The sequence below is a fragment of the Maniola jurtina genome, chromosome 27, assembly GCF_905333055.1.
Source record: "Maniola jurtina chromosome 27, ilManJurt1.1, whole genome shotgun sequence".
Classification (NCBI taxonomy): domain Eukaryota; kingdom Metazoa; phylum Arthropoda; class Insecta; order Lepidoptera; family Nymphalidae; genus Maniola; species Maniola jurtina.
Genome location: NC_060055.1, coordinates 5,760,466 through 5,904,644, shown reverse-complemented (window position 1 = coordinate 5,904,644; position 144,179 = coordinate 5,760,466). Strand labels below are relative to the sequence as shown.

At 37.9% G+C, this 144,179-nt stretch overlaps 3 protein-coding genes and 1 long non-coding RNA gene across 5 annotated transcripts; all 4 read right to left on the bottom strand.

Annotated features, from left to right (window-relative positions):
* Positions 1-8,951: 8,951 nt before the first annotated feature.
* LOC123879072 (ras-related protein RHN1) lies at positions 8,952-17,860 on the bottom strand. 2 transcript variants are annotated; one of them, XM_045926580.1, is made up of 6 exons: positions 17,660-17,860; positions 11,973-12,100; positions 10,469-10,611; positions 9,859-10,003; positions 9,513-9,630; positions 8,952-9,098 (listed from the first exon to the last, which is right to left on the bottom strand). In XM_045926580.1, exons 1-6 carry the CDS (start codon positions 17,700-17,702, stop codon positions 8,995-8,997), a joined length of 681 nt encoding a protein of 226 aa, XP_045782536.1. In that variant the 5' UTR covers positions 17,703-17,860; the 3' UTR covers positions 8,952-8,994. The 2 variants fall into 2 exon arrangements, with proteins under 2 accessions (XP_045782536.1, XP_045782537.1); XM_045926581.1 differs by lacking the exons at positions 11,973-12,100; positions 17,660-17,860 and adding an exon at positions 11,449-11,807.
* A 21,864-nt stretch (positions 17,861-39,724) lies between these two features.
* On the bottom strand, positions 39,725-66,445 carry LOC123878960 (homeotic protein Sex combs reduced). The gene is made up of 5 exons (XM_045926360.1): positions 66,423-66,445; positions 62,492-63,030; positions 59,461-59,655; positions 42,638-42,795; positions 39,725-40,098 (listed from the first exon to the last, which is right to left on the bottom strand). The coding sequence occupies exons 2-5, from the start codon at positions 62,997-62,999 to the stop codon at positions 39,751-39,753; spliced, it is 1,209 nt and encodes a 402-aa protein (XP_045782316.1). The 5' UTR covers positions 63,000-63,030; positions 66,423-66,445; the 3' UTR covers positions 39,725-39,750.
* Positions 66,446-67,895: 1,450 nt separating this feature from the next.
* LOC123879219 lies at positions 67,896-89,523 on the bottom strand. The gene is made up of 3 exons (XR_006798966.1): positions 89,071-89,523; positions 75,707-75,714; positions 67,896-67,905 (listed from the first exon to the last, which is right to left on the bottom strand). It is a non-coding gene; the product is annotated as an uncharacterized LOC123879219 (long non-coding RNA).
* A 4,500-nt stretch (positions 89,524-94,023) lies between these two features.
* Positions 94,024-141,745, bottom strand: LOC123879213 (R3H domain-containing protein 1). Its single transcript, XM_045926825.1, has 31 exons — positions 141,301-141,745; positions 118,474-118,871; positions 117,853-117,930; positions 116,899-117,108; positions 115,707-115,867; positions 114,920-115,014; positions 114,311-114,377; positions 113,899-113,954; positions 112,458-112,578; positions 111,782-111,912; positions 111,145-111,244; positions 110,301-110,424; positions 109,930-110,025; positions 109,321-109,438; positions 108,878-108,982; positions 107,917-108,017; positions 107,142-107,246; positions 106,671-106,734; positions 105,521-105,615; positions 104,581-105,003; positions 104,045-104,153; positions 103,429-103,505; positions 102,483-102,588; positions 101,707-101,785; positions 100,414-100,513; positions 99,724-99,867; positions 98,639-98,937; positions 97,567-97,649; positions 96,128-96,300; positions 95,609-95,657; positions 94,024-94,597 (listed from the first exon to the last, which is right to left on the bottom strand). Exons 3-31 carry the CDS (start codon positions 117,916-117,918, stop codon positions 94,545-94,547), a joined length of 3,510 nt encoding a protein of 1,169 aa, XP_045782781.1. The 5' UTR covers positions 117,919-117,930; positions 118,474-118,871; positions 141,301-141,745; the 3' UTR covers positions 94,024-94,544.
* Between the last annotated feature and the right edge of the window lie 2,434 nt (positions 141,746-144,179).

Below are 144,179 nucleotides of genomic sequence, written 5' to 3'. Positions count from 1 at the left end.
GCCCGATGACGTTTCAATCTTTCCTCTCGCTCGCACCCACGCGAAAGGGGATACCGTGAAAAAGACCGTGTCGAAAATCACTTTTACTTTGATAAATTCCAGTGTTGCCAGTCTCCGGCAACAAAAATACCCAAATGTCATTTGTACGAGCAAAACACGTAATCGCTCATACTCGGATTTTTCAAAAAGCCCGTATTTCGATTTTTTACAATTTCCCGAAAATCTTGAAATTTCCCCAAAAAATGGGGTAATTTTTTTCCACCCATCTATACCTCGAGCCTATACGTACAATCGCTTCATAAAAACCGAATCGCTCCGATGTTGCCAACTTTGAGATATTTAACATTTAAAATTGCGTTTTTTCGTACCTCGAACAAAACGGCCGCCATGACAGCCGCCATCTTGAATTTTTAAAAACCACTCCCGTTCTGTCAAAATACAGGATAATCGTGGGCGAAACACGAAAAAATAATTATCCTCGACTACCCCGTTTCGGATCTGTGGCGCCGCAGTTCGGGGTCGAAAATTCAAAATTTTCAAAACGCTACGGCTCGGCCGCCATCTTGATTTTTCAATTTTTTTCACATTTTTTGTTAACCGTTTACTACATTCTTTAATAGTTGCGAGTTTGAACGGAGTCCCTTAAAAAACAAAGGAGCTGCAAAAATCACGTCGGCCGCCATCTTGTTTTTCCGAAAAGTCATAATTTTTCCCCAGAGGGTTCCCGAATCCAAACACATTTCCCCCACATCACTATATCATTTTCCTTCTCTTTCTAGGAGAACAATTATGTCAATGAGTCAGTGAGTGAGTGGTAATCGAGCTATATATAGTATAATAATAATAGTTCCGTAGTTTGAAGGCAACTTCAGTGTTTTACAGTGGACAGCCTGTTTGCTAAATACAGGGTGTAGGGTAGGGGTGGCTTAATTGGCGAAGAAAGGGGAGTATTAGTCATGATTAGCATGGCTAATAATCTTTAAAAAAAAAAACCAGAACGCTAGCAAAAACGAAGACAGGTGATAGTACTGATGATTACTGATAAGATACCATAAAAACTACGAATTTTAAAAAAATCCTGTATTGTTTAAAAGTTCACAATATATTGCAAATAAAACATCTGACTGACGCTAGAGATCAACGAAAGTTCCGTAAATAGGCCACTCGAAGTCAATGCCGCGTCGTAGGTGGGCCATTGACCCGAGTTTTGCACGCTATACAATGCGGGTTTGAAAAATGCTAAATCACTAAAACTAAGATAAGGCAAATGGTTATTGGCATTGGATTGTGTTAAGGTGGTATAATAAAAACGCTTAGTTTTCGCTAGCGTCCTGGTTACACCCTGTATATTATGCCATTGGCTATCACACTAATATTATAAAGGCGAAAGTTTGTATGTGTGTGTGTGTGTATGTTTGTTACTCCTTCACGCAAAAACTACAGGACGGATTGGGCTGAAATTTAGAATGGAGATAGATTATACCCTGGATTAGAACATAGGCTACTTTTTATCCCGGAAAATCAAGGAGTTCCCACGGGGTTTTTGAAAAACCTACATCCACGCGAACGAAGTCGCAGGAATCAGCTAGTCTTTAATATAGCGACAGCCTGTCCGTGGTTTTTACTAACTCATTCATACAAAAATAATACAAAAGAACAAAATATTATCTCTAGCTCCAAAGAAACCTAAATTAAACCATAATACCATACAAATACGTCTGATTTTACATGACAGCTCCGACTTATTTGCAGTAAGGTTAAAAAATACAGTGTTTTTATGATAGCTACTACTAAAATTACGTAAAATTAGTGACCTTAAAAATATAGGTTAATAGGTTAAAACTAAAAAAGAAAACTAATTATTATCTAGCAAATTCTATCTTTATAAACACTTAAAAAATATTTAAAGGAATGTAAAAGTATTTGTAACAATATTTTTCATTAATTTTGACAGATTTACAGAACAAAAAATGTCAAAATTCCTTAGTTAATTTTTTAAAATCATTTATCACACTTTTGTTTTGTAGTATATATAGTCCGTGCAAAATGACTTCTCACACGCCATTTTAACTGTATGGTTCAACTGTCAAGTGTGTCAAAAGTGTGTTTTTTTTTCTCTCGTCTGGCTTTACAAAGATAGCCAATGTCAAGTTTGTAGTTATTTGCAACAATTTAGTTAAACTATACAAGTATGGACCCCGTCTGTGCCGGCGCTCGCCGACACACGCGCGGCACCCCCTTAGAGCGCTTTCCAGTCAGTTTTAACAAAAAAAAAACACGCCCGCCAGCTAACACCAACACAGACGAAGTCCGGTTCACCTTTAAAATAAGGACTAAAATCATACTTTTGACATGATATTTGACACATTAAGAGGAAAGCCAATGCGAATGACATAGACGATTTCACCTTCAAACTAGCAATTTTGACATGTCATGACCCTCTATTGACAATTAATCAAGCAGACATTTCAATCTGCGAAATTTACGCGGACTTTTAGTATTTTGACGTAGGAGGGTAAAAGATCCAGTAAATGAACGAATAAGGACTACCCTAACATTGACCTAAAATTAAGGTATATGAGAATCGTTCTATATATAATTTTTATATTTTGTGTGTCTGTACACAGTAGGTATACACTCTTAAATTATTTAAATATCAAAAAATCAAATAAAATGCGTGGTATTAATTATTATAAATTATTTTATTTAACAAAAGGATAAATTGCCAGTAAATGAACTGGGAATTTCAGTGAATGAACGAACTCTATCTAGTGCATAAACTCTTGATTCCTATTAATAAATAAATTCTTAAATATATTTTCGGCTTGGAATTCAAAAAAAATTGTCAGATTTTCACAGTTTTTGACTTATTGTATATTTTTTCTACATTTTGCGCGATAAATCAAAAACTATTTTACATAATAATAATAAATAAAACCTGTTTTAGAATGTATAATAGAGCCCTTTCTGTATAATAGAGAAAATGAAACTTAATGCCCATGTTGCACCCAAGTCGCTGGAAGTGCAACATCAGCTGCTGAATGTTTTGAGAGTAGTGAGAACAATATACCGTAACACATGTTATCAGATTTGTTCCTTTGAGCCGAGAAGCCACATGTTCTGATGCTTTTTAGACAATCTAAGATCTCTCATTAAGTGGTCCAAAGCATTTTGATTGAATAGTCTAAGTTGAGATGTAAAAGTCACTACATCGTCACTACCTTCTGAAAGTTCTTGAAGTAGATTGGAGGTACTGGGTTGGGGCTGAGGTACAGATTTATCACCAGAAGTCAGAATCGTTCTAATTGTAGACTGCAAGTTACAATAGAGTCGCTTGGAACAATTTTTTTGCTGTTTCTTCTGGTTATATTCACAATGCAGAAATAATAATCATCATGGTGTTTAGATGGGTCGCGCCAAATTATAATACTTTTTTTTAGTAAAAGTAGGGTCTATTCTTATTTGCTCATAAACGCAATGAGGAAATACAGCTTCCACATATAAAAATTTGGAGTCCAGGCCTTGCTGTTAGCTGCTAATGGGTTCTCAAAGTAGCCCGAGTATGCTTGTTTTACAAAGTTGGACACACTTGCACGACATTCTTTAATACGTACTCGCCACCAAATGGTACAAAAATGATTGGAATAACTTGCAGATGTTCTTCTTGATGTTAACACCTCGATAAATTTTGGAAATTACTTGTCTGATCCAAATCCAAATGAAAAAAAATCCAAATCGGTCCAGGCGTCTTTGAGTAATCGGGGAACATACATTAAAAAAAAAAAGATAACGAGGAATTCAGAACCTCTTCCTTTTTTTGAAGTCGGTTAAAAATATTTTTTAAATTTTGGTAACAGTTTCCTTTTTTGTGATGCCAGGGAGCTCTAAATATCGATTTTGAACGAAATCGGTCAATTAACAAAGAATTTCAAAATGGCGATGACTTTTTTAAATTTTGGTAACAGTTTCTTATTTTGTGATCCCGGGAGCTCTAAATATCGATTTTGAACGAAATCGGTCAATTAATAAAGAATTTCAAAATGGCGTCGACTTTTTTAAATTCTGGTAACAGTTTCCTTTTTTGTGATCCCAGGGAACTCTAAATATCGATTTTGAACGAAATCGGTCAATTAACAAAGAATTTCAAAATGGCGTCGACTTTTTTAAATTTTGGTAACAGTTTCTTATTTTGTGATCCCAGGGAGCTCTAAATATCGATTTTGAACGAAATCGGTCAATTAACAAAGAATTTCAAAATGGCGTCGACTTTTTTAAATTTTGGTAACAGTTTCCTTTTTTGTGATCCCAGGGAGCTCTAAATATCGATTTTGAACGAAATCGGTCAATCAACAAAGAATTTCAAAATGGCGTCGACTTTTTTAAATTTTGGTAACAGTTTCTTATTTTGTGATCCCAGGGAGCTCTAAATATCGATTTTGAACGAAATCGGTCAATTAACAAAGAATTTCAAAATGGCGTCGACTTTTTTAAATTTTGGTAACAGTTTCCTTTTTTGTGATCCCAGGGAGCTCTAAATATCGATTTTGAACGAAATCGGTCAATCAACAAAGAATTTCAAAATGGCGTCGACTTTTTTAAATTTTGGTAACAGTTTCTTATTTTGTGATCCCAGGGAGCTCTAAATATCGATTTTGAACGAAATCGGTCAATTAACAAAGAATTACAAAATGGTGCCAACTGTTTTAAGTTTTGGTAACAATTTCCTGTTTTGTGATCCTAGGGATCCTCAGATATTGATTTTGAACAAAATCTATGACAGTTCAAGAAAATAGATTTTAAACACTATTTAAATTATTATCATTAACATTAAATTAAATGAAAACACGACGCGCGACGTGTACTGCAGCCCCTGAACTTGAGCACAGGCCGAGCCGGTATAAACCGATTTCTCTCCGTACGCGACGTAGCGCCTGCGCTCACGCACACACGCGCCTCAAGCTTGTAGTAGTGTACCTATCGTAGCGCGCTTGTATGAAGCTTTGACTCTGTTCGCTACTCATGTGGTTATACAACGCAATACCACACTCACAAACACTCGTACAAACATACAGACAAGTATATACTCACACACACTCACACACACACATGGACGCACGCACACGCACTTTTGAACGGTTTGAACGGAACACGGTTTTGAAATTGAAATTGAAAAAAGTGTAAGAATTTGTAAGAAAATATTTAAAAAAGGTATATCAGCCGGTTTTTTATTCCAGCTCTTAATACATGTAAAAACGTCCAATCTGTTAATTTACTTGAGCCTTTACCCTAGTACCTAATGATATCGACCGCCCCATATCAAAACAAAGTAAATGTCATTTTTCCGAAAATCGTTTTATGTCATAAGCCTAACTTTCATAGTATGTCCCGTTGTATTGTAAGGACACCCACATTAAAGTAAAATTAAAAGCTAGTAAGTCGCTTTGACCATTTTAAAACATAGTAAGTCTATGAACTCGCTAGGTTTTTTATAGATTAATGCGCCTTACTAAGTTTTTCAAAGGAATTAGATTAAATAAAATAAATATCACCCATTATCTAAATACCATGTCAAAACAGTAAATACTTAATAATGCATTAAAACTTAAAAGTAAGATAGGAAAAGTCAATGACCTCTACATGTCAACTGTTAAATATGGTTTGCAAGGGAAATACTTTGCATACTTACATAATGTTTTTAGGGTTCCATATCTCAAAAGGAAACACGGGACCCTTATAGGATCACTTTGATGTCTGTCTTTCTGTCCGTCTGTCCGTCTGTCGTGTCTGTCAAGAAAACCGATAGGGTATTTCCCGTTAACCTAGAATTATGGGCAGGTAGATAGGTCTCAACTCTCATAGCCCAAGTAAAGGAATAAATCCGAGAACAAATTTCGTGATTCTAGATCAACGGGAAGTACTGTATAGGTTTTCTTGACGGACGGACGGACAAATGGACAGACAACAAAGTGATCCTTTAAGAGCTGCGTTTTTCATTTTGAGGTACGGAACCCTAAAAAAGAAAATGATGCACATGTAATGAATAAATGTGTAGGCCAGTCTTCACACTAAAATATTTAAACCCCTTTAATTTAAAAACTGTCATAGCCTAGTGGTTAGAACGTCCGCCTCCTAATCGAAGGTCGGGGGTTCGATCCCGGAATCACGCACTACTAACTTTTCAGTTATGTGCGTTTTAAGCAATTTAATATCACTTGCTTTAACGGCGAAGGAAAACATCGTGAGGAAACCTGCATACCTGCAAGTTTTCCATGTTCTCAAAGGTTTGTTCCTAAACTTCTCTTGAATTTAAACCACTTACTAGGTTTTGATCTGAGAAAGAAATTTGACATTAATTGACAAAATTGAGAGACCTAAGCTTGTATAAGAACACAGAAGTGTCATAATTCGTGTTCACTTTGCCTAACGTCTCTCGGAGAGCAGAGAGAGATTTAAACTGTTTCTTATAATCACTGGCCATATTTCAAATGCGAAAGTGTGTTTGTTGGTTTAATATTCAATCACGCTGCAACGGAGCAACCAGTCGACGTGGTTTTTTGCATGGATACATTTAAAGACCTTGAGAGTGACATCTCTCTCCGCATCGTATTCTTTATTATGAAACACGGCCGCCGAAATGGCGTTCCAACCTTTAGGCTCTTCCCATTGCCCGCAGCATGAATCTGAGCTTTCTTATGATGGTTATATTATGTACATATAATATCTCATAAGAAATCTCTAACACACAATCCAGCTAAGTAGGTCCAATTTCAAAAAAAGCTAGCTAGCCGACAAATCTAACTCAGTTAGGCAGCCTTCGGGAACCTTCGAGATGTCTCTCGTCCAAAATTCCTCAATGCTTGAAGACCCGTCTTTGAATAGTGCATGATGTCAGTGATGAAAAATGGATCCGAAATATAGGTCTTTTTTTGTACACAGGAAATGCCTGACGCATACACCTCTGTCATGTGGGGCTTGCACCAAACTTGCACTACTACGAAATCCATTTCGGAACACGGCGCCCGAAACGAGGCGCGCTATCTCCTAAAAAACATAGGTATAATACCTATTTAGAACACTTACTATCTGTCATCATAATCTATGACAACCTCCGAGTATTTACCTGGTAAAACCGTAACTTTAGAATAAATTTTAGTATATAAGCAGGCTTCATTTAGAAATGAAAAAATCCCTATTTTATTTTTCAACGATTATAAACACAACTTTCATTCAAAAATAATAAGCTTAAATTCATTTTAAATAATATTTTGCGACGAAATGACGCGCACAGTCCTTCCGCCATGACAGTCCAGTGGACACTGAATTCCATAGAGCGCCTGCAAGAAAATAAATAGCACAGGAAGTTTTTTGGTTAGTTTTAGATTATTTAAGAAATGAAAAACATTTAGTATAAAACTAACAGTTCAAATTGATTGCTAAACCTAAACATATCATTTTCTGGAGGTTGGCTTCAAAGTATCAAGATGTTAAAGAAAATTTTTACAGAACAAGTTGCGAACAGCAATGTTTTCAACTTGTTTTTTTTATTTATTGGGATAATGTATACTAAATTAAAAGAGGCCCTTATAATCTTCACAAACTGAAGTTTTTAATTGCATGTATTTAATAGCTGTTAATGCTTTAGAAAAATAAACAATTTACTTCAAAGTACAGCATTTTTGCGATTTGTCAAATAGCAATTACCTTAATTTAAAATGGCGCGTAAGAACTCATTTTTTACGCAAGCATAAGGCAAGTTACAATTTTGACATTAGAATAAGGCACAATAAAGAATATTTACTAGTATAAAAAACCAATGGTAAAGGCGAAAGTTTATATGTGTGTGTGTGTATGTTTGTTACTCTTTTACGCAAAAACTGGACGGATTTGGCTGGATTTTTGAATAAAGATAAATTATACCTTGAATTAACACATCATCTACTTATGTTTTATCTTGTAAACATCCATGGTTACTGAGGGATTTTTAAAAGTGAATATCCACGCGGACGCAATCGCCGCTATCATCTAGTATATATGTATAAAAGGAAAAGCTGACTGACTGACTGATCTATCAACGCACAGCTCAAACTACTGGACGGATCGGGCTGAAATGTGGCATGCTATTTGATTTGATTTATTGAAGATTATATCTAGTAGTATCACAGTTTAACGAAAGGGTAGATTATTTTGACGATTCGAAAGCACTTGTAAAAGTTTACTTGAATAAAAATGATTTGATTTGATATGATTTAAATATTACTAGTATAGTGTGTTTCATCGAATAGTACCTATGGCGTTATGTTGGCTCCCCAGTCTGTTGGGTGGTCATTGGCACCTTATTGGCATTAGAAGACGCAGATTTTGTATATTTTCATTTGATTTTCATTTCATTCATTCAGGAAAATCAAATGAAAATAAATAAAATCTGCGTCTTCTTATGCAAATATGGTGCCAATGACTTGGACAGACAGGGGAGCCAACATAACGCCATAGGTACTATTCGATGAAACGCACTATAGTATAGTCTATTATGACGTAAACATCTGCTACGAAAGGAAAAATCCGCATTTATGTTACTAACAACGTATGTCTTATTATTTTCTTGCTAGCAACACACATTTTAAATATTTTCTTGCTAGCAACACAAGTTTTTAATATTTTCTTGCTAGCAACACAAGTTTTTAATATTTTCTTGCTAGCAACACACATTTTAAATATTTTCTTGCTAGCAACACAAGTTTTTAATATTTTCTTGCTAGCAACACACGTTTTTAGTATTTCCTGGCTAGCAACACACGTTAGTTTTCTCGCTACCGACACATGCTTTTAGATATTTTCGCGCTAGCAACACACGTTTTTATAGTTCTCTCGCTGGCGTTACTTTTTCACTAACAACTTTCTTTTGACACTAATAACGTATGTCTTAGTATTTTCTGGTTAGCAACACAGTTTTAAGTATTTTCTCGCTAGCAACACTCGTTTTAGTATATTTCGTCGCTAGCAACACATGGTCTTCTGCATCTCGCCGTGCTTGACGCCGTCGCTCCAGGCCGGCAGCTCCACCTTGCCGGTGTGCGTCGCTTGCTCCTCTGTTGGTGTGCCTGGAACATCATTTTTTAAACTAACAATATTTTATTTAAACACATTTTAACAGTTGGTACAACTTAACCTCATAAAGTCTTGGACTGTATTTTATTTATTTAATTGTAATCAACAGCGTTCACAAAATTATTATTATAATCTTAACATAGGTTTTACATAAGGCCACAAGAGATTACTTAAAATTATAATGAAAAATATTTTAAGAATAAACTAGAAAATATAGAATAGTATGTGTGTGTGTGTGTGTGTGTGGGTGTAGTAATGTAATGTAGTAAAAAAATGATGTGATGTTTTGTATAGTGGTAGTTTATGGGGCAATTCTTTAATAATGAATTCTAGACCTCTAGAGCCTAGGGGTCTAAATTGCATGGAGTTAGATGATTAGATTTTGTTCTAATGTGACAAGTATTTACCTATCGGCAATCTTTCCTCTCCGTCCGTCGAGTCGTACGACCGCAGAGACGACACGAGGCTTGAAGACGACATTTTCAGTAGTTCTGTCGCTGTGTTTAAAAATACTTGGTCTATGCCCTGAAGATAAAAATATGTTTTTAGAACCATGAAAATTGCTGTATATGTTAGAGGTTATATATGCCGGTGTGTTAGAGGTTTACGCGTGTCACTACGCACGTGTCACGTGTACGCAATTGGTGTGAATATGCCTTTAGAGTTATAGAATGCTTAACTTCTTACTAAAACAAATCCTTCAAGGGCGGGGGCATGTTATAGGTATCAAAGGAAAGACGCTTATGAAGTTACCTGGTCATGTAAAGCTGACGTCTCACAGTACGCGGCGCCTATCGACGCGGCGTACTGCGTAGCCTCGCTTTGAGTCACCGCGCGACATTCCTCGAGATCTGATTTGTTGCCAACCAGGGACAGGACCATTGGTTCTGGGACGTTACTGAAAAAAAAACATTTTTTTTTGAAAAACCTCATGCGACATCGCGTAACATGTGAGTGCAGTGTGCCCCGAACTTCAGCACGATGGACATTGTACAGACGACATGGTTTTAAAGGTGCCGGGTTAGTGGCTGGATAAGGAAGGCTGAAGATTGAGTGTTGTGGAGCTCTTTGGAAAAGGCCTTTCAGTAGTGGATGTCTACAGACTGACGTTCTTAAGACTGAAGTCTTATTATGATCAAAAAAATTAGAAAACACGACTGCCCTGCCATATTGACCTTTTTTCAAATTTTTTATAGAAAGTGACTCTTGGGATGACGTAAGATTCTAACGATACATTAAAATCTATTCATGCATTTTGTAAATGGTACAATGTATGGTAAAAAAACATACATAATATTATTGCATACATACATGAACCCTAAGCCATTACACTCCTTTTTTTGGGCTATGATGATGATCTTACCTCTGCAACTCCTTGACCCAGCCTTTGATGGACGCAAAACTGTTTGCGCTGGTGATATCGTATACTAGTAGAGCAGCATTCGCGTTTCTGTAGTACATGGGCGCCATTGATCTGAAGCGCTCTTGGCCCGCCGTGTCCCATACCTTCAAAACAACGATAATATCAAATTAAATTTCTGGTCTGGTCTGGTGGAAGGCTAGCTACCACCCTACCGGCAAAGCCGTGCCGCCAAGATATTTAGCGTTCCAGTACGATGGCATGTAGAAACCAAAGAAGTATGGGTTTAATGTAAACTGCCAGGTTAGCCCGCTTTCATCTTAGACTGCAGCATCACTTACCAGTTACCACCAGGTGAGGTTGCAGTCAAGGGCTAACTTATACCTGAAAATCTTCTTAATTCAAAATCAGTAACCAGGATATTCGTAGTCTTAAGAACCAAAGGGGCCGACACAGCTCAACAATCAGCTGAAGTGGCCAGTGGGTAGGCTATCACTGTCACAGAACCAATGGCCGCTAGGGCAGACGTGCGTAGTGGAGACCGCGTATCAGCAAGCGCAGTGTGGGACGACCTTCAACCCGCTGGATTGACGACCTTGAAAAGGTAGCGGGAGTGGGTGGATGAGGAAAGCGGAGGATCGTGTGTGGTGGCGCGTTCTTGGCAAGGCCTATTAGTCACCAGTGGACGCAAACAGGTTAATTAATTGATTGATGATTGATGGGCCTTATAAGAAAGCTCAGAGTCTCAGCGGGTGATGGAGGGAGACATTGGCGTTTCTCTACCTGATTAAATTAAAAATGAGGAGATCCGTAGAAGAACCAGAGTAACTGAGCTCCAAGCATACCTCTCTCTATCGCCCGCTAAGTGACTCTGAGCTTTCTTATGAGACCATGTCCTGGATCCATTTGTCATGACTGGTAACACACACTGTTCCAAGACTTTGTTCTTCAACCACTGAGGAATTTAAGACAGTTAGACCCACCTGGAGTTTGATCCTGGCGTCGTCCAGGTTAATGTTGCAGGTGAAGAAGGAAGCCCCGATGGTGGGCGAGATGTGTTTGGAGAACATCTTCCCTATGTACCGCACCACCAGGCTGGTGTAGCTATACCCACCTGGAGTTTGATCCTGGCGTCGTCCAGGTTAATGTTGCAGGTGAAGAAGGAAGCCCCGATGGTGGGCGAGATGTGTTTGGAGAACATCTTCCCTATGTACCGCACCACCAGGCTGGTGTAGCTATACCCACCTGGAGTTTGATCCTGGCGTCGTCCAGGTTAATGTTGCAGGTGAAGAAGGAAGCCCCGATGGTGGGCGAGATGTGTTTGGAGAACATCTTCCCTATGTACCGCACCACTAGGCTGGTGTAGCTATACCCACCTGGAGTTTGATCCTGGCGTCGTCCAGGTTAATGTTGCAGGTGAAGAAGGAAGCCCCGATGGTGGGCGAGATGTGTTTGGAGAACATCTTCCCTATGTACCGCACCACCAGGCTGGTGTAGCTATACCCACCTGGAGTTTGATCCTGGCGTCGTCCAGGTTAATGTTGCAGGTGAAGAAGGAAGCTCCGATGGTGGGCGAGATGTGTTTGGAGAACATCTTCCCTATGTACCGCACCACCAGGCTGGTTTTACCTACGCCTGGAAAAAAATGATCGGATTAAAAATTCGGTCAAGTGCGAGTCGGGTACACGAAGGGTTCCGTACCATCGTTTTCGGATTTATTCCTGCACTTGTGCTATAAGACCTATCTATCTGCCTTTCATGATTCTAGGTCAACGGGAAATACCCTATAGGTTTTCTTGACAGACACGACGGACGGACGGACGGACAGACAGACAGACAGACAACAAAGTGATCCTATAAGGGTTCCGTTTTTCCTTTTGGGATACGGAACCCTACAAACCCCAGAAGGTCTAAAGCGCCGGACAAATCGTCGCTTAGGAGCTTCTCATTCCGAGAGGAGACCCGTGTTCAGTAATAGGCTGGTGGTGGGTTGAGTGGGTAGGACTTATGTCGCTTACACATTTCTCCAAATAAAAAATCTACAATTAGTTTACTTTTTAAGCCAAGGAAAATAGATTATACCTACCTAGTTATTTAGAACTATTGGTCTTTATGATTTAACTAGCTGTGCACGCGACTTCGTTCGCGTGGAATAGTGACTTTTCGGGCAGCATGTACGTTAAAAATGTTCGCCGTGATTCTTTAAATTGACATAACTTTTTTATTTATGAACCGATTGACATGAAATAAACTCTAAATGTTAAGTGAAGCTTACTACAATATATTAGTGAAAACCGTATCTAAATCGAATAAGCCGTTTCTGATATTAGAGTGCACAAACACACAGACAAACAGACAAAAAAAAATTAATTACAATTTCGGGTTCGGCATCGATATAATAACAACCCCTGCTACTTTTTTTTATATATTTCCATTGTACAGACACCACGTTTCTACAATTTTATTATATGTATAGATAGATTTTACGCTAGATCGAATAGGCGTAACTATAAATAATTACGATTTAGTAGCTATATAACCTTGAAAATAACTTAGTTAACTGGTTTTAAACGTATGTCTATAATTGTCAAGTTTTTTTTTGAATGAAATGCGTTTATTTTATGTAAGACAACTTGTGTAACTTATCTTATATCAGGACTACCACCGGCTCGGAAAGCAAATCTACTGAGAAGAGTCGGCTAGAACTAAGAAGCTCTTTTTTATTTAGATTCAAATAAAGCCACGATAGCTCGACGGTTGAGGAGCGGACTGACTTCCGAAAGGTCGGCGGTTCAAACCCCACCCGTTGCACTATTGTCGTACCCACTCCTGGCACAAGCTTTACGCTTAATTGGAGGGGAAAGGGGAGTATTAGTCATGATTAGCATGGCTAATATTCTTAAAAAAAACTTTATTGTGAATTTGGGTTAGTTTCAAGATACGCTCTTCTCAGACTTGGGCGCGCTTGGAACCCTCATAGCTTTAGTTTTAAGTTTCGTAATTAATTATCACCACTATATCGTACAAAAACAATTTCGACCATCAAAAAGAGTACAATTGTACCTATTTTGAATAAATGATTTTGACTTTGACTTTGATCTTAATACTATACGATACAAGTTACGCCTTGACTGCAATCTTACCTGGCTCGGCAAGCAGATTCTATTGAGAAGAGTCTGCTAGAACTAAGCTTTTTTTTATTCAGATACAAGTTAGCCTTTCACTGCAATCTCACCTGGTGGTAAGTGATGATGCAGTCTAAGATGGAAGCGGGCTAACCTGGAAGGAGGTATGGCAGTGTTCATTAAACCCCTTTGGTTTCTACACGGCATCGTACCGGAACGCTAAATCGCTTGGCGGCACGGGACTCCACTTCATTGTGATGTAACCACTAATTCACAGTTTTCAGATTTTTCCCTTTACTTGTACTATAAGACCTACCTACCTGACTCATGATTCTAGGTCAACGGCAAGTACCCTATAGGTTTTCTTGACAGACACGACAGACAGACAACAAAGTGATCTTATAAAGGTGCCCACGCACTCGAACTGAACTGCAGCTGAACTGCGCGTCGCGGCAGCGCCCCGCACGATATTCTCCCCAGCCGCGCCGCGCGGCAGTGACGTACGCGCGTCGCGGCTGGAGAGAATATCGTGCGGGGCGCTGCCGCGACGCGCAGTTCAGTTCGAGTGCGTGGGCACCTTAAGGGTTCCTTTTGAGGTAGGGAACCCTAATAAATCATCTGTCATCATAATCAATCATCTTATCAACCAGCTGTATCAATTGTGATGTGATACATCACAATAAAACATTACGAATAGGTATTAAAGCTTATCTTTAAACTGTGTTGTACTGACTACTGACATTTGTGATAAAAATATAGCGTTAAGGCATTTTATTGATAAATAGAGATTTATGATCCTTTTATTAGGATTCCGTACCTCAAAAGGAACAAGTGTAAATTAAAAATTTATAACACCCCCGACAAGTGAAGGTTACAGTAACTAGAAAAGAGCCGATAACTTTCAAACAGCTGAACCGATTTTCTTGGATTATAGCTAAGAACACTCTCGATCAAGCCACCTTTCAAACAAAAAAACTAAATTAAAATCGGTTCATTAGTTTAGGAGCTACGATGCCACAGACAGATACACAGATACACACGTCAAACTTAAAACACTCCTCTTTTTGGGTCGGGGTTAAAAACGGAACTCTTATAGGATCACTTTGTTGTCTGTCTGTCCGTCCGTCCGTCGTGTCTGTCAAGAAAACCTATAGGGTTTGTGGTTACATAATTTAAAAAAAATGTGTTTAAATTTTCAAAGGTTTAAATATGAAAGGATTTACCATTCTAGAACAGATTTTTATTTATTTTTATGCATAACTAGCTGATGCCCGCGACTTCGTTCGCGTGGATGTAAGTTTTTTAAAAATCCCGTGGGAACTCTTTGGTCTTCCGGGATAAAAAGTAGCCTATGTGCTAATCCAGGGTATAATCTATCTCCATTCTAAATTTCAGCCCAATCCGTCCAGTAGTTTTTGCGTGAAGAAGTAACAAACAAACAAACACACATACAAACTTTCGCCTTTATAATATTACTAGCTGATGCCCGCGACTTCGTTCGCGTGGATGTAGTTTTTTAAAAATCCCGTGGGAACTCTTTGATTTTCCGGGATAAAAAGTAGCCTATGTGCTAATCCAGGGTATAATCTATCTCCATTCTAAATTTCAGCCCAATCCGTCCAGTAGTTTTTGCGTGAAGAAGTAACAAACAAACAAACACACATACAAACTTTCGCCTTTATAATATTACTAGCTGATGCCCGCGACTTCGTTCGCGTGGATGTAGTTTTTTAAAAATCCCGTGGGAACTCTTTGATTTTCCGGGATAAAAAGTAGCCTATGTGCTAATCCAGGGTATAATCTATCTCCATTCTAAATTTCAGCCCAATCCGTCCAGTAGTTTTTGCGTGAAGGAGTAACAAACATACACACACACACACATACAAACTTTCGCCTTTATAATATTAGTGTGATAGTGTGATAGTTTTAAATTTATCCTGCATTTAACCTTACAGCTCTTATACTAGTAGTTCATTTAAAAAATGGCTGTAACATACTGACGGATAGACAGTCTCAACCTATAAGGCTTCTTTATTTTATTAAGGAGCCCTAAAAATGCAGGAAATACTTGTAACAATAGCTTGTATTGTATGTACAAGCGTGAATTAGAGCATATAGAACGGTGTAGTGTTTCAACATAGTGAGCGGCCGAGCATGACCCAGTAAATATAGTATGTTTTGTATATTTATTTCATACTTAATGATTAAAATTTAATTATGACTTGTCAAGGTCTAAGGAGATTCTTAAAGCTTTGGTATCTTAGTGATTAAGAGGTTGTCCTTTTAATCAGTTGGTCTGGGGTTCTACAACCATTTTACCTTTTCAGTTATATAATATGTGTATTATAAGCAATTTGATGGCTCAAAAGTATACTGTTCAGTAACATAGTGTCTACATCCATTATTATCTTATTATTTTTAACCTTTGACCCAAAAAGAGGGGTGTTATAAGTTTGACGTGTGTATCTGTGTGTCTGTGTATCTATGTATCTGTATATCTGTCTTTGGCATCGTAACGCCTAAACGAATGAACCAATTTTAATTTGGGTTTTTTTTGTTTGAAATGTGGCTTGTACGAGAGTGTTCTTAGCTATAATCTAAAAAAATTGGTTCAGCCGTTTAAAAGTTATCAGCTCTTTTCTAGTTTTCTTGTAGAAAAGTAGGTTAGATAACCGTTAGGTTCATAATATTATGTCAATTGGCAAATGTCAAGCTGTCAAGATGGACGTTGCCTAGATACATAATTATTTATTTGAAAAGGATGTTTTGGAAAACTCGGATAGTGCTCGGATACTTTGGATCGTAGGCCGCAGAATAGTCCAAGAAAATCGGTTCAGCCGTTTGAAAGTTATCAGGTCTTTTCGGTCTTTTCTCGTTATTGTAACCTTCACTTGTCGGGGGTGTTATAAATTTTTAATTTACACTTGTTATGTTTCCATTTATTTTTTCTGTGTTTGTTAAATCAATGTTATCCTATTCTAAAAATAAAATACTACTTTATCTCATCATTTATTGTAGTAAAATAGGGATATCCTTCTCGAAGAACTCTCTGGTGCAGTGTTAAGTGCTGTGGTCTTATTAATGGGAGGTATCAGGTTTGATTCCGGGCAGAAGTTTATAATTTTTAAATTTATAAAGTAAAAAATAAAGTTTAAAACAGAAGTTAAATTTCTAAATCTCTGGTCTGGTGAGAGGATTTTACTCCTACTAAAAAAACTTGAAATAAAGCAGTAGTGAAAAGACAGATAAGCAAGAAAAGTTCTACAATTGCTGGATAAATTACAAATACCTACAAATAATAAGAAATTTCCTCCGTTTTTTAAATCTTTGTGATTAACAGCCTAAATTAGGTAATAATAAATAATAATATCTAAATATCTAATCTAAATAAATCTATCTTTAATATAATGTATAATAATCTATCTAAATATCTTATGTGAAATCAATTGATACATAATTAAGTAATTTCGCCAATAGACATTGTTATCTAAATAAATAAAAGGAAAAGGTGACTGACTAGCTGATTTATTAACATACAGCTCAAACAACTGGGTGGATCCGGCTAAAATTTGGCAAGCAGTTAGCTATTATGATGTAGATAATAAAAAAGAAAATATTTTTGAAAATTCCATCCCTAAGGGGGTAAAATAGGGGTTCGAAGTTTATGTAGTCCGCGCGGCTGAAGTTGAGGGCATAAGGTAGTTTGTTAATGTCAAGTGGTTCTATTGATATAATTTATTGGTTCTTATTAAGTATCTACTTCAAATAACTGGTTCATATTTCATATTGTGGTTAATTTAACAGCTATTAGGTGAAGACGTTCCACTTTTCATTAAAATGATTTTTAAGTACCCAGCTATAATTATTTACTTTGAAAAAATTATGAAATACCTATCGAAAATATAATTGATCAAATATATTTGGTTTAAGTATATGTAAAGTTATGATATAACTTTCAATTTCGTTTCCTCGTATTGTATGATGATTTCATAACACAAAACTAGTAATTCTAATTACCTACTCATACATACACAAAATATCGAACTGAGATTATTCAAATAATTCTTACCTTGTGAACCCAACACAACTATTTTTGCCTCAACAACTTTCATTTTAAAAACATTCACACTACACTACAACAACAAATATTCAACAGTAAAAGTTTACATTGTTTTCTCGAGTTTTAGTTAATTTTTTAACGAAAAATATTTTTTAAAAATTATTTTGACGTCCATTCACAACAATACAAAAACATTTCTGAAGTAAGCCAGCGGATTTCAAAAGCTTTGGTGATCTAGTGTGATTTCTATCAAATCGAACACATTTTAAATTAGTTGGTTTATCTTATGTCTATGGAAGGTCTATGGTCTATGGTTTGTCGTTTCATGAAATATGATGACATTTGAAACTAGCGCCATCTCTGATACTGGTAAGATACTACGATGCTCGCTTGAAGTTGTTTCATAAAAATTTATACTACTGTAAGTAGATGGCGGCGCTTTAGAAAAAAAAATAACTTAATTTTAAAGACAGTTTAAAATATTTTAATGATGACAAAAGTAAAATAAAAAATTAAAGAACTAAGCTAATTTTAAGGATTACTTTGCGGTATTAGGGCTATATTTCCAACTTTATAGCTCACGTTCTCATCCTCTTTTACACCCCTCTCAAAAGACGATCAAACATGGCGATCATTAAACGTCAATCACTATTAAATGTTGCCATAAACCATAGTTATGTTCCCCACATAAGAGCCATTAATAAGTTTATGTGAATCCATAAAGCGGCTATCAATATTTTATTACAATTAAATCGATAATCAGGTCATTATAACAATTAAATACAAAATGACAAAGATGTACCTAGAAATTATATTAACTTACCATTCAATATCATCGTTAAGTCTTCATGCATTTTATTATTATCAATGCATTTATAAAATATAGCTGATGCCCGCGACTTCGTTCGCGTGGATACAGGTTTTTTAAAAATCCCGTGGGAACTCTTTGATTTTTCGGGATAAAAAGTAGCCTGTGCTAATCCAGGGTATAATCTATCTCCATTCTTTTCAGCGAAATCCGTTCAGTAGTTTTTGCGTGAAGGAGTACCAAACATACACACACATACATACACACAAACTTTCGCCTTTATAATATTAGTGTGTAGACTGTGATTTACTCTTGATTTTTCACTCGGATAGCTTTTTTTTTAATAAAAATAATACAATAAGTATCAAAATTGTAATATAATTTTTACAAACGATAGGTTACCATCAAATCAATACGAACAAGGCGGGAAAGTAATCCAAATGGCCGATTTTCATCCGCTTTGGCTGGGATTCGGGACGCCATTACAATATTTGAGAAAACTGATTTGCAAACTCTTAAATTCGCTTATTATAAACTCTATATCTTGGTAATAGGGTTGGTTTTCGCGTGATGAGCTATTAGAAACAAAATTGCGAATGTAAAAACATCCAGCCACAAGACGTCAAGTTCCAAATCGAAAACATTATACAGATTAAATTGTGAAGGAATTACATGGAGCGGTTGGTATCGAATTTTTCGATATATTTTTATGACGTCAATTTTGACACCATTGTCATACCGTGAATGTCAAAAAATTAACCAATTAAATTAATTAATTAATTTAATTTATTAAAAAAATATTGTCATTAAATTACCGTGAATATTGTCAAAAAAGCTCAGATATAGACAAAGCGATAAGGCACCCAGGTTCTTTTGTTTGAAACCCAGAGCTCCTCATCTGCAGTCGATTATACTAACACTGGATTAACGAGTCTGGAAGGTACCTACTACTGAACCATTATCATCATGATCAATTTGTAGCTGTTGTATTTCCACAGATGGAAGGAACACGAACGAATGAGATCACTATTCCGGGATCTTTTTTTTTTGTGTCGGAAGGGCCCGCGGACGTGGTGGTCGGAGATTTTGTTTAACTTGTAGGGCCTGATTTAGTTTGATACAATATGGTCAAAGCATAGATTGACCATTTTACTGGAGTAAGGTATCACATTATTATAACATGCATCATACAGCTGGTCTGTATGGCCACCGTGTATTTCAGCACCTTAGGACTCAAACGTTACGGTACGACTCAAACCTACCGTTAAGGTAAGTTTTTTGGAACTACCCACTGAGCTTGATTTTCCTACGGAGCTCCTCATTTGTGATTTGATCCAAGCATATTTCTCTCTTCATCATGCTCTGAAACCATTCATCCATGCGTAATACATAACATCTCTACATCGATACCACAGCGAACCCTCACAAAATGTTAGCTCTTTGTACCCCGCAGTACATAGCCACTTTCACAATCACAAAATGCAAATCATTTTTGAAAATTCAGATACAAGTTAGCTCTTTAATCACCTTGTGCTAAGTGATGATGTAGTTTAAGATAAACATCCATAAGCCCATACTCCTTAGGTTTCTACACAGTATTGTAACGGAACGCTAAATCGCTTGGCAGCACGGCTTTGCCGGTAGGGTGTTAATCTAGCCACGGCCGAAGCCTCCCACTAGAAATCTGCCGTGAATCGAACCTAGTTTCTTTTACTGATGAGACCAAAGCACTCACCACTACTCCAGGGAGTTATTCAAACTAACCTAACCACGCGGCAGTTAATACCTCGTATTTAGGTCGTCGGGTAATATCATCTGTAAATAGATACCACAGCCAACCCCCACACAACGTTAGCTCTTTGTACCCTACAGTACATAGCCACTTTCACAATCACAAAATGCGAATCGTTTACATAAAAAAGCAATTCAGCCGGCACATACGCAGTTAGCGAGACCAAATAGCTGTTCATCGTAAATTAACTATTTGGTCGGTCCTGAATCTGATTTTATTTTACTTGCTGGATATTTTTTAAACTACCGATCCTATCCTATAGTATAGAATATTATTGTAAATTGAACAATTGAAAAGAGCAACCGCCGAGTTTCTTGCTGGTTCTTCTCGGTAGGAACGGCATTCCGAACCAGTGGTAAATTATTTGACGATTCAAAAGCACTTGTAAAAGTTTATTTGAATAAAAATCTATTCTATTCTATTCTATTCTATTCTATTCTATTCTATTCTATCTACTTCAAGCTACTCGTACGAAAGGTTTTTGATCAAAGTTTCTAATAAGAACTGCTAAGGTGTGGACTGTGGGAATGGGTATAATAATAGGGAATTAAAATATAAAAATAGGAAATAAAAGTAGGGTATAGGCCAACTGATCCTAATATAACCCTCCGCTATTCGTCCGTCCGTCTATATGCCTCTCAGTGGGGTGTCATGTGTTTAATAAAAACTGCAATACCTCTTCGGTTAGTTCGCTTTCATCTTAGACTGCATCAACACATCACTTACAACCAGGTGAGACTGCAGTCAAGGTTTAATTTGGATCTGAATATCTCCCGCGCAGTTGCTTTAATCCCTATGGAGTTTGGCCACCATGGCCAAAATTTCGTCAGAAGGATTTTATCATTACCTTTTAGTTAAACTAAAGTATACCACTGAGCTATATCTATATTAAAAAAAAGCCCTTGGCTGCAATTTCACCTGGTGGTAAGTGATGATGCAGCCTAAGATAGAAGCGGGATAACCTGGAAGGAGTAAGGCAGTTTTTATTAAACCCATATCACATCGATATTAGCATCCCACAACCCATATTAATGTTATACAATAGTATTATATTTCAATGAAGTATATATACAACAGAAAACGCATAGGTACTCTACCATTCCATTATACTTGAGGCCATTGAATAATAAATTAATCGTCCAAGACTGAGCAACTAAGGAATCGCTGTAATTTCGGTAAAAGCCTGCGAAAATCGCGCAAAGTGGTCGTAACAATAAAGTGGCAATAAATTGTGTACAGCGCCATCTGTTAGATGGGTAGTCATGTTGAATTCATGGGAATTGCTAATAGGTGGCGTTAGTGGTGATTTAATTCTGGAAAATTACAATTTTGCTTTTCTTTTGTCTTTAGTTTAACTACGGTTTAACCAACTTCAACGAAAAAAGCGGCGATAGCGTAGCAGTTGAAGATTGCGATAGGTGGTTTGATACCAGGCAAGCACCTCTAATTTTTAGGGTTAACGGAACCCTTATAGGATCACTTTGTTGTCTGTCTGTCCGTCGTGTCTGTCAAGAAACCTATAGGGTACTTCCCGTTGACCTAGAATCATGAAATTTGGCAGGTAGGTAGGTATTATAGCACAAGTACAGGAATAAATCTGAAAACCGCGAATTTGTGGTTACATCATTAAAAAAAATTAAAATGTGTTTGAATTTTCAAAGTAAAATAACTATACCAAGTGGGTTATCATATGAAAGGGCTTTACATGTACATTCTAAAACAGATTTTTATTTATTTTTATGTTTATCAGTTTTTGATTTATCGTGCAAAATGTTGGAAAAAATACCCGGAACCCTCAGTGCGCGAGTCTGACTCACACTTGGCCCGTTTTTCAGAATTATGAGCGTTGGTTTCAAACAAGCATGTTTCAAGCAATTAAAATATCATTTGTTGCAACGGTGAAAGAAAACATCGTGAGAATTTTCGAGCAACCTGAGAGTTTTCCATAATACCTACTCTTCATGGTGCGAAAAGTCTGGAATTCTGCACTTGGCCATAAACCCTATATATTATTCTGAGAGGAGACACGAGTTCAGTAGTTAGCCGGCAACGATGGGTTGATCATGACATCCATACTAATCCATACTAATTTTATAAATGTGAAACTGTGTCTGTCTGTCTGTCTGCTACGCTTTCACGGCTCAACCGCTGAACCGATTTTAATGTTTGGTACAGACTTAGGATACATTCCGGGGAAGGACATAGGCTACTTTTTATCCCGAAAAAACAAACAGTTTCCGCGGGATTCTTAAATACTCATCCGCTTGATCGATTTGTATGAGGTACCGAGGTAGCTTGCGTCCCTGTTATTGCCATAAGCAACTTTTTATTCCGGAATATCAAACAGTTCCCACGGGATCTTTAAAAACCTAAATCCAAGCGGACGAAGTAGCGGGCATCCTCTAGTATTATACATAAATGCAAAATTCTGTCTGTCTGTATGCTTTCACGGCCCAACCGCTGAACTGATTTTAATGAAATTTGGTATAGACTTGGGATACTTCCCGGGGAAGGATGTAGGCTACTTTTTATCCCGGAAAATCAAAGAGTTCCCACGGGATTTTTCAAAAACATACATCCACGCGAACGAAGTCGCGGGCATCAGCTAGTGATGAATATTCTTAGAATAGCTACTATAATATTATTATTATGTAGGATTGTATACACACACAAACTCGTAAGTAATGTGTGTTGCGGTATGCCATATACTCCTTGCTTTGTCTGTTGTTGTGCTGATTGTCGCACTCACGCGGGCGACGGTATACTGGCAACATTGGACTAAAGCATAGTGAAGATACTCCTTTATTATTCCAATGAGGAACTTTCAAGCGAACTTTCCAGTTTCATAAAATTATTATACCTAGATGTGATTAGTGTAGATTATCGTTTTTATTTCTTCATCCAGGTGTCTAACCAGATCTTCAAATACAAGGGTATTCGGAATCCAAAGTAGTAGGTACAGTTCGATGTAAAGAAGAAAGAAATAAAAACAAAAACTGGCGGATGGCAAACCAAATATGACCATAGCCTTGCCGGTAGGGTGGTAACTAGCCACGGCCGAAGCCTCCTGATTTAGAAAGTATAAAATTCCAAACCCCTGCCGGGAATCGAACCCGGCACCTCCCACTAAGAAGACCACAGCACTTAGATACTACCAGCGCCAGGGAGGTCGTCAAAATAAATGTGCAATTCGTCAATGAGGTGTGGAAAAGAAGAAACACGTTATAGTACTGTCGGTGATGGCTGGGAATTTCGGCTATGAAAATAAACTAAATCAAATTTGGATCACCCGTTTAGGAGCTACGATGTCACATACAGATATACAGACTCACATATATACCGACACACAGTTACACCGAAGCAATATTTAGCTGTACCCTTTTTGTCTTTGTAACATCTCCACTGTTTACCCATATTCGCAATAAAGAAATTTGATTTGATTTGAAACTTTTTTTTTTCTCTTGTCTGGCTTTACACTGATTAGCCAATGTCAAGTTTGTAGTTATTTACAAATGGAAACTATATGTATAAGTATGGACTTCGTCTGTGCCGGCGCCCGCCAACATACACGCGGCGCGCCTTTAGAGCGCTTCCCAGTCAGTTCCACCACCAATAAACACCAGCAGAACACAAAATCCGGCCACTTCTCACAAAAAAACACTCCAAAAAAGCGCCGCACGCGCGCCAGTAAACGCCACCATAGACGAAGTCCGATTTGAAACTTACAATAACCCTCTTTTTGGGTCGTGGGTCAAAAATAAAACGTTTTCAAAAACAATAGAGCCATGTCCATACAAAGCTCGTCGCACCACAAACGAGCAATCAGCCAGCGATCGCCAACACGACAATACCCCCGCTCCCGCTTCCAAATTCAATTTGCACCAATCAACGGGCGCCGTCTTCCCGCCTTCTGCGCTGTTAGCGCGGACGTGAGCGTTCCTTTTTTAAATTACATCTTTATTCTTTTTAAATTGTTCGCTTTGTTTGTTTTAGCTTCTTTTTTTTTTGGTTGTTTTTGTAATTCGGAGCGGACCGTATTTTTATTTTTTTAAGGATACGAATTAGGAAAGTCACCTTCGTCAGATTTTTACTTGGAAATATGTAAAAGAACGGTTTTAGGTATATACCTAAGTATTTACATAAGTCCATGATTTAACTTATTATTATATTATATACTGGAATTATATATTGTTAGTACTTGAGTGTTTACAGTAAGCAGATACAATTAGTTGCATGGCGAATTACCTTTGCCTTTTTTTGTGTAAAAGTAGAAAGCTTATTTTTTTTTTACGTATAATGAATACTAGAAGACATAAAAAGAATCAAATTAAGGAAGTTTTTATTGTTAACTAGCCGATGCCCGCGACTTCGCTCGCGTGGATTTAGGGTTTTCAAAATCCCGTGGGAACTCTTCGATTTTCCGGGATAAAAAGTAGCCTATGTGCTAATCCAGGATATTATCTATCTCCATTCCAAATTTCAGCCGAATCCGTCCAGTAGTTTTTGCGTGAAGGAGTAACAAACATACACACACACACACACACACACATACAAACTTTCGCCTTTATAATATTAGTGTGATTAGGTTTTTAATTAGTAAGTTAGGTTTAGTGCATGTTTTGCTTTTAGTTTTTAGGGTAGTTTTAAACTGACCTTATTTTTAATTAACTAGTTACTCGTAGTTACTAGTTAGGTCCTTACATTATATTATTTCATTTAATTTACTGTTAAAGTAGGTAACTTTGGTTTTTTCAGCCATGAATCTAGGTAGGTACTTAGATATACTTACTCAGATCAATTAGTGCACTCCTTGCTTAAAAAAAATTTGCCCTACTACTATTAATCCGATTCCATGGACCAATATTTATAAAACATACCTATATTATCTGTGGTTTCACTTCACCACAGGTTTCACTGAACAGATAACAAAATAAATCTATAACTAACTATACCGCCATATTGGTGTGCGGGAGGTGTCAATTTTATATGCAAATAGTTTATTCACAAGAATAACAATGAACAGGGACAGAATGAAAATCGAAACTCGAAATTGCAAATAGTATCCGAACACCTCAAACAGAATACGGAATCGGGAATATCAATATTTGATATTTGATTTTGTAACGAAAGCTTTTGACGCTCCGCCATGTTGTTTTCCCTTCCCGCGTTAACTTTGATATATTTTCTTTTTTTTTCTTCTTTAAAAAAAAATAAGTGCTATTATTATATACCCGGCTGAGTTTGATGTGGGCTCTTCTCAGACTTGGGCGCGTTTGGAACCCTCGTAGCTTTAGTTTTAAGTTACGTAATTAATTATCACCACTATATCGTACAAATTTAACAATTTCGACCATCAAAAAGAGTACAATTGTACCTACTTTGAATAAATGATTTTGACTTTGACTTTGACTTTGATTTTGACTATAAATACGAAATAGCTTGTATCCCAGAGGTCGACATAGGCACAGATATTATAAACCCCACATAGGCAAAGCTCACACAATTTTTGTATTTTAATTTTAAAACCGGCCAAGTGCGAGTCAGACTTGCTCACCGAGGGTTCCGTACTCGGGTATTTATTCCGACATTTTGCACGATAATTCGAGAACTGTTGCATAAAAATAAATAAAAAATTGTTATAGATTGTACAGGTACAGCTCTTTCATATCATACCCCACTTGGTATAGTTATCCTGTTACTTGTACATTCTAAAACAGATTTTTATTTATATTTATGCATAGTTAATAGTTTTTGATTTATCGTGCAATATGTCGAAAAAATATGCGAGTGCGGAACCCTCGGTGCGCGAGTCCGACTCGGACTTGGTCGGTTTTTTCATATAAACTTGTTGTTTACGCGATTCTGTAAGAAACTGTCTTTTGGGGTCTATAGTTAGCGATTATACTTGAGTGGATTAGAGATAAAACGCGTCAGAAATTACAGAGCAATGTTAAATATCAAGATGGCGGGAAATCCGTCGGCGAGCGATCGTTTACACGGGAAAATTAAGGGGAAGAAGCCGCCGAGCTGTAGGGCGACCATGAACTCAAAAATAAAGAAAAGGTTTATTTTTATTAGTATCGGAGCTTGTATAAAACACAATAAGTAGGTACTTAATTTAAAAATGGTTATTAAACTTAAAAGAAGTGTAAACTAAAAATTTATAACACCCCCGACAAGTGAAGGTTACAGAAACTAGAAAAGAGTTGATAACTTTCAAACGGCTGAACCGATTTTATTAGATTATAGCTAAGAACACTCTCGATCAAGCCGCCTTTCAAACAAAAAAACTAAATTAAAATTGGTTCATTAATTAGGAGCTACATAGACAGATACACACGTAATTATTTTGACGATTTAAAAGACTTGCTGCTTAGCCTAGCGATAGCTTAGTGGTTAGAACGTCCGCCTCCTTATCGGAGGTCGGGGGTTCGATCCCGGGCACGCACTACTAACTTTTCAGTTATGTGCGTTTTAAGCAATTAAATATCACTTGCTTTAACGGTGAAGGAAAACATCGTGAGGAAACCTGCATGCCTGAGAGTTCTCCATGTTCTCAAAGGTGTGTGAAGTCTGCCAATCCGCATTGGGCCAGCGTGGCAGACTATGGCCTGAACCCTTCTCACTCTGAGAGGAGACCCGTACTCAGTAGTGGGGCGGAAATGCGTTGATCATAATGAAAAGACTTGTATAAAAGTTTACTTGAATAAAAATATCTTCTACTAGAAGATGCCCGCGGCTTCGTCCGCGTGGATTTCGGTTTTTTTTTTTAAATTCCCGTGGGAAATCTTTGATTTTCCGGGATAAAAAGTAGCCTATGTGCTAATCCAGGGTATAGTCTATCTCCATCTAAATTTCAGCCCAATCCGTCCAGTAGTTTTTGCGTGAAGGAGTAACAAACATACACACACACACACACACACACACACACACACACACACACACACACACACACACACACACACACACACACACACACACACACACACACACACACACACACACACACACACACACACACACACACACATACAAACTTTCGCCTTTATAATATTAGTAGTGTGATTCTGTTCCCAATTTTCCTCAAAACAAGGCCACCTCATAAATTCGCGCGGGTATAAATTACGTAGGAAAAACTCTGCCTTTCAGCATTCGCGCCGCGTCCGCGAGCGGGACGGAAGATACGGCGCTCTCTGTCTGCATCTTGTTACTTTAGGGATGCTGTATTCATAGGCATGATCCTAACTAGAAGGCTCGAAAAAACTTTTTTTTCACAGCAAGGAACTATAATAAGTACTAGATGATGCCCGCGACTTCGTTTGCGTGGATTTAGGTTTTTAAAATCCCGTGGGAACTGCTTTTCCGGGATAAAAAGTTGCCTGACTATGTCCGGGAAGCAAGCTATTTTTAAGGGGCTCCCAATGCTCCCATACATGAAAAACACAGACAATGAAATGAAATGGAATTTGGTACAGAGAATTTAAGTAAATCGGTTGAACGGATGGGCTTTTTTAAGAAACCTGTGGGAACTCTTCGATTTTTTGGGATAAAAAGTAGCCTATGTCCATCCCCGGGATGTGAGCTAACTCTGAACCACATCAAAATCGGTTAAACTGTTGAGCTGTAAAAAGGCAGAAGACAGACAGACTCACTTTCGCTTTTATATTATAAATGCGAAAGTGTGTCTGTCTGTGTTTTTCATGTATGAGAGCATTGCGAGCCCCCTAAAAAATAATTTAATTTTTCTCATTCAATATTCGGTTTTGGGTCAACGTTCTACGCCAAATACCAAAATTTCAGGATTGCAACTCATTTCGTCTACGAGCTATAGACTTGTGATAAGCGGACAGACAGACCGATAAACAGCAGAGTGATATTAATAGGGCTCCGTTTTTATCATTTAGAACCCTAGAAGAAAGTAATATTGTGTATAGACTATAGATGTGCGCGAAGGGGCGTCTCCCGTTGTGATTGATGCCCTTTGTTTGTATAACTCACAGTGCTCAGAACTCGCTCCAATTCCAGCCGTTCCAGACTGAGGCTTAACGCGCACCGGCAGAGCGGAGCGAAGCGAAGGCGCAGCGTCTTTCTTAGTGACAACTCAAATTAAGCTACTGTCATCATCATACCAACCTATTGTCGGACATTTGCCGAGTTTCTTGCTGGTTCTTCTCGGTAGGAACGGCATTCCGAACCAGTGGTAAATTATTTGACGATACAAAAGCACTTGTAAAAGTTTATTTGAATAAAAATCTATTCTATTCTATTCTATTCATAGTACACAGCCTTAAGTACATTACGCGCAACTGAGTAGGTTCCTGCGGTAGTGGAGTGGGGCGGGAGGGGTGTGATGACGTCACGCGAGAGCACAGTGATTCGTCAACTTGTGACAAACAAATCTCACCCTCCCGCACCGCTCCACTACTATAGGAAGGAGCCTACTCTTACTTTACTTAATAACTAGATGATGCCCGCAGCTTCGCCCGCGTGGATTGGTCAGATCCCCTGCAGCATCAGCATTGAGGAGTTGGAATCCAAATTTTTTATGGAAAAATGTCGCAAAGTTCCTCCATCGATTAAAAAAAAAATTATGCAAATCGTTTTAAAATCTCGGAGATATCAGTGTACATAGGTAGAAACTCCTCTATTTTTTAAAGTCGGTTAAAAAAGTAGCGTATGTTACTCCTTGGTTAATCTTCTACTTGTCTGTGAAAATCCCGTCAAAATCGGTTCAGCCATTCCGAAGATTAGCCCGTTCAAACAGACAGACACTTCAATTTTATTTATTAGTATTGGATAATAATAGTAAGCTGTTAAAAAGAGTCGACTCCGTTCCGTCTGTATGCGTTGACCCTTATATATTCTGTGCCAACAGTCAACAGACAGACGGAAAGCGATCTGCGTCTCTAAATATTGATGGAAGAAGATTCCTAGTCATTCATCGATATTCAGGAGATTGAAAAAATTATTCTTACTTAAATTATAAATGCGAAAGTGTCTGTCTGTAGGTCTGCTACCTTTTCACGGCCCAACAGTTTAACCGATTCTGACGAAATTTGGTACAGGGTTAGCTTATATCCCGGGGACGGACATAGGCTACTTTTTATCCCGGAAAATCAAAGAGTTCCCACGGGATTCCTAATGACCCATCCGCTTAACCGATTTGTATGTTTGGTACCAAGGTAGCTTGCGTCCCTGTAATTGACGTAGGCAACTTTTTATCCCGGAAAATCAAATAGTTCCCGCGGGATCTTTAAAAACCTAAATCCACGCGGACGAAGTCGCGGGCATCCTCTAGTACTTAAATAAAGGGAATAATATACTTAAATAAAGGGAATAATCAAAACTACTTTTTCAGAACATAATTTTTTTATATTTTACACGTTTACTTATTTTACAATCGTTGTAATTCATAATTATTTAATAGGATATAACTATACAATACAAATTCTTATACTTATGTTTAGTTACTTAGTTTATCTATATTTTTGTTTATTTTATTAATACATAATAGTAACTGGTACATAACTTATTATTTAGGACTATAAACCTACCTATTTCTTAAAATTACCTACTTGATATTTACAAAAAAAAAATTAAAATACATTTTTTTTATACATATAAAAATCTAGCTATAGGAATAAAATTATACTTCAATACTGATTTAAAGATGCCATTATGAAAAAATCATAAAAAATACAGTAAAGTCGGGTAACATTGAGTAATGGAAACCTCCATTAAGGATTTCATTGAAAAAGTTTTGTGTAAATGTGGTATATTGTGAAATAATGCCTTCCTAGTTGTTACTAAACAATTTTCAATAGAAAAGAAAATATATTTTTTAAATATTTTTTTCAATTGATTGATTTTTGAATTTAATTTTTTGCGTGCGCATGTCATTTCCATCATTCAATGTTTAACATAGGTACCTATTTCTAAAGTTACCAATGATTACTATATAAAGATTTTTTAAATAAAAAATAAATCTAGTTACTTACAATGTGAAAAAAAGAAAAAAATGTGAAAAAGTGAGGGTAGTGTCGCCACATAAACAACGATCCCCCTATAAAAGTGATAAAATAAAATAAAACCAGTAATGTTTAGTCGATAAAAAGTTTAAAATAGTTAGATAAGGACATAAACTACCAGCAAAACTGTTATCCAAGCAACAGCAGTGTAAACAAAGTGAATATTCAACTTAAACTACTCCAAAGTGATCACTCTTAAAATTCAACAATTTTACAGTGTTGTGTCGTCTAACAGTGCTTTACTAATTATAAAAACACTTGCGAATGAGAAGATAAACTAATTTGTGTAAAAATAAGGATACTAAGAAGTTTACACAAAACGAATATTGTGATATTACATTGTTTACGAGTTACATTGTTTACGATTTAACGGCCAGTGGAAAAAAATAAATTTAGCCATCGCCATCTGTCACACAAATCTTGCACTATTTGATGAGCCCCGACTACTTACTCAACCTCAAGGATTGGAAATAAAAACGCTATAATACAGACTACCGTTAGATGGCATTAGACGAAATAAATAATTAAGGACGTAAGTTGTCATACTTGGAAAATAGTCTTACACTTGACTCAGAGGAAAAAATAAATACTTATTTGTTTCACATTTACTAAATCAAATAAATCTACTACGTATGTTGTGCATGGATTTAATTATGATGATTTGACAATTGCCGTTTATCAAGTTATGAAGCTAAAATACACTATCAGCGTAATGTACTCAATAGCGCAGTTGTCTCAGTATTTGAATTAACTACGCCAATAAAAAGATTGCATCGAGTTCAAAACCTACTTCTATTTTTTTTTTTTTTTTTTGCTCGTTGTTATTATCTTTTATTTTTTATTGGCTTCTAGTAATTGATATAATTAACTTACTATAAGCATGGATGACACATCGAACATTACTTTACGGAAAAAACCGATATGGAGATCATACAACAACTTGTCAGACATCCTACTTAAAGACACAAATATCCTGAACTCTACTTTGTTGGATGACTCGGCGAAAAGCCTACCTAATATATCAGCTGGGGATAACTCCTATTTACAAGATTTAAAACAGCAAATCCAAGAACTTACATTGCAACTGGACAGCGCAAATGAAGAAATTGAGAAACTTAGCATGGACAATTTATCTCTTAAAAAATCCATTGAAAATTATGAACGCAAAATTATTATTTTTAAAAAAATTGGCATATCTGATAACTTAGTCATGCATATAACTTCACCTACTGTGAGAAAAATAAAGAAGATAGTCTCATCAGAATGTGACAACATTGGAAATAACGATCTTACCTTCGCCAACTGTCCAGATAATAAGGAAACTCAATCAGGCCTTGGTGAAGCATGCAAAAGGACAGAGGATCAAACTGGCTCTGAAAAACATCCCCTGGAAACACCAAAGATTAGCAAAAATCTAAACAAAAGCACAGAAATGACAAAGGATCCTCAGAAGACACCTCGGCTCTGCAGAAACTTGAACAACAGCCCAAATAGCCAGAATAAAGCCCAAATCAAAACTACCACTAAATATAAGAAAGACGTTTGCTTAAATGCTACCAAAGACTCTACATATTTGCAGAAAATTAAACTCACTACTAGAAACTTACTGAAGTCTATTTCTAATAACAGGGATATCTGTAAGCGAAAAATTGTAATATTAGGGGATCAGCAAGCTTGTGGACTTGCTGTTGCTCTTTTAGAATCACGTAGAACATCATGGAACAACTACTATAAAATTTCAGCTACTGTCAAACCGAATGCTTTGTCTTCCGAAGTTCTTTCAGGCTGCAATAATTTAGACAAGCTTGGTAAAGAAGATAGGGTAGTGTTAGCCGTTGGTGCAAATGATACAAATCCGTTTTGTGTGATTGATGCACTTTCGCTGAACTTAAGTAAATTGCGTAACACAAATGTATTGATTTTACCAGTACTAAACAATCCATTTCTTAACACAGACCTACTAAACAACTACATTGGTTCGATTGCTAAACTACACTCAAACGTCACCTATTTAAAACTAAATGATGCAAAATTACACTATAAAGATAACACTCCAAAATTATACAGCGACCTGATAAATTATTCAATCGATTATGATGACTATAAAAGCAAATACCTAGTTGGGAAAAATGATGGGATAAAAAATCTACTTAAGATAAACGAAAAAATTACACGTAAGGAATGTAAAATTGAATATAAAAAAGGGACTATACCATACTATTTCATTAAACAGAAAAATAGTAGTAGCTCACCTAAAGAGTATAAAAAGGGAACCATACCTTACTATTTTAATAAACAGGTAAATAGTGTCAAGGTTCAAAATCCCATTATTTCACCTATAAAAACAAATCCGACCTACGTTAAAAAAATTACAACAAAGCAACTAGACAGTAAGTTTTTTCGTGGCCAATAAAACAGATAGTAAAAATATAACCATATTACATCAAAATATTGCATCAGTACTTAGTAAGATGAACTGTCTTGAGATTGCATTACAAGACCTAAGGAAACAAAAAATAAATATAGATATAATCTGCCTCAGCGAAACTTTCATAAAAAAGGGATATGAAAACTATCTTAAATTAAACAACTACAAACTTGCTGCTTGTTACTCGAGAGAGAAAGAAAAAAGAGGTGGCACGTGCATATTAATCGAAAAAAGTCTAGAATTTAAATCTGTTAAAATCAGTCAAGGGTTGGCCTGCGACTATCTTTTTGAATGTTGTGCTATAGAAATTTTACCGTTTAATCTTATAATCTGCTGCATATATAGAATACCAAAATATGATAATATAGTAGATTTTTTTGGAAAACTTAAGTCGCTCTTAGAAAAAATTTCAATTAATAAAGACTATCAAATAGTTATATGTGGTGATTGGAATATTGATACACTAAAGGATGACAAATTCACTAAACAACTAAAAGAAATACTACATAACTACAACCTAGAAATTCATATAAATGCTCCTACAAGACGAAATGCATGTATTGATTTATTTGCGAGTAATATAAAACCAGTTGAAAGCAATATACATATGCTAGGCTTATCCGATCATGAAACTGCTCAAACACTTTCGTTCGCTGTCAAAACTAATATTAATTCGGAATGGTATGAATTTAAGCGAGACTACTCTAAAGATAATAGACGTAAGTTTGTTGACGCCATATCAGCATTATCTTTTGTGGAGGTTATTTCTGAATCTAGGCTTGAAATGGCTTTTGATTCATTTACTGATTTAATAACATTATTCTATAATTTATGCTTCCCTCCAATACGTATCAAATATATAAGTAAAAAAACAAAACTGTTTTGGTTAACCAAAGGCCTAAAAAGATCAAGCGTAACAAAGAGACGACTTTATCTGAAATATATAAAATCAGCAAGTGATAAAGCGCTAAATAAAAAACGATACTTTGGGTATAACAAACTTTTGAAGAAATGCATAAATACATCACAGAAAATCCAAAACGCAACATTGATCTCTCGTGGACGTAATAAATGCAAATCAACATGGATGGTTATAAAAAATACAACTACTAATAACATCGAGAAACCTAACATTGAATATATTAAAAAAGATAATGAAAAAATTTCTGATTCACAAAAAATTGCTGAAGAATTTAACAAATACTTCATAGAAATTACGAATAAAACACAACACATAACTAAAAATAAATCTTATAACCTGATTGATCACAAAAGCGTGAGCCTATTTGTCTCGCCAACCAATCCATTCGAGGTATATAAACTAATCATGTCACTCAACAATTCAAAATCTGTAGGTTATGATAACATAAGAACTGATATTGTTAAAGAAGTAGCGGTGCATATCTGTCACCCACTAAGTCATTTAATCAACTTATCTTTTGAATGTGGTACGTTTCCGCAACAGTTAAAGATATCAGTTGTCAATCCTATATTTAAGAAAGGCGACAAAACTGAAATGTCTAACTATAGACCCATTACCTTAATAACTATATTTTCGAAGATATTCGAGAAGGCTATGTACACTAGGCTAAATAACTTTATAACTAAAACTAATATTCTAAAAGAACAGCAATTTGGATTTCGGAAAAATAGTTCAACTACGAAAGCTTGTTTTAATTTAATTAAATTGATAACTGAAAGCATTAACCAACGTATTCCCATAGTAGCAATTTTCTTTGACATGAGCAAAGCGTTTGACTTTGTGTGCCATGATATACTTCTATCGAAGCTCGAACGATATGGAGTTCGTGGAATTGCACAAGACTGGTTTAAAAGCTATTTGACGGAAAGAGTGCAGTGCACACAGATAACAAAAGTTGTAGACGGCGTAAAACGTACGTACCAATCCACATTTAAGCCTAACAAAACCGGTGTACCTCAGGGAAGCATTTTAGGACCAATTTTATTCTTACTATATATAAACGATCTTCCTGAGGTAACACAACACCAAACCATCCTATTCGCTGACGATACCACTGTTTTAATCAAATGTACTAACGAAAAAACATTTAATTCAGACATCAACCTAACTATCAATCAGATCATAGACTGGCTAGATAAAAATAATTTAAAACTTAATGTAGATAAAACAAAAATTGTGGCATTCAAAAGCGTTCAAGCTAAAGATATTCCTCTTCATATTCATTACAATAACAGTGTCATATGTGAAGTGGAATCAACCAAATTTCTAGGGATTGAACTTGATAAACACTGCAACTGGAAAAATCACATTGACATTGTATGTAGTAGAATCAATAAGTTTGTGTTCGCTTTAAAAAAATTAAGGAAGATAGCCACTAGAGACGCTGTTTTGAGTGCGTATCACGGTTACGTATCATCTGTACTTAATTACGGTCTGATAATTTGGGGTAACTCAGTTGACATAGACAGAGCATTCAAAGTACAAAAAAAATGTATACGGGCAATATGCGGAGCTCACTATTTGGATAGTTGCAAACCTCTTTTTAAATCCCTTAATATACTCCCTCTACCTTGTATGTATATAAAAGAAATGTGCATATTTGTAAAAAATAACCCTGATCTCTTCACCAGACATGGAGATGCACTTGGAAAAGCAACGAGACACAAAGACAGATTGATATACCCTGATATAAAATTATGCTTATTCCAAAATAATTCGTATTGCATGGCAATAAGCATATTTAATCAGCTTCCTTCCCACGTCAAAGTTATGCCATTAACTACATTAAAATCATTTTTAAATAAGTGGCTATTAGAGAAATGCTTCTATTCGATTAAGGAATACTTGAATCCTTATAAATAATAGCACCTATGATTTTTCGATATCTCTAGTTTTTATTTTTATTTTGTTTGTCTAATTATTTTTAAAATATGTGTAAAAAACAAAATATATTCTGACATTAAGCACTACCTAACAGACAAGCATATTTTGAGTTGTTAATAATAATTGATATGTTATTTATGGTTTTTATAATGTTGACATTTTTTGATCTTTATTTAACTATTATTTTATACTTTGCTTGTGTAAAGTCTATGTATGTCTTTCTTTACTTAATATTTTAGTCTTGACTTTATTTGTATTTAATTTAATTGAATTTAAGATAATATTCAAACACCAGTTATAGTGGTAAAATGTATAAGGCTCATCAGACATTATTCCAACATATTGTACCTACATTTTATTGAATAAATCATTGAATTTGAATTTGAATTTGAATTACTTTTTACATTTAAAAAATAAATCTACGTGCTTTGTCTTTAATACAGAATTATATTTATATAATTACTTAGGTATGTACTTAAAATCTAACGCATAAATATTAGAACTAATTTAATATTACACTATATTTGGCCTGTATCAGTTCGAGTTAATAATATTAATTAAAAATTACAAAAAAAAAAATATAAACTTACTCATTTTATCGATTTTATCGTAAAAAACTATTTAGATATCCAAGTGTAAACCAAAACATAGTTAAAGGTATCTAAACAAAATAACCATTTATTTAAGATAAGAAAAACCAAAAACTAACAAAAAAAATATTGACCTAGATAAAAGGCAAAAAATTCAGCGAAACTATGAATCTTTTTGTCTTTTTTTTCTCTCGTCTGGCTTAACAAAGATTAGCCAATGTCAAGTTTGTAGTTATTTACAAGTTAGGAAAACTATATAAGTATGGACTTCGTCTGTTCCGGCGCCCGCCGACATACACGCGGCGCCCCTTTAGAGCGCTTCCCAGTCACCAAAAAACACTAGTAAAACACAAAAACCAGCCACTTTTAACAACAAGTGTAAAATTAAAATTTATAACACCCCCGACAAGTGAAGGTTACAGTAACTAAAAAAGAGCTGATAACTTTCAAACGGCTGGACCGATTTTCTTGGATTATAGCTAAGAACACTCTCGATCAAGCCACCTTTCAAACAAAAAAAACTAAATTAAAATCGGGCCATTAGTTTAGGCGCTACGGTGCCACAGACAGATACTCAGATATACAGACACACAGATGCACACGTCAAACTTATAACACCCCTCTTTTTGGGTCGGGGGTTAAAAAAAACACTCCAAACAGACACCGCACGCGCGCCAACACAGACGAAGTCCAGAATGAATATATACTTACAATAATTAATAATAAACTTTTGAAAAAACCTTTGCTAAAAAACTTTTCTAAATTAAAAAAGTTATATATCAGTCAATTTTCCCCGCACTTTTATTAGGTTCGTATGCAGACGATTTAAAAAAAAAATCTTAAAGAAAATACCATGAACTCATAAAAAAAAGATTCCGACAAATTGAGAACCTCCTCCTTTTTTGGAAGTCGGTTAAAAATACAAGAAAAATGTAACTTAGAGTTTAGACGACCAAAACTGTTTTCAGTATGAATCTTTTTATTTACATTATTATTCTAGGTCGTAAATAATTCAACTAACTCTTGTAATACCTTACTTATCTAACTTCATATTTGGCATTTTTTATTGCAGTAGCAAATCTAAAGTCACCTATTGTCTTTTTGTAAAAACTAAGTAAATATTAAAACGTACTTTTTAATTATACAGGTTAGCTAAGTTTTTGCTAGAACGCTAGCAAAAACGAATACAGGTGATACCGATGATACGATACCAAAAAAACCGGCCAAGTGCGAGTCAGACTCGCGCACTGAGGGTTCCGTACTCGGGTATTTTTCCAACATTTTGCACGATAGCAAACTATTATACATAAAAATAAATAAAAATCTGTTTTAGAATGTACTGGTAAAGCCCTTTCATATGATACCCCACTTGGTATAGTTATCTTACTTTGAAAATGAAACACGTTTTAATTTTTTTTTAATGTTGTAACCACAAATTCGCGGTTTTCTGATTTATTCCTGTACTTGTGCTATTAGATCTACCTACCTGCCAAATTTCATGACTCTAGGTCAACGGGAAGTACCCTATAGGTTTCTTGACAGACAGACAGACAGACAACGAAATGATCCTATAAGGTTTCCGTTGTTCCTTTTGAGGTACGGAACCCAAAAAAGTAATAGCAAGAATACCTATCCGGCTGAGTTTGTAGTGGGCTTCTTCTCAGACCAGGGCGCGTTTGGAACCCTCTTAACTTTAGTTCTATAATTTTACATAATTAATTATCCCCATTACATCATTTCCCTTACATATTCAACATTATTATTGACAATCACGAAGTGTACAGTCTACCCAATTTGAATACAAGTGTAAATTAAAAATTTATAACACCCCCGACAAGTGAAGGGTACAGTAATTAGAAAAGAGCTGATAACTTCCAAACGCCTGAACCGATTTTCTTGGATTATGCTAAGAACACTCGATCAAGCCACCTTTCAAACAAAACAAAAAAACTAAATTAAAATCGGTTCATTAGTTTAGAAGCTGCGATGCCACAGACAGATACACAGATACACACGTCAAACTTATAACTCCCTCTTTTTAGGTCGGGGGTTAGAAAATATTTGACTTTAAGTGTTAGTTAACGACGGAAATAACAGATGGCGCTGTATGCGTTAATATCACGCGTGTTCGCCGCTCGCTCACATGACTTATCAACCCTGTTCGTTTAATCTATCACAATTTATCTATTGAAAACGTATTGAATTATAGATGTCAATGATGTATTTTTGGAGAAGGTACCATCTGGTCAAGTACTATGTAGGTGCCTTGTTCTTTATTGTTGACTAGCTCATGCCCGCGACTTCGTTCGCGTGGATGTAGGTTTATTGAAATTCCCGTGGGAACTCTTTGATTTTCCGGGATAAAAAGTAGCCTATGTGGTAATCCAGGGTATAATCTATCTCCATTCTAAATTTCAGCCCAATCCGTCCAGTAGTTTTTGCGTGAAAAAGTAACAAACATACACACACACGCACAGCACACATATACAAACTTTCTCCTTTATAATATTAGTAAGATAGAGTATAGAGTATGTAGATATTAATGATGGATCGTCGATGTATGTCGTAGGTAGAAACGGACGATTCATTCAAATGCCAATTAAATTATTCGATCGTCGTTATTATTCGAATACAATCGGATAACAATTGAACAATCGATTGTTTTCGATAGATTGACAATCGAAAAGCGTTTTAGATTGTTCAATTGTTACTTATCGTGGGCTCTAAAGGTGCCCACGCACTTGAACTGAACTGCAACTGAACTGCGCGTCGCGGCAGCGCCCCGCACGATATTCTCTCCAGCCGCGACGCGCGGCAGTGATCAATTGCGAAGTTGCATTCGATTTTCGATTCATTCGAATGTTTTTAGAGTTCCGTACCTACCACAGAAGGCAAAAGGAGCCCTTATAGGATGAATTCGTTTTCTGTCTGTTGCTGACACAACCATAAATAACATTTTTTTGTCTAAGACAATAATTATAGATTCGGCCTAAACATACCGGGTCGCACATCTGGGCTCATAACCAATCCACGTCTATTGTTTTCAAAATTCGAATTGAAGTTCTCCGCCGCCATGGCTCTTTCTCTTTCTCACGCGATAATTCTGTCCCTGTCTATCATCGGGGGTGGTTTGACAGCTGTCAGGTCCGCCGCCATCATGCTTTGTTGAGTAGGTTTTTTTTTCTCGCGTCTGGCTTTACACTGATTAGCCAATGTCAAGTTTGTAGTACTTCACAAGTTATTGTAACTATATGTATAAGTATGGACTTCGTCTGTGCCGGCGCCCGCCGACACACACGCGGTGCCCCTTTAGAGCGCTTCCCAGTCAGTTCCACCACCAATAAACACCAGCAGAACACAAAAACCGGCCACTTCTCACAAAAAAACACTCCAAAAAAGCACCGCACGCGCGCCAGCAAACGCCACCACAGACGAAGTCTGTTTAAGTAGGTTGTTTATTGTGGTCAGATGTCGGGTCTTCTTTAGAATGTTTACTGCTAGGATACGTATCCTTTGCTGTCCTATTGCGACTTTTAAGTTTTAAGTAAGACAATCTATTAACTTTAAGAAATAAAAATAAATTTATTCTCATACTACATACGGCCTAAACATATCAGGTCGCCCATCTGGGCTCATAACCAATCCACGTCTATTGTTTTCCAAATTCGAATTGAAGTTCGCCGCCGCCATAGCTCTTTCTCTTTCTAACGCGATAATTCTGTCCCTGTCTAACATCGGGGGTGGTTTGACAGCTGTCAGGTCCGCCGCCATGTTTTGTGGCGTAGGTTGTTTATCGTGGTCAGCTGATGTCGGGACGTCTTTAGGTTTCTTTTCTTCGCTAGGATGACTGACGTGTGAATCTTTGCCTTTGGTGTCCTGTTGTGCCTTTTTGGAGCGTTTCCATTTCATTCTTCTGTTTTGGAACCATATTTTTACCTGTTGGCAATTGGAAAATGTGTTATTTTAACATCTCTAAATAAATGTACCTATCAAAGGAACAGGTGACTGACTGATTGACTGACTGACTGATCCATCAACGCACATCTCAATCTACTGGACGGATCGGGCTGTGACATGCAGCTATCGCGTTTATAATATAAGTAGGATAAGTACTTTTTAATCGGCAAATGCATCTACCACTGGAACCAAATTCACCAAATGAAAATGATTTTAAAACCAGCGATCATGTCCATCGCTAATGATACAGTGTTTTTTTTAATTCGTAGATCCAATACAGGATCTGGTAGTCTCTCTAGAGCCTGGGGAATACGTGCATTGTACTCGTAGATTACAATCAGGTGCGTTGCATTGTTACAAAAAAAAACACGCTGCACAAACGCACGCTTCCATGTTTTTATTGATTAAAAAAAAAGAACAAAAGTCGAAACAAAATGGCTGGCGTCAGAAATGAAATTTGTTTTCACGTAACTTGTGTTTTATTAATTGCTTTTTAATCATGAGTTAGGTAGGTACGTCATGTTTTGTCTAGATTTATCGTAATCTATTTAAAAAGTTGTTTTAATCGATCTGTGTAATTGATATGCCTAGTGCGAATTGTTAGTACACTAAAGAGTACATTAAAATTGAAAAACTATTCGACTGAATATGGGTCTGAATTTTATTATAAACAACAAAGTAAAAAAATATCTATGACTAGATGATGCCCGCAACTTCGTCTGCTTGGATTTAGGTTTTTTGAAATCCCGTGGGAACTCTTTGATTTTCCGGGATAAAAAGTAGCCTATGTGCTAATCCTGGATATTATCTATCTCCATTCCAAATTTCAGCCAAATCCGTCCAGTAGTTTTTGCGTGAAGGAGTAACAAACATACACACACACACACACACACACAAACTTTCACCTTTACCTGTTCCGAAAAAACTACAGAGGTAGTTTAGGTATAGTGCGTTTCATCGAATAGTACCTATGGCGTTATGTTGGTTCCCCTGTCTGTCCAAGTTATTGGCACCATATTTGCATAAGAAGACGCAGATTTTGTTTATTTTCATTTGATTTTCCTGAATGAATGAAATGAAAATCAAATGAAAATAAACAAAATCTGCGTCTTCTCATGCCAATATGGTGCCAATGACCAGCCAACAGACAGGGGAGCCAACATAACGCTATAGGTACTATTCGATGAAACGCACTATAGTATGGACTCAAAACCTATGTAGGTAGTTACCTATACTAAAGACTTGCGGCATATCTTATAAGAATAAGGCGGATAAGAATCTTATACGAAAGTTTGTAAGAAAAATTGTATTATCGTTCGATGACTTTAAAACTTTACTGCAATCTCATAATCTCCCATCGGATCACAAAATTAAAACTAAGATTCAAAGAAAAAATCACTTTAAAAATGGCTAGGAACCCAGAGCCGTGAAGCTAATTAAAAAAAACATATTTTTTTTCTTAGAACAAAGTAAGCAACACAACCATATATCATAACCTGACACGGGCGCCGAGATTAATCTTTAAACCCACATAAAACGCCCCAAGCAATAACGTTTATTGCGTACGTTTTACCGCCCCCATAATCTTGTTCCAAGCATTTGTAAGCTCAAATCCGGGCATCGTTCAACTTGACAGCTACTTCGCGCCATTTCGCAACTGTCAAAATAGGGTTGTTTTTGGTGTCGCGATTGGAGTGGTGTAAAAAGGTTTCTCGGGGTAGTGTTTTTATTGGGGCGGGTGTAACCTTTTTGGGCTATGATGTTTATGTATGTTTATGCTTTATAGTGGCTGTAAATATTCGTACTTATAGTTTACTTTTCCTTAGTTTGCTAACAAGATAAACAAATCTCTGAAAGCTTGTCGGCGAAAAGCGCGATATTTTCAACACAATAAAGTTCTTATGTAATTTATTTAAAAGATCAGAGTCACTTTTTTTAACTGGTTTTACGGTTCTCAGTTCCGAGCAAGCATCTTTTTAACCGACTTCAAAAAAAGGAGGTTCTCAATTCGTCGGTTTTTTTTTTAATGTATGTTCACCGATTACTCAAAGACCCCTGAACCGATTTGGAATTTTTTTAACATCACTTACTACCAGGTGAGATTGCTGCAGTCAAAGGCTTGTAGGTAGGTATCTGAATAAAAAAATACAACAACTTCTCACTAGTGTTGTTATGGATATCCATATCCGTAACCGAAACTATCGGATATCCGAAATAAAAAAATATCCGTAACCGTAACTGAATCCGTAATAAAAGTTTTGGATAGTTTCGGATAGGGCGGAGTCTAACTAAATACTACACTCGTACGAATTAACTGTGCACTCCGCTGGAATGCGACACCTTCATCAGTTCACATTTTACAGTTCCTTAAAAAATTAATATCCGTAACCGAAACTATCAGATAATCCGAAATAATTTAATATCCATAACCGTAACCGAAACCGATATTATTTTTTACCAATATCCATATCCATATCCGGATCCGAAATTACATATCCATAAAATCCCTACTTCTCACCTGCGTCTCAGTTAGCATCAAGCTGGTCGCCACTTCGAATCTCTTGGGTCTGGAGAGGTACTTGTTCATCCGAAATTGCTTCTCGAGTTCTAGAAGTTGCTGGGATGTGAACGCGGTGCGTGGACGACGGGTCTTGCCCAGCAGTGGGTGTGGGGCTCCTGAGGACAAAATTATCTTTTGTAGCCTATGTTACTCCCTGGTTAATCCTCTACTTGTCTATGAAAGTCCCGTCAAAATCGATTTAGCCGTTCCGAAGATTAGCCTGTTCAAGCAGGCAGACAGATAAAAATTTTAAAAACGTGTGATTCAGTTATGGTTTCGTTCAAATAACTATAATATAAGTATGATATTATATGATGTAGTTATTTTGAAATTACAGACAGATACATACTTCAATTTTATTTATTAGGATATAGGTTTTTAGAGTTCTGTACCTCAACAAAAGGAAAAAAGGAACCCTTGTAGGATCACTTCGTTCTCTGTCTGTCAGTCAGTCTGTCTGTCCGTCGGTCCGTCTGTCGTGTCTGTCAAGAAAACGTATAGGGTACTTACTTCCCGTTGACCTAGAATCATTAAATTTGACAGGTAGGTAGATCTTATAGCACAAGTAAATGAAAAATCCGAAAACCATGAATTTGTGGCAACAACTTAGTAGGTAATAGTATTATGGATATATTTTTACGCTTCTAAAGGACGTCAAATTATCTTAATTAATATAATTCGCCTATGTTTCTCTATCTGCAAGATAAGCATTAGTAAATGTTATTGAACCAATTAGTGAGATAATCAAAACTAATATTTTTATCTGTGCTTTAATTAAAACGCCTCCCGTCCACCTATCATGATTTTAGACCAAAATTCTGCTAACTAATATTATTATCGATACACTATTGATATTTAACGGTAGGTACTTACTCATAGATTAAAATTTTTGAGTGTTTTTCGGATAGGTACATCATATGTATCCGAAAAACACTCAAATTAATCAATAAATATTTCAATTACTGGAGGATGTCCGCGGCTTCGTCTACGAGGATTCGGTTTTTGTAAATCTCGTAGGAATTCTTTGAATTTCCGGGATAAAAAGTAGCCCTTGTCCTTCCCCGGGAGGTATCCCATATCTGTACCGAATTTCATTAAAATCGGTTCAGCGGTTGGGCTGTGAAAACGTAGCAGACAGACAGACACACTTTCGTATTTATAATACTTATTAGTATGGATACCAATTTATGGCGACTAGCGAGTATATGTGACTATGGCCGTAGCCAGGAATCGATTTTGGGATGGTTTTATAAGGGCCTTGACCGAATCTTTTCATGACAAAAATCTTTTACTTCTAAGTATTTAATTACCTGGTTAGTGAAATTTTACTTTTCAATTATTATACTTTATTAATTTTGAGCAGTGCATGCCGCGAAAGATCCTTGTACGATAAATCCACGCATATTATTGTAAATTGAATATGTACTTGAAAAGAGCAACCGCCGAGTTTCTTGCTGGTTCTTCTCGGTGGGAACGGCATTCCGAACCAGTGGTAGATTTTTTTGACGATTCAAAAGCACTTGTAAAAGTCTAATTGAATAAAAAACACTTTGAATTTGAAATGAAGTGAGTCCTTGACATCGATATAGGTACCTATACTTACCCAGTGAAACCGGTAAATTTTTTTTCATAAAAAACACAATATGGCCGCCGTATTCGTTTTTGGCAGGACAGTTTTTTAATTTTTTAAATTACGAATTGTTTTATTTGGTTGTGATCTTTCAACGAATACCTTTATAAATAAAAAGATAATACCTACAAGTTTTTTTAATTTCTCGAAAGCGCCTCCATTCTGCAGTCCAGTACAAATTACACATTCGAAAGATATTTAAAATTAAATTAAACATGGCGTACGTTCAAAAATCAATACAAAATCGTGCTTAAGGGTCGAAATGATGAATCAATAATTGAAATAGCCTTATTGACAGTACGTGATGGTTCTATGGTCAAATTGGTGTTCGAAATGGGCTAGTTTGTTTGGTAAAAGGGACTTTTAAATGATAAATTATGAGTATTGTTAAATAGGTTCAGTTTTGTCCCAGTGCCTGATAAAGGCTAAATGGCCGTTAGGAAAAAAATTCCCATGAATTTCAATTGCATTTAGTAAAAAATATATTTAAATAGCTGATGCCCGCTTAGTCTTAGTTTAGGACTTAGTCCGCTAGTTAGGACTTAGTCCGCGTGGATTTAGGTTTTCCGAGATCCCGTGCGAACTCTTTGATTTTCCGAGTAGCCTATGTGTTAATCCAGGATTATATCTACCTCCATTCCCAGCCAAATCCGTCCAGTAGTTTTTGCGTGAAGGAGTAACAAACATACACACACACATACACACAAACTTTCGCCTTTATAACATAGCGTGATAGGTAGGTAATAGGTATCAATTTATGAAAGGTAGAGGCGATACTAAAAATTACATTTTTAGACCTTGATTTAAGAGATTTAGGGATGAAAAGAATTAGTGAAAAAATTTCTACTCAAAATTCATTGCTCAACAATTAAATGAAAGAAGGAAAAAATTAAGTATATAATAAGTATGTAATAATAATAATTTACCATTAAATTATCTATTTCCAATTCATTTCCAAATTTTAAGTATGTGTCTACTAAATATCATTCAATAAAATATAAACGGTATACTTAAAATTTGGAAATGAATTGGAAATAGATACCATTAAATTATCTATTTCCAATTCATTTCCAAATTTTAAGTATGTGTCTACTAAATATCATTCAATAAAATATAAACGGTACACAAAAAGAACCTCGCCGTCACAATGACATTTCCGCCCGGTTTCCCGCGCAAACTTTGACAGATGCGTTCAGGAATTACAACGCCATATATCGGTTGTGCAAACACGGCCAAATGTCGCCCGTGCTTCAATCCGGTTATAGTAATTGATAATTATCATTTTTATGGGATTATTGTCGCTCTTTGGACGGAGAATTAATTTCTGTTGATGTCTTGCTAATTTATTAGGGTTCCGTACCTCAAAAGGAAAAACGGAACCCTTATAGGATCACTTTGTTGTCTGTCTGTCATCTGTCTGTCTGTCTGTCTGTCTGTCTGTCCGTCATGTCTGTCAAGAAACCTATAGGGTACTTCCCGTTGACCTAGAATCATGATATTTGGCAGGTAGGTAGGTCTTATAGCACAAGTACAGGAATAAATCTTAAAACCGCGAATTTGTGATCACATCATTTAAAAAAAAGTTAAAATATGTTTCAATTTTAACTATACCAATGATAACTATACCAAGTGGGGTATCATAATTATGAAAGGGCTTTACCTGTACATTTTAAAACAGATTTTTATTTATTTTTATGCATAATAGTTTTTGATTTATCGAAAACTAGTTGGAAAAAATACCCGTGTACGGAACCCTCAGGGCGCGAGTCTGACTCGCACTTGACCGGTTTTTTTATTTGAAACCAGAAAGTTTTAACAATAAAAAGAAAAAAAAAGAAAAAGTGGACAAGGAAGCACTTATCTCTATAAGAGATCTCTACCAGTGACACTTGGCAGTGCGAAAGGTTGTAAAGGGAGTAGAATAGGTAGGTACAACAAAGATAGAAAGTATTCATGAAATTGTGTTATACTAGAGAATGCCCGCGGCTTCGACCGCGTTGATTACGGTTTTTAAAATCCCGTAGGAACGTAGGATAAAAAGTAGCCTATGTCCGTCCCCGAGATGTATCCCATGTCTGTACCAAATTTCATTAAAATGGGTTCAGCGGCTGGGCCGTGAAAACGTAGCAGACAGACAGACAGACACACTTTCGCATATATAATATTAGTATGGAAGTATGGATTATATTAATATGTATTTATATATTAAAATAGATTTTCTCTTAAAACATCTCTTATTTTTCTTAACTGACTAAGTAGTTGGTTTCCGGAATAAAATATATTCAATACGGGTACCATCAATAGATACAATATTATACACTAGCAGCTAGTGACTAGCTGATGCCCGCGACTTCGTTCCCGTGGATATAGGTTTATAAAAATCCCGTGGGAGCTCATCGATTCTCCGGGATAAAAAGTAGCCTATGTGTTAATCCAGGGTATAATTAATCTCCATTCCAAATTTCAGCCAAATCCGTCTAGTAGTTTTTGCGTGAAAGAGTAACAAACATCCACACATCCATCCATAACATACAAACTTTCGCGTTTATAATATTAAGTAGGATGCTGTCAAATACCCTATTGGCGTTACGATACCATTAGCGGATACCATTTCTATTAGCTTATTTGTGATTCAGCGTTAGAGCCAGAACCGTCTTCTGGCTGGCGGCAAATCGAATCAGGCTGATTGGGAGCGCCGCGCAGCCAAGCGTCTTAATATTATTGTTAGGGAACCCTAATCAAACGCTCTGTGTGTTATATTGTAGATATATACTCACTATACCTATTGTAGAGGTACTGTTATATGTATATATGTAGATTTACTATGGATTTGAATCGCAATACACGTATGTATAGTCGAAAATCCAGACTCGTACGAAGATATTTGCTTCCTCGTTTCTGATCTCTGATTAATCTGATTAATTTTTACCCGACTGCGGCAAAGCTAAAAGGAAGGGTTATGATTTTAGCAGTCTATGTATGTATGTATGTATGTTTGTATCCAGTTTCTGTGTGTTCCACCGTAGCGCCTAAACTGCTGGGCCGATTTTGATGAATAAGGGGTCAATTGATTCGTCGTTAAAGGTCCGGGTGACATAGGCTACATTTTATACGAATAAAATTGACCCAACGTATATTACATGAAAAAAGTGGGGGTCTCCAAATTTTATTTTTGCTATTGTGTCGAGTGGGGTGTCAAATGAAAGAGGAGAAAATTTTGAGTTCATAATGTAAATCTACTACAACATTAAAATATACCAAACGACAGAAAAACAATTTTACTATAATATTTCAGCGTTTATTAAGACGATCGCAGTCGGGTTTTAGTTTTCAACTTTATCTTGTTATCGTAATAAATCTAAGATTTCTCAAAAGAGGAATGCAAACTGTGGAATCAACTCCCATCGGCAGTGTTCCAGATTACAACATGGGGTTATTCAAGGGGCGGACCAACAAAGTCCTGAAAGGTCGGCAACGCATTGACGGTTCCTCTGGTGCTGCAAATGTTCATGGGCGGCGGTAATCACTTAACATCAGGTGACCCGCTTATTTGCTCGCTATATATATATATAAAAAAGTCAACACAACAGATGTTCATAATATTCACGAAGCAGATTATTTTAAACTCTACCATTATCTGAATAAAGATTATAATAATTGCTTTTTAAGTGTGACAGTTGTTATCTGTTATCAACGAATTAAAATCTTATCAAAGTTTGAGCCCCGTCGGCGGAGATCAAAGCGAGGAGGAGTTACAGTACCCCCTCTTTTTAACTCCCGACCCAAAAAGAGGGGTGTTATAAGTTTGACGTGTGTATCTGTGTGTCTGTGTATCTGTGTATCTGTCTGTGGCATCGTAGCGCCTAAACGAATGAAGTGATTTTAATTTACTTTTTTTTTGTTTGAAAGGTGGCTTGATCGAGAGTGTTCTTAGCTATAATCCAAAAAAATTGGTTCAGCCGTTTAAGAGTTATCAGCTCTTTTCTAGTTTTCTTGTAGAAAAGAAGGTTAGATAACCGTTAGGTTCATAATATTATGTCAATTGAAAATGTCAAGCTGTCAAGATGGACGTCGCGTTGCCTTGATACATAATTATTTATTTGAAAATGATGTTTTGGAAAACTCTGATACTTTGGATCGTAGGCGCGGAATAGTCCAAGAAAATCGGTTCAGCCGTTTGAAAGTTATCAGGTCTTTTCGGTCTTTTCTAGTTACTGTAACCTTCACTTGTCGGGGGTGTTATAAATTTTTAATTTACACTTGTAGTTATTAAGTACTAACGGTACTAACATAGTGATTAAGTATCGTTCCTAACTACTTAGTGCTTAAGTACTAATAACATAGTATCTACTTAATTAAGTTTTTATTGTTACTAACACTAAAATGGATCTTGTTGTCCGATAAATAAATGAATTGAATTGAATTGAAAACTCTAACAAAAAAAAAAAATCAACAACACTTTGAATAAAAATAAAATTAACAATTAATTTTAAGGCCCTTTTAAAGCGCCAATTTGACCCCCATTCAAATGGTATCAACACATTAACTTAGAAATAAACAAATAAATGAATTACTTACAATACATCCCCCTAAAAAGAAAAATACTACAAAACAATTAATTTTCGACTTTATTTATATATGAAATAAAGTTGCTATTAACTAATTGAAATAATCCAAATCAAAACAACTGATTTTAGATCTTAGTGTAATAGAAATAGAGTTGATTATGTGAAATATAGTTTTAATAAGTGACATAAGTATTGGTTGTCATATGTTATGGCGTAGGGGGTTGGTTTTGCTAATTTTACGGTCGAATAGATTAAATTAGGGGGTATGGATTATAATTTTTGCTTCGGTTAGCGGCGATTCGAATTTTGATCTCAGTGGCACAGTTTTTTTAACCCCCGATCCAAAAAGAGGAGTGTTATAAGTTAGACGTGTGCATCTGTGTATCTGTCTGTGGCATCGTAACTCCTAAACTAATGAACCGATTTTAATTTAGTTTTTTTTTGTTTGAAAGATGGCTTGATCGAGAGTGTTTGAGTCGAAATTTCTTTCTCTCAGAGGTTGTATGCGGAAGGATCTGGGAACCCACCGCATTATTGTCCCAAGAGAACTCCTACCATTATGGATTAATGGGAAGAGGTCACGACCCTCAGTAATGAGGAATAACGACTTGAGAGAGAGAAGGGTAAAGGGGATTTTTATTAAAAAAATAATCTACGCGGACCAAAATCCGGAATCCACGCGGGCGAAGCCGCGGGCATCTCCTAGTTGTATATAATATTATGTACCTATAGGTATGCTATGTAATATGTTGGGAGCACTAGCAATATATCACAGTAACGGCCGGCCCGTTACTGTATAAATAGATTCTTTGCTGAAAATCCACTGAAAATCCACCCTTTTTCGGACTACATGCCACCGTAGTGGCGTAGTGATGCTCATTTTATATTTTGATGGGTTTTATCGACGCAATTTTCTTAGTCACACTATCACACTTAATATTATAAAGGAGAAAGTTTGTATGTGTGTGTGTGTGTGTGTGTGTGTGTATGTTTGTTACTCCTTCACGCAAAAACTACTGGACGGATTGGGCTGACATTTAGAATGGAGATAGATTATACCTTGGATTAGCACATAGGCTACTTTTAATCCCGGAAAATCAAAGAGTTCCCACGGGAATTTTAAAAAACCTACATCCACGCGAATGAAGTCGCGGGCATCAGCTAGTTTAGTATAAAAACTGAGACCTTCTTGACGTAATCTCTATTCACTATCCATAAATATTAAATTTAGTATTTTAAATACGTGAAAGTATTTTGTGGATCCATTGGTCTGACCTTCATTCACATCATAACGAAGCAACGGATCGATGTGATTTTTGCCATGGGATGTTCCATCATCCCCTGAATATTAAAGCAATATTAAAGCCCCTTAAAGCAATTAGCTACTATCTTGTCTTATTTCTATCTAGTGTTTTTAACCCCCGACCCAAAAAGAGGGGTGTTATAAGTTTGACGTGTGTATCTGTGTATCTGTCTGTGGCATCGTAGCTCCTAAAGTAATGAACCGATGTTAATTTAGTTTTTTTGTTTGAAAGGTGGCTTGATCGAGAGTGTTCTTAGCTATAATCCAAGAAAATCGGTTCAGCCGTTTGATAGTTATCAGCTGTTTTCTAGTTACTGTAACCTTCACTTGTCGGGGGTGTTATAAATTTTTAATTTACACTTGTATTTACTACACATGTACAAAAGTATAAAAACCTTTTTCTTATATTACTGTTCATAATAATTTCAGCGATCGATTGCAAAGTATTCATTCAAAGACAGCTAATTTATCGATAGCAAAACCACTTAAAAGGAATCATCGACACCAAATCCATCGCCACTTGTCCACCCTATGCGTGGATCTAATTTGTCAAGGGAGGACCCTTTGTTTGCGCCAACAAATTGCTGCTCATAATTGGCTTAGGGCTCTTTAGGGAGTACGGCCACAGTGCTAGCGGGGCGTTCAATTTCATTATTTATAAACGTATTTTTTTTCATAATTATTCATTACTGGCATGCCCAGGGATTCAAAAATCCTACTTAATATTATAAACGCGAGAGTTTGTATGTATGGATGGATGTATGTTTGTTACTCTTTCATGCAAAAACTGCTAAATAGATTTGGATGAAATTCGGAATGGAGATAGATTATACCCTGGATAACACATAGGCTACTTTTTATCCCGGAAAATTGTAAAGTTCCTCCGGGATTTTTAGGTTTTATGGGAAACCTAAATCCACGCGAACGAAGTCGCGGGCATCAGCTAGTTATGGGCATGGGCAAAAATCATTTTGCTTTTAGTAAATTCGATAAACTGTCTATGTTTTAAAAGTAAAATATTGTATAGAAGCAGGCGATACTTTGCGGAATTCTATTACATACAAGGAAACAATAATTTAAGTGTTTTGTGAACATGCTGTGGGCGTACCTTAAAATAATAAATAAATAAATAGCTTAATTTGCTATAATCTGCTGAAAAAGGCAAATCTGTATGGTACAACATGTAGCATGCGACATGCAACGGCTGCCCTCCTACTGCTAAGCATGCAGGAAAAGCCAGCCACCAAGCAATCCCCAAGTACCTCCTGAGGTGTGTCGGAGCGAAACGTGCGTTTTTTTTTTTTTTTATTCACTATAGGTAAGCGCTTGACCACAATCACACCTGATGGAAAGTGATGATGTGGTCTAACATGGGACGCGTTTACCTAGAAGGTGCCTATTCACTCTTGTTTTAAAGATACCCGGATTGTAATTGGTAGGAAACACAGATCGCGGGAGAGTATTCCAAACCTTAGCCATGCGTATGAGGAATGAAGACGCAAAACGTTTCGTGCGTGTAGATGGAATGTCGACGACATAAGGATGGAAACTCGCCCGACGTCTTGCGGTTCGGTGGTAAAATGGTGAAGAGGGGACAAGGGGTGAAGGGGGCGTCGGAGTGTTTTGATGTATTTGTGTGGTGTTTCGTGGTGGTAGGTACTTGCTTGGTGGCTGGCTTTTCTAGCATGCTTAACAGTGGGAGGGCGGGCGGTGCATGTCGCATACTGCATGTTGTACCAAACATATTGGCCGTTTTTCAGCGGATTATAGCAAGTTAAGCTTTGGATTCCTTGTAAAAGTTAAATAAACAAAAATCTCGCTTACACTAATACCATAGCCTGTATAGAGAAAGTCGCTTCGCTAATTTTTAAATCAAGTTTCTCCGTTCAAATGTGAGGACTAATTATTTTATTAAGTTGCTAATTTACTTAATTAGAAAATTTATAACATCTGTCTGTTGCGGACATACACATAGTCAAAGGTATATAAATGTATATGGTTTGTAAGGGCCATTTAATTTTTTACTTTGAAGGGCTGGCTCATTTTTTGCGCAACGGATCAGCCTGGCTGTCCAACGCGGAAACGCAGCCAGTATTCTTGGCACCATTCCACGCGGGCATGATTTGTATAGTAATTAGATAAGGCTAGCCTTAAGTTTTATTGTAATACTAGCTAATGCCCGCACCTTCGTCCGCGTGGCTATAGACTTTTCGAAATCCCGCGGGAACTCGCGGATTTTAGGGTTCCTTTTTTCCTTTCGTGGGTACGCAACCTTTAAAATTAAAATTTAACAATAAAAAGATTACCAAATTACCCTAAAACGCATTCAAGTTAGATTTGCACCCATTCGCACCCTACGTTTGCACCCTACAATAAACCGGTCCATATAACAGGTGCCACGTGACATACGGACAGGCAATAATCGTTCAACCCCAAGTGGTTATGACTGTCCCCATACATTTCAATGGTAAGACCCACCTTTGACTGGCACCTCTTAGAGGCAAAATGTTTTGCCTACCTAAAGTCGAAGTCAAAATCATTTATTCAAAATAATTACTATTGTACACCTTTAAAAAAAGTCGTAATCAAATAAATTAGAAAACTCGACTGCCCTGCCAAAAAACAAAGTAAAAAAAAACATAACAGCCGCCATATTGTTATTTTTTCAAAAAAAAATATAGCTGCGATTTGGTAAGGTTTCTAACGATGCATCCAAATCTCTTTAGGTATTTAGAAGTTATGACGGAATTTAAATCCATCAAAGTCTATAGATTTATATCCATACTAATATTATACCTAAATGCATTGCATGCATTCATCGATATTCAGAAAATTGAAAAAATGATCTTACGATTCTTACTTTTAATATTATAAATGCGAAAGTGTGTCTGTCTGTCTGTCTGCTACCTTTTCACGGCCCAACAGTTTAACCGATTCTGACGAAATTTAGTACAGGGGTTAGCTTATATCCCGGGGACGGACATGGGCTACTTTTTATCCCGGAAAATCAATAGTTCCCACGGGATCTTTAAAAACCTCAATCTAGCGGACGAAGTCGAGGACATCCTCTCTAGTAGGTACTTCATAAGTAGTAGGTAAGTTAATATAGTAAGTAAGTTATAGGTATATGTTATGTATTATTGATTATAATTTTAAAAATAAATACATTTTTTAATTAAATTATTAAAATTTAAAACCAATTATTTTATTAGCAATAAAATATTATGCAAGCACTGCAAGTATGATGATAAAATTGATAAGTTTTACTAGTTGTCACTCTAATAAGGGGGTTGTAAACGTTTAGAGCAATCATCGAGAAAGGGGCAGATGTGACCCCGCGATATAAATGCATTTATTTATCGACCTCGATTAGCTTAGTGTCGGCACTTTACAACACTAGAGGTGCGGGTAAGGTGATATGGAATACACTTTATTTAAAAAAATGTTTTTTTTTTGTAGGTAAGACTCAGGCAAATTTTATTTTTTAAACAAGTTGGTAAGTTACTTATACTTTTGACGTGACAACGTCTTATAACTCGATAGGGCCGGCTGCACGCACGAAAAAACATGACTCATGCGGCGTTACCTCGCTCTGAGGCGTTCCATGTAAGGCTTGAAGTGCAAGCGAGAGCGCGGAACGAGCGACAAAGAAGCACAATCGGCCTTTGTTGTCACGTTCAACTATCGTCAGTAAACCGACTGTACAGACAATCAATTTTTTTGTTAAATAAATTTGGTTATTATAAAATATTTTTCGTCTAAATATATAAAAGAAAAAGTTGACTGGCTGACTGACTGATCTATTAACGCACCGGATGGATCCATCTGAAATTTGGTATGTAGATAACTATTATGACGTAGATATTCGCTATAAGAAAGAATTTCTTAAAATTCAACCCCTAAGGAGGTAAAATAGGGGTTTGAAATTGGTGTAGTACACGCGGACGAAGTTGCGGGCTAGTTTTGGTGTAAATTAATACTTAAATACAATTTGATAGTTTCTTAATGAAGTTGGCTTTACACCTAGGGCCCCAAACGTTTACAAAATCAGATAATTTTGGTCCAATCAGAAGAAAGTTTTTAGGTCAAAAATTATGGATATTTAGACGCTAGTAACTTTTAATATAAGCAATATTGCTTTAAAATTAAAACGTACGAGCATAGTTCTTCATTATATCTCATATTCAAAACAAGTGTAAATTAAAAATTTATAACACCCCCGACAAGTGAAGGTTACTGTAATAACTAGAAAAGAGCTGATAACTTCCAAACGGCTGAACCGATTTTCTTGAATTATAGCTAAGAACACTCTCGATCAAGCCACCTTTCGAACAAAAAAAACTAAATTAAAATCGGTTCATTAGTTTAGGTGCTACGATACCACAGACAGATACACAGATACACAGATACACAGATACACACGTCAAACTTATAACACCCCTCTTTTTTGGTCGGGGGTTAAAAATATGAAAATTGAACTACAACTCAGGAGAAAATCGTGTCGCAACAGAAAAACATTCAATAGAAAAATACCAATTTGTTTATCAGTACCAGGTTTATTGACTATTGAGTTTGACAGATCATATTAGCGAGATACGGACAGACAGATTTATCATTTGTGTCGTATTATAGAGATTTAACTAAAAGATAGAGCGGCTCGGTTGTAATCTGCTGAATCAACGGACATCATCCAATAGTTAAATAATTTGTACCAATATTAATAAGTTTTAAGTAGTAAAGAAAGGAATGGTAATCTCAATATAACAGTACCCGGCTGAAAATATTGCACATCGAACTTTAGAAAGAGATAACGGTTTCATAGAGCATTGTCTCTGTCGTTGATACCGACCAAACGTCACAAGTCACAACGTATGAGTGACTAGCCGATGTCGTTTAGGTTTTTCGAAATCCCGTGGGAACTCTTTGATTTTGCGGGATAAAAAGTAGCCTGTGTGCTAATCCAGGATATTATCTATCGTCATTCCAAATTTCAGCCAAATCCGTCCAGTAGTTTTTGCGTGAAGGAGTAACAAACATACACAGACACACACACACACACACACACACACACACACACATACAAACTTTCGCCTTTATAATATTAGTGTGATAGAGACGACGCTCATACGAAGAAGAAATCTCTTTCAAATAAAGTTTGATGTACAATATTTACTGGCGGCACCTGTACCTATACTTACTGTGTTACCTCTGTTTGATGTTTTTAATTTCCTTAATTTGTACTGTGTCGCTCTTATTCTAAATAACGATTTTTCACACAAATATTATAAAGGCGAAAGTGTGTGTGTGTGCGTGTGTGCGCGTATGCGTGCGTGCGTGTGTGCATGCGTGCATTCGTGCGAGCGTGTGTGTGTGTCTGTGTTTGTTACTCTTTCACGCAAAAAACTACTGGGCGGATTTGACTGCAATTTGGGATGGAGAAAGAGTATCATTATACCCTGCATTATCACATATTCTACGTTTTATCCCACGGGAAGGAGTCCCCACGGGATTTTTAAAAACCTAAATTCACGCGAACGCGGGCATCAGCTAGTTTATTTATATAACGGTTCTATATAAAACAAAATGGTCTATGGTTTGTCTTATCTGCCACTAACGCTTAAATATCTTTGCTGTGTACCGATTTCGAAATCCGTCTTATCTTAAATATTTCCCCGACGCGATGGGAAAAACAGTTTACTCATGATAATTTGAGATAATTCTTCAGTTTCTGACAGCTACAAAACATGTATGATTTCATTTTTAGGGTTCCGAACCACAAATGGAAAAAGAAATCCTTTTAGGATCACTTTGTTGTCTGTCTATTTGTCTGTTTGTCTGTCCGTCCGTCCGTCCGTCGTGTCTGTCAAGAAACCTATAGGGTACTTCCAGTTGACCTAGAATCATGAAATTTGGCACATAGGTAGGTCTTATAGCACAAGTACCTAAAGGAGAAAATTCGAAAACTGTGAATTTGTGATTACATCACTAAATAAATTTAAAATGTGTTCATGATCAAATACCTAAATTAGTATTTTCAATTTGGGGTATCATAATATTATAAAATGGCTTTTTTTTAACTTTTGACGTGACAACGTCTTATAATTCGATAGAGCCGGCTGCACGCACGAAAAAACATGACTCATGCGGCGTTACCTCGCTCTGAGGCGTTCCATGTAAGGCTTGAAGTGCAAGCGAGAGCGCGGAACGAGCGACAAAGAAGCACAATCGGCCTTTGTTGTCACCTTCAACTATCGTCAGTAAACCGACTTTACAGACAACCAATTTTTTTAATTAAGTAAGTACATATACCTATAGTTGTTTCAAAATACTGATTTAAATAATATAATCCCTTAATCAGGAAAAGATCGCATCTTATCATTTTAAACAAAAATGTAACCTCAAAATAAGATAAACCTATTTAATCTCCGAACATTCAGATATTATAAGATCGAGGCTATAACATGATCGATTATGTTTCTATTTGCGACGAATTGACAGATTTACTTGTTTTTAATCTTATTATTCGATCGATAAATCGATAAATAACTCAGCTTTATTTATCTATAGGTATTTTATTGTGTACCAATTTTATCACTTGGATTTTCCATTGTATTAGGAAAATCAAGATTCCATATTTCAGATTCGACCAATAAGTAGGTAATAATAAATATAACAAAATTATATTATAGTAACAAAATAATAGGGATGAGGTACGGACTGAATTCCAAAAGGTTGGCGGTTCAAACCCCACCCGTTGCACTATTGTCGTACCCACTCCTGGCACAAGCTTTACGCTTAGTTGGAGGGGAAAGGGGAGTATTAGTCATGACTCATGATTAGCATGGAGAAAATTTAAAAAAAATTACTAACTACTATTACCTTAGATTCGAACAAGTAGTAGATATAGTTATAGAGTAATTACTGTTCCTTTATATTTCTTTAGAGTTCCTTTAGAAAAATAAGTAGATAGTTGATTGCTTCCTCGTTTCTAATCTAAACCGCTAGGATATGGAACGCCCTTCCGACATCAGTTTACCCTTCCACTTTTAATATGGGTACCTTCAAGTCAAAAGTGAATAGGCAACTTCTAGGCAAACGCGCTCCATCTTAGGCTGCATCATCACTTGCTAGCAGGTCTGATTGCAGCCAAGCGCTAGTCTATAAATAAATAAAAAATACTGTTTCTAAAATGGAATAGAATAGATTTTTATTCAAATAAACTTTTTACAAGTGCTTTTGAATTGTCAAAATTATCTACCACTGGTTCGGAATGCCGTTCCCCCCGAGAATAACCAGCAAGAAACTCGGCGGTTCTTTAGATTCGAACTATTAGCAAGCTGAAGTGGCAGTGGGCAGGCCATGCCTGTCGTAGAGGCGATGGCCGTTGGAGCCGGAAAGTCCTTGAGTGGAGACCGCGTTTGAGCAAGCGTAGTGTGGGACGCCCTCCAGCACGATGTACCGACGATATAAAGCGAAAAGTGGTTGGATGAGGAAGGCTGAGGAATGGGTGTGGTGGCGCTCTATAGGGAAGGCCTATGTTCAACAGTGGACATCCACAGGCTGATGATGATGAACAATATTACTCAAAAAAGTCCACCTCCATAATTGTCAACTTAGGGGCAAGTTTTCACAAATTGGGCTTGTTAGTAAAAGTTATTTATTTGTTTGGGGGGTGTTTATTATAAATACACCAGTGGGGTGGGTCACGGGGTGGGTGACGAGGGTGGGTGCATCGGCACATGTCCTTATTGCCTCAATTACTTAATGACAGGTTTTTCACTTGTTGTAATAATGCGCCATTAACGTTTTTATGGTTTATGGTTTGGGTTAGGGTCTTTTCGGAAAATGTTTTTTTTAGGGTTCCGTACCGGAAAGATGACAACGGGAGATGAAAGCTATCTATCTGTCTGCCAGCGCGCTGTATCTCATGAACCGTAATAGGTAAAGAGTTGAAATTTTCACAGTGTGTGTGTATTGTACTGTGAACATTTCAATTCTTTGTAACAAATGATATAGACAGACAGTTAGATAGGTTCATGGGATACAGATAGATAGATAGAAACTTAATTGCACACAAAACATGAAATAACCAAGACAAAACAAAGAAACCAAAAACCAAAAACAATTGGATGCAAAGGCGGCCTTATTGCTCAGAGCAATCTCCACCAGGCAACCTTACAGCCTGTAGACAGACAGACAGATAGACGGACAGAGGAGGCTTAGTAATTATAAGGGTTCCGTTGGCACCCGTCGGCTAAGAAAAACGAAAAAGCTTGTTAAACTTTATTTGGATAAAGTATAGTTTCAGTGTGAATGGTAACCAGCGCATTGACAAAGTGTCAGTATTTGCGCATTCAACCCCCGACAAAGCACCCTTGTTTGCTGTCCACACATGTCAAGCCGAATTATTGACTAGCTGCTTACTTATACTGGACTAGCTGATTCTCGCGACTTCGTTCGCGCGGTTATAGGTTTTTTTAAATCCTGTAGGAACTCTTTGATTTTCTGGAATAAAAATCCTATATTGTTTTAATCCAGGGTATAATCTATCTCCCTTCTAAGTTTCAGACAAATCCGTGCAGTAGTTTTTGCGTGAAAGAGTAACAAACATCCATACATCCATCCATACATATACAAACTTTCGCGTTTATAATATTACTAGCTGCCCGCGACTTCATCCGCGTGGATTTAGGTTTTTTAAAATCCCGTAGGAACTCTTTGATTTTCTGGAATAAAAAGTAGCCTATTTATTAATCCAGGGCATAATCTATCTCCATACAAAATTTCAGCCAAATCCGTCCAGTAGTTTTTGCGTGAAAGAGTAACAAACATCCATACATCCATCCATACATACAAACTTTCGCGTTTATAATTAGAATTATTAGAAAGATGCACGCACCTCACTTTTTGTCCATACATGCATCCATACATAGAAACTTTCACGTTTATTATATTAGTAGGATAGCTGCTTACTTAGCTTGGATTAGCTTATGACTGCGACTGCGTACAAATTCCTATTTTAATCCCTAGGGGTTGAATTTTCAAAATTCCTTTCTTAGCGGATGTCTACGTCATAACAGCTATCTGCATACCAAATTTCAGCCCGATACGTCCAGTAGTTTGAGCTGTGCGTTGATAGAGTCTTTAGTTTCTCTTTTTTTAGTCATTTAGTCAGTCAGTCATCTTTTCCTTTTATATATATCTATATTATTAATTAAATAAGTAGTCACGTTTAAATCTAGAGACTCATAAGTACTTAAATCTGGAGAAATACACTTACCTCCAAGCTCAGGTATCCGATGGTAGAACATCCCAGACCTGGCGAGCCACTCAAGCTGCATCTGATGCAGCACGCGGTCTCCAGGGTGGTGGAACGCGGACGCCTGCGGCAGCGGCAGGCCGGGGGGCGGGTAGTTGAAGAGGGATGATTGTGCTACCATGGGGGGCTGGAGCAGGCCTGGCTTGGGGATGATTCCTGGGGGCAGAAGATGACATTTTTAACCCTTGACGTCAACAGAGGGATGTTAGAAGTTTAACGTGTGTATAACGCGTGCAATATGAGCCTCAATAGCTCAACAGTTAAGAACTGAGAACCGGACTGAATTCCGAAAAGTCCGTAGTTCAAACCCCACCCGTTGCAAAAAAAAACCGGCCAAGTGCTAGTCAGACTCGCGCAATGAGGGTTCGTACTCGGGTATTTTTTCCAACATTTTGCACGATAAATCAAAACTATTATACTTACATAAAATTAATAAAAATCTGTTTTAGGATGTACAGGTAAAGCCCTTTCATATGATACCCAACTTGGTATAGTTATCTTATTTTGAAAACTGAATTTTTAATTTTAATTTTAATTTAACTGAATTTTAATTTTTTTAAATGATGTAACCACAAATTTGCGGTTTCAGATTTATTCCTGTAATTGTGCTATAAAACCTACCTACCTAACAAATTTCATGATTCTAGGTCAACGGGAAGTACCCTATAGGTTTCTTGACAGACAGACAGACGACAAAGTGATTCTATAAGGGTTCCGTTTTTCCGTTTGAGGTACGGAACCCTAAAAAAGAGAAATGATTCTCCAATTGTTCTGTCTCAACTTTCATCATAGATTTATCATTAGCATGACAGGTCACTAACAAAATGTCACAGCTCAAGTGGCCTGGTTTGCACCATCACATACACATCTGTTTCTTATTACGAAATGTACAAAAAAGTTTTATATTATATCAACAACTTCAGTGGATTATAAACCTTTGTATTTAACCATAAAGTTAAGAGGGGTCTCTCCGTCACTCGCTCCATACAAACGTAGTTCGTCTCTTATTCTAATACTAACCAATAATACTCAATGGAATTTTGTTGAAACGTTCCGAGAACTAATATCTATGCCTGTGGTTTTCCAGATTTCCGTTAAAATATTCGGTTTCAAAGTTACGCGGTCTTAAAAATTCACATACAAATCTTTGAGCCCCTGTAATTTAAAAATTACATATTTTTAGAAAAATCTAAAACATCACAGGCACAGATATTAGTTTCTAGAATATGTCTGCAAAATTTCATGGACTTTGGTTGCTTAATATTCAAATGGAATTGGGACTACGATTGGATGGAGTAAGTGACGGAGAGAGCCCTGTTAATAGCAACGATTGCAATATTTACATAGGCCTCTTGTCATCGACAGTAAAAATAAGATTGAGAACAAATATTAACAAAAACAAATATTCTAAAATAAAACTTAACATTTAAACAATAAGTCTTAAAGAGTAATCCATACTAATATTATAAATGCGAAAGTGTGTCTCTCTTTCTATCTGTCTGTCTGTCTGCTACCTTTTCACGGCCCAACAGTTCAACCGATTCTGACGTAATTTGGCACAGGGTTAGCTTATATCCCGGGGACGGACATAGGCTACATTTTATCCCGGAAAATCAAAGAGTTCCCACGGGATTCCCAAAAACCCATCCGCTTAACCGATTTGTATGAAAGGTACCGAGGTAGCTTGCGTCCCTGTAATTGACATAGGCAACTTTTTATCCCGGAAAATCACACAGTTACCACGGGTTCTTTTTTTTTTTTCTTTATTTATTTAAAGGCTTTTATACCTTTTATATGTACATGTCAGCCCTATTATAATCTGGGGCGCCAGCCAGGTAACCTCCCAGTGTGCCTGGATGCTGCTGGTCCCTTTTGGATGCGTCCGAGGGGAAGAGCAGTGTTCGGGCCGGTGCGCCCCGGTAACATGGCTAATAATTTCTCTTCGGAGATATTGTTGGCTATGGCTAATGACCTGGCAGGGGGGGAGGTTTCTCCGCGTGTCCCTCTGACTAGCAGAGGGCACAGTGGATGAAGCGGAGGATGGGACGCGGGCGACGTGCGCGTCCCAAGGTCGGGGGACGCACTTCGTTGGTGCGTTCCGGAGGTGCGTCGATGGGGACCGAGCAGGTCCCCGGTGGAGGGTCTGCCTTGGCAGACGTCGCTGGTTGGGTCGCGGTTGTTTGCTTCGGCCGTTCCCGTGACCCAGTCGCCAGGCGACGCGCAGTAGCGCCGCTGGGGTTTAGTGGGTATTCCGGCCGCCTCTCGGCCGGCGAGTCCCACATACCCTCCCTCCGGGGGGGATGCGTAAATGCAGCCCTATTATAATCTAATTAAATATAACAACACAGCAAAATTCTTAACCTAACAAAATAAACAAACTATGTATTTACATTAATACAGTGCAATAAATTCAAAGTCTTTCTCACTACCCATAATTTGATTTAGTAAGCTGCAGCCATGTGCAGATGTCATTATTACCACGGGTTCTTTAAAAACCTAAATCCACGCGCACGAAGTCGCGGGCATCCCTCTATTTTGAAATAAGGACCATTGGCTGGACAATTCTAGCCCATTCTGCTTGAAAATAAGTTCAGATTCAGTGACCCAAAAAATTCCGAATTAAAAAAGTAGGTATTTTGATTATATAAGTGTAATTTGTTCGCTAGCTTCTTACTTAGGTAGTAAATATAATAAGCATTATGATTGCTTAGTAGATAAGAATAAAAATAAATTTAAAATTTAAAAACCCCCGACACAAAACTCTCTAAAAAGTAAATAACTTTCAAACGGCTGAACCGATTTTCTTGGATTATAGCTAAGAACACTCTCGATCAAGCCATCTTTCAAAAAAAAAAAAACTAAATCCAAATCGGTTCATTAGTTTAGGAGCTACGATGCTACAAACAGATACACAGTCACGTCAAACTTATAACACCCCTCTTTTTGGGTCGGGGGTTAATACATAGGAAAAAGTTAAAAAACAGATTCTTACCAGGTCTATAGCTATCATACTCTTCACTCCCACCTTCAACTCCTGGTGAAATCGGTGGACTATAGCACTCAGACCTATTCCCATCATCAGATCCTGGAGACACACTCCTTGGAGAGCTCCTACCAGACCTTGGACTGTCAAAACCGGTACTCCCAGGCCGATTTTGACACTTGTCAATTGTATTCTGCTCGATTTGAGTGTCATAATTTTCATTTTGATACCTAGTTATGTAGTTCTTATTCTGGATGAGTGCAAGGTACTTCTGTTGGGCCATTTTTTCTTGTATAGTTTGGTCTGGTTCTATATGTTTGGATAGCAAAGCGTCGATGCAAAATGATTTTTTCTGTTGGCTTAAAACAGTTTTCTCTTCGTCTAGCTGTTTGTAGAACTTCATATTTTTTGGACTGTTGGATCTCGAGGGGTCTAGGTTTGAATCCTGGTCGATTTCTAAGGGTTTGTCATCGTTGGATGAACGGCGGTACATCGCTTGGGTGAGCAGTGTTGACATTTTCTGGTATTGGTCGTCTTACATGGTCTTCCTGTAAAAATTAACGCATATCACTACTAATTTAAACTAAACGCCTCAATAGCTCAATGGTTGACGAGCGGACTGAATTCCGAAAGGTCGGCGGTTCAAACCCCATCCGTTGCACTATTGTCGTACCTACCTACTCCTAGCACAAGCTTTACGCTTAGTTGGAGAGGAAAGGGGAATATTATAGTTACTATGATAATTTTGGCTTATATTCTTTTAAAAAACCGGCCAAGTGCGAGACCGACTCGCGCACCGAGAGTTCTGTACTCGAGTATTATTTCCGAAATTTTGCACGATAAATCAAAAACTATTATGCATAAAAATAAATAAGTTTTAGAATGTACAGATAAAGCCCTTTCATAATAATATGATACCCCACTTGGTATAGTAATTTTACTTTAAAATTGAAATACATTTTAATTTTTTTTTAATGAATTAACCACAAAGTTCACGGTTTTTGGATTTATTCCTTTACTTGTGCTGTAACACCTACCTACCTGCCCATGATTCTAGGTCAATGGGAAGTATCCTATAGGTTTTCTTAACAGACACGACGGACGGACGGACAGACAGACAGACAACAAAGTGATCCTAAGGGTTCCGTTTTTCCTTTTGAGGTACGGAACCCTAAAAAAATATAAAAACTAGCTAAGTAATGCCCGCAACTTCGTTCCGGTGGATTTAGGTTTTTGAAAATCCCGTGGGAACGTATTGATTTTCCGGGATAAAAAGTAGCCTCGTAGAACCTAGTAGTAGGTAGGTATTAGACCAAATTAATGAAACCTAATCCAAGTACTTACTACTTGGATTAGGTTTCATTAGTGTAGTAAAACAAGGCAGGGCGACCAACAACTAATTTATTATCCAAATACCCTCAAGTACATTATAGTAATAATTACACTACAATTAGTTTGGTCATATCCAAAGGGGTAATGCTGCCAGCATCTTGGGTACAATGCTTCGCTGGGGTGTTCTCGATGAGGTTTTAGATTTAATTTAATTTATTATACTTAGTTTTTTTATTTTTAATCTAGATTTAAGTTTATTGTATATAGAATTACTTAATAGTTAATTATTATAACGCGAATCAAAAGAACACCTAAGTAATTGTTTTTAGTTTTGTTTAATGGCTTCACGCGCGTTGAAGTCTTTTCGATTGACATGACATGTCTACAGTTTTGAAAAATATGTCGAAGATAATGAAATATATTTCTACGTTATAGTACAATATATTTAACTTGTTTATGCTCGCGACTTCGTCCGCGTGGACTACACAAATTTCAAACCCTTATTTCACCGCCTTAGGGGTTTCATGAATTTTCTAAAATCCTTGGCGGATTTAAAAAAAATCCAGACGCAAGTTAGCCCTTGACTGTAATCTCACCTGGTGGTAAGTGGTGATGCAGTCTAAGATGGAAGCGGGATAACCTGGGAGGGGTATGGGAGTTTTTATAAAATCCAAACAAACCCTTTAGGTTTCTACTCGGCATCGTACCGAATCGCTAAATCGCTTGGTGGCATGGTTTTGCCGATTTGGTGGTAACTAGCCACGGCCGTAGCTTTCCACCAGACCGGACCAGAGCCAGCAGTAGCCGTCTAATACATAATAATGATGATGATGAATTAATTTTAGTTAGTAAGTAAGTATAGTAAGTATTATACTTAAGTAGTGTAAATAATTTGTTAATCTAAATAAAAAGTATCAATACAGTATGTAGAGACTCGATTAACCGGACTAATCGCTGTTTGAAAGGCATTCGGATAATCGAAAATTTCTAAAACTGAACACCTTCAAGTAAAGATTTTTATTTTTATATAAACCTGTGGAGATGATACTGCATTGTCGGAATTAGAATGCCATATGCCTACTTTGTCGTATTAGTTTACGAATTGTGAAAAACCAAATTAAATTTGAATTTCGCGGGCAGACCCGTGTAGTGTATGTACCTAATCATTAATTCTGGTCACGCGTCGCGCACACGTCCGATAAAGCTACCTGTCATTAAAGCGCACACAACCGATAAATCAAAGCTTCTGTTGGCAGGTTTATTAATTTCCGCCACTAATAAGCTAATATTGCATATTATCTGTACGCAAGTAGGTACCTAATTCAGTAGTGAGTCTCGATTATGGCTATTTGATTATGATATCGGGAATTTAATTATATTATTTATTGGATTAGGATTACAGGGTTGTTTGAATATTATGATAACACGACTACCGTACCTACTGCAATTGTGGAAATTGGAAAAACAGGTCAAGTGCGAGTCAGAGTCGTGCACTGAGGGTTCCGTACTCGAGTATTTTTGCCGACATTTTGCACGATATATCAAAAACTATTATGCATAAAAATAAATGAAAATCTGTTTGAGAATTTCCAGGTAAAGCCCTTTCATATGATATCCCACTTGGTATAGTTATCTAACTTATAACATTGAAAATACCTACTAATTATTTGTTTATGAACATATTTTAATATTTTTTGTGTGTTGTAGGTACTTACTTACCTAACCACAATTTCAAGATTTTCAGATTTTTCTTTACAAGTAAAGGAAAAATCCGGAAAACGTGAAACGCTATAGGTCAAAAGCTATTGTATCTGCCTTTCATGATTCTAGGTCAACGGGAAATATAGGTACCCTAAGTAAGTACTTATAGGTAGGTTTTCTTGACATACAGACAGACAATAAAGTGATCCTAGATATAGGTACCTAAGGGTTCTGTTTTTCCTTTTGAGGTATTTTTTCTACACGGCATCGTACCTACCGGAACGATAAATCGCTTGGCGGCCCGGCTTTGCCTTTAGGATGGTCACGTCTCGCAAGGTCACACGGTCGAAGTCTTCCACCAGACCAGACCAGAGACAATTTAAAAAAAATATAAATTCCTAAATCGCCCTTACCAGGAATCAAACCTGGGACCTCCCACTTATCTAATTATAAGCGCTCACCACTGCTGACTAAGTAGGTAGGTAGGTACGTCTAGGAGATCGTCATTTCATATTTTGAGAAATCGAACCCAGGACTTCTTGCTAAGAATCCGTGCTAACAACCAGTGGTAGAATCACTAAGCTACTAGATGTAACAGAGACGACTCTCGGCTGAGTTTGTCTTGAGCTCTTCTCAGACCTGGGCGCGTTTGTAACCCTCGTAGCTTTAGTTTTAAGTCTACGTACTTAATTAATTATCACCACTATAAATCATCTAACAATTATTCTGACCATTGGAGTACAATTTAGTACCTACTTACTTTGAACAAAAGATTTGAGTTTTGAGTTTTTTTTTGGACTGTGTACCTACTTACCTTATATTAGTTAGAGTTAGGTATAATATTCTAATTACTAAAACTAAAAGAAATTATGCAACGTCATGTAGATTTTTTGTAAAAAAAACTTACGCTAGAATCCAGATTAAAAAAAACTTTCTTATTTATTCACACACACATAAACACAGCTGTCATGAAATGTATAGTTCAAAAATCGAACACATCACTGCACCCGCGAATAGACTAGCTAATCTCCTTTTTTAATTTTTTTCAATCGTTCAGAAAAACGTAACCATAAAACACCTTTTAGGTGCGATTAAAAAAAAAAGTAAGCGTTGGGATACTTGCTCTTTCGAAACTCGAGTACGACTGAATTATTTTATTAGTACTATCACCATTATCGTCCCATATTATAACCGTGTGTGACAAAATACTGGGCGGTACTAACCTACCATTTCAACACGACCCATAATAACACCAACAGTTAAAACAACTTCATAAAGATTCGCAGGTCTTTTTAAACTGGTCGGTTACGCCCCACCTTTTCATTGTTCCTTCTCGTTCTGGCCTATCGTTGTCCCTTTCGCTCGTACGGCAGGAAAATTCACGCATGGTATATTTTCTCGGTGCGATACCACGAAGTAGATTTTAGCTTTATTTAAACAATTGGTTTAAGTGAGTCACTTTATGTATCTAGGTTAGCTAGATAGTAGACTAATTTTGTCTCATCATCATTATTATTGACTAGATTATGCACGCGACTTCGTCCGCGTGGATTTAGGTTCTTTAATAATCCGGTGGGAACTTTTTGATTTTCCGGTAAAAAGTTGGCTATGGCAATTTCCGGGATGCAAGCTAACCTCTGTACCAAATTTCATATAAATCGGTTAAACAGATGGGCCTTTCAGAATCCCGTGGGAACTCTTTGATTTTCCGGGATAAAAAGTAGCCTAGGTCCTTTCCCGGGAAGTAAGCTAACTCTGTATCAAATTTTACCAAAATCGGTTAAACTGTTGGGACGTGAAAAGCTAACAGACAGACAGACAGACGGACGGACACACTTTCGCATTTATAATATTAGTATAGATTAGGATTGATTTTAGGATTATACCTAGGACTAAACTTTACCTATTTCTTCCCATATTCGGGTAGGTAAGTACTAAGTACCTAGGTAGCTACCTAATAAACTTCGTCGTTTAAATCTACATACCTACTTAATTTTAGTAGGTAGGTATGAATATATTTAATTGATTGTACCTAGGTATTATCTTAACATTACTAAGAATTTATTTATCATAAAAAAATCTACTAAGTACATAATAACTAATTAGGTACATTAAAATGTAGGCCTAAATAAATCTAATCACCGACTTGCATCTACTTTATCTTAAAAAAGAGATAAATATCAATCACGATAATATGTCCATACTTACCTACTTCCATAGATTAAAAAACTGGCCAAGTTCGAGTCAGACTCGATCAAGGGTTCCCTACTCGGATATTTTTTCCGACATTTTGCGCGATAAATCGTAAACTATTACGCATCAAAATAAATATTTTGTTTTAGAATGTACCTGGCAAAGCCCTAATTATCTTACTTTGAAGATTGAAAATACTCCTACCTAATTGTTAGTTCATGAACACGTCATTTTTTTTTTTGTTGTGTACCTAACTACAAATTCACTGTTTTCCTCTTTCCTTTTCAAGGAGAAGTAGCCTAAGTAGGTATAGGTTTCTTGACATACACGACAGAAGACAGACAGCAAAGAAATCCTATACCTATGGGTTGCTTTTTTCCTTTTGAGGTACGGAATCCTAAAAATTGGCCAAGTGCGAGTGAAATAACACCTTTTAACTTTTCTTCCGGTCAAGGCAGCCATTTTGAAATTTTCATTAAGTATTTGTTGTTAGTGGCAATAGATACATATTCTGTGAAAATTTAAACTTTCTACCTATTACGGTTCATAAAATACAGCCCGTTGACAGACAGACAGACGAATAGCGGAGGCTTAGTAATAGGGTCGCATTGGCACCCTTCGGTTACGGAACCTTAAAAACCAAACACACAACCTCTTTATTTCCCAAATAGGTCAAAAATAAGACTCACTACCGAAACGCTACTCAAAATCTCAAATCAAATTTCCTGAAATCACATAATTAGATTTAACCAAGGAAATGTCTACTTAAAATTACGTTTGCCCACTTTTCAGTTTCCCGAGCTCACTAGAAAGGGACGGTTGTACTCTTTTCTTTTTTCCTCGCGCCATTGTCTCGTAATGGGGGGCGGGGCTTCAAGTTTTCGGCCAATCAGGAGGGGGGAGATAGAGACGGGTTATTGTTTTGTGTAAGAATAAGAAAGAGTGGGCAGTAGGGAGTTTTCTTTGACATATTTATAGTAGGCTAAAAGTCGGTGGTATTTTTTGTAGCGTTAAGTGATTGTTGAAGTTACGAGTATTTTTACACGACTGTCCAAAAAAGAAGTGTAAAGTTTCCATGGTATGTATGTATGTGAGTTTCTTTATTACACCATAACTTTTAAATACTTACCTGATCAGATTTGGATGTAAGGGGTATAATTAGAGTCCACACGTCATCGGAAGTGACACTAGCTATAATTTTTTTCGTTTTAATTTTTTAAATCTAAGTAACTGTTTTTATTGAATGTTTCTAAAACTCGTGCAAACGGTAAAAAAATCAGTTCTTTTTAACAAAAACTCATGCTTATCACTTTCCATACCTACCAATAACCATATTGTGAATCAGAAAATAGAAAGTATCTTTGGGTAACACTCCAAAAAGGCAGAGCACGCGCGCCAGCAAACCCCAACATAGACGAAGTCCTCCTCTCCTCTTTTCTTTCCACATGCATATTTAACATTGTTCTGTTCACCGGCTCTCGGAGTATAAGTGATGGTTGACGGGCATGAGTTGCGGCACTTATGGCAGCCGGCAAATTAAATTGATTGCTTGCTCACTGCTTTATAATGTTCTATTTTGCCCAAATATATTCTTATCTTTACTTTACTTGATAGAGGGAAGGAAAACTAGTAGAAATACTATTATGTAACTATTCTAGATGTAACTTGTAAGTAGGTAAACCTACAAGCCTACAAGGTAGGTAGATAGATAGATAGAATATTGCACACAAAAACACATGTAAAGGAACACAACACAGAAAGAAGAAAACAGAAAAAACAATTGTGTGCAAAGGCGGCCTTATTGCCTAGAGTAATCTCTACCAGGCAACCTTTAGATAAGTACCTTTTAAGATACCTATTAAGATAATGATAATGGTAGATACCTATTAAGATAATGTGTGTAAAATCTCGGCAAGCTGAAATTGGAACCGATGTGTAGATGTACACCTACAGCTACCAAAAAAGGCGGCCAAGTGCGAGTCAGACTCACGCACCGAGGGTTCCGTACTCGGGTATTTTTTCGACATGTACAAATCTGTTTTAGAATGTACAGGTGAAGCCCTTTCATATTATGATACCCCACTTGGTATAGTTATCTTACTTTGAAAATTGAAAATACCAGGTAATTATTTGTTCATATGAACACATTTTAATTTTTTTGTAACGTAAGTTGTAGTAAGTAGGTAGGTCCTACATCTTAATTATACTTAGTCAATAGAAGTTTATGTAATATTTAAGCAGGTTAACTAAAACCAACGGTCTATAAGTAACTATAATAGTTTTTTTTTATACTTACTTATAATAAACCTCTACAAACAAAGTTAGTTTTGCGTTATGTAATATTTAAGCAGGAAAACTAAAACCAACGGTCTATAACTATCATAATATAGTTTTTTTATACTAATAATAAACCTCTACAAACAAAGTTAGTTTTGCGGTTCGTTAACAAAAGTGATTTTTACGGTTTTACTTTTTCTGTAGTAGGTACGGAACCCTCGGTGCGCGAGTCTGACTCGCACTTGGCCGGTTTTATGAGACATTACAGCTCAATCATCACAAATGTCTACCGGAAGCAAGATGGCGTCATATTTACGAGGAAACTTTCAGAATTGGCTCCCGGCTCGCGACCAGCGATTATACTTAACTAGCGACCCGCCCCGGCTTCGCACGGGTGCAATTTTAACCCCCGACCCAAAAAGAGGGGTGTTACAAGTTTGACGTACGTCTGCGTGTCTGTGTAGAGTGTAACACACTTCACAGTATCACACTTCACACTAATATAAAATTCACACTAACAAAGGAGAAAGTTTGTGTGTATGTATGTGTGTGTGTATGTTTGTTACTCTTTCACGCAAAAACTCCTGAACGGATTTGGCTGAAATTCGAAATTTAGATAGATTATACCCTGGATTAACACATAAGCTAATTTTTATCCCGGAAAATCAAAGAATTCTCACGGGATTTCGAAAAACCTAAATCCGCGCGGGCATCGGCTAGTCTAATTATACAAAAGGACAGACAGCGGGAAGCGACTTTGTTCTATTACTATGTATGTAGAGAAGAAATGGGGGACTTGGATTCATTTAGGACAATTTGTTAGAGGGAGGGGAAACACCCCTCTATTTATTTTAAAGTGAGTACCTATTTCTTCGTTGATGGTTTGTCATTAGAATACTTAGTTATTTTGTCAAAAAGTCCATTGGTTTAATTTTTCAATTGCCAATAAACTTTAATACCTAAATACATTATGGCAGATACCTATCTAAACACATATAATTCAATATTAAAAAACCCCCGAGACAAAAACCTCTATAAAAAAACTAGAAAAGATAACTTCATTTTTAACTTTATTATTTATTTATTGATAACTTTCAAACGGCTGAACCGATTTTATTCGATTATAGCTAAGAACACTCTCGATCAAGCCACCTTTCAAACAAAAAAAAAACTAAATTAAAATCGGTTCATTAGTTTAGGAGCTACGATGCCACAGACAGATACACAGACACACAGATACACACGTCAAACTTATAACACCCCTCTTTTTGGGTCGGGAGTTAAAAATTAAAAGCCGACTGTCTGATCTCTCAACGCATAGCTCAAACTACTTACTGGACGGATCGGGCTGAAAGGCATGCAGATAGCTATTATGACGTAGACATCTCCTAAGAAAGGATTTTTGAAATTTCAACCCCTAAGGGGGTAAAATAGGGGAGTGGCGTGAAGTCTACGTGGACGAAGTCGCGGACATAAGCTAGTCTAATATTATAACTCCGAAAGTGTGTCTGTCTGTCTGTTTGCTTTTCACAGTCTATCTGTTAAATATAGATTTTGACGGAATTTCTACAGAAATAGCTTTTATCCCGGGAATGAACGCATCGATTTTGTCCTGGAAAATCCAAGAGTTCGCATGGTATTTTTAAAAACTTCAATCTATGTACGAATCATTTATTTGCTACAGATATGGCTTGCATCCTGGAAATGGATACAGGCTACTTTTTATCCCAGAAAATCAAAGTGTTCCAGTAGGATTAAAAAATCTATCCAAGCGTGTTGAAGTGGCAGTGGGCAGTCCACGTCTACCGCGGAACTGATGGCCACTGAGGCAGACGTGTTCTGGAGTGGAGACCGCGTGTCAGCAAGCGCAGTGTGGGACGACCTCCGACCCGCTGGACTGACGACCTTAAGAGGATAGCGGGAAGTGGGTGGATGAGGAAGGCGGAGGATCGTGTGTGGCGGCGCGCTCTCGGGAAGGCCTATGTCCAGCTGTGGACCTAAACATGCTGTTTGATTGGTTGATCCAAGCGTGCTGTTAGGACGGGGTGTCTCGGCGTTGGAGAAACAAACACGAAGTTTACATGAACACCCCGTTTATTTAATGTCTTGTTCACACAGTCACTCGGATACTTAAAGATAAAGATAAAGATAAATTTATTTGGCTCAAAAACAAATGTAACATAAACGTAACAAAACACAATTAGTTATAATAATAAACATTACTGCATGTGCACCTGTTTCCTGAACTAGTAAAAACTGTGTCTCGGAAAACAGGGCTTCCAAAACGGAGAATACAAAACAAAGTAAAGCACAAAGTAAAATAAAGATTTTTTTTTTTTGTGAGTGCTTTGGCACCCGTACTAGGAAAACCTGTGTTACGGGCACCGCAGCCTTCCCTCGGATCCATCGATTAGAACTTAACTATACAAATTTGGAAACTTGACTTATATTAACTTATAAACTTGACTTATACTGCGCGCGGGACCCTAGTGAAGGGTTTATCGAGCCGAAGTCTCTTCTCCAGTCTTTTCCGAGGTCCAACCGGAAGGCAAAAACCGGATCCGAAGTTGGAGTGGATAGGACTGAAGAGTTGAGAACTAAATTATTGTTACCAAATGCATCGTTTTATAGGCCCCATACTGCTGATTGATGATTTATTAATTACTAGCCAATGCCCGCGACTTCGTCCGCGTGGATTTAGGTTTTTCGAAATCCCGTGGGAACTCTTTGATTTTCCGGGATAAAAAGTAGCCTATGTGCTAATCCAGGATATTATCTATCTCCATTCCAAATTTCAGCCAAATCCATCCAGTAGTTTTTGCGTGAAGGAGAAACAAAAATACACACACACACACACACACACACACACACACACACACACACACACACACACACACACACACACACACACACACATACAAACTTTCGCCTTTATAATATTAGTGTGATTTATTGATGTCAATTTGGAAATAGCAAGTCAGCAATATTATGTGGCCTAGGCTAGGGTTATAACAGTGCGAAGAGGCCGGCGTTATCTACCTATTACTTATTTTAATAAATAACTTTAGGAAAATATCAATAAATCTCAATAAATTATCATGACATTAAAATTCGCATGCGATCAGATATACTCTACAACCTGTTACTATCATCTGGCGCTTGCATATTTGCTTTTAAACTAGGGAGACCATGTTTCATGGTTTTTACGGATAGACCTTAAAATACTATGCTACCTGTTTATAAGCACGTAAGGGGAACAAAGCGGTCACTCTTTATTTTTCGGTTATAATGATAGCACGACATTGCAGTGTCACTCGGTATGATATGTTCAAATCATGGTCATAGATAAGAGACAGTGAGAGTGAGATAGAAAAACACATGAGCGCGAGCGCAATTTTTTATGTTTTAAAGCACTTTTTTATCATTCATTTATTTTATAAGTTAGCACTTGACTGCAATCTCACCTGGTGGTAAGTGATGATGCAGTCTAAAATAAAAGCGGGTGTTAGAATCTGGAAGGGGTAAATCAGTTTTTCATTAAACCCACAGTCCTTTGGTTTGTGCACGACATTGTACCGGAACGCTAAATCGCTTTACGGCACAGCTTTGTGTAGAGTGGCACCTTTAAAATGAGAAAAGTAAAGGGGAATAATATTTGCGGGGCTTTAGATCCCGATGATGATTCAAATGAATGGAGAAAATGACTTTCTGTTCCTAAAGCAGAACGTAGGAGTCGCGAGTAGGAGTACGATTTCTAGTTTATCTTTTTTGTAATCAAGAATGTTTTGTCGCACAAAAATTATATATTATTATGACTATGCACATGGGAACCTAACTGCGTTTATTTGGAAAGCGCTGGAGAGCGCACCAAGGTTACTTCAAAGTTTGTCCCGTTTTTTCTCCATAAAGCATGGCCAGCCACCGTGTGAACGGGCGCGGTTATCGCTTTCGCCGAACTAACAAACAAACACACATATTAAACGCCGATAAGCCGCCTGTGGGAACCGCGTAATTATCACAAGTGCAAAATCTAAACTATCAGAGCCTCGATAGCTCAACGGTTGAGGAGCGGACTGAATTCCGAAAGGTCGGCGGTTCAAACCCCACCCGTTGCACTATTGTCGTACCCACTCCTGGCACAAGCTTTACGCTTGATTGGAGGGGAAAGGGGAGTATTAGTCCCCTACTTAGTGGTTTTTAATAAGAATAAGAAGAATATATAAGAAGAATATTTAAGAAGAATAAGAAGAATATAATTTTTAAGAAGAATATTCTTATTAAAAACCACTAACACCACATTAAACCACACTAACACATTAACCACATTAGAAAGAGGAAAAACTAAACTTAGTTTGCATTTAGTGACTTTTTAATGGCGAAGAATATGACATGTTACATGATCAGCCCCTTGCCGGCCCACAACTGAGCACGGGTCTCTTCTTACAGTGAGAAGGGTTTAGGCCTCAGTCTGCCACGCTGGCCCAATGCGGATTGGCAGACTTCACACACCTTTGAGAACATGGAGAACTCTCAGGCATGCAGGTTTCCTCACGATGTTTTCCTTCACCGTTAAAGCAAGTGATATTTAATTGCTTAAACGCTCATAACTGAAAAGTTAGTGGTGCGTGCCCGGGATCGAACCCTCGACTTCCGATTAGGTGCCGGACGTTCTAACCACGAGGCTGTTTAGCGATGAATATATTTTATTTCAGCTGGGCTGGGCAGCATTTTCAAAGCTACGTCAGATCTTCGAATCGTCGATACCGCAGAGCCTTAAGACTAAGGTCTTCAATCAGTGCGTCCTACCTGTGATGACGTATGGAGCAGAAACGTGGACACTGACAGTTGGCCTCGTCCACAAACTAAAGGTCGCTCAGCGTGCTATGGAGCGAGCTATGTTGGGTATCACTCTCAGGAATAAAATCCGGAACGAGGAAATTCGCAGAAGAACAAAAGCGACCGACATAGCTCAAAGGATTAGCAAGCATGAAGTGGCAATGGGCAGGTCATGTCTGTCGCAGAACCGACGGCCGGTGGGGCAGACGTGTTCTGGAGTGGAGACCGCGTACCGGTAAGCGCAGTGTGGGACGACCTCCAGCCCGCTGGACCGATGACCTGAAGAAGGTGGCGGGGAGCGGGTGGATGAGGAAGGCGGAGGACCGTGTTTGGTGGCGCGCTCTTGGAAAGGCCTATGTCCAGCAGTGGACGCATACAGGCTGATGGATATTTTATGAATATTTTAGGTATATAAAAAAAAAATAGTTCACAAGCATTGAATGGAATGGCTATTCCGAGCAAAACTCGTGTTCCATAGGACACTGCCAGTTGTCAAAATTAGTAGAACAACAAACCTATAGGGTACTTCCAGTTGACCTAGAATCATAAAATTTGACAGGTAGGTAGCTCTTATAGCACAAGTAAAAGAAAAAATCCGAATAACGTGAATTTGTGGTCACATCACCAAAAAAAAATTAAAATGTGTTTCAATTTTCAAAGTACTTAACATAACTATACCAAACGGGGTATCTTATGAAAAGGCTTTTCCTATACATTCAACAGATATTTATTTATTTTTATGCATAATAGTTTTTGATTTATCGTGCAAAATGTCGGAAATAATATCCGAGTATAGAACCCTCGGTGTGCGAATCAAACTCGCACTTGGCCAGTTTTTTCTGTAGAGTTCTTTAACACACAAACATATAAATATACAGAAAACACAGGTGAAACTATACAGGAGGGTGCAAAGGCGGCCTTATTGATAAAGCAATCTCTTTCAGGCAACCTTAGGGGAAAGAATTAAATGACCAGACCACCCATATGCCCGCGACTTTAATCCGTGTTGATTTAGGTATTTTAAAATCCCGTGGGAATTCTATTTTTTAACCCCCGACCCAAAAAGAGGGGTGTTATAAGTTTGACGTGTGTATCTGTGTATCTGTGTTTCTGTGTATCTGTGTATCTGTCTGTGGCATCGTAGCTCCTAAACTAATGAACCGATTTTAATCTAGTTTTTTTTGTTTGAAAGGTGGCTTGATCGAGAGTGTTCTTAGCTATAATCCAAGAAAATCGGTTCAGCCGTTTGAAAGTTATCAGCTCTTTTCTAGTTACTGTAACCTTCACTTGTCGGGGGTGTTATAAATTTTTAATTTACACTTGTTTCCAGAATAAAAAGTAACCTCGAGCTCCGTATAAGGGGGCGACTTCTTAACCACTGGGCTATCAATGCTTTCTCTCATATCAAAAACATTGTTATTTACAAACATGTCAAATCTGAGTAGCACAAAAACTCTTAACCGGGATATAAAAAGCAAATAATTCATACTTAGAGACGGCGCTATCTGACAGGTGTCACACATTTTGACAGATGTCAAATGATTCAGAAATTACGGTGTGATTGGGATGTGGTTATCACTTATCACTGATAACTGTGTGATGTGTGTAGTTATAATATGAGGTTCTTATCTATGAAAAAAGCGTTTTATATGGCAAAAAAAACTTTTTTTTAATGAGATTAGGTATCTATTTAATCAATCGAAGTATGTACCATTCATTATCTATATACACTATCGCCATTTTATAGGTAATTCATTGATTCCATTGCTGAAAAAATTGTGGAAGCGAGAGTTAATAAAATCTTTGGAGGCAATAGAACCTTTGAACTGAATCGAAATTGAATTTTTTTCCTTGCCAGAAATTGTCTAAGTTCCGAAAAAGTGTTTGTTGCAGCAAGGTTCGGGGAGTATGAAAGGTGTTTCCAATCACAGCTCCTTAATTTAGTGATCGTCTGTCGTGATATATGATACGACACAATTTAGGCTTGTTGCTTGTCAATCAGTACATCCTACGATAGGTACTTATTCATAGTGCGTACATTTTGGGAACTCAATCCGGAATTCGTGAATTTGTGGTTACATCACAAAAATAAAATAGGAAAACCGGCCAAGTGAGAGTCAGACTCGCGCACTGAGGGTTCCGTACTCGGGTATTTTTTCCGACTTTTTGCAGGATAAATCAAAAACTATTATGCGTAAAACTAAATAAAAATCTGTTTTAGAATTTACAGGTAAAGCCCTTTCATATGATACCCCACTTGTTATAGTTATGTTACTTTGAAAATTGAAACACGTTTTAATATCTTTTTTGTGATGTAGGTAACCACAAATTCATGTTTTTCGGATTTTTCGCTTTACTTGTGCTATAAGACCTACCTACCTGCCTTTCATGATTCTAGGTCAACCGGAAGTACCTTCCCTATAGGTTTTCTTGACAGACAGACAGACAGACAACAAAGTGATCCTATAAGGGTTCCGTTGTTGCTCTTGAAGTACGAATCCCTGAAAATTGGGTAGTGATATAATATGTATAGCAAAAATCTAATATTTCTCAACGACCCAAGTCCGTCCCTGTCTTGTTGTCGGCAACAACAGCTCTTGATTAACGGTCCGTTTGTCCCTCTCGCACACGACCGTCCGTCCCGCTCGCACACCGCAAGCCATTTGAATCTTTAATTGTTTCCAATTTTGATATAAATAACGTAAATAGATATACTTACTTACCTAATAACTGGTAATAGATATTATGTTTTTTTATCCCACTAATATTATAAAGGCGAAAGTTTGTATGTGTGTGTGTGTGTGTGTGTGTGTGTGTATGTTTGTTACTCCTTCACGCAAAAACTACTGGACGGATTGGGCTGAAATTTGGAATATAGATAGATTACATCCTGGATTAGCACATAGGCTCTTTTTTATCCCGGAAAATCAAAGAGTTCCCACGGGATTTTTAAAAAACCTACATCCACGCGAACGAAGTCGCGGGCATCAGCTAGTATTACAATAAAACTTAAAGCTAGCTTTGTCTAATTACTATACAAATCATGCCCGCGTGGAATGGTGCCAAGAATACTGGCTGCATTTCCACGCTGGACAGCCACGCTGATCCGTTGCGCAAAAATTTATTCCATCTACACGCACGAAACGTGTAGCGTCATCAATCATCATACGCATGGCTAAGGTTTGGAATACTCTTGCGCGATCCGTGTTTGCTACCAATTACAATCCGAGTATCTTTAAAACAAGAGTGAATAGGCACCTTCTAGGTAAACGCGTCCCATCTTAGACCACATCGTCACTTTCCATCAGGTGTGATTGTGATCAAGCGCTTGCCTATCTTCTATACTAATAAATAAAATTGGAATGTCTGTCTGTAATATCGAAATAACTGCCGCATATTAAGGTCATATGGTTATTTGAACGATACTATAACTAAATCACACGTTTTTAAAATTTTTGTTTGTCTGTCTGTCTGTCTGTCTGTCTGTCTGTCTGTCTGTCTGTTTGAAAAGGCTAATCTTCGGAACGGCTGACCCGATTTTGACGGGATTTTCACAGACAAGTAGAGAATTGACCAGGGAGTAACATAGGATACTTTTTTAACCGACTTTAAAAAAGGGAGTTGTGTTTTTCTACCTATGTACACCGAAATCTCCGAGATTTCTGAACCGATTTGCGTCATTTCTTTTTTAATCGACAGAGGAACTTTGCGACATTGTTTCATGAATTTGGAGTCCAACACCTCAATCCTGATGCTGCAGGGGATCTGACCAATCCACGCGGGCGAAGCTGCGGGCATCAGCTAGTAATGAATAAAAACAAAATTAGGTATCATCTCATTTCTCAACCCATCGATGGCCCACTACTGAACACAGTTCTCCCTTAGAATACCTGGGTTTAGGCCATAGTCCATAGTTAACCGAGTGCGAATTAGAGACTTCACACACCTTTGACAACAATATCCACGGGAATGAAGCCGCGGGCATAGCTAGTACGTATACATATCACATCACATCACACTTAATATTATAAAGGCGAAAGTTTGTATGTGTGTGTGTACGTGTGTGTGTGTGTGTGTGTGTGTGTGTGTGTGTATGTTTGTTACTCCTTCACGCAAAAACTACTGAACGGATTTGGCTGAAATTTGGAATGGAGATAGATAATATCCTGGATTAGCACATAGGCTACTTTTTATCCCGGAAAATCAATGAGTTCCCACGGGATTTCAAAAAACCTAAATCCACGCGGACGAAGTCGCGGGTATCGGCTAGTACGTATATAAAAGCTGCATGCGGTAGAGTGGTAGCGGATAGCAATCAGAATGAATGCTGAGCACGTTAGCGTCTTTAATTTGCTGCTCCGATGTTACCCCCACGTTACTCCGAGAGCTAGCGGCATTTTATACACGGTCACTTGTCTATATAAAAACCGGCCAAGTGCGAGTCAGACTCGCGCACTAAGGATTCCGTACTCGGGTATTTTTCCAACATTTTGCACGATAAATAACCACAAATTCGCGGTTTTCAGATTTATTCCTGTACTTGTGCTATAAGACCTACCTACCTGCCAAATCATGATTCTAGGTCAACGGGAAGTACCTACCCTATAGGTTTCTTGACAGACACGACGGACTGACGGACAGACAGACAGACAGACAACAAAGTGATCCTATAAGGGTTCCGTTTTTCCTTTTGAGGTACGGAACACTAAGGAACCCTTTTTTAAGACTAGGGGTCATAAATAGCGAAATGCAAAGTACTGCTAAGGCAATTCACTTAGCCACGTTCACCGTGTATTTATAATATATATATTCTTCTCGGTAGGAACTGTAATCCGAACCAGTGGTAAATTATTTTGACGAATCAGAAGCACTTGTAAAAGTTTAAAGTCAAAGTCAAAATCATTTGTTGAAAGTAGGTACAATTGTACTCGTTTTGATGGCCGAAATTGTTAAATATTTTGTACGATATAGTGGTGATAATTAATTACGTAACTTAAAACTAAAGCTACGTGGGTTCCAAACGCGCCCAATTCTGAGAAGAGTTTATTTGAATAAAATTCTATTCTATTCTATTCTACTCTACTCTAGTCTACTCTATTCTCTTCTATAATATAATATATGTATTATAATATATTCTTCTCGGTAGGAACGGCATTCCGAACCAGTGATAAATTATTTTGACGATTCAAAAGAACTTGTAAAAGTTTATTTGAATAAAAATCTATTCTATTCCATTCCACTCCATTCCATTCCATTCAATTCCATTCCATTCTGGAATCATTTCATTCCATCCGGGTGGGCTCTCAGACTATCTCCCCCCAAAGCCCGCGCGCTTAATTGCGATGATTACTGAAAACGGCGCTTATTGCACTCGCTCGCTGCCACTTTATCCTGTACGCTGTACCATTATGTACATACTTACCTTACTACCTACCCACTTAGTTATATGGGGCTGGATTCCATCTCAGCTTGCTAAATTGGTTCTTTTAAACGTATTTAGTTCTAACCGACTTCAATTTATATTTGACCTTTAATTTGTATGTATGTTAGTTCGAGATTGTCTCAACAATGAATCAATTATGGCATTTGTCAGTTTTCCGAAGGGTGCCAAAGAGACCCTTACTAAGCCCCGTTGTCCGTCTATAAAATAGTTATTTAAGAGTTAATAATACTAGCTGACGCCCGCGACTTCGTCCGCTTGCATTTAGGTTTTTAAAGATCCCGTGGGAACTGTTTGATTTCCCGGGATAAAAAGTAGCCTATGTCCCCGGGATATAAGCTAACCCTGTACCTCGTCAGAATCGGTTAAACTGTTGGCCCATCAAAAGGTAGCAGACAGACAGACACACTTTCGCATTTATAATTATTGGCGTCACTCAGAAAAGCAGGTATTATTTAAATATTTTTATCGAATTATTGGAATGTCCTCTCCAAAACCAACACAAAAAACACAAGTTCAATGTGTAAGGTTATCCGAGAGTTTTAATCTAAACAAACTAATGCCAAAATAAGTAATTTAATTAGAGCGTGATTGCTATCACAACATCTAATTATTCAGTTCACAATCCAAATACCGAAAATATGCGATATCGCTTCGAATCTCAGAAGGAGACTGAACTAAAACCTTGGAAACACCCGTATTTATGCAAGTTCAATCTTGTTGGCCTCCTAGTAACAGATTGTATGACATCGAATGAGCCAAATATCGATTTTATCAAACTACCTGCATTAGGTAAATTAATAATTTTATATTATTTTTGACAACTCAAATCAATTTTTAAAAATAACCTTACATAATATTAGTATGGATAGAAAAAATATTTAATAGGTAGGTATGTTTATTAAAAAATAAATATTATACAATTGAACAGTAGCAGAGTCCGTCCCTGTGGCCCATCCAATTAGCGATCAGATTAAAGATCTGCCGGGGGAGCCATTACTGTACGAATTACCCGCTCAGCACCCGGGCCACAACTCACGAGCGATAGCGGCCCGGGCAATTTTAATCCTACCTGTGATGACGTATGATGTTGAAACTTGGACACTGACTTGGCCTTGTCCACAAGTTTGTGGGTGTCTCTCTGAGGTCAGTTCCAGGACTGATCAGTCAGTCAGTCATTATTTTTACTTTTTACCGACTGCGGCAAAACCAAAAGGAAGGAAAGGTTATGATTTTAGCAGTCTACGTATGTATGTTTGTATCCAGATTCTGTGTGTTCCACCGTAGTTCCTAAACTACTGGGCCGATTTTGATCAATGAAGTGATTCGTTGTAAAGGTCCGGGTGACATAGGCTATAATATTATTACCTATGCGAAAAAACTTGACCTAACGGATGTTACATCAAAAAAGTTGAGGTCTCCAAAAAGGAGGTCTCTATCTCTCTCTCTCTTTTTTTGCTATTGTATCGAGTGGGATGTCAAACGAAAGTGGAGAAAATTCTGAGTTCATAAATGTAAATGTACTACTACAGCCTCAATAGCTCAACCGGTAAAGGAGTGGACTGAAAACCGAAAGGTCGACGGTTCAAACCCCGCCCGTTGCACTATTGTCGTACCTACTCCTAGCACAAGCCTGGCGCTTAGTTGGAGAGGAAAGGGGAATATTAGTCATTTAACATGGCTAATGTTCTTTTTTAAAAAAAAACAAATATACCAAGAGACAGAAAAACAATTTTACTATAATATTTCAGCGTTTATTAAGACGATCGCAGTCGGGTTTTAGTTTTCAACCTGTTTGTAAAACGCCTTCCCTCGTAGCTTGGCCCGTCAGTCTCCCCCTCTCTCGTGTTAATTGTTTTAATCGCGCCTATCTGTTGTGTGTTGTACCTATGTATTGTACTGGCTATGTATTGTATTGGTTATATGGAGACCTTGTATGCTATATATTCATCGAGACAATCGAAAAAAAGACGTCGAAACTTTGAAATAATCCATTCACACTCGCATGCACATACAAACAAACACACACACACACACACACACACATATACACACACACACACACACACACACACACACATACACACACATACACATGCATATTAATTTAACACAATATTCATTGATTTTTAAGATTGTTACATATATTTCTTGTCTTTAGTACCTAATTTTGTTAATCTGGAGGTGGGCGTTAACAACTGCAACACAGTTTGTACCTAACTAACGCAGTTGTTATCGTTGTTTATTTTAAGGCAATGTTAAGTGTAAATAAAGATATTTTTCATTTTCATTTATATGATGGCGGTCCGTATTTTGGACCCGTCTTTCCAAGTTAGCGCGCTTCATCCATACTTCCATACTAATATGCGAAATAATAATGCGAAAGTGTTTCTGTCTGTCTGTCTGTCTGCTACGCTTTCACGGCTTAACCGCTGAACCGACTTTAATGGAATTTTGTACAGACTTAGGATACATTCCGGGGAAGGACATAGGCTACTCTTTATCCCGAAAAAACAAACAGTTCCCGCGGGATTCCTAAATACTCATCCGCTTGATCGATTTGTATGTGGTACCGAGGTAGCTTGCGTCCCTGTAATTGACATAGGCAACTTTTTATCCCGGAAAATCAAACAGTTCCTACGGGATCCTTAATATCCTAAATCCACGCGGACGAAGTCGCGGGCATCCTCTAGTCGACTATAAAACAAATCTGTTTGTAGGTTTCCGTACCTCAAAAGTATTAAATTATAAATCTAAAGTTATGAGGGTTCCAAACGCGCCCTGGTCTGAGAAGAAGCCCACAACAAACTCAGCCGGATAGGTATTTGTTTTTATTACTTTTTAGGTTCCGTACCTCAAAAGGAAAAACGGAACCCTTATAGGATCACTTTGTTGTCTGTCTGTCTGTCAAGAAACCTATAGGGTACTTCCCGTTGACCTAGAATCATTAAATTTGACAAGTAGAAAGGTCTTAAGGAAAAAATCTGAAAACCGCGAATTCGTGGTTACATCACAAAAAAAATGTGTTCACAGTTCATGAACAAATAATTAGCATCTTCAATTTTCAAAGTAAGATAACTACTTATATCAAAAAAAAGTTTTTTTTTATGCATAATAGTTTTTGATTTATCGTGCAAAATGTCGAAAAGATGCCTGAGTACGGAACCTTCGGAGCCCGAGTCTGACTCATACTTGGCCGGTTTTTTTGTCATTCTATAAACAAGTAGGTATGGACATAAAACTATTGTATGTATGTACAGTACAACCAAATTAATAATGTGCATAGAAATCTTGGTCACTGTTCGGCAACGGTCGTATGATACACATGATATTGACTCCTATTTGTTTATAACAAGGTGTAAAATGCAAGTGCATTGTTTAGGGCTCTTACGATTCAACGATTCGAGTGTTTCTGGGAATACGACGAATTTTGCACCTTGTTATAAACAAATAGGAGTCAATATCATGTGTATCATACGACCGTTGCCGAACAGTGACGAAGATTTCTATGCGCATTATTAATTTGGTTGTACTGTACTTCCTTCCACATGCCTCGGTCTTGCGTCTTGATGTCATCAGTCCACCTTGACGCCCTTCCATCTCTGCGATTTGAGCCGTTTGAGCACCTTGGGAGCCTGTAATGTCCTGAGGACGAAGGGGAGGGAATTAAACGCAGATGATATCCACATAATCCGTTTTATTCCGTGACTGTTACATGACTGGCGCTTCACTGTAAATGTCATAAGACTACCTTGGACTTCGTCTGTGGTGGCGTTAGCTGGCGCACGTGTTGTGCCTTTTTGAAGAGTTTTTTTTTTGTTAAAACTGACTGGAAAGCGCTCTAAGGGGGTGCCGTGCGTGTGTCGGCGAGCGCCGGCACAGACGGGGCCATACTTGTATAGTTTAACTAACTTGTTACAAATAACTACAAACTTGACATTGGCTAATCTTTGTAAAGCCAGACGAGAGAGAGAGAGAGAGAAAAAAAAAGACTACCTACCTTATAAAGCTTTGAGCCTCGATAGCTCAACGGTTGAGGAGCGGACTGATTCCGAAAGGTCGGCGGTTCAAACCCCACCCGTTGCACTATTGTCGTACCCACTCCTGGCACAAGCTTTACGCTTAGTTGGAGGGGAAAGGGGAGTATTAGTCATGATTAGCATGGCTATTATTCTTTATTAATAAAATCCCTACGTCCATCGGTTTTTCCAACAACGTAGGATAACTGCCCATTGCCACTTTAGTTTTTAGACAGAAATCGTCCAATTATAGGTACTTAGTTCTAGCGATTGAAAAATTGGATCTTAGAAAATTCTGGCAATAAAAGCAGTTTTGAAACTCGGTTTCCTTATAACAAGTGTAAATTAAAAATTTATAACACCCCCCCGATAAGTGACAGTAACTAGAAAAGACCTGATAACTTTCAAACGGCTGCACCGATTTACTTGGATTATACCTACTCGTAGCTAAGAACACTCTCGATCAAGCCTTTCAAACAAAATCTAAATTAAAATCGGTTCATTAGTTTAGGAGCTACGATGCCACAGACAGATACACACGTCAAACTTATAATACCCCTCTTTTTGGGTCGGGGGTTAGTAAACAGTAGGTATGTATTTAGTTAATCAGCGTTTTAGGCAATACGGTACATTAGCGGTCAGCTTATCGCTAATGGACGCAGAGTGCTACCGTTCTGTTCGATAATAATGTTGACTCATTTGGGGAGCTATCTGTTGGGGGTTGCTTCATAAAATAAGTATATCTGTACGGTCTAAATACTTTGTAGGTGAAACCAGTAGCTTCATCCGAGTGGCAAGAAATTGCTTTTTACCCGACTGCGTCAAAGCCAAAAGGAAGGGCTATGATTTTAGCAGTCTATGTGTGTATGTTTGTATCCAGATTCTGTGTGTTCCACCGTAGCGCCTAAAATACTGGGCCGATTTTGATGAATGAGGTGTCAATTGATTCGTCTTAAAGGTTTGGGTGACATAAGCTACATTTTATACGAAAAAAATTGACCTAACGGATATTAGGTACTACATGAAAAAAAGTAAGACTCCAAAATTCTACTATGTGTATACTGCTTATCTATTACGTTATGTAGGTACCTATACCTATTTTTTTTAAATAAGAATATTAGTCAATATAATCATGCCTAACATTCCCCTTTCCCCTCCAACTAAGCGTAAAGCTTGTGCCAGGAGTGGGTACGACAATAATGCAACGGGTGGGGTTTGAACCGATGACCTTTCGGATTTCAGTCCGCTCCTCAACCGTTGAGCTACGCACAACAGACGAAAACATTTAAGTGCGGAAACCAGCCCAGAGAGAAGAAAGAAGAACCGTTGAGCTATCGAGGCTTAATTTCAGAAGTAGGTTGGTATAGTAATCTCGTTATGATAACCACTGGTCATCGGGTGGTGTTTGCATTCACTTAGCGTCACTTTACGTCAATTAGCGGCCGCGATAACATATTAATTCACTACGATAATATAATACTTTTAAAATAACCTACCTGTTCACGCTACTGGCTTAGTTTAGTGGGTATCAAGCAGCGATATAAATATTATACTATAGTATATCCATACTAATATTATAAATGCGAAAGTGTCTGTCTGTCTGTCTGCTACCTTTTCACGGCCTAACAGTGTAACCGATTCTGACGAAATTTGGTACAGGGTGAGCTCCCGGGGACGGACATAGGCTACTTTTTATCCCGGAAAATGAAAATCAAAGAGTTCCCACGGGATTATCAAAAACCCAACCACTTAACCGATTTGTATGAAAGGAACCGAGGTAGCTTGCGTCCCTGTGATTGACATAGACAACTTTTTATCCCGGAAAATCAAACAGTTCCCACGGGATCTTCAAAAACCTACATCCACGCGGACGAAGTCGCGGGCATACTCTAGTAGGTACCTATTATAAATGTGAAAGTGTGTCTGTCTGTCTGCTACGCTGCTTTCACGGCTCAAACGCTGAGCCGATTTTAATGAAATTTGGTACAGAGTTAGCTTACATCCCGGGGACGGTCATAGGCTACTTTTTATCCCGGAAAAGCAAAGAGTTCCTACAGGATTCTTAAAGGTCCAGTACTACCTACAAACTTAACCTCTTTATAATATTAGTATACTTAGAATAGAATACCACTGGTTCGGAATGCCGTTCCTACCGAGAACCAGCAAGAATCTCGGCGGTCTCTCTTTTCAATTGTTCAATTTACAATAATATTCCTATACAAGCAATTGCAGCCCCGCGCATTGCTGGAGCGAGTCAAATCCATATGCTTTTGCCAGGAGCAAGCATACTTTTAATGGATTTTTTAAACTTTTGTAAAGGCAAGTCTAATATTGATTGACATTAGATAATGTAGGAGGCGATAAAATAAAACCAAACATCATTTATACGCTAAAATCTTTAATATTAACAATAATATACTCTACATGTTACAATAAAATCTCCATATATAAATTATAAATACACTCTACGGGACATTGCCTTCGACAGCTGTCACTGTCACATTGACAGGTGACAGTTCCAAGAAGTAGGCCAGTGTGCACAGAGTAAATAAAACACGGAACACTAAACCGGGGTAACTTTACTTCTTATCGTAACTTTGACATTAAACAAATTTTTAAATATTTATTTCTAATAGTAAGCGTTTTGTATTGTTCCTTCCTTTCTTGTAGTTTCTTTCTCTCTCGCACATTCTAACATTTTCAATGATAGTGAAACAATCAGTATGATTTTAACAAAACGTGGTTCAGCCAAATCCTAAACAATGGAATTACGTTAATTTTAGACATATTTTTATCCGAATAAACCAAGTTTTGATAGAGAAAAAATATGACGATCAAAAATACTGAATGTTTTTGCCAGTTTTTTATTTGAAATACTACAGATATTGCAATAAAAGTATGTCTAAAATAAACGCAATTTTATTATTTAGAGTGGCTGAACTACCTTCATTAAAAGTGTACTGATTCTTTCACAATCATAGAAAATGTTAGAATGTGCGAAAGAGTAGGCAACTTAGGTAACTATTTTTATAAGTGTTTTTACCTATACTTCAGGGGAAATTCTAAATAATTTTTAAATGTATACCAAAAATTGCGAAACCGGCAGGATTAAAAAATATGTAAGTAAAGCACTTTGAAAAAAAAAAAAAATTTTTTTTTTTCATTGACAGCCAAAGTTACTTCAGTTACAAAGTTACCCCATTTTACGGTAACATAACTAATCTGATACAGACTCTAACATCGAGATATTACAAGCATTGAATTTCTAATCACAACAATATTAATCTTTAAAATGGCCATTAATATTAAAGTGTTTTATTTTTTTCTAAAAATATGAAAAAGTCTTTAAAAAAAATACAGAAAAACCGTCTGTAGTATTTTTATTTTTATTTTCAGGACAACAATCCTGACAATTATTATTTTCGTTTCATTATTAGTTAAATATTTTCTCAACAAAAAAAAAATTACAAAAGACAGAGGTCCTGTATTTTTTCTATTTTTTCCATACTGTCCCAAAGAAATAAAACATTCTGCAAAGATAATATTATGACCAGTTTTATGTCGTAAACCTAATCCTTTAAGGAAAACCTAGTTTATAGCAGGGTTATAGAAAAAAAGAGTTCCGGCATTTCGCAAAGTTAGTAGTTACTATTTTAAAACATGAATGTTTTGAAACTTTAAAAAAAATCAAAATTCAAAATATTTTTATTCAATTAGACTTTTACAAGCACTTTTGAATCGTCAAGAGCATCTACCACTGGTTCGGAATGCCATATATTATTTTGCTGTTAATTAAAAATACAACCAATTTTGTTGTTATTTCAAACACTTAAATTAATTGTTGTTAATAATAATAGAAAACAACAACAGATATAATATACAGATATAGATTTTGTTGTTCATGGAAATTAATTATTTCAGTTTAAAGTCTTGTATTGCAAAATACCGGAATTCCTTTTCGCTAACCATGTATTCGTTCACTTATAAGTGAATTAGTTTTCTTAACAATTAAAATATGACATCGGTTTTTTAAATATTATTTACAGTTTATCTATTGCCATTTTAAAATAATTGATTTTATTGTACTGACCACACTAATGATGGTAATCGAGCTATCATACCTTTTCTCATGTCTCTCTCACTCTCTTTAAATTCCACCTTTTCTTTCTTTTTCTCTTTATTGTTACAACTTTCTGGTGCAAAATAAATAAATAAATGGTGTCCCCACATGCTTTTACAAGTCACTTTATTATATTAACGCACTTATTTATATTGTTGTACAAGTTAGTTAGTTTGTTTTATTTTTTATCCCCTTCAGGAAAGGCAAAGATCGTAGACCATGCAGCCTGGTTTGTCGTAGATCAATTGTTGTTGTATAAATAAAAAATACTTGGTTTTAATTTATTTAACGCAAAAAATTATAGCATTAGTGTGACCAGTACATTACAATAAAATTGTACACTATTTTGCGTGTTAGAAAAACTTGTTAAACGGAATTTCACAACAATGAATTACTAAAAGGCATAAATTGTTGTTTTATAAAATTAAGAAATATTATGAAAGTAAGTGGGTAGGTATTTTTTGTGTTTTATGAAAACTATTATAATATATATTTAACTTCTAAACCATCAAGTTACTTTTGATTTAAAATTATTTTGAAAAAAAACCCATACATTACGTAGAACTCTAAAGAAAATTTTGTAAAAATACTTTAAGTTTTCTCGTTTAAAAATTGTGAAGATGAAATATTCACAGAAAGAACAAATAACTGTTTTATTTTTATTTTTAACGGAATTGACACATTTCTGTATTTCATGGAAACACAATCTGTCTAACAATAAATAAATATGGCATCTGTATTACTCTGTTAAAAGTTAAAACTCACAAAAGTCTGTACACAACAGTAAAATCATTATTAATCCAATAATAAATCTTATAGAAAAGCTGACGACAATCTTAATTAAAAAATTAACTTTAATAAAGCGTCTGTAAGTTTTCTCCATTGACTATAATAAATATCTTATTATTAATTATTATTTATTTATTAATAAAATCTATTTTTATTTTTTTTATTCGCTCCAGCTACACTGAGGCTACTTTTTGGAAAAACGGGTAAAAGCGAGGATCACCTACGAGAGAGAAAATAATACAAGTACATTTAAGAGGGGTCTCTCCGTCACTCGCTTCATACAAACGTGGTTCCAATTTCATTTGAATATTATGCAACCAAAGTCCATGAAATTTTGCAGACATATTCTAGAAACTAATATCTATGTTTGTGGTTTTACAGATTTCTGTTAAAATGTTCAATTTCAAAGTTACGCGGTCTTAAAAATTTACATACAAATCTTTGAGCCCCTGTCATTTTAAAACTACATATTTTTAGAAAAATCTAAAACACCACAGACACAGATATTAGTTTCTAGAATATGTCTGCAAAATTTCATGGACTTTGGTTGCTTAATATTCAAATGAAATTGGAACTACGATTGTATGAAGCGAGTGACGCAGAGAGCCCTGTTAACATTTCGGTTTTGCGGCAAGCAGTATCAGATGACAGGTCAAAGTAACTATTTATGGTAACCATTATTTATTTCACCTTGTGGCTAATTCCATTGCACAAAATATCTCAACAAAATTAAATTGAACACTATCCTTTTCCACATAGAGCATCATGACAATATATTCAGACATATCATTTCAGTTTAGTTTAGAGATAATGGTACTGATTCTGAGAACAAATAAATTTTAGAGTAATCGCTTCCTCTTCTTACTAATATAATATGAAAAGGACAGACACAGTTTGACAACTCTAAATTTAATTTAGAGCTGTCAAACCTCGTGACTTTAGCTGCCAGTTGCGAGCCTATTGTTTACATTTGTACATTTATTTTGCCATTAAATGTAAAATTCATGTTCCGTCCTTTTTTAGCAATATTAAAAAGAAAAAGATGCAGATACTCTAAATTTAGTTTAAATGATGATTTATTTTTAGTGTTTGTTTGTACAACAGAATTAGGACCATGTTTAAAAAAAATGTTTCAAAGCAACAAGGGATTTTAATTTTATTTTTTGTTTTACAATATACATTCATATTGTTAATATAACTATTCTAATAAACAAATACTTGTTGTAATGAGTTACTGTTGTTGTGTGGAAATATTGTTGTTATATTTGAAGTTGTTGTACAAGTGATGTATTTTCTTGTCGTTATCTGTTGTAATTAAAATGTTACAATTTTTTTAGATTCGTTTTATGTATTAATTCAAAAACTATATATTAATGGAAACGAAATTATATCAACAATTTCGTTATAGTAATATTATTACGATAATAATTTTAATTAATACTGTATTTTTTGTTTTTTTTTTGTAATCATTGTAATAAAAAATTCAATAATCGTTTGTAAATAATAATAATAATTAATTGAAATACTAATAGTCACATATTATGTCATTTCGATATTTTAGTTAATTCTTTTATATAATAAACGCGATCTAAGGTTGAAATCTATAGAGCGCACTTTGACTTCTCTTAGACTTAAGTTTCAGTTAAAATGAGACAGATTTATGTCAGCGGTATAGCGCTGTCTCTATTTAACAGTGTAATTAAAACGAGACAGATTTACGTCAGCGGTATAACTCTGTCTCTATTTAACAGTGTGATTAAAACGAGACAGATTTATGCCAGCGGTATAACGCTGTCTCTATTTAACAGTGTAATTAAAACGAGACAGATTTATGCCACCGGTATAACGCTGTCCCTATTTAACAGTGTAATTAAAACGAGACAGATTTATGGCACCGGTATAACGCTGTCTCTGTTTAACAGTGTAATTAAAACGGGACAGATTTATGTCAGCGGTATAACGCTGTCTCTATTTAACAGTGTAACTAAAACGAGACAGATTTATGTCAGCGGTATAACGCTGTCTCTATTTAACAGTGTAATTAGAACGAGACAGATTTACGTCAGCGGTATAACGCTGTCTCTATTTAACAGTGTAATTAAAACGAGAGAGACTTATGGCAGGGGTATAACGCTGTCTCTATTTAACAGTGTAATTAAAACGAGAGAGACTTATGGCAGGGGTATAACGCTGTCTCTTTTTAACAGTGTCTTAAGTCTGAGGAAAGTCAAAGTGCGTTCTATGCATCAAGCTATTACGTAGAATATATTAACGAATTAACTAAAAATCTTGTGATAAAAATCATTTATTGAAGTATTTTATGGAGAATAAAATTTTATTTATTAAACCTAAAACAACAAATGGTAACCTAAAAACTAATTTTTAAAATTTCATATTATGTATAATTATTAATGTATAATGGTTGTGTCTGTATGTACGAGGCAGTCTCATAGTTTCAGCGCAATGATTTATATAGCATCATCATCAAGAATCAACACAACCCATTGGCCGGGTCACTACTGAGAACGGGTCTTCTCTCCGAATAGAAGAGAATAGAATAGATTTTTATTCAAATAAACTTTTACAAGTGCTTTTGAATCGTCAAATAATTTACCACTGGTTCGGAATGCCATTCCTACCGAGAAGAACCAGCAAGAAACTCGGCGGCTGCTCTTTAGAATAAGAAGGGTTTGGCCAGTCTACGGTCTAACACGCTGGCCAAGAACGGACTGGATGAATTCACACACTTTTAAGAATATTATAAAGAATTCTCAAGCATGAAGGCCCCCCTTGACCAGAAGGCCGGCGATGTCTTAACAACCTACTATACTATGCTACTATACTACTATATACCGAGGCTGTCACCACTTTTATAACGCAGTGCTAGCTAATGCAATGCGGTTCGAGCGTAACCAATACGTTGATGTAGGTTTCGTGCAAGTGCCAACAACAACTGTACAAAGTTTCAACTCATTTAGGTTAATAACGTGAGAAAGCGTAGAAGGAAAACATCATGAGGAAACGTGCATGCGGTTCTCCAAAATTTTCCCGGCGGTGTGTGGATCTTCCAATCTGCATTTGGTGAGCATGGTGGACTATGGTCTTAACACTTCTCATTCTGATGTCTCGGCCACATTAAAGGCCAAAACGTGATGTTCAACGGCGTTTCCCGTTAAACGTAAATGTAACGTAATTATTGACAGTTAATATTTATTTGTGTGAGTGAGCATGCGAGTGATTTTTGCAGCATTGCTTGCGCACGGTTTTAGCCTTTAAGCTATGTATGGACTTTTGATGTCGACCGTATAACGTCATTCACAATGCCGTTTGGCGTTAGACGATTTTAACCCCAATTCAATTGGCATTAGACGGTAACCGTTCAAGTGTGGCCACTCAGTTTAACGCGTTGGTTATCGCGATAATTATGGCGTTGTTGGACATTGACGTTAACCTTAATGTAGCCGCAACATGAGAAGAGAGCCGTACTCAGTAGTGAGTCATAAGTTGAAGGTGATGATGACCCTGAATCTATGAGACCGCTGCGTGTGTAAACTAAATGAAAAAAAAAAAACCGTAAAACCTAAAGTTGGTTTATAATTAATATAAAAATGACTAGGTTGCTTACAACGTGAGATCTATGTAACGCGTCTAAACTCTTCAGCTAAGGCTTTGTACATACGGCGCGTTTTGAACGCCGCGTTTTTTCGACGCTCGCGTAAGAACTACCGAAATTATTAATAATAATTACTCAATTGTGTAATTATGTCGATAAGTTACTAGCAATGTTGTTATATTTTGTCAAAAATTATATAATCTTTTTTTTGAGATCCGTACCCGAAGGTTGCCAACGGGACCCTATTACTAGCCCCCGCTATCAATTTATCTCTCAATGGGCTGTATCTCATGAACCGTAATAGGTCGAGAGTTGAAATTTTCAGTGTATTTCTATAGCCGCTATAACAACAAATAATAAAAACCAAATGGCGCATTTCAAAATGGCCGCCATGCAAAATAAAAAAAATTAAAAGTAGGGTACATACGATGTTATATTTTGTGAGATGGTACGGAACCCTTCGTATGCGAGGCCGACTCACACTTGACCAGTTTTTTGCTAAATAACAACATTGCTAAGTTATCAACGATCACAGATAGATTGAATTATTAATATCGGCCGTAAAATAAAAGGTTGGTTAAATATTTCATTATTTATTGTATAACCAACTCTCATACTTTATTATTTGTTATATTTATTGAATATATTTTTGGACGTTTTAGTGCAATTTTCAGCAGGCGTTCAAAGCGCTCAGTGAATCGTAACCTTTATTTTGGTTTTAAGCATTTAATTTGTTTTAGTCACCGTATTTTTATGGTACCTTATATTATGTAATAACAGAACTGCGCTAAAATAAATTGTACATTTACACCCGTATTCACAAACGTTACTATGAGGTCTCACAGTGCGCTCGAATGCACAGTGTCGGTTCCACCAATCAGATGACTGTGTCACGTCAATTTACAATGATCTGATTGGTGGAACCTACACTATGCGTTCCAGCTTACTGTGAGACCTCATAGTAATGATTGTGAATACGGCCGTTATTTTTAATTCAAAATTTTACGTTTTATGTTATTTTACGTTACTTTATCGGATTATGTAACTATACTAATTTCTTTCCGTGGTTAGGGTTTAGTAATAATAATAATAATAATTAATTAATAATAATAATTAATTAATATCAATAATTAAGATACTTTTTTCGGCCCTTTGGCTTTGCTTTGTTTTCGAAAAATATACAAACATTTATACTAACGCAGTTTTGTTTTTTTCTAAGTTATTCGTGTGTTGTGCGCTTTATTGTGTTGTGTATGGCGTGTCCCGATTTTTGATGGTTTAACAAAAAATCTATGTTTTGATAGAAATTAACTCCCCTACATAAAACAAAAGTGAATATGAATTTTTATTTAACCAAGGGTCGAATAGAAAACCCCAAAAAAATTTTTACTGTCAAAAAAAATTGATTTTCTTTGACAGATTTCTAATACAAAAAATGTCATAAATTCTTTTTTAAGTTAAGTTTTGAAGTTATGTTTCAGTTGGTTATTTTATTTATTTTAGCGTTACACATTCGGCCCTAAGATGACATTTTATTTTTAAATATTTTTAACGTTTCCTTTTTTATAGCAAAATTGGTTTTTTCAACGATTTTTTTTCGGCTAATCGGTAAAATAGATTTTATCCGCGATAGATTTTAAGTTGAGGTCACGTTTTGAGAGTTATTTTCTATCAAAAGGAAAAACATGTAATATTGGGATATGTTCGAGGTAAACTATTTATCACTAAAACTAATATTTTGTCTAGCGGCGTCCGTTCCTAGCGTCCGGGTACGGCCGACGCGGTTGGTTAAAAGCTGAAAAGAAATTTTTTTTTTAGTAAATTAATTTTTTTGTTTAGTATTAAACTTTATTCCAATCCATTTCTGATTTAATATCAAATCTTCAAAAATCTTGTATTGGAAATTGTGCTTCTTATATTGTAAATCTATGCTTGCACATATTTTTTTCTTAATCAATATCTTAATCTTCTATTCAATTCCTTTTATCACGGTTTTCTATATAATGATTATATTGCATCCACAAAATTTCATTTTTTGTCGATGACTAACATAAAACACATATTGAAAAAAACTTTAAAGTAAAAAATCGAAAAAAGTGAAACACGCTGTAAAAAAATCATAAAGCTTGTAGCACATTGAAAGATATTTAATAAGCTTAGCTTTTTAATTAAGCTACATGTTGCACATCTTCTTTTAGGGTTCCGTGCCAGAAGAGTGCCAACGAGACCCTATTACCAATACAAATAATCTCATGAACCATCCATATCGTCCATCATAGGTAGAGAGCTGAAATTTTCAGTGTGCAACTATAACAACAAATATATAATAAAAAACTAAGATGGACAATTTAATTATTTTTGTTTTAAGAGGGGTCTCTCCGTCACTCGCTCCATACAAACGTAGTTCTAATTTCATTTGAATATTAAGCAACCAAAGTCTATGAAATTTTGCAGACATATTCTAGAAACTAATATCTATGCCTGTGGTTTTCCAGATTCCCGTCAAAATATTTGGTTTCAAAGTTACGCGGTCTTGAAAATTTACATACAAATCTTTGAGCACCTATCATTTAAAACTACATATTTTTAGAAAAATGTAAAACACCACAGACACAGATATTAGTTTCTAGAATATGTCTGCAAAATTTCATGGACTTTGGTTGCCTAATATTCAAATGAAATTGGAACTACGATTGTATGGAGTAAGTGACGGAGAGAGCCCTGTTAAAGTACCTACATATTTGTTCGAAGGTACAGAACCCTTCGTGTGCAAGACCGACTCGCACTTGGCCGGTTTTTTACTTACCGGGTGGTACGGGCCCCGGTGACCGTCTGCACCATGTGCCGGGCGACATCTGGTGATAAACATGATATACATTAATGTTATAAAGGCGAAAGTTTGTGTGTGTGTGTGTGAGTCTGTCTGTCTGCTACGTTTTCACGGCCCAACCGCAGAACCGATTTTAATGAAATGACTTGGGATACATCCCAGGGAAGGACATGGGCTACTTTTTATCCCGGATAATCAAAGAGTTCCTACGGGATTTAAAAAACCGATATCCACGCGGGCGAAGCTGCGGGCATCCTCTAGTAGTGAATATGAAAAAAAATTGGTTGTCTGTAAAGTCGGTTTACTGACGATAGTTGAACGTGACAACAAAGACCGATTGTGCTTCTTTGTCGCTCGTTCCGCGCTCTCGCTTGCACTTCAAGCCTTACATGGAACGCCTCAGAGCGAGGTAACGCCGCATGAGTCATGTTTTTTCGTGCGTGCAGCCGGCTCTATCGAATTATAAGACGTTGTCACGTCAAAAAATTGTATTACCTGTCGGAACAAGTAGGGCGGTCTGTACAAGGGAGGCGGTGGCGGTCGGCGGTCCCGGCGGTCGTCTCGCTCCTGCATCGCGTCTCGGTGATGCGGCTCGAACGGTCTGAAGCCCCGACCGCGGAACTCTTGGCGGTCACCGCGCGGCTCGAACCGACGGTTGTCGTGTTGATCTTACAAATAATATATGTAGTACAATATTTTTAAATGATAGTGGATTACCTACACTTCAAGGAAATTTATTTTTATTCATTTATTTATTTAATAATAGACTTAATTTAAAGAGAAACATTTTTCACCAGTTGTTATAGACCAAAGCACTAGATAAACAAGTGTAAATTAAAAATTTATAACACCCCCGACGATCCAAAGTATCTGAGTTTTCCAAAACATCATTTTCGTTTCAAATAAATAATTAAGTATTTAGGCAACGTCCATCTTGACAGCTTGGCATTTGTCTATTGACATAATATTATGAACCTAACGGTTATCTAACCTTCTTTTCTACAAGAAAACTAGAAAAGAGCTGATAACTCTTAAACGGCTGAACTAATTTTTTTAGATTATAGCTAAGAACACTCTCGATCAAGCCACCTTTCAAACAAAAAAAACTAAATTAAAATCGGTTCATTCGTTTAGGCGCTACGATGCCACAGACAGATACACAGATACACAGATACACAGACACACAGATACACACGTCAAACTTATAACACCCCTCTTTTTGGGTCGGGGGTTAAAAACAGACTGGTGTTTAGAATTTTGCAGCCCAAATAGACCGTAGTCTGTGCTAGGGCTGACAAAAAAGAAAAAAAAAGATTAATTTATTTTAAGATTTTAAGATTAAAAAAAAAGAAAAAAGTTAAGCCTATATTTCCATTTTTTACAAAAAAAAATTAATATTTATTTTTAAAAATATTTATTTATAAATTTTAAATACATATCAATAACTAGAGGATGCCCGCGACTTCGTCCGCGTGGATTTAGGTTTTTAAAGAACCTGTGGGAACTGTTTGATTTACCGGGATAAAAAGTTGCCGATGACATTTACAAGGACGCAAGCTACCTCGGTACCAAATTTCATACAAATCGGTTAAGCGGATGGGTCTTTAGGAATCCCCTGAGAACTCTTTGATTTTCCGGGATAAAAAGTAGCCTACGTCCGTCCCCGGGATATAAGCTAACCCTGTACCAAATTTCGTCAGAATCAGTTAAACCGTTGGGCCGTGAAAAGGTCGCAGACAGACAGACGCTTTCGCATTTATAATATTAAATATTAGTATCGATGAATTTTTGATATCATTACAATCAATTTGAAAATCCAGATAAAACCACACTGTTATTTCATAGTTCTGACTTCTGAGCAATGCTGGTTACTCTGGTTCCCCTACGGATCCCCACATTTCTGATTTGATTAGTTAAAAATGAATAGTACTTACAATTACCCTTATGTTGCATGTTTCGTATTGAATTGACTATTGCTCGCGCCGCCGAACTCAGCTGCGCTTCGTCGTGCGCCGGCCTGGAAAAAAATTAAGTAAAACTAACATTTTCAATACATTTTCCTATAAGTTAACGCATTTTTAGGGTTCTGTACCTCAAAAGGAAAAACGGAACCCTTATAGGATCACTTTGTTGTCCGTATATCTGTCTGTCTGTCTGTCCGTCGTGTCTGTCAAGGTAGGTAGGTCTTATAGCACAAGTAAAGGAATAAATCCAAAAACCGTGAATTTTTGGTTACATCATTAAAAAAAAAATTAAAATGTGTTTCAATTTTTAAAGTAAGATAACTATATACCAAGTGGGGTATCATAATATGAAAGGGTTTTACCTATACATCCTCTAGTAAAGCTATGGCTAATGACCTGGCAGGGGGGGAGGTTTCTCCGCGTGTCCCTCTGACTAGCAGAGGGCACAGTGGACGAAGCGTAGGACGGGACACGGGCGACGTGCGCGTCCCAGGGTCGGGGGACGCACTTCGTTGGTGCGTCCCGGAGGTGGTGGGGACCGAGCAGGTCCCCAGTGGAGGGTCTGCCTCGGCAGACGTCGCTGGCTGGGTTGCGGTGTTTGCTTCGGCCGTTCCCGTGACCCAGTCGCCAGGCGACGCGCAGTAGCGCCGCTGGGGTTTAGTGGGTATTCCGGTCGCCTCTCGGCCGGCGAGTCCCACATACCCTCCCTCCGGGGGGGATGCGTAAATGCATTCCCCAGCGTCAACAAAAAAAAAAAAAAAAAAATACATCCTCTAGTCATTTATGACTAGATGCCCGCGACTTCGTCCGTATGGATTTAGGTTTTTAAAGATCCCGTGGGAACTGTTTGATTTTCCGGGATAAAAAATAGCCTATGTCCGTCCCCGGGATATAAGCTAACCCTGTACCAAATTTCGTCAGAATCAGTTGGGAATTGGGCCGTGAAAAGGTATCAGACAGACAGACAGACAAATACACTTTCGCATTTATAATATTAGTATGGATTTTTATGCATAATGGTTTTTGATTTATTCCGACTCACCCCGGGACTCGCGCGGTAAAGTTGTCAGGACAGCTGCCCAGCAGTCCACTGCCGCTGTTCCGCCTGCGCCACTCATTCCTGTTCCTCTCCTTCGTGTTCAACTGCGCCATCTGCTCCTTGATCTGCTGTATCTTCATCGCTATCTCGCTCTGGCGCGCGTCTGCTTCGGGCGGCGTGTGCGACGTCGCGCGAGACGGCACGCGTTTGGGACGTGTTAATGGGAGTGACGGCGCGCGCTGTTCGTGCTTGTCCAATATCGGGTACATTGGCTGTACTAGTGGGTATGGTTGTGGTATAACCTGGAACGAAAAAACGCGGCATTTGACACCGAAAAGATTTCCTAACGCTTGACCTGCTGGTGCGTGATAATACAGCCTAAGATGGAGCGCGCTTGCCTAGAAGATGCCTATTCTCTTGACTTGAAGGTACCTTATATGAAAAGTGGAGAGAAAAGCGTTCCATATTTTAGCGGTTTCAATCAGAAACGAGCAGGCAAATCGCTTCGTACATGCTCTTCGAATTCCGACTTCGTACGGGTGCAGACCTTGACTACAGAGTAAGGATAGTATGTTATTTCTTCTTACACTGTGCATTGACGATGCCTTGCAGTACCATAGTAGAGAATTTCCTGATCTCACTCTCCAAGTCGACTAAATTAGACATGGCAGAAAAATGTGGATTATGTCATGAGAAGGATGCATAAATGCTGATATTAGGATAGGATGTGCATTTTTTCAAGGTACGTAACATTCTCCCTTCTTGGAAGGAGGAACGGGTATTTGTTCTTGATAATTAACACTCCCCCACTAAGAATGATGAATGGTTACTTTGTTCAAGAGAATTAACACTCCCCCTCCACTACTGATTTTTTTTTTTAAAGGAATATTAGCCATGTTAATCATGACTAATATTCCCCTTTCCCCTCCAACTAAGCGCAAAGCTGTATTAGGAGTAGGTACGACAATAGTGCAACGGGTGGGGTTTGAACCGCCGACCTTTTTAGAAATCAGTCGTCTCCTCAACCTGTTGAGCTATTGAGGCTTTTGATTTTAATTTGTTGATAGTAAAGTTAGGACAGTACACACCTGTGGGTACACGATGTTGTAAGGCTGGTACACGTTGGGATAGATCACTGGATACAGATCATGCAGCATCACTTTGTGCGCGGCCGGCGCGCTTAGTGCTGGAGGCTGAATGCTTTGCCATTGAAGCGGCATTTGTTCTTGATACTGGAAATAGTGACAAATATTAGTTTTTTGAAGTGAAACTTTAAACAGGGTGAACATTCAATTATCTAAATATATCAAAAGAAAAGCTGACTGACTGACTGACGCACAGCTCAAACTACTTTTTTTTTTTTTGAAAGAATATTAGCCATGTTAAATGACTAATATTCCCCTTCCCTCTCCAACTAAGCGTCAGGCTTGTGCTAGGAGTAGGTACGACAATAGTGCAACGGGCGGGGTTTGAACCGTCGACCTTTCGGTTTTCAGTCCACTCCTTTACCGGTTGAGCTATTGAGGCTACTTTACTGGACGGATCAGGCTAAAATTTGGCATGCAGATGGCTATTATGACGTAGACATCCGCAAGGAAAGGTTTTTCAAAGTTCGAAGAGCGAAATTTGTGAAGTCCACGCGGAATAAGTCGCGGACATAAGCTAGTATAAAATATTATCAGTATCATCAAACAATAATCATTTCGAAGTCTGTCTGTTAGTAACGAGGTTTTTAAGGACTGAATATAAGTTCCATTGAGGAATAGCTTATAGCTTACCGGGTAAGGTTGCATGGGTTGCTGTATCAGTACATTGGGTACGGAATAGGGCTGCATCACACCGGGCGGAACCTCCACTTGACCGTATGGCACGTTGTAACTGTAAAAATAATATCTATAAATATCTATATTGTAGAGTGGTAACTAGCCACAGCCGAAACCTCCCACCAGACCAGAGACAATTTAGATATCCATACTTCCATACTAATATTATAAATGCGAAAGTGTGTCTGTGTCTGCCTGTCTGTCTGCTATCTTTTCAAAGCCCAATAGTTTAACCGATTCTGACGAAATTTGGTACGCAAAATCAAAGAGTTCCCACGGGATTTCCAAAAATCCATCCGCTTAACCGATTTGTATGAAATTTGGTAAAGAGGTAGCTTGCGTTCCTGTAATTGACATAGGCAAATCAAACCTCCTTTACCGGTTGAGCCTCAATAGCTCAACCGGTAAAGGAGTGGACTGAAAACCGAAAGGTCGATGGTTCAAACCCCGCCCGTTGCACTATTGTCGTACCTACTCCTAGCACAAGCCTGACGCTTAGTTGGAGAGGAAAGGGGAATATTAGTCATTTAACATGGCTAATATTCTTTTTTTTTTTTTTTAAAAAAACAGTTCCCACGGGATCTTTAAAAACCTAAGCCCACGCGAACGAAGTCGCGGGCATCCTCTAGTTATAAATAAATAAAGAAATTTGACGGCCTCTCTGGCGCGGTCTTAATAGTGGAAGGCGCCGGGTTCGATTCTCGGCAGAGGTTTGAAATTTTATAATTTCTAAATTGCTGGTCTTGTCTGGTGGGAGGCTTCGGCCGTGGTTAGATACCGCCCTACCGGCAAAGCCGTGCCGCCAAGCGATTTAACCTTCCGGTACGACTCGTGTAGAAATCAAAGAGGTATGGGTTTATTGAAAACTGGCATATCCTTTCAGGTTAGCCCGCTTCCATCTAAGACTGCACCATCACTTAATTGCAGTCAAGGCCTAACTTGTATCAAAACAAGATAAAGTTGAAAACTAAAACCCGACTGTAATCGTCTTAATAAGCGCTGAAATATTATAGTAAAACTGTAGTATATTTATATTTATGAATTTTTGGAGACCCCCACTTTTTTTGATGAAACATTCGTAGGTCATTTTTTCGTTTAAAATGTAGCCTATGTCACCCGGACTTTTACGAATTAATTGACACCTCATTCATCAAAATCGGCCCCGTAGTTAAGGCGCTACGGTGGAACACACAAAATTTGGATACAAACATACATACATAGACTGCTAAAATCATAACCCTTCCTTACCCTCTTGGCTGCTGTATCGTCACGGGTTCGCACGCGCCGCAAGCGGCACTGAAATCTGCCGCATACGGGTAACTCGGATCTGCAATTTAAATAAATATAATGGATACATTTTGGGAAATGACTCGTCATATTTGTGTCATGTTAGAATAGAATAGAATAGAATAGATTTTTATTCAAATAAACTTTTACAAGTGCTTTTGAATCGTCAAATAATTTACCACTGGTTCGGAATGCCGTTACAACTGTGGTTTACCTAGAACATGCCTAAGTATTCTCATTTTTTTTTTTTATTCAGTCCACAAAACTGACCTCAATTGAAAAAAAAAAACAATATGATACATGGACAAAGACACATGTGCGCAATTGTGTCTTCTCGATGTGGACTCGGCATGCACTATCAAAGTACTACTACTACTACTCTTGTTTTCAGGATACCCGAATTGTAGTTGGTAGGGATCACAGATCGCGGAAGAATATTCCACACTCTAGTAAGGCGTATGAGGATTCCTCATTGAGGAGTGGTGACGCAAAACGTATTATTGTAAATTGAACACTTGAAAAGAGCAACCGCCGAGCTTCTTGCTGGTTCTTCTCGGTAGGAACGGCGTTCCGAACCAGTGGTAGATTATTATGACGATACAGAAGCACTTGTAAAAGTTTAATTGAATAAAAATATTTTGGATTTGAATGAATTTTGAAACGTTTCGTGCGTATAGATGGAATGTCGATGATATAAGACTTTCATCCGTTCCGAAGGTCAAATGCTGAAGTCTTACCAATTCTGAATGTGTTTTCGTTGTGAGGTGAAGGTGTGTGGTGTTTCTGCTCTTCAGGCTGCTGTATCATCGGTTGGTACATGGGAGCTGGCTGCATTGATTGCTCCTGATAATAAAAAATTATAACCTAAATCCACCCATACTAATATTATAAATGCGAAAGTGTGTCTGTCTGTCTGCTACGTTTTCACGGCTCAACCGCTGAACCGATTTTAATGAAATTTTGTACAGACTTAGGATACATTCCGGGGAAGGACATAGGCTACTTTTTATCCCGAAAAAACAAACAGTTCCCGCGGGATTCCTAAATACTCATCCGCTTGATCGATTTGTATGAAATTTGGTACCGAGGTAGCTTGCGTTCCTGTTATTGACATAGGCAACTTTTTATCCCGAAATATCAAACAGTTCCCACGGGATCTTTAAAAATCTAAATCCACGCGGACGAAGTCGCGGGCATCCTCTAGTATAATATAACTGACTGATAATAATAGCTGACTGACTGATCCATCAACACACAGCTACTACTACTGGACGCATCGGGCTGAAATTTAGCATACAAATATAGTGTGTTTCATCGAATAGTACCTATGGCGTTATGTTGGCTCCCCTGTCTGTTGGGTGGTCATTGGCACCATATTGGCATGAGAAGACGCAGATTTTGTTTATTTTCATTTGATTTTCATTTCATTCATTCAGGAAAATCAAATGAAAATAAACAAAATCTACGTCTTCTTATGCAAATATGGTGCCAATGACTTGGACAGACAGGGAAGCCAACACAACACCATAGGTACTATTCGATGAAACACACTATAGCTATTAAGGCAAAGAAAGGACTTTTGAAAATTCAACCTCTGAGGGGGTAAAATAGACGGTGAAAGTTTTTATGGGAAAATGTTATTTACTGCTAATTTTAACTTATCATAAATATGAAAAAACTTACAATTCTGCACGGATACGGGTAAGCGTTGGGCGGCGGGATTGAGGTTGGATACACCACGTTGGTCAGAGACATCGGCCCTGAAATACAAACACACATTTTGACAAAAAATTAAAACCCACATAGCTTGGAAAAGTTAGAACAACTAAAAACAAACGTTTATGTTACGTTATCTCATACAAATGACAGAGATGAAAATCACAGTAGGCGTTAAGGGGCAAGAGACCGGCTTGCCCGCGAAATTCAAATTTAATTTGGTTTTTCCTGTGAGGATGATACTGCCACTGTCGGAATCAGAATGCCATAAGCCTACGCTATCGTATTGGTTTACAAATTGCGAAAAACCAAATTAAATTTGAATTTCGCGGGCAGGCCGGTCGCTTCGTCCTTAACCATTTTCAGTCATCAACCAATCACGAAATATGTTTTCAAAGAACATTCGAAATTCAATTCGAAAATGGTTTCAACAACATTCCAAATTCAATTAGAAAACATAGTCTGGGATTGGTTGGTGCCTCAAAAAGGTTTTCGTCTCTGTCATTTGTATGGGATTACGTGACAGAGAGAGCGCTATACTAACTTCTTTCCGTGGATAGAGTATAAAATCGATGCAACTCACGTATATTGTGATCGGGCGCGGGTATAGGCGTGACTTTTGCTTGCATCATGTTTTGCATCTCCGCCGCGTCTGCTTGAGGGTAAGTGATCACCGCTTGTGGGGATGTTATCTAAAAAAGGTATAAACAAATAAACAGGCAAACTATTTAAATACTAAACGACGTCCGCAATTTCGTCCTCGTAAGCTTCGGTTTTATATAGGAAACCCCGTGGGAACTTTTGGATTTTGCGGGATAGAATTTCAAATGGCGGGGATAGTTTGCGACAAGTCGAGATGGCAATCGGGGCATAAGGTGGGGGACGCCCCGCACACCCGCAAGTCACTTGCACTATTTCGCACCGGATTAGCGTCCCCACTCCAATTACCATCCGTCCAGTAGTTTGAGCTATGCGTTGATATATCAGTCAGTTAGTCGATCAGTGAGCTTTTCCTTTTATATAACAGGTAATAGGTATACATTATACATATAATAAATAGAATATAACATTAGCAATGTTATATTCTATTTATTATATGTATAATGTATTAGTACTTACATCTTCACTTCTAAATCCCTGAACATAATTCTGTTGAAAACCTTCCTCAGGCATTTTAACAACCCTTTGGTTTTGAAGCTCTATCCGATTATCGAACCGATTCTCAAAACCTCTCTGATTGGCTGGATCGTAAGCCCTTTGCTCGTATACCGGCCTCTGATTGGCTGATTCTGATGACCTTGGATTCGAAGGGCTCTGATTGGTTGAGTTTTGTGCTTCGTAACTTTTCTGGTTTTCTATTGGTTTTGGAGGCTCTTTTGGATTTTGGTGATGGTTTTCGAGCTGGTGGTTTGTTTTTGGTTCTGGTTGGTTTCTGGTTTGTGTTGCTTCTGGTTTTGGTTCAGGTGAGGGTGGTTTTGGTTCGTATCTGGTTTTTATTGGGGTGGTTGGGTTGGACGCTGATTTTACTTTTTGTGGTGAGCCCTGTATTAAGAGGATATTTATAAATAATAATTATTAATGATTAGTTTCTTTAATAGTCAATGCAAAGCAAAATTCAAGTCAAAAAACCCGCCAAGTGCGAGTCAAACTCGCGCAATGAGAGTTCCGTACTCGGGTATTTTTTCCGACATTTTGCATGATAAATCAAAAACTATTATGCATAAAAATAAAAATAAAACTGTTTAAGAATGTACAGGTAAAAGCCCTTTCATATAATACCCCACTTGGTATGGTTATCTTACTTTGAAAATTTAAACACATTTTAAATTTTTTTAATGAAGTAACTACAAATTCACGGTTCTCGGATTTATTCCTTTACTTGTGCTATAAGACCTACCTTCCTGCCAAATTTCATGATTCTAGGTCAACGGGAAGTACCCTATAGATTTTCTTGACAGATACGGCGGATGGACGGACGGACGGACGGACAGAAAAAACAAAGTGATCCTATAAGGGTTCCGTTTTTCCAAGTTTTTTTTAAAAATCTAAAGTAAATAACCTTTTCCCCGTTGGTGGTCTTCTGAGAGCACTCATGTCTCCGACACTCGCAGCAACACTTGGCGCGACACTCCTCTGCCGGCTGACACTCGCACTCTGCGACCAACATATTACTCTTCAGTAAATGATTTAATCATCATCATCATCATCATCATCATCATCATCATCATCCTCATTAACCGATAGACGTCATACGACGACGACCGCCAGCCCGCTGGACCGATGACCTAAAGAAGGTGGCGGGGAGCGGGTGGATGAGGAAGGCGGAGGACCGTGTTCGGTTCCGCGCTCTTGGAAAGGCCTATGTCCAGCAGTTTTTTTTTTTGTTTTTTTATAAAAGCCATGTTAAATGACTAATATTCCCCTTTCCTCTCCAACTAAGCGTCAGGCTTGTGCTAGGAGTAGGTACGACAATAGTGCAACGGGCGGGGTTTGAACCGTCGACCTTTTGGTTTTCAGTCCACTCCTTTACCGGTTGAGCTATCGAGGCTCAAATTGAGCGGTGGATGCATACAGGCTGATGGATTGGATTGGATAGACGTCATAGACAATAGATACAGTTCACGACCGTTGGGGAACTTCTGACAAAACGTCTAGGCTTCGACTTCACTGGCAGGCGGCACATATTAGTACACTAGCTGTGCCCGCGACTTCGTTCGCGTGGAATCAGCGCGCTTTATGTAGCCACGGACGCTACGCGCGAGGCGTGTAGTACGTACTCTGTACGTTAAAAATGTTCGCCGTGATTCTTTAAATTGACATAACTTTTTTATTTATGAACCGATTGACATGAAATAAACACCAAATGTTAAGTGAAGCTTACTACAATATATTAGTGAAAACCGTATCTAAATCGAATAAGCCGTTTCTGATATTAGCGTGCACAAACACACAGACAAACAGACAAAAAAAAATTAATTACAATTTCGGGTTCGGCATCGATATAATAACAACCCCTGCTACTTTTATTTTATATATTTCCATTGTACAGACACCACTTTTCTACAATTTTATTATATGTATAGATTTGGCGATTTTTATATGTATAGGTAGCCTTATGGTAGCCTCTTTTTCTATGATTTAACGTCACCATAGCCTAATATTTGACATACCGCCGATTCAGGGTACACCTTGTATAATGATTTACTCACCGTTGTCAATAAATGAGTGTTGTTTTTCTAATTTCCCCCTCCTTGTTTCATTGTTTGAATCAACCTGAAAAGTTTAATTATTATCTTTAAATATTCGGAAAAAGATCCATCCATAAAAACCATTTTTTTTTAATTCACTGTAGGCAAGCGCTTGACCACAATCACACCTGATGGAAAGTGATGATGTGGTCTAAGATGGGGCGCGTTTACCTAGAAGGTGCCTATTCACTATTGTTTTAAAGATACTCGGATTGTAATCATATCATATCAATTACATATCACTTGCTTTAACGGTGAAGGAAAACATCGTGAGGAAACCTGCATGCCTGAGAGTTCTCTATGTACTCAAAGATGTGTGAAGTCTGCCAATCCCGCATTGGACCAGCGTGGTAGACTATGGTCTAAACCCTTCTCACTTTGAGAAGAGACCCGTGCTCAGTAGTGGGCCGGCAATGGGTTGATCATGGTTACCTTTTCGTCGTTAGGGACGTATGCAGCAGTATTGTATAAAACCGGCGGGTTGTTAGGATCGAAGTGGTAGATACTGCCATCGGGGTTCATTAACGGACGACCAGTCTGAAAATAATTGTTATTATTAAACAGCACTAGTTATAGTAGTAGTTAGTAGCCTCGATAGCTCAACGGTTGAGGAGCGAATTGAATACCGTAAAGTCTTCGGTTCAAACCCCACCCGTTGCACTATTGTAGTACCTACTCCTGGCACAAGCTTTATGCTTAATTGGAGGGGAAAGGGGAGTCATGATTAGCATGCCTAATATTCTTTAAAAAAAATCACTATAACCCAACTACTACCCGCGAACTCCCGATAGATAGCGATAAATATAGCAAAATTGTTTTGTCTGTCGCTCGGTGTATTTTAACATTGTATTGTATTTATATTTACGAACTCAGAATTTTTCTCCTCTTTCAATACATACATATATACATAGACTACTAAAATCATAACCCTTCCTTTTGGCTTTGACGTAGTCGGGTAAAAAATAGGGCTATAATACTCAACATCAACTACATAGGGCTTTTTTACTGTTGTCTTGAGTTGACATTTTCGGATTTTCTCAGTATAATTTGCTTTCCAAACGAAAATTGATTGTAGGATGATCCAACAGAGATTAACAATAGATTCCCCCATAAACCTAATAGATATGATGGTAGAAAGATGAAGGAGGAATCAGGTCAAAGACCACAACAAGGTAGATCGAATAACAAAATGAAAACCTTATATTACCTGTGGGTGTATGACGAGTGCCCCGGGCGGCACGGCAGACATGTTGGTGACGGCCCACACGAGGGTAGTCGCTTCGATGCCCGGCTCGGGACTCGTGCCGCCTGGAACAAACAACATCATCATCACCTACTCATCGCTGGCTCACTACTGAGCACGGGTCTCTCCGCAATCAATTTGGACTTGCCTTTACACAAGTTTAAAAAATCTATGCTCCTGAGAAAAGCATTATTATACAATCGAAGATTATGTTAGTGGATTTGACCTGCAGCTCGCTCCAGCAATGCGCAGGACTTCAATTACTTTTATACATGGCATAATCACACTTCACACTAATATTATAAAGGGGAAAGTTTGTGTGTATGTGTGTATGCGTGTGTGTGTGTGTATGTTTGTTACTCCTTCACGCAAAAACTACTGAACGGATTGGGCTGAAATTTAGAATGGAGATAGATTATACCCTGAATTAACACATAGGCTACTTTTTATCCCGGAAAATTAAAGAGTTCCCACGGGATTTTTAAACATCTACATCCACGCGAACGAAGTCGCGGGCATCAGCTAGTATTGTATATCAAATCTTTGCAAAGAGCAACCACCGAGTTTCTTGCTGGTTCTTCTCGGTAGGAAAGGCATTCCGAAACAGTGGTAGATGCTTTTGACGATACAAAAGTACTTGTAAAAGTCTAATTGAATGAAAATATTTTGAATTTCAATTTGGATGAGAAGAGTTAGACCATAGTCTGCCACGCTGGTCAAGTGCGAATTGGCAGATGAATAAATGATTACCGCGTATAAGCAAGCGTAGTGGGACGCCCTCCAGCACGATGGACCGACGATATAAAGCGGCTGGCTGGAAGTGGCTGGATGAGGAAGGCTGAGGACCGGGTGTGGTGGCGCCCTATAGGGAATGCCTATGTCCAACAGTGGACGTCCACAGGCTGATGATGCTGATGATGATTACCTGTAGGGGAAGGCGAAGGGGTGACAGAGTCCGTGCTTCGCAAGCTGAGGGTCTTGTACCCTGAACTGGAGGGTGACAACCGCCAGCTACTTAACGCCTGATCACCTGTTAAGAGAAAACGTCATTTTGTTAACAAGGGAACTCTTTGATTTTCCGAGATAAAAAGAAGCCTATGTCCATCCCCGGGATATAAGCTAACTCTGTACCAAACGTCAGAGTAGGTTAAACTGTTGGGCCGTGAAAAGGCGACAGACAGATAGACAGACACACTTCCGCATTTATAATATTAGTATGGATTATTTCCCCGCTTCAAAAGGTTTCTGATTTTAAAGAATATTAAAAATACAAAAAATTTAAAAAAATGATAAAGATCGGAGCTGTTTCTGAGGATTTCCGACGAAAAGGCTTCATTGACTCCACTAACTAGTTGGAACGTTATGGACCTTGTTTACTGAGCATCCTCTGCTGTGCGGGTTCACCAGTGTATCCACCAAAACTGTGACTCTTGGACACCGGGCCGCGGACGCTGGTCTCACCGCCGCGGCTTTCCAATGATTGTACCTTTAGTATGGATCAAAAGTACATTAGATTACATTATTATCTTACAAAACCAACAATATTATCAATCAAAAAACCGGCCAAGTACGAGTCAGACTCGCGCACCGAGGGTTCCGTACTCGGGTATTTTTTCGACATTTCGCACGATAAATCAAAAACTATTGTGCATAAAAATAAATAAAAATCTGTTTTAGAATGTACAGGTAAATACAGGTAAAGCCCTTTCATATGATACCCCACTTCTTCTACCTACACATCTTACTTTAAAAATTGAAAATACTAATTATTTGTTCATGAACACATTTTTTTTTGTGTGGTGTAACTACCACTGTTTTCACACACCTTCTTGCCAAATTTGATGATACGAGGTCAACGGAAAGTACTCTATAGGTTTTCTTGACAAACACGCAGACAGACAGACAGACAGACAACAAAGTGATCCTATAAGGGTTCCGTTTTTCTTTTTGGTGTACGGAACCCTAAAAAAAACATACTTTTAACAGTTTGTTCCTCCCAGTATCAGGCGTCAACAGTTTGACGGGTCCAGATGCCAGCCACGGCCATTGAGATTCATCTTGCGTGCAGTTATCCTAAAACAAAAATATTGTAAAGAGGTAAAGTTTGTAAGTTTGTTTGTAGGAAGTAATCTCTGGAACTACTAAACTGACCATGAAAATTTTTCACTCGTAAAAATCTATTTATTGTGTGTGTGTGTGTGTGAATGGGTTTGTTGGTGCGTGGGTTGGTGCGTGTGTGGGTTTGTGTGTGTGTGTGTTTGTGGGTTCGTGAGTGTGCGGGTTCGTGCGTGTATGGGTTCGTGCGTGTGTGGGTTCGTGCGTGTATGTGTGTGTGTGTGTATAGTCACCGTGCTGAATATCCTGCGTCTCACTCGCTCATATTCCCTCTCTCGTTGTTCCAGCGATTTGCTTCTTCCGCCCGATACCGCTGGCACGGAACCCGAGCCACCTTCGCACCTTTTCAGTATTGACCTGGAATTTATATGACTTGTAAACACCATAGGGTTCCGTACCTCAAAAAGAAAAAAGGATTCCTTATAGGATCACTTCGTGGATACCCTAATGGTTCTTCCTTATAGGATCAACTAATAGGGTACTTTCTGTTGACCTAAAATCATGGATGCACAAGTAAAGCAAAAAAAAAACCGAAAACCATGAATTTATGGGGCTTGCTTTTCCTGTATGCTTAGCAGTGGGAGGGCATGTTGCATGCTGCATGTTGTACCATACAGATTTGCCTCTTGGTTCCTTGTATATCATGGCCTATATCAACCTCGAGCTGTCATGACCTGTATCGAACTACCCTCTTGTTTCTTTCGCTGGAACTTCACTTCTTTCATCATGATCAATCCATTGTCGCTCCACTACTGAGAACGGGTCTCTTCTTAGAGTGAGAAGGGTTTAGGACATAGTCCGCCACGCTGGCCCAGTATGGATTGGCAGACTTCACACACCTGTGAGAACATGGAGAACTCTCAGGCATGCAGGTTTCCTCACGATGTTTTCCTTCACCATTAAAGCAAGTGATATTTAATTGCTTTAAACGCGCATAACTGAAAAGTTAGAGGTGCGTGCCCGGGATCGAACCCCCAACTTCCGATTAGGAGCTGGACGTTCTAACCACTAGGCTATCACAGCTTCTCTATTCTTTACTGATTGAATTTATTATTGTCTTGTGAAGTTAGTACGTACTTGGCTAGTGTGTCTTCGTGCCTCCTTGGCGGCGATCGTGGGAAAGTTGCAGTGCACCACTCCCGGAAGCTTGTGCACGGTATCCGCCCGCCACTTGTACCTACAAATGTTACAACTTTAGCTAGGGTTGCCAGATCCCCGTAATTTACGGGTTACCCCGTATTTCAGGGCAAGATAATACAGAAAATTGCGAAAAAAATGGTCTCCAAGCTAATTAAAGTTAGCGATTCATTTATTGCGGATGGGTCTTTAAGAATCCCGTGGGAACTATCCCCTATCTCCTTTCCCGGGATGTAAACTAACGCTGCACCAAATTTCGACAAAATCGTTTAAACTGCTGGGCCGTGAAAAGCTAGCAGACAGACAAACAGACACTTTCGCATTTATAATTTACTAGCGACCCGCCCCGGCTTCGCACGGGTGGACATTTATTTTTTCTATTTTCCGGGATAAAATATAGCCTATACGGATTCGGAAGAATCCCTCTAAGTAATAGTAAAAGAAATTTTGAAATCGGTCCAGTAGTTTTTGAGCTTATTCAATACAAACATACAAAAATACAAAGGTTTCCTCTTTATAATATTAAGTATAGATGTATGGAAGTAATGGATATGGAGGTATGGATATACACGCTTACCGCTTTTGGACACTAGAACGGAGTTCTTATTGGAATGGTCCAAATGATGCGCCAGCTGGAACAACGAGGCGCAGCGATGCACCAACATGCGGCCGTATGACGTCATCACCGGGAACCGAACTATGCACCTTCTGCAATTAAATTCAAGACGTAAGAGGGATATTTCAAATACTAGCCGATGCCCGCGACTTCGCCCGCGTGGATTTAGGTTTTTCGAAATCCCGTGGGAACTCTTTGATTTTCCGGGATAAAAAGTAGCCTATGTGCTAATCCAGGATATTATCTACCTCCATTCCAAATTTCAGCCAAATCCGTCCACATACACACAAACTTGCGCCTTTATAATATTAGTGTGATTTTACGTAATTAATTATCACCACTATATCATCTTAAAAACCTAACAATTCTGACAAACAAAAGGTTTACAACATTACCTACTTTGAATAAATGATTTTGAGTTTGATTTTACTCTATGGAATGAATAGTATATTTAATAAGGGTCTATAATAGAAGGTGTAAATGAGCCAACGTGAAAAAAAACCTGTATTTTTAAATGTATTGCAAATAAAACATCTGACTGACGCAAGAGTTCAACAAACTTTGCGTGGTGTACCGTGGTTTAGGTAGTATAATAATAGCGTTAAGCTTTTGCTAGTGTTATAGGTATAAACCTCACCCGTTGTCGTTGACTAGAGAATGCAGCTCCCTTTCTATTCGCAGCAGCGTTGCTCTGTCCCTGGGGTTCTTGTTGAGGGTGTCTCTTAAGAAGTTCACTAGCTCAGGACCCGTGGGTTCGTCTGTAATCATACAAAGAAATTAATATTTACTTTTTTAACTGGAAAAGGTGAAGGAAAACATCGTGAGGAAACCTGCACGGCCAGCTGTATAATTGAGACGCGAGAACTTCCTTTATTTAAGACTAGCGGCCCGCCCCGGCTTCGCACGGATGCAAGTCAAAGTTATAATTTATCGTAAAACTAATGGAAAAGTGGTTATAATGGCTAAAATATAAATGTTTGGTTTATACACAGTCACAGTCTACAGTCAGTAGGTACAGTCTGTTTTTTATCTAGTGCTTTGGTCTATAAAAAATGGTGAAAAATGTTTCTCTTTAAATTAAGTCTATTACTAAATAAATAAATAAATAAAAATAAATACTATCGCGGACTTTTTTGTCGGCATTATTGAGTTCTTCAACTTTTCTATAGAAGTCAACCATACATCTCTAACCATTTAGGCAGCGTTCGCGAGAATCGTTAACGTACGGCAGTTTTTTGTAAAAATCAGCAGTACGAAAAATCCTATCTATTTTCCGGGATAAAATATAGCCTATACGGATTCGGAAGAATCCCTATAAGTAATGGCAAAAGAAATTTTGAAATCGGTCCAGTAGTTTTTGAGCCTATTCAATACAAACATACAAAAATACAAAGGTTTCCTCTTTATAATATTAGTATAGACTAGCCGATGCCCGCGACTTCACCCGCGTGGGGTGAAATCCCATAGGAACTCTTTGATTTTCCGGAATAAAAAGTAGCCTATGTGCTAATCCAGGATATTATCTATCACCATTCCAAATTTCAGCCAAATCCGTCCAGTAGTTTTTGCGTGAAGGAGTAACAAACATACACACACACACACATACAAACTTTCGCCTGTATAATATTAGTGTGATAGTGTGAAGTGTGATAAAATTGAAAAAAAAAACTATTGTTAGAAAAGACAGATTACCTCTTAGAAAAGTTTTAATTTTTGACATTTCCCTTTTTTTTGTTTCAAATTATTTAATGTGACAAATTTTACCAAACCTTGTACATATTATACAAATTGTTATCATAACATATTGCATGCTAATAGGAAGAATTTGGCTGTACCTACCTTTTTTGTGTTTGTAACATCCACATTCGCTATAAAGAAATTTGCATTGAATTGAATGCCTGAGAGTTCTTCATTTCATAATATTATCAAAAGTATGTGTAGTCTGCCAATTCGCACTTGACCAGCGTGGTAGAATATGGCCTAACCCTTCTCATTGTGAGAGGGGGCCCGTGCTCAGTAGTGAGCCGGCGATGGGTTGATCATGATGGTGATGAATAGACTATATGAACAGTACCAACCTTGGTCGATCCCTCCCAGAGACACGGTCTTAGGAGCCTCTTTGCGTTCAGGACACCTGAAAATCATAGTATTAGTAGTTTATTATAATTTTCGTAGGGACCTCTAATTATAAAAAAATATATATGGGAAAAAATTAAAAAATTAAGGTTTCTACTGTGAAAGAATTTTCAAAATCGGTTTAGTAGTTCCAGAGATTACTTCCTACAAACAAATTTACAAACTTTACCTCCTTACTTTACTTTAATTTATTTCGACTGTTTTTTTCGGTCATATTTTGTTAGTAATAACTTATACACACCTTAAAACTAATGTTAGTAAAATCCTAAAACTATATCTAACTAACTAAATGTATATATAGATAATGTCAAAAAATCATAATATATAATCTGTTGATATGATTCAAATAACTACCTGCAGTAGAAAGTTTGCTCTTCTGTATCAAAACTGTCAGATTTTCTAGCACCATCCCCGTTTGGACCTGAAAATTACAATTTAAGGGTACTATCAAAGATATTTTTTTTTAATGTAGGGCTTGGCTGCAATCAAACCTGCTTGCAAGTGGTGATGCAGCCTAAGGTGCTTGCCTAGAAGATGCCTGGGCCTCAGAAGTGGCTACTGGCTAGTTACCACCCTACCAGCAAAACCATGCCGCGAAGCGATTTAGCGTTCCAGTACGATGCCGTGTAGAAACCAAAGGGATATGGGTTTAATGGAAACTGGCATACTCCATCCAGGTTAGCCCGCTTCCATCTTAGACTGGATCATTACTTACCACCAGGTGAGATTGCAGTCAAGGGCATTGAATAGAAAAAAAGTGGAGGGGAAAATTGATGCCGGAATGGTGTTTCATATCCTAGCGGTTCTAATTAGAAACGAGGAGACAAAATATGTGTCTGTAGAATTTCATCAATCACCATGTCGACCTGTCGCTAACATAGGAACATTTGACGCCTGCCGGTGACGCCTCCACATTTTGTTACAAGTTCCCTAAGTGTCGTGCAGTGTGCCAGTACTACTTACCAGCGTGCTCAGAGTCGGAGCAGTCTGGGCAGTCCTCAGAGCACACAATGCCCGAGTCTTGCTTCGTCGGGCACGCGTGCTTCCTTCGACGACCTCTGTTGACAAATGATTTTTGTTATTTTATTAAATACTAGCTTATTCCCGCGAATTCATCCACGTAGACTACACAAATTTCAAACCCCTTATTTTACCCTATTAGGGGTTGAATTTTCAAAAAACCCTTCCTTAGCGGATATCTTTTTATCCCCTTAGGCGTAATCATTTAACATCAGATACAGATTGTTACGATAGAGCGTACCTCATTGCTCACGTATAGTGCCAGCCTGCCATGAATGTTAACGTACAGTCAAAGACCGTAAGTCGTTTATCACCTTAATGATAATATTCGCGTGGCACGGTATGCACATGCGTTAGGTGTGTGTGGCGTGTTTATAGAAAAAGGTCATAAGTGCGACAGAGGACTTTGTCTGTGGTGGCGTTTGTTGGCGCGCGTGTTGTGACTTTTTGGAGTGTTTTTTTGTTAGAAGTGGCCGGTTTTTGTGTCCCGCTGGTGTTTATTGGTGGTGGAACTGACCGAGGAACTGACTGAGAAGCGCTCTAAAGGGGCGCTGCGTATATGTCGGCGGGCGCCAGCACAGACGAAGTCCATACTTATACATATAGTTTTCCTAACTTGTAAATAACTGCACACTTGACATTGGCTAATCAGTGTAAAGCCAGACCAAAGAAAAAAAAAAAAAAGTGCGACAGATGCAATAGTTTTGCGAAATTCTGAGGCCGACCGTACCTGCAGTGCGGGCACGCGCACGCACCGCACACGCACGCGACGCGCGGGTTGTAGGACAGCAGGTCGCGCGACGAGTCCGAGTGCGGGCGGTGGCCGAGCCAGCGCCGCGTGCGCAGCCTCTGCTCCGACTGCCCCTCTGACTCCCATCCACCTCCCGTTATCTGCAAGATTACAAATCTGCATAGAGAAAAGAAAGAAAGAGGACGTTCATTTTGTATAAGCTGTGCGGCACGTCATTTCAATTTTCAGAGCCTCAATAGCTCAACGGTTGAGGAGCGGACTGAATTCCGAAAGGTCGGCGGTTCAAACCCCACCCGTTGCACTATTGACGTACCTACTCCTAGCACAAGCTTTACGCTCAATTGGAGGGGAAAGGGGAATAGTCATGAATAGCATGACTAATAATGTTTAAATAAATACCAAAAACAAGTGTAAATTAATTTATAACACCCCCGACAAGTGAAGGTCTCAGTAACTAGAAAAGAGCTGATAACTTTTAAACGGCTGAACCGATTTTCTTGGATTATAGCTAAGAACACTCTCGATCAAGCCACCTTTCAAACAAAAAAAAAACTAAATTAAAATCGGTTCATTAACTTAGGAGCTACGATGCCACAGACAGATACACAGATACACACGTCAAACTTATAACACCCCTCTTTTTGGGTCGGGGGTTAATTACGAAACCGGCAGGATTCGAAACTGCGTCTTCTGGGTTCGTGCCCGAAGACGCAGGTCCTCTTTTTCTTCCCGAGCACCTTGACTTCCTTCTCTTCTTGTTTTTTGCTTGGAAAATTATCTTACTAGGAAATGATCATCTTACCAGGAAATTATCCTATTACCAGGAAATGGTCATCTCACCTGTATTTCGACGGGTTGCTTCCTGTCACAGGTGACGACGGTGCACCTGTCGCTGTGGCTGGAGTCGCTGTTGTCGGTCCTGTCACTGCTGACTGTGTCGGTACGCTCGTTAGATGCCGCGTCTTTGCTCGCGTATAGCTGACTACTCACAAGTTATGCGTGCCTAGTACTTTTCTCTACATTATACCCGATTCCTCCACTCTTTTTCTTCCCGAGCACCTTGATCTTCCTTCTTTTCTTGTTTTTTGTTTGGAAACTGCTACCATTATCTTACTAGGAAATGATCATCTTACTAGGAAATGATCATCTTACCAGGAAATGAACATCTCACCTGTATTTCGACGGGTTGCTTCCTGTCACAGGTGACGACGGTGCACCTGTCACTGTGGCTGGAGTCACTGTTGTCGGTCCTGTCACTGGTGACTGTATCGGTACGCTCTTTCGACGCCGCGTCTTTGCTCGCGTATGGTGAGACGGTTCGAGGGGGAGATGTGGATTCGCGGATCGCTTGACTGCGCACGAGCTGTTTTGATTTGAAACTCTGGAAACAAGAACATTTTTACACTAGTTATACAATACCAATACCAGTAGATACTACGAGTATAATCCATACTAATATTATAATTTTTTTATTTTTTTATTATAAAAAAAATAAATAAAAAAAAAACCTAAAATATAAAATTTAAAATATAAAACTTAAAAACTAACTTAACTTAAACAGTGTATTATGTATGTGTCGTGCCAACGAAAGGCCAACGAAAGTTTAATCAATTCTGGCGAAATTTGGTACCGAGGTAGCTTGTGTCCCTCTAATTGATATAGGCAACTTTTTATCCCGGAAAATCAAACAGTTCCCACGGGATCTTTAAAAACCTAAATCCACGCGGACGAAGTCGCGGGCATCCTCTAGTAGTTATTGCAAAAGTGTGTCTGTCTTCACATCCCATCCCATCCGTTTACCTGATATAGACGAAAGGTACAGAGATAACTTGCAGACCGGGGAAGGACATAGGACTAGGAGACCTTTTGTCTCAGAAGAACAGAGTTCCCACAGGATTTTTCAAAGCCCAAATGATGCAGCCCCGGTTCCTCTGGCACTGCAAATGTTCATAGGCGGCGGTAATCACTTATCATCAGGTGAACCGCCCGCTCGTTTTCTCGCTATTTTTATTTAAAAAAGAAACATCCCGGAGATGGACATAGACTTCTTTTATCTCGGAAAAGCAAATAGTTCCGACGAGGCCTTCGAATACCTAAATCAACGTTGAATGTTTATGTAACTTACCCTATTTCTACTGAGTCCGGCGTCGTCGGAGGCCGGACAGCCTTTCTCCACCTCAGGTTGCTCCATTACAGCACCACTCTGAAAATTTTGGAAAAAAGTTGGGTGTTTCGAGATTATCAGAAATGTTGATCGATGAAATTAATATTAGTAGACTTAATTTAGATTCAAAAAACCGACCAAGTGCGAGTCTGACTCGCATACGAAGGGTTCCGTTCAAGAAAAAATACTTTTTAATTTTTTTAGGGGTCCGTACCTCAAAAGGAAAAACGGAACCCTTATCGGATCATTTTGTTGTCCGTCTGTTCGTCTGTCTGTCAAGAAAACCTACAGGGTACTTCCCGTTGACCTAGAATCATGTTTGGCAAGTAGGTAGGGCTTATAGCACAAGAAAAGGAAAAAACCGTGAATTTGTGGTTACATCACTGAAGCCCTCATATTAATACTTATACTGTTGTGTTCACAAAAAATTAATTTACTAAATCACATATACATGGCGCAGTCCGTCATTAACTTGCAGTGTTCTGAATAAAAGTGCTAGGTATTCTTTGGTCCAAATCGCACTTGCCCGGTTTTTTTTAAATTGAAATATTAGAGATAATGAATAGACGATCGTATACTAACCTCACTATTTCACCGTAGAAATATACAACTTCACGCAACTACGCCTATACACTATATCTAGCACTAACATCGATATAATATAATCAAGTATATATATAATACAACGAAAAAATTGGACCAATCAAGAACTAGAGAAGGCAAGTATTATTAGAATCTTCTAGAATGTAGAAGTTGGTAGTTAAAGCTTTTAGAACCCCCACTGTAAACGGATTGGGTGTTTTATAGTTGGTAAGCTCGCTTTCTTTTTAATTTTAAGGTTTTTTATAGTGTCGCTTTCAGTGTTTCGCTTTGGACGGCTGGTGTAGGATAGCATTGTTGCGTTTTGTGCTGGAATTTCCAAAATTCGTTGTTGGGGTCACTTTATCTTGTGCTTCTTTGCGTTGGTCGCATCCATTTATCTGTAACAAAGAAAAGAAAATGCTAATTTTCACTATCATCATCATTATAACCAATGATTTAGTGAAGTGGTGATAGTTACCACCTTACTGGCAAAGCCATACCGCCAAGTGATTTAGCGTTCCGGTACGATCCCGTGCATAAACCGATATCGGGGTATGTGGTGATAAAACTGCCAAGTTAACCCGCTTCCATCTTAGACTGCATTATCACTTACCACCAGGTGAGATCGCAGTCAAGGGCTAACTTGTAATCGAATAAAAATAAAAGTCAATAATTTAAGGAACCCTAAAACTGCCGTTTCGCATAACTTCCGATGGTTCCGTGGGGCGCGGTTACCTATCAACTCGCGATCACGGTTCTGAAGGCTAATGTAGCTTGAGAAGCAACATTTTATGCTTATCTAGACTAGTGATTCACGGTAATTTGACACGGTTCCATTGTAGCACGTCACGACGAAAATATCGCACGTCTTAATAAGACTCATTCATTATTTGTAGGTCCAGCTTTGGGAGCTGCAAAAGCGCAGCGTTGGGAGAGCCCTTTAAAAATTTTTAGGAAATTACATTGATTTTTATGGACAACTCAAGCTTGACCAAAAAATTGACTATGCCAAAATGATTTTCACAAAAAAAGACCTAAAGATTCCTAAGTCAGTCAGATTTCCCAATATTGTCTCAGTTTAAAAAAAAAAACTGTATAATTTATCATTATTTATTTTCGAGTAGATTGCTATAAGATAATGTTCCTGGGTAGCAGCACAATTTACCCTATGCAATAACTATACGCTATAACAAATAAGTCATATCTTCTTCAGTCATTCTCCAACGTCAATAATTCGACGTGTGCAAATGGAAACGGAGCAACAACCCTGACCCAGTGCCTCTGTCAAGTTCATGCCTACGCCTATGCGTCACTGAGTCACCGCGATTTACCGCGATTACGCGAACATAGGTTCTAGTGCTATTTTTTTTTTTAATAAAAAATATCGAGCAAACGAGCTGGCGGGTCACCTGATGTTAAGTGATTACCGCCGCCCATGAACATTTGCAGCACCAGGGGTACCCCCGATGCGTTGCCGGCCTTTCAGGAATTTGTCGGTTCGCCCTTTGAATAACCCCATGTTGTAATCTAGTAGGAACACCGCCGATGGGAGTTAATTCCACAGTTTGCATGTGCGTGGAAAAAAGGATCTGGTACAACGGGCGGTCGAAGTGCACCAGGCACCCAGGTGAGGGTGAATTGCTTGCGGTGGCGTGCGGTACGGTTGTAGACAAGTGTAAATTAAAAATTTATAACACCCCCGACAAGTGAAGGTTACAGTAACTAGAAAAGAGCTGATAACTTTCAAACGGTTGAACCGATTTTCTTGGATTATAGCTAGGAACACTCTCGATCAAGTCACCTTTCAAACAAAAAAAAAAACTAAATAAAAATCGGTTCATTAGTTTAGGAGCTACGATGCCACAGACAGATACACACGTCAAACTTATAACACCCCTCTTTTTGGGTTTGGGTAAAAGGGTATTTAAAACGCAGGTTTCCACACGATTTAAGCAAATCCGCTTAGCTCCGAAAAGTTAGAGGTCCGTAGCCGGGATCGAATCTTGGACTCCTACAATAGGAGGCCGTCATCTTAACCACTGCACTATCACCGCTTCTACAATCATACATTATTATGTAAATACATAGGTATTCCATACGACCTTGCCCCAGCCTTTACTTAGGTCGTTTAGATGTATCGGATAGCCGCGAGCGTAGCAGTCTACGGGGAAATCCGTAGCATGCAAGCTACGAGCTGCTACGCCAAGGGCAAAGCCAGGGTATAAAGATAAACTAGGTATATATCAAAGCATTCGCAAAGTCCGTGACTTTGAAAAATGTAACTTGTAAGTTTATGTTACCTTGGCGTTTACGATTTAATGTATGTATACAGGGTGGAATTTTGTAATGCCACCTGAAGGGAAAGTACTGTTAATACTGTATACAGGGTGTTTGGTAATTAGTATGTAATGAAAAAAAAATTAATTTGGACTTACATATTATAACTTCAATGAGTCAAGTTAAAGCTCTTTAACTTAACTGTTTACTTATGTATCTAAGAAAGGAGTCTGCATTACAAACACGTACAAATTGCAACCGTCTTATCGAAATAGTAATTCGTCATTTTAATGGATAAATGACGTCAATAATAATTATTAATTACTAACATAAGTAAACAGATGGATCTTTGAGCTAAAGAGCTTTAACTTGACTCGTTCAATTTATAAGTCCAGATTTCATGGTTATCCTTTCATTTCATTTATCAAGTTTCTTAGAGAGATTTGATCCTTATAATTGATTCTATCGATCTATGCAATAAAAGTACAGGTTGTAATTTTCACAGATTTTAGTCGGTTCGATTCCCGGGTGTGGCAAGCGAATTTTCGAAAATCTTTGAATGCAGTTTTCTTTCTATTCAAAAATAAAGGAATGTTTTCTTTCAGTAAAATTTTCTACCTACAGTATTAGTACTTTCCCTTCAGGTGGCATTACGAAATTCCACCCTGTATAGGTATTGCCGAAGAAGTTCCTGTACCTATAGAATTAGAAGCCTATTTTAATTTATAAATACATACTTGTAGGTATATTATATAATTTTATATAATATAACATAACATCTTTTTTTTTCATGAATACTGTCGATCTTTGCTGTACCTATTCTACTCCCTTTACAACCTCTCGCACCGCCAAGGGTCACTGGTAGAGATCTCTTATAGAGATAAGTGCTTCACTGTCCACTTTTTCTTTCTTTCTGCTATTCCGAAGAAAATTTTAAAAAGAGTAAGTTTCTTTTTTTTTTTCTCTCTCGTCTGGCTTTACAAAGATTAGCCAATGTCAAGTTTGTAGTTATTTGTAACAAGTTAGTTAAACTATACAAGTATGGACCCCGTCTGTGCCGGCGCTCGCCGACATACTCACGGCACCCCACTGGTTTCCAGTCAGTTTTAACAAAAAAAAAACACTCCAAAAAGTCACAACACGCGCGCCAGCAAACGCCACCACAGACGAAGTCTCAAAAGAGTAAGTAGACTTTATACTTTGATGTAAGATTTTATCTGTTTGGCGCGGACTATATAACTGATAATCACACTAATATTATAAAGGCGAAAGTTTGTATGTGTGTGTGTGTGTGTGTGTGTGTGTGTGTGTGTGTGTGTGTGTATGTTTGTTACTCCTTCACGCAAAAACTACTGGACGGATTGGGCTGAAATTTAGAATGGAGATAGATTATACTCTGGATTAGCACATAGGCTACTTTTTATCCCGGAAAATCAAAGAGTTCCCACGGGATTTTTAAAAAACTACATCCACGCGAACGAAGTCGCGGGCATCAGCTAGTTAATAATAACTAGCCGATGCCCGCGACTTCGCCCGCGTGGAATCAGGTTTTTGAAATCCCGTGGGAATTCTTTGATTTTCTGGGATAAAAAGTAGCCTATGTGCTAATCCAGGATATTATCTATCTCCATTCTAAATTTCAGCCAAATCCGTCCAGTAGTTTTTGCGTGAAGGAGTAACAAACATACACACACACACACACACACACACACACACACACACACACACACACACACACACACACACACACACACACACACACACACACATACAAACTTTCGCCTTTATAATATTAGTGTGATATTGTCCTACATATTATGTCAGATAGCGCTCAGTGTCCTCAATAAGGGATGTAAAGGGAGGGTTGTAAACTGGTCAGTCGAGTTTATTTTAGGGTAAGGGTTAGCACCAATATAGGGACACTAACTGAGATGCACAAAAATTTGGAGTTGGCAAGTAGGTGATTACTTTGATATAACTTAGACTTATTTGAGGGAGATTCTTCTTACTTAAAATTTAAAAAAAAACTGGCCAAGTGCATGTCAGACTCGCGCACCGAGGGTTCTGTACTCGGGTATTTTTTCCGACATTTTGAACGATAAATCAAACGCTATTATGCATGAGAATAAATAAAAATCTGTTTTAGAATGCACAGGTAAAACCATTTCATATTATACGTCACTTGGTATACTTATCTTACTTTGAAAATAGAAACACATTTTTTTGTTAGGTAACCACAAATTCACGGTTTTCCGATTTTTTCGTTTACTTGTGCTATAAGACCTACCTACCTGCCAAATTTCATGATTCTAGGTCAACGGGAAGTATACCCTATAGGTTTCTTGACAGACACGACGGACGGACGGACGGACAGACAGACAGACAGACAGACAACAAAGTGATCCTATAAGGGTTCCGTTTTTCCTTTTGAGGTACGGAACCCTAAAAATTGGCACGTAGGTAGGCCCTGACTCGCACTTGGCCGGTTTTTTATTCCGTTTTTCACTAACAATTCGATGCTGCTATTAATTTTTTTGGGAAAAAGTCAGCGTATGAAGCATCTTTTTGCTCCCAGGAGATGCTAAACGTATAATTTTTTAAATTTAAATTAAATTCAAAATAGCACACTGAAGGTGAGCAATTTTGAGCAATTTTCTGTTTGAATCTCGATGCATCAACCTCCAATGTGCTATCATTGGACTGCGTAGGTCCTGGCCTACCACCTGGAGGATGCTGTTATCAGAGCCACGCAATCTTTCCCAGAAGGAAGATATCCGCGTCCTGATAACAGCAAAGAAATCGGGCATTCCCGCCTCGGCGAACATGCTCGATGCGCTGCAGTATCTTGGAAGCTTCATAAGGATGCGGTATATAATACCGCGTCCATTGCACCCTACCCTTTATTACATCTAGTGCATCTCAAACTAAAACCGGTGAAAAGCTAGGTCCGGATGGAACCGGTCGTATTGTTTGACCTAACGACGCTACTGCACGACATCTGCCATTGGTAATCTCTATTCGCTACATCGCTTTGTTCGTCGTCGAGTTCGTTAGCGAATTATATTTGAAACTAGCCGATGCCCGCGACGACTTAGGTTTTTCGAAATCCCGTGGGAACTCGTTGATTTTCCGGGATAAAAAATAGCCTATGTGCTAATTCAGGATATTATCTATCTCCATTCCAAATTTCAGCCAAATCCGTCTAGTAGTTTTTGCGTGAAGGAGTAGCAAACATACACACACACACACACACACATACACACAAACTTTCACCTTTATAATATTAGTGTGATCTAAACATAAACGCTGTAAGCTAAAGTACTTATGACTACTTCATGATCAACCCATTTCCGGCACACTACTGAGTACGGGGTCTCTTCTCAGAGTGAGAAGGGTTTCTGCCATAGTCTTACGCTGGCCTGGCAATGCGAATTGGCATACTTCACGTACCTTTGAGGATAATATGGAGAACTCTCAGGCATGCAGGTTTCCTCAAATGTTTTCCTTCACCGTTAAAGCATATGACATTTAATTTTTTAAAACGCACCTAACTGTTAAAAGTTAGAGGTGCGTGCCCGAGATCGTACCCCCAATTTCCGATTTAAATTCAAAATATTTTTATTCAATTAGACTTTTACAAGTTCTTTTGAATCGTCAAAAGCATCTACCTATTAGGAGCCGGACGTTCTAACCACTAGGCTATCACAGCGTTTGACTACTATTTTTATTTATTTATAGACTATCGTGAACAGCTGTGATAGTGATAATAAAAAGAGTATCCGGCAATGATTGTTTTGGGCTTCTTCTCAGACTAGGGCTCGTTTGGAACCTAAGCGAGGCTGTTTCCTCTTACAGAATAGCACCGCTGGTCAAACAGTCCACACATTAACCACGGCTGAGCGCTCGCGTTTTAGCAGCTTTATAAATAACTTCTATAAATAACCCCCATGTTAAACATTCAACCGGCGCGGCTTCATTTATTGCTACAGGGAAAAGTTTCTCATCATGATCGACCCATCGCCGGCATACTACGGAGTACAGGCATACTTCATTCATCATCATCATCATCATCAGCCTTTGGACATCCACTGTTGGACATAGGCCTTCCCTATAGAGCGCCACCACACCCGGTCCTCAGCCTTCCTCATCCAGCCACTTTCCGCCAGCCGCTTTATATCGTCGGTCCATCGTGCTGGAGGGCGTCCCACACTACGCTTGCTTAAACGCGGTCTCCACTCAAGGACTTTCCGGCTCCAACGGCCATCGCCTCTACGACAGGCATGGCCTGCCCACTGCCACTTCAGCTTGCTAATAGTTGAATATTATATACTAGAGGATGCCCGCGACTTCGCCCGCGTGGATTTAGGTTTTAAAGATCCCGTGGGAATTATTTGATTTTCCGGGATAAAATGCCTATGTCAATTACAGCAACGCAAGCTACCTCGGTACCGAATTTCCTACAAATCGGTTAAGCGGATGGATTTTTAGGAATCCCTTAGGAACCCTGATTTTCCGGGATAAAAAGTAGACTATATCCGTCCCCGGGATATAAGCTAACCCTGTACCAAGTTCGGTCTCAGAATCGGTTAAACTGTTGGGCCGTGAAAAGGTAGCAGACAGACAGACAGACACACTTTCGCATTTATAATATTAGTATGGATTAATAGATAATGAGTAGGTATTCAGTCAGGTAGAGCATATACCGAGTCCTGCATCTGATATCGACCGGGGAATATAGGTCACCCGTGTCCCCGGACGAACCTAGATTTAACTATTTTCAACCCTTTGTTATGAGTTATGACCTGCCACAATCACACTTATAATGGCGAAAGTTTGTGTTTGTGTATGTGCGTATGTTCATTCAATTCAATTCAATTCAAAATATTTTTATTCAATTGTTATTTAACAAGTGCTTTTGAATCGTGAAAATAATCTACCACTGGTTCGGAATGCCGTTCCTACCGAGAATAACCAGCAAGAAACTCGGCGGTTGCTCTTTTTTAGTATTAAAGTAGTAAAGTAGTAAAGAAGTATTCAATTCACAATAATATGCCTTATTACTCTCTATTACTATTATTATTACTCTTTTACTCGAAAACCACTGGTCAGGTTTGGTTGAAAGAATGGAAGTGGATTATACCATGGATAATTTATGGCCGCGAATTTTTCTACATAAATATTTAACCCCCATTTTACTCCGTTAGGGGTTGAATTTTCAAAAATACTATCTTAGTAGATGTCTACGTCATAATAGCTATCTGCATGCCAAACAGCCCGATCCGTCCAGTAGTTTGAGCTGTGCGTTGATAGATCAGTCAGTCAGTCAGATATACTTTTTAGATATTAGTGGTCGATGAATCTGTCTGGTGGGAGGCTTCGGTCGTAGCTTAGGTAGCAGCCTAGCGACAAAGTCGAGAAACAGGTCGCTGTTACTATCGACCACGCAATGTAGGTCACACGCGCCCCGGACAAGGACCATTGAACTGTTCAAAATTGTTTTTAAACTTTTTGACCTTAGACAGTTCCCCTGACTCGTTAGTGAGTATTATCATCATCATCATCTCAACTAGTCTTCCAAATCAAAAACTATTACATTTCCAAATCAAAAACTATTACACATAAAAATAAATAAAAATCAGTTTTAGAATGTACAGGTAAAGCCCTTTCATATGATACCCCACTTGGTATAGTTATCTTACTTTGAAAATTAAAACACGTTTTAAGTTTTTTTTTAAATGATGTAAGCACACATTCGCGGTTTTTAGATTTATTCCTGTATTTGTGTTAAAAGTCCTACCTACCTGCCTTATGATTCTAGGTCAACGGGAAGTACACTATAGGTTTCTTGACGGACACGACGGACAGACAGACAGACAACAAAGTGATCCTATAATGGTTCCGTTTTTCCGTTGAGGTACGGAACCCCAAAAATTATTTTTAAGAATAATTTTTGAATTTTTTTTTTTGAGTTGTATTCTGGACTTGAACTCGGGACTTCATGATCTGCAACGGTAAAAGCTAACCAATAAACCAAGGAGACAGTTAAACACATATTTCAATCCAAAGATGATTCATCCTCGATTTAATAAACCCCATAAAGCCTATAAAGTAATGGCCACCTATTAGGTATAAGTGTACGCCAATTTACGCCTTATCCTAACAACTATAAGGGTCTAAATCCCGTAAAGTAATGACTGAAACTTTCAGCAAATATGGTGCGGGTTGAAATAGACTTTATTACGTTGGATCAAGGTTGTTTTTCGGTTATTTAAAAGGTGAGTCATCCAAGGCCGGTCATTCGACTCTCAGGGTCAGATATGATTGTTAATGTTGTTAATGTAACCTTGTAAGACCTAGGTTCAGAACTGATTGAAAGCTTTAGGTATGCAAGAAAAACCAAAAAATCATAATATTCATTAATAAAAGCAGGCGTTAGTTTTCGAAGTCCATAATACACAAACACAAGGTACGACAAGTGTAAATTAAAAATGTATAACACCCCCGACAAGTGAAGGTTACAGTAACTAGAAAAGAGCTGATAACTTTCAAACGGCTGAACCGATTTTCTTGGATTATAGCTAAGAAGTAAGAACACTCTCGATCAAACCACATTTCAAACAAAAAAAAAACTAAATTAAAATCGGTTTATTAGTTTAGGAGCTACGATGCCACAGACACACAGATACACAAGTTAAACTTATAACACCTCTCTTTTTGGGTCGGGGGTTAAAAAGTTTAATTTGCTGGTACAACCCGCCAAACCAGACCGATCTGTACCTATGGCGTGCAGTAGATATGCACCGCCCGCCCTATACCGCTACAATCAATACAATGATTCAGAAAAAAACCGGCGAAGTGCGAGTCAGACTCCCGCATCGAGGGTTCCGTACTCGGGTATTTTTTCGACATTTTGCAGGATAAATCAAAAACTATTATTCATAAAAATAAATAAAAATCTGTTTTAGAATGTACAAGTAAAGTCCTTTCATATGATACACTCGGTATAGTTATGTTACGGCCGGTTCACACATGTCTCCGTTTTACTGTTCCGTTTTATCGTGTACGTTTTTTTTTCGTCGATGGCGTACGTAGTTGTATGAGCGACTTCACACATGGCACAGTATTCTGTATACAGTAAAAAATATCGTTCCGTAAAAAAATTACATTCCGTTTTGTCATCGAATACTGGACGGACGGAACGGAAATATACGGATACGTAGAATTTTAACGGATAGATACTGTGTGCGTACAATACAACACGACAGCGTCCATCCTTGTAGAATAGCGGCGGTATACTGCGAGTTTTCTGTTCACACATCGCATCCAGTAATGACGGATCCGTTGAACGTTATACGGTGCCTATGTGTGAACAGAGCATAAATTTATGAAGTATCCGTTAAAAACGTACCAGTAAAACGGACTCCCATGTGTGAACGGGCCGTTACTTTGAAAATCGAAGCTACTTACCTACTAATTTATTTTTTCATGAACACAATTTTTTTTTGTGATGTAACCACAAATTCACGGTTGTCGGATCTTTCCTTTACTTTTGTGCTATAAGACCTACCTTCCTGTCTTTCATGATTGTGTTATATCAACGGGAAGTATCCTATAGGTTTTCTTGATAGACACGACAGTTGGACAGACAGACAAACAACGAAGTAGTCCTATAAGGGTTCCTTTTTTCTTTTTAAGGTAGGTACAGAACCCAAAAAACGCTATAAATTTGTTCCTTGTGAAATCGCAGCTATCATTATCATCGAAAAGTAGGTAAGCATAAGCGGGATATCTTTTTTTTTGTATGTTTATGAAACTCGCGGGATTTGTCTCAAAATAGTATTATTATAGTGTTGTAGTTTCATTTCTATTTTCCTATACGATAAGGTCGGTTTTCCCTCTACACTCTATCCCTTATCCCTTCACCGAATATATCACCAAAGGTTATTTAATTTTCGACTGTATTTTAATTACAATTAAGGTCGATATTAGATTGGTTTAGGATAATCCAGGGCGCGTGTGCGGTGCCCTAATGACCTGTATCCGGGATGCTTCGGGAACCGACGTTACCCGAATGGTTGACGGAGATTCACGAATATTTAAGCATCTTATCGAGAATAGCTCAGTATCGGTGGGGTGCAAGTCACAGAGGCGTAAAAGCACTGCTTACTCTAACTACTACTACTATTGTACTATTGTAATTTTCGTGAGCGCAAAAACCAACATTTTACCGGTTTATTAATTGACCAGTGGTCGCCCCACGGCGTTGCCCACGTGGAACCATACACTCATACACTGTACAAAATCTTGGTCTTTATAGGAATGGAACATCTCCTCTATATCGATCACTAGCCGATGCCCGCGACTTCGACCGCGTGGATTTAGGTTTTTTGAAATCCCGCGGGAACTCTTTGATTTTCCGGGACAAAAAGTAGCCTATGTGCTAATCCAGGATATTATCTATCTCCATTCTCAATTTCAGCCAAATCCGTCTAGTAGTTTTTGCGTGAAGGAGTAACAAACATACACACACACACACACACACACACATACAAACTTTCGCCTTTATAATATTAGTGTGAAGTGTGATGTGATGAGCTAGTTCATACTCCGACTAGCACTTGGCCGATTTTCGGGTGGCTGCGCCTACAACCTTTTTTTTTAAAAAAAAATATATTAGCCATGCTAATCGTGACTAATACTCCCCTTTCCCCTCCAATTAAGCGTAAAGCTTGTGCCAGGAGTGGGTACGACAATAGTGCAACGGGTGGGGTTTGAACCGCCGACCTTTCGGTATTCAGTCCGCTTCTCAACCGGTGAACTATCGAGGCTTTATGGAGGGCTGAATCCGCGGCTGTATAACTATTTGATTTTTACCAAGTTAATACTCGTAATTCCATCCCACTAATATTATAAAGGCGAAAGTTTGTATGTGTATGTGTGTGTGTGTATGTTTGTTACTCCTTCACGCAAAAACTACTGGACGGATTGGGCTGAAATTTAGAATGTAGATAGATTACATCCTGGATTAGCACATAGGCTACTTTTTATCCCGGAAAATCAAAGAGTTCCCACGGGATTCTTAAAAAACCTACATCCACGCGAACGAAGTCGCGGGCATCAGCTAGTTTCTTATAAATATACGATCATCGTTTACATATTCATATCGTAATTCGTAGTCTTCAGGAATGTCTGTGTGGCGTCGTTTCATTCAGATTTCAGCCGGTGACGTATTTCAGCCTTGCTGTATTTATATGCCAACGTTTATTTAAATACGATAGGTAGGTAGTGCGCTTCAGGAAATGCCGGGAATCATTGAGTCCAATTCAAACCTCACGAGTTTCCCTGAAAAGAGCAACCGCCGAGTTTCTTGCTGGTTCTTCTCGGTAGGAACGGCATTCCGAACCAGTGGTAAATTATTTGACGATTCAAAAGCACTTGTAAAAGTCTATTTAAATAAAAATTTATTCTATTCGATTCTGAAGGGTAAGTTTTTATTGGTTCCGTTCCGTACCTACCTCAAAAGGAAAAACGGAACCCTTATAGGATCACTTTGTAGACTGTCCGTCTGTCGTGTCTGTCAAGAAAACGTATAGGGTACTTCCCGTTGACCTAGAATCATGAAATTTGGCAGGTAGGTAGCTCTTATAGCACTAGTAAAGGAAAAAATCCGAAAACCGCGAATTTGTGTTCACATCACAAAAATATGAAACTTCATGAACAATAATTAGTATTTTCAACTTTAACTATACCAAGTGGGGTGTCATATGAAAGGGCTTTACCTGTACATTTAAAACAGAATTTTATTTATTTTTACCGCCGCCCGCGACTTCGCCGCGTGGATTTAGCTTTTTTCGAAATCCCGTGGGAACTCTTTGATTTTCTGGGATAAAAAGTAGCCTATGTGCTAATCCAGGATATTATCTATCTTCATTCCAAATTTCAACCAAATCCGTCCAGTAGTTTTTGCCTTTATAATATTAGTGTGATAGTTTATGATTTATCGTGCAAAATGTCGAAAAAAATACCCGAGTACGGAACCCTCGGTGCGCGAGTCTGGTTCGCACTTGGTTTTCTGATTTATTTTGCTTTATGCTTATTATACTTGAAGATTTATTTAAGCGCCAGAAATATTCAAAACAAACGCAATATTTAGTCACATTTTTTTTATGAAGCTTCGAAACTCCGGATCTCCGAACATTAAAATCCGACTCCGGACCAGCAAATTAGTCCGATTTTCAAGCCCTTCTATCGACTGCTGTTTTTTGAAATTGGAAACTTGGAGTCTGCTCAAACAAGTGAATGTTTCTGTAGGTAGAGGCTACATAATGTAGGTAGGCATGTGCTGTTTGATAGTGTACAGGAGTCAGGAATCTATCACTCCGCGCGCCGAGCGCTGACGGAGCGACGTCAAAGGGTATATTTATACGCGCAAATGTTACCCGTGACGTCACGCGCTTTCAGTTTATATCCGTTATGTTACAGCGCAAACTATGTTACCGGCGTATTAAAAAACTGTCTAGACATCATAAGATGGATGCGACGGGTCTGCCCGCGAAATTCAAATTTACTTGGTTTTTCGCAATTTGTAAACTAATACGACAAAGTAGGCTTATGGCACTTTAATTGCGACAATGGCAGTATCATTTTCACAGGTTTACATAAAAATCTTTACTTGAAAGGATTCAGTTTAAGAAATTAGCTCTAGCATCGACTAATTTGTGAGTTATAATCGATACTAGATCAAAATTCTTAAACTGGACCCTTTCAAGTAAAGATTTTTACATAAACCTGTGAGGATGATACCGCCATTGTCGCAATTAAAATGCCATAAGCCTACGTTGTCGCATTAGTTTACAAATTGCGAAAAACCAAATTAAATTTGAATTTCGCGGGCAGACCCGTCTCATGCCCTTTAAGCTGGCATTCTGATTACGGCAGTCATCATTCCTCATACGCATGGCTAAGGTTTGGAATGCTCTTCCGCGATATGTGTTTCCTACCAATTACAATCCGGGTATCTTTAAAACAAGAGTAAATTGGTATCTTCTATGTAAACGCGTCACATCTTAGGTCACATTATCACTTTCCATGAGGTGTGAATGAGCAATAAGCCTCTCGACTCTCAGTTTATACTCGTCGTTATAAGTCTAAATCCACGCGAACGGAGTCGCGGGCGTCAGCTAGTGTCAAATATACAGTGGACATGTCTATTATTATTGAATTTACTAAATTTGACATACATACATATGTACATAGTGAATTATGATTTGTACTTCAGATTATGTATAACATATAGAATCTTATCATTGGATCTGTAATTTGTCGGATTACAAGGTACTCTTTTGTAAAAAAATCCGGACTATAGGGGGTCTTAGGCAGTACTCTATAATCCGACAAATTCGATAGTTCGACAATGTCCTGCAAAACGTTTGTCGGATTACCGGGGGTCCACTGTATTGATATTGATACAAAGCAGAACATTTTGTAAAAGAAAACTTTTGTATTGTATCTACTTACTTTACATAACATATTTTTTCTTTTTAATATGAAATAGGTATTACGTTTGTAAAGGTTAGGATCTGCCCACGCTACGGTAAAGGTTAATCTTGTGTGGGCAATGTTACAGCTAATTAAATCCTACCTTTTTTGTATTCAGATACAAGTTAGCCCTTGACTGCAATCTCACCTGGTGGTTAGTGATGATGCAAAGATGGAAGCTGGCTAACCTGGAAGGGGTATGGCAGTTTTTATTAAACCCATACCCTTTTGGTTTCTACACGTCATTGTACCGGAACGCTGAATCGCTTGGCGGCAACACTTTACCGGAAGGGTGGTAACCAGCCACGGCCAAAGCCTCCCACCAGACCAGATCAGCAGAAATTATAAAATTCCGAACCCTTGCAGGAAATCGAACCCGGGACCTCCCGCTAATAAGATCACAGCGTTACCACTGGCGCCAGGGAGGTCGTCAAAAACTTACTGAGCGAGAAGGGTTTTTTTTTTATTTTTTATTTGCTAGAAAATGGTATAATATACGAGTACATTTTGGCCATAGTCCACCACGCTGGTCAAGTGTGGATTGTCAGACTTCACACACCTTTGAGAACATTATGGAGAACTCTGAGGAGTGCAGGTTTCCTCACGATGTTTATAATGATTTGACGATGATGAAATTTTTTTACAAGGTTCTGACAGGCGTAGACCTAGACCTGGCCGTAGACGAATATCCTGGCTTAAGAACCTTCGCCAGTGGTTCAATATGAGTGCAAGGTCACTGTTTAGGGCAGCGGTGAACAAAATCCAGTAATTATTGCCAGGAGATGACACTAGAAGAAAAATAAGGCCGCCTTTGTACACAATTGTTTTTTTCTGATTCTTCCTTTTGAGTTGTGTTCCTTTTCTTCATGTTTTGTGTGCAATAAAGATTTTATCTATCTAATAGTTCTGACAGACAGACGGACTATAGAGACGCGAACGAAGTCGCGAGCAAGATCTAGTGAAGAAATGAATAGAATTCAGTTCTTGGCTTATGGCTGTCAGCGGCCTACACGCTTTATTTCCTGAAATATGTAATGTAATTCCATTCTACGTTTAACCTAGATATGTCAGCTAAATAATTTTACATATACTGACCTTTGCGGGTATATTAAGGGCGTTATAGAGGTGTTTTTTTTTGTAGTAAAATAGCGAGAGTTTGCTCGTTATCATCATCATCTCAACTAGTCTTGAAATACTTAAATCAAGTGCATTACTTAATCACATTAATTTTTTTTAATGAAGCTTCGAAACTCCGGAACTCCGGATTTGGAACCCGACTTCGGAGCTGAAAATTAGTCCCTTTTTTTTAATAAAAATTAGCGAGCAAACGAACTGGCGGATCACCTGATGTTTAGTGATTACCGCCGCCCATGAACATTTGCAACACCAGAGGAACCGCTGTCGGCTTTTCAGGAATTAGTTGGTCCGCCCCTTGAATAACCCCATGTTGTAATCTAGTGGGAACACCGCCAATGGGAGTTGATTCCACAGTTTGCATGTGAAAATAGGATCTGGCACAACGGGTGGTCGAAGCGCACCAGGCACCCAGGTGGTGAGAATGAAATTGCTTGTCGTGGCGTGCGGTGCGTTTGTAGAAAAAGGAGGGTGGAATGTGGTCAAACAGCTCTTAAGAGTACTCCCCATTATAAAGGTGATAAAACACGCAAAAGAGAGCCTACATATCTGCGGTGCACCAAGCTTTCCAACGACCCAGTTTGTTTGGGATCGTCCACAAGTCGTGATAATGATAACTCAAAATTCAAAAAATTCTGTAAGAAACTAGAAAAAAAGCTGATAACTTTCAAACGGCTGAACCGATTTTCTTCGATTATAGCTAAGAACATTCTCGATTAAAGCCACCTTTCAAACAAAAAAAACTAAATTAAAATCGGTTCATTAGTTTAGGAGCTACGATGCCAGACAGATACACAGATACACACGTCAAACTTATAACACCCCTCTTTTTGGGTCGGGGGTTAAAAAGAGCTTTCAAACGGCTGAACCGATTTTCTTCGATTATCATCTTTCAAACAAAAAAAAAAAAACGAAATTAAAACCGGTTCATTCGTTTAGGAGCTACTACGCCACAGACAAATACACTGATACGCAGATACACACGTCAAACTTGTAACACCCCTGTTTTTGGGTCGGGGGTTAAAAATGCTGAGATGGGCATCATCTTATTCCTTTTGAGGTACGGAACCCTAATAAAACAATAATAACACTATTGGATTCGGTTGGCAAATGTGTCTGTCAGTCGTCAGAATAATGTAATAATAGTGTTAGCACGTCACCGCGTGGCTATTAGTTGGTCCAGTTACATCACTGCTTCGTATTTTGGCGGTCAATGTCGATTGAATAGGGATGGCCGGTGGATGGGCTAGCGATATCGATTTTTCAAGAATATCAGCCACGCTAATCATGACTAATACTCCCCTTTCCCCTCCAATTAAGAGTAAAGCTTGTGCCAGGAGTGGGTACTACAATAGTGCAACGGGTGGGATTTGAACCGCTGACCTTTCGGAATTCATCTCGCTCCTCAACCGTTGAGCTATTCAGGCTATAACAGGCTATATTGAGGATATTAACAATATCCGATAGCTATGCAGTTAGAAATTTTCAGATCCTTTGATCCAGGGCATCCAGTTCGGTTTGAGTTCATTTTAGAATGCCAATGGTGTATATGAGTAATGACATAATCCAACCATTAACAGGGCTCTCTCCGTCACTCGTTTCATACAATCGTAGTTCCAATTTCATTTGAATATTAAGCAAGCAAAGTCCATGAAATTTTGCAGACATATTCTAGAAACTAATATCTGTGTCTGTGGTGTTTTAGATTTTTCTAAAAATATGTAGTTTTAAAATTACAGGGGCTCAAAGATTTGTATGAAAATTTTTAAGACCGCGTAACTTTTAAACCGAATATTTTAACAGAAATCTGGAAAACCACAGACATAGATATTAGTTTCTAGAATATGTCTGCATTTCATGGACTTTGGTTGCTTAATATTCAAATGAAATTGGAACTACGATTGTATGAAACGAGTGACGGAGAGATCCCTCTTAAAGGCACGCGCTTTGTTGCCACCAGATAAAAGATTACTAAGAACCTTTTTTTAGGCAGCCAAAGAAACGCTCCTCTACTACCTGTTTCATAGACCTCACCTCAATACCAAGCGACATTCCAAGATATTTTATATTATAAAACTGGCAGTCAGTGGGGAAATTTAGGGTTATGTACCTCAAAAGGAAAAAAGGACCCTTATAGGATCACTTTGTTGTCTGTCTATCTGTCGTGTCTGTCATGAAACCTATAGGGTACTTCCCGTTGACCTAGAATCATGAAATTTGGTAGGTAGGTCTTATAGCACAAGCAAAGGTAAAAAGCGCTTGGGAAGGCCAATGTCCAGCAGTGGACGCAAACTGGCCGATCGATTGATTGAATCAATAAACAAGGAACATCACTATGATGTAAACAACACGTAAAATGGTATCGACAGATGCCCTGGCAGTGGGCGGTGGTTAATTTGAGACTAGAATCTATTATTCTCTATACTATTCAACTTTCTTTCAAATATCAGATGAACAATGATCCAGTAAATGATAAAAGAGCGTGGATTTGACCTGCAATTCGCTCCAGCAATGCGCGGGACTTCAATTGCTTTTATACATGGCATAATATTGTATATTAAATCTTTGAAAAGAGCAACCGCCGAGTTTCTTGCTGGTTCTTCTCGGTAGGAAAGGCATTCCGAACCAGTGGTAGATGCTTTTGACGATTCAAAAGAACTTGTAAAAGTCTAATTGAATAGAAATATTTTGAATTTTGAGTAATCTCTAACTCTCTCTTCTCTAATCTCGCTAACTGTATGTCCTGACAATTGTTTACACTTTACAGTTTACACGGATGCCGTTATGAAAGCAAGCTAACTTGGAAGGGAAGGGGCTAGGATTGCCACATGCCCCGTATTTTACGGGTCACCCCGTATTTCAGGGTATGATGATACAGAAACCCGTAATTACGAAAGTTAAATACGGGGTAAATAAAGCTGCCGTATGTTTTACTAATTCAGCCGGAGCTGGCTGGCGAAACCAAATCTTAACATTTTGTCCAGTAGAAAGTTTAGTAGGTATATTTGCTTTGTGCGGCAATGCGTGGACCAATACCCGCCGCCGAAACCGACTCAAATTTTATACTGTGAAGGCGGAATTACAAGTTAATGTAATTTTAAGTTACCATGCAAAGATTTTCATACATTTGTTTCACAAAATGAAGAACTTTTTAAAGCAGTTTCTTCAAAAAATACTTAAGTACTTAATAATAAAAATTGGTAGATCTATGTAAATCGACTAAATACGTGAGTATAGCCGTAACAATTTATACTTATAACACTGTCTCCCGTAAAAAAATATCTAAAACCCGTATTTTTGATGCTGATTACCCGTAAATCAAGAAGTGGTAGGTGGCAACGCTAGAAGGGGCCATTCTAATAATTAATTAATTACATAGTCCAATCCGCACTGGGCCAGCGTGGCAGACTATAGCCTAAACTCCTCTGTATAACATTCTGAGAGGAGAACTGTGCTCAGTAGTGGGCCGGCAATGGGTAGATCATGACAATTCGTTTGACCTCACTGGCACAGTGCTAAGCATTGCGGTCCTATTAATGAGAGGTCCTGGGTTCGATTCCCGGCAAGGGTTTGGAAATTCATAATTTCTAAATTTCTGATCTGGTCCGGTGGGAGACTTCGGCTGTGGCTAGTTGCCACCCTACTGGCAAAGCCGTGTCGCCAAGCGATTTAGCGTTCCGATACGATGCCGTGTAGAAACCAAAGGGGTTTAATAAAAACTACCATACCCCTTCCAGGTTAGCCCGCTTCCATCTAAGACTGCATCATCACTTACCACCAGATGAGATTGCAGTCAAGGGCTAACTTGTAACTGAGTTTAAAAAATATCTGACGCAAGCTCAATCCAATACCAGTAAATCAACTAATGTCACGATAAGGGTGGCATGAATCAGCTGTGACTAATCGACCTTTCACCTCACCTCACCATAGAAAGGTTATGGCGGTAAGCCACCATACAGTCATGGTTATCTTTACCATCTAGACATTTTGATCCTATGACAGCATTCATAGTTACCTAAGTTATTCATGCATATTATTAATACTAGTTTATGCCCACGACTTCACCCGCGTGGACTAGACAAATTTCAAATACCCTATTTTCCCCCTTAGGGGTAAAATTTTCAAAAATCCTTTCTTAGCGGATGCTAAGAAGAGCTCATAATAGCTCTGCATGTCAAATTACAAGTCATAAAAGTGGTAGATGCATTTGAGGATTCAAAAGTAAGTTAGTAAGTACTAAGTAGGTAAGTACCTATTTGTAAAAGTATAATTGAATAAAAAAATATTTTTATTTATTTTACGACTTATAAGGGTTCCGCTTTTCCCCCGAAATCTAAAAACGGAACCCTAAAGGTATAGTAGATATTATAAGTAATATTTTTATGTTCTTTCTATCTTTCAATACATGGTATATAAATAAAAGAAAATGGCAGGAAAATCCATGGTGTAATTTTACATGAGGAAAATAATTATATTGTGCATAATTATAGCTCATAGAGAGAGAGAGAGCCAGCGCGTGCTAAACCTTCGTTATTTTAAAAAACCGGCCAAGTGCGAGTTAGACTCGCGCACTGAGGGTTCCGTACTCGGGTATTTTTTCCAACATTTTGCACGACAAATCAAAAACAATTAAACATAAAAATAAATAAAAATCTGTTTTAGGATGTACAGGTAAAGCCCTTTCATATGATACTCCACTTGGTATAGTTACCTTATTTTGAAAATTGAAACACATTTTAATTTTTTTTTAAATGATGTAACCACAAATTCGGGGTTTTCAGATTTATTCCTGTACTTGTGCTATAAGACCTACCCACCTACCAAATTTCATGATACTAGGTCAACGGGAAGTACCCTATAGGTTTCTTGACAGACAGACAGACCGACAACAAAGTGATCCTTAGGGGTCCATTTTTCCTTTTGAGGTGCGGAACTCTAAAAAGGTGTAAAATGTCAAATTATAAAATATGATTTTTGCATTTTCTTCAGAATGGTATTAGAAATCACGCCACGCATAGCCAGACACTTATGGCAACCCTATGCCAGACACCATTAAAGTTTAAAAGTACAAGGTTGTCCTACAGGGGGTTACCACGATACTTCATGGCATGACGTGATTTCTAATACTATTCTGACGAAAATATAAAAAAATACATTTTATACTTTGATGTAATTTTTTTACGCCTTTTTTACCTGTTATGTCCCAAAGCCACCATAATCCAAACTTCATAATCACAGATCGATTCTTCCGGTGTTGGGGGCAATATGCAGAGAAACTTTCAGCGTTTGTAAAATAACGAAGGTCTGACATGCGCTGGCTCTTAGTCAATTAGGCACGTGTGTTGGTATGTCAGTCATTAGGCATGATTACATACTTCTAGCTTCTATAGCAATATATCACAGTCAAAAGGTTCTATTTATAACTTGGATAAAGAACTGGATTTATAACTAACTAGTCGATGCCCGCGACTTCGCCCGCGTGGATTTAGTTTTTTCGAAATCCCGTGGGAACTCTTTGATTTTCCGGGATAAAAAGTAGCCTATGTGCTAATCCAGGGTATAATCTATCTCCATTTTAAATTTCAGCCAAATCCGTCCAGTGGTTTTTGCGTGAAGGAGTAACAAACATACACACACACACACACACACACACACACACACACATACAAACTTTCGCCTTTATAATATTAGTGTGACTAGCGGCCCGCCCCGGCTTCGCACGGGTGGACACTACCACGAAAAATCCTATCTATTTTCCGGGATAAAATATAGCCTATACGGATTCGGAAGAATCCCTCTAAGTAATGGTAAAAGAAATTTTGAAATCGGTCCAGTAGTTTTTGAGCCTATTCAATACAAACATACAAAAATACAAAGGTTTCCTCTTTATAATATTAGTATAGATAGTATAGACTAGAAGCAGGTAACTATAAGAGCCGTGATAGCCTTGTGGTTAGGACATCTTCCTATTTGGGAGGTCGGGGGTTCAATCCCGGGCACGCACCTCTAACTTTTTAGGGTTCAGTGCCTCAAAAGGAAAAACGGAACCCTTATAGGATCACTTTGTTGTCTGTCTGTCTGTCTGTCTGTCCGTCTGTCTCTCCGTCCGTCTGTCTGTCTGTCCGTCTGTTCCTCCGTCCGTCTGTCTCTCTGGCTGTCCATCAGTCCATCTGCAATCTGCACTTGGCCAGCATGGTTTACTTTGGCCAATATTTACGGAGCAGACAATGGTGGGATATTTATTGTTCTCTATAAAGTTGTTGCAGTTTGAGAACAATGTGGATACCTCTTAGGGATGCAGGTTTTGACCTATGTTTTGTCTTTGTCACTCATATTTATTGGTATATGGTATATTTCATATTGGTCGACAGAGGTCTCTAGGCAGCAATCATATATTGTTAATAAGTAACCCTATAAATGCACCACCAGTTTTTGAAGCAGACTTATGGGTACAAGGAACCAAAAGCTTAATTTGCTATAATCCGCCAAACCAAAGAAATCTGTATGGTGCAACATGCACCGCCCGCCCCCTACTGATAAACATGCAGGAAAAGCCAGTCACCAAGCAAGCCACACGCACCACCACCACACAACACCACACAAATCCCAACACCACTCTACGCACGTTTCGCCCCGACACCGGAACATCCTCAGGAGATATAGACCTTACAGTGCCTAATTGCAATTAGGGATTGTAAGGTCTACATGGACTTCCGCAAACAAATGCCTGCTTCTATACTGGACTTATAGGTGGCAAGAGGTGCAATAAACTCTGCACCAACATATATGCATTAGTCTGTGCCGCTACTCACTACACATATTATTTGTCATACACACAAGCGTTCACTTCACTTTTTAACCCCCAACCCAAAAAGAGGGGTGTTATAAGTTTTACGTGTGTATCTGTGTATCTATCTGTGGCATTGTAGCTTTTGAACTAATGAACCGATTTTAATTTAGTTTTTTTTTTTTTTTGAAAGGTGGCTTGATCGAGAGTGTTCTTAGCTATAATCCAAGAAAATCAGTACAGCCCCTTAAGTTATCAGCTCTTTTCTAGTTACCGTAACCTTCACTTGTCGGGGGTGTTATAAATTTTTAATTTACACTTGTTAAAATACAATTGTATGAGCTTTGGCTGTCTGGAGTTTCATAATGTCTTTGTATTAATTAACTGTGAAAGAAAACATTGTGAGGAATCCAGCATGCCTGCTAGTCCACCTGAATGCTATCAAAGGTGTGCGAAATCTGCCAATCCACACTTGGCCAGGGTGGAGGACTATGAGCTAAACTCTTCATTCTGAGAGGAGACTTGTACTCCGTAGTGCGCCAGCGATCATGATGATGGTGAAACACATACTGATCTACAGACAATGCACAGCTTAAGCCAATGAAAAAAAAACCTTTGAATTTAGTTTACTACATGATCAGCATTGATAAAGAATTTTTTGCAAAGGCTTTTAGTATGAGGTCAGTATTAGGTGCATTGAGGATTTTTGCAAACCATGGACAATATAAGGTGAAGATTTAGGATGGAATATCTTATTTCCTGTTTATCATAATTAAAATAGCAAATTTTACCATTAGGTTGAAAGAATTTTTGCAAAAAGAAAATAAATGCCTAATATAACATTAGTGCCTATGCCAAATTCTTCAGGTTTTATATCAACTTTAATTTATATAACAAGAATTATTCAGTAATAATAGTAGAGTTAAAATACCAAATGTAATCACTAGGTTGAAATATTTTTTGCAAATAGAAAATAAATGCCTAATATTACATTAGTGCCTATGCCAAATTCTTCAGGTTTTACACCAGCTTTAATTAATAACGAGAATAATTCAGTAATAATAGTAGAAAGAAAGAAAGTAGGTACTTACGCAATTTTCTGCGTCTCTCCCAAACCAATCTATCACATCACCTTTGGAAGTAAATTTAGACCCTAATAGCAGTCCAAAATAGAAAACTGTAAGCACTAATCACTAAGGTGGAAATTCTACCACATTATGTCCATTGCACAGCCAGGAAAATACACAACACCAGTGCCTGGAAAATCGGGGGAAATCCTCCAAGATATTATTTTTTGCAGTGGAAATTGCGAAAATTCATATGTCTAAAACTACGGGAAATCACTTATGATCTACACTATTCGAAGAACACAATGGTCCGCGACGAAAAGACGCTCATGTCCGAAACTGGAGGCAACCACGTCCGCGTATTTTCACGAAATCAACTCGATTTTACGAATTCACAAAATAAAATGATATATGAATGACATTTTATTTTGACATGCGCAAAACGTCCGTCGCGAAAAATAGCTCCATCTGTTTCAGCTATATTTGCTATTTAGTTTTAGAAAAATGGTCGCGCTACGAAGCTTAGCAACTCACCACTAAACAACGTTTAAATAGTACAAAATGATGTAAATAGATGTCACTAGTAGATAAGAAATAACTACTGCTACTCAATACTAGATGGCGCTGATCGGAAAACTATTTGAGATTGAAACAGCCAGTCAAACCTAAGTAAAAAAAAACTAGGATAGAAAATTAATTATTTATTTTTTTAGCCGTCTTCACACAATGGTGCTGAAACGTGGACACTGACAAATGGCCTTGTTCACAAATTCAAAGTTGCTCAGCGGACAGCGAGCTATGGAGAGGGCTATGTTAGGAGTTTCCCTGAGGGATGAGATTTGAAATAAGGAGATCCGCAGGAGAACCAGGGTCACTGACATAGCCCAAACTATTAGCAAGCTGAAGTGGCAGTGGGCAGGCCATGCCTGTCGTAGAGGCGATGGCCGTTGGAGCCGGAAAGTCCTTGAGTGGAGACCGCGTATAAGCAAGCGTAGTGTGGGACGCCCTCCAGCACGATGGCCTGACGATATAAAGCGGCTGGCGGGAAGTGGCTGGATAAGGAAGGCTGAGGACCGGGTGTGGTGGCGCTCTATAGGGAAGGCCTATGTCCAACAGTGGACATCCACAAGCTGATGATGATGATGATAATTATTTTAGCTTACACGCTGAAACGATTTACAATTCAAATAAATCCGAGTGCGAAACTAACAAACAGTATTACCAAATCGTCGTGAAATTCTAATCGCGCCCATGATTTGTCCCAAAAATGGTAATTTTTACAACCTTGAATGACGAGACCGTTGATTTACAAACGACTAAGAAAATCTTGCTCTTATTGGAGAAGGTATTAACCAAGCCAAGTGATGTAGCGTTCCGGTACGATAGGATACCGATTAGAATATTAGAATATATTAGAATATATTAGAATATTAAAATACATATATTAGAATATGAGAATATAAGAATTATATTATTATAAATGCGGAAGTGTGTCTGTCTGTCTGTCTGTCTGCTATCTTTTCACGGCCCTACAGTTCAGCCGATTCTGACGAAATTTGGTACAGGGTTAGCTTATATCCCGGGGACGGACATAGGCTACTTTTATCCCGGAAAATCAAAGAGTTCCCACGAGAGTCCCAAAAATCCATCCGCTTAAGCGATTTGTATGTTTGGTACCGAGGTAGCTTGCGCCCCTGTTATTGACATAGGCAACTTTTTATCCCGGAAAATCAAACAGCTCCCACGGGATCTTTAAAAACCTCTAGTTATTTATAATTTTTGCTTACACGCTGAATCGATTTAAAATTCAAATAAATCCGAGTGCGAAACTATCAAACAGTATTACCAAATCGTCTTGAAATTCTAATCGCGCCCATGATTTGTCCCAAAAATGGTAATTTTTACAACCTTGAATGACGAGACCGTTGATTTACAAACGACTAAGAAAATTCTTGCTCTTATTGGAGAAGGTATTAACCAAGCCAAGTGATCTAGCGTTCCGGTACGATAAGATACCGATTAAAATATGGATTTATGCTCACCCATAGAATAAAATAGATATTTTTTTAACCCCCGACCCAAAAAGAGGGGTGATATATGTTTGACGTATGTATCTGTGTATCTGTCTGTGGCATCGTAGCTCCTAAACTAATGAACCGATTTTAATTTAGTTTTTTTTTTGTTTGAAAGGTAAGTGATCGAGAGAGTTCTTAGCTTTAATCCAAGAAAATCGTTTCAGCCGTTTGAAAGTTATCAGCTCTTTTCTAGTTACTGTAACCTTCACTTGTCGGGGATGTTATACATTTTTAATTTAGGTACACTTGTTTAGAATATAAACAGCTCGTAGCTTTAGTTTTAAGTTTACGTAATTAATTATCACTACTATATCAGAAAGTGTACAATATTATCCGATTTGTATAAATGCTTTGACTTTGATTTTGACTTTGATTATTTAAATGTTGTTTTTAAGTATAGCAATTTAGCATTGCTTTAACGGTGACAGACAATCTGCATAGGTACCTGAGAGTTCTTTTCTCTTCTAAGAGAGAGTAATGTTCTCAAATGTGTGTAAAGTCTGCTAATCTGCATTTGGCCAGCGTGGTAGACAATTACCTCTCTAATTCTGAGAGGAGAGTGAAGATCCATCCTCAGTAGTAGGTAAGGGTTGATGAAGATTGAAAAAAAATGGAATAATCAGTGCAAAATAGACAGACAGATATAGGTTTTAACTTTGGAGCTAGTACGGGTTTGATTCCTGGCAGGAATTTTGTCATTTCTAAATCCGTGGTCTCGTCTGGTGGGAGGCTTCGGCCGTGGCTAGTTACCCTACCGGCATAGCCGTGCTGCCAAGCGTTTTAGCGCTCCGCTACGATGCCGTGTAGAAACCAAAAGGGTAACCTATT

Bases quoted from the DNA above. Each gene is read 5' to 3' on its own strand.
- LOC123879072 (XM_045926580.1), bottom strand. From the start codon at position 17,702: ATGAAAGTTGTTGAGGCAAAAATAGTTGTGTTGGGTTCACAAG. The intron at 10,612-11,972 runs GTGGGTATAGCT...GTTGTTTTGAAG, and splicing joins ACGCCAGGATCAAACTCCAG to GTATGGGACACGGCGGGCCA. The intron at 10,004-10,468 runs GTAAGATCATCA...TTTTTTTTTCAG, and splicing joins TGGGTCAAGGAGTTGCAGAG to TAACGTCCCAGAACCAATGG.
- LOC123878960 (XM_045926360.1), bottom strand. From the start codon at position 62,999: ATGTCAACACTGCTCACCCAAGCGATGTACCGCCGTTCATCCAACGAT. The intron at 42,796-59,460 runs GTAAGTGTATTT...TTTTGTCCTCAG, and splicing joins TCGGATACCTGAGCTTGGAG to GAGCCCCACACCCACTGCTG. The intron at 40,099-42,637 runs GTGAGAAGTAGG...AATTGCCAACAG, and splicing joins TGATGCTAACTGAGACGCAG to GTAAAAATATGGTTCCAAAA.
- LOC123879213 (XM_045926825.1), bottom strand. From the start codon at position 117,918: ATGGAGCAACCTGAGGTGGAGAAAGGCTGTCCGGCCTCCGACGACGCC. The intron at 105,004-105,520 runs GTTATTTACTTT...CTCTTAATACAG, and splicing joins AGACCACCAACGGGGAAAAG to GGCTCACCACAAAAAGTAAA. The intron at 96,301-97,566 runs GTAAGTACTATT...ATTATTTGTAAG, and splicing joins CATGCAACATAAGGGTAATT to ATCAACACGACAACCGTCGG.